This window comes from Scyliorhinus torazame, chromosome 2 (assembly GCF_047496885.1).
Source record: "Scyliorhinus torazame isolate Kashiwa2021f chromosome 2, sScyTor2.1, whole genome shotgun sequence".
Lineage (NCBI taxonomy): Eukaryota > Metazoa > Chordata > Chondrichthyes > Carcharhiniformes > Scyliorhinidae > Scyliorhinus > Scyliorhinus torazame.
In genome coordinates this window covers 253374484-253505437 of record NC_092708.1, presented here as the reverse complement: position 1 = coordinate 253505437, position 130954 = coordinate 253374484, and the positions used below count along the sequence as shown (strand labels likewise).

Genomic DNA, 130954 nt, shown 5'->3' with positions numbered 1-130954 from the left:
AGGCGCAGACCACCACGCAGGTTGCACTCGACAAAATGGGAAAGAGATTGGAGTCCCAGGCGAACATGAAAAGGAATTGGAGAAAGCCTCACTGGACCAGAGCGACTGAATCATCGCCCTGGAGGCTGAAATAAAGAGGTTGGTGACGACTGAGGGGAACCTGAGGGGGAAGGTGGAGGACCAGGAAAACCTGAGGCACTAGAATATTAGGATAGTAGGCTTGCCGGGTTGAATCGAGGGCTTGAACACAACCGACTACATGGCCCAGATTCTGGGGAACTTAGTGGGGAGAGACAGCTTCCCCAACCCACCGGAGATCGACTGGGCTCACAGGTCACTCCGGCAAAAACCCAAGGCAGGGGAGCACCGAGAGCGATCATTGCCAAGTTGCACAGATACCGGGACCAGGAAGGATCCTTCCCTGGGATAGGCAGCTGGGTGGGACACAAGATCAGAGCCTATCAAGACATTGGGGCATCGCTTCTCGGCCTTTTGGCTAAGATCAAGTGTCTGTAGATTGAGCCTTTGGTTCAGATCTGGTATGTCTCTCTTGTGGGGACCATAAATTCGATTCAATTTGAATTAGTTTTTTGGAGCAGGCGAGGAGCTGGATTAGGGGTTCGCCCCTGACCCACACTCTGAGCCCTGGCTTGGTAACTCAGAAAAGGAAAAATTAAATTTAAAAAAAAGACATTGGGGCAAACCTGGCAAAGCGCTGGACAGAAATTAACAGGGCGAAGTTGGCCCTGTACAAGAACAATATCATATTCGGGATGCTGTACCCAGCCAGTCTCGGGTTAACGTACCAAAACAGGGAACATTTTTTTACTGCCCCTGCAGATGCAGACGAGTTTGTCCAAAATAACGGACTGGACAAGCAACAAGGGAGGCAGCGATGAGGCAGACGCAGAGGAGGCAGATTAAAACCAACGGACAATTTTGCACGGCACTGTACCGCCTCGTTATGAACAGAGGAACCAGTTTGCAGAAAGGAGGGGAGCGAGTGCAGCAGAGCCCAGGAGAGGGTGAGCAGGAGACAGAGGGGAACCCAACATAGCGGGAGTAGGACAGGGTCAGAGCTACCCATGGAGTGTGAAAGCTGACATAGTCTTCCTCCAAGAGACGCACCTGAGGGAGAAGGACTGATGGGTGGGACAGACGTATCATTCATGTTACGGGACGAGAGATAGGGGGGTAGCTATACTGCTCAACAAGAGGACGACATTTAACACGTCAAAAACGGTTACGGACCCAGGGGTACATCATGGTCAGCGGTGTCCTAGATGGGGTACTGGTAATCCTGGTGAATGTCTACGCACCCAACTGGGACAACACGGAATTTGTAAAGAAGACCATGGCGGAAATCCCAAGCATAGATAAGCACTGACTAATCATGGGGGGAGTGGATTTTAACCGTGAACAGGACCCACTGTCTAGAGAACTAGGGACATTTATAGAGCAGGTGGGGGATGTGGACCCATGGAGGTACATGCACCCAGGTGAGAAGGAATTCTCATTTATTTTGCAAGTACACAAGGTCTATACCCATACTGACTTCTTTGTTGTGGGGAAATCGGTGCTTCCAGGGATAGTAAGAGCGAAATACTCCACAATCGTGATCACCGACCATGCTCCACAGTACATGGATGTGAGGTTGGAGACGGGCCCTACTGGCTGACAAGATCTTCTGCCAGAAATCATCACAGGCCATAGGCGAGTACATTACTAACAACCGAACAGGGAGGTCTTACCCTCCACGTTCTGGGAGGCGCTGAAGACTGTGATCAGAGGAGAAATTATCACCCAAAGGCTTGGAGAGACAGGGGAGAGAGGACAGCTAGGCAACAACTGATCAACTCCATTCTAGAGGTCGAAGAAGATACTCCGAGGTCCCGACAGTGGAACTTCTGACGGAGAGGAAAAAGCTACAAATGGACTTTAATCTGGTATCCGCCAGGAAGGCAGTGCACCAACTCCGCCAGACACGGCGAATCTTGTATGAACACAGAGAGACTAGCCACCTGCTGGCTCACCAGCTGAGAAAGCAGGCAGCCACGAGGAAGATAGCACAGGTGAAGGACAGCAGAGGCAGACTGGTAGCCCAACCAAAAAAGGTCAAGGAAGCATTCGAGGCCTTCTACCAGGGACTGTACACCTCCGAGACCCCCGACGGGAACTCGGGGATGAAACCATTCCTTGATGGACTGGACATTCCAGTCATTGGGGATGATACGAGGAGGGGGCTGGGAGTACCACTAGAACTGGGAGAGATCATGGTGAGTATTAGCTCCATGCCGGCAGGAAAGATGCCGGGAACCGATGGGTTCCTGGTGGACTTCTACAAAACATTTATGACAGCACTGGCCCCGCACCTGCATGAGATGATCGCAGACTCACTTGCGAGGGGCACCCTGGCTTCAATGCTAACACAGGCCACTATATCACATTGATCCATTTTGGTAGGAATAACAGCAAAAGGGATTATTATTTAAATGATAAAATATTAAAACATGCTGCTGTGCAGAGGGACCTGGGTGTCCTAGTGCATGAGTCACAAAAAGTTGGTTTTCAGGTGCAACAGGTGATTAAGAAGGTGAATGGAGTTTTGGCTTTCATTGCTAGAGGGATGGAGTTTAAGATGAGGGAGGTTATGCTGCAATTGTATAAGGTGTTAGTGAGGCCACACCTGGAGTATTGTGTTCAGTTTTGGTCTCCCTACCTGAGAAAGGGCGTATTGGCACTGGAGGGTGTGCAGAGGAGATTCACTAGGTTAATCCCAGAGTTGAGGGGGTTGGATTACGAGGAGAGGTTGAGTAGACTGGGACTGTACTCATTGGAATTTAGAAGGATGCGGGGGGGGATCTTATAGAAACATATAAAATTATGAAGGAAATAAATAGTGTCCCTACTGATTTCATCTGTGGGAAGTGCACCCATCTCCAGCTCCTCAGAAACCGTGTTAGGGAACTGGAGCTGGAGCTGGATGAACTTCGGATCATTCGGGAGGCAGAGGTGGTCAAAGATCGAAGCTTCAGGGATGTAGTTACTCCGAAGAATAAAGATAGATGGGTGACGGTGAGAGGGGCTGGGAGGAAGCAGTCAGTACAGGGATCCCCTGTGGTCGTTCCCCTTAGTAACAAGTATACCGCTTTGGATACTGGGGGAGGGGGGATGGGGGAGGACTTACCAGGGGTAAGCCATGGGATACAGGTCTCTGGCACAGAGTCTGTCCCTGTTGCTCAGAAGGGAAGGGAGGAGAGGAGTAGAGCATTAGTCATTGGAGACTCCATAGTTAGGGGGATAGATAGGAGATTCTGTGGGAACGAGAGAGACTCGCGGTTGGTGTGTTGCCTCCCAGGTGCCAGGGTGCGTGATGTCTCGGATCGTGTTTTCGGGATCCTTAAGGGGCTAAGGGGGAGGGGGAGCAGCCCCAAGTCGTGGTCCACATAGGTACCAACGACATAGGTAGGAAAAGGGATAGGGACGTAAGGCAGGAATTCAGGGAGCTAGGGTGGAATCTAGATCTAGGACAAACAGAGTTATTATCTCTGGGTTGTTACCCGTGCCACATGATAGCGAGACGAGGAATAGGGGGAGAGAGGAGTTGAACAAGTGGCTACAGGGATTGTGCAGGAGGGAGGGTTTCAGATACCTGGATAATTGGGGCTCATTCTGGGATAGTTTGGACCTCTACAAACGGGATGGTCTACACCTGGACCAGAGGGGTACCAATATCCTGGGGGGGAAATTTGCTAATGCTCTTCAGGAGGGTTTAAACTAGTTCAGCAGGGGCTTGGGAACCTGAATTGTAGCTCCAGTATACAGGAGGTTGAGAGTAGTGAGGTCATGAGTAAGGTTTCAATGTTGCAGGAGTGTATCGGCAGGCGGGAAGGTGGTTTAAAGTGTGTCTTCTTCAATGCCAGGAGCATCCGGAATAAGGTGGGTGAACTTGCGGCATGGGTTGGTACCTGGGACTTCGATGTTGTGGCCATTTCGGAGACATGGATAGAGCAGGGACAGGAATGGTTGTTGCAGGTGCCGGGGTTTAGATATTTCAGTAAGCGCAGGGAAGGTGGTAAAAGAGGGGGAGGGGTGGCATTGTTAGTCAAGGACAGTATTACGGTGGCAGAAAGGATGTTTGATGAGGACTCATCTACTGAGGTAGTGTGGGCTTAGGTTAGAAACAGGGAAGGAGAGGTCACCCTGTTAGGGGTTTTCTAAAGGCCTCCGAAAAGTTCCAGAGATGTAGAGGAAAGGATTGCAAAGATGATTCTGGATAGGAGCGAAAGCAACAGGGCAGTTGTTATGGGGGACTTTAACTTTCCAAATATTGACTGGAAACGCTATAGTTCGAGTACTTTAGATGGGTCTGTTTTTGTCCAATGTGTGCAAGAGGGTTTCCTGACACAGTATGTAGATAGGCCAACGAGAGGCGAGGCCATATTGGATTTGGTACTGGGTAATGAACAGGACAGGTGTTAGATTTGGAGGTAGGTGAGCACTTTGCTGATAGTGACCACAATTCCATTACGTTTACTTTAGTGATGGAAAGGGATAGGTATATACCACAGGGCAAGAGTTATATCTGGGGAAAGGCAATTATGATGCGATGAGGCAAGATTTAGGATGCATTGGATGGAGAGGAAAACTGCAGGGGATGGGCACAATGGAAATGTGGAGCTTGTTCAAGGAACAGCTACTGCGTGTCCTTGATAAGTATGTACCTGTCAGGCAGGGAGGAAGTGGTCGAGCAAGGGAACCGTGGTTTACTAAAGCAGTCAAAACACTTGTCAAGAGGAAGAAGGAGGCTTAGGTAAAGATGAGACATGAAGGTTCAGTTAGGGCGCTCGAGAGTTACAAGTTAGCTAGGAAGGACCTAAAGAGAGAGCTAAGAAGAGCCAGGAGGGGACATGAGAAGTCTTTGGCAGGTAGGATCAAGGATAACCCGAAAGCTTTCTACAGATATGTCAGGAATAAACGAACGACTAGGGTAAGAGTAGGGCCAGTCAAGGACAGTAGTGGGAGGTTGTGCTTGGAGTCCGAGGAGATAGGAGAGGTGCTAAATGAATATTTTTCGTCAGTATTCACACAGGAAAAAGACAATGTTGTTGAGGAGAATACTGAGATTCAGGCTACTAGACCAGAAGGGCTTGAGGCTCATAAGGAGGAGGTGTTAGCAATTCTGGTAAGTGGTGAAAATAGATAAGTCCCCTGGGCCGGATGGGATTTATCCTAGGATTCTCTGGGAAGCTAGGGAGGAGATTGCTGAGCCTTTGGCTTTGATCTTTAAGTCATCTTTGTCTACAGGAATAGTGCCAGAAGACTGGATGATAGCAAATGTTGTCCCCTTGTTCAAGAAGGGGAGTAGAGACAACCCCGGTAACTATAGACCAGTGAGCCTTTCTTCTGTTGTGGGCAAAATCTTGGAAATGTTTATAAGAGATAGGATGTAGAATCATCTGGAAAGGAATAATTTGATTAGAGATAGTCAACACGGTTTTGTGAAGGGTAGGTCGTGCCTCACAAACCTTATTGAGTTCTTTGAGAAGGTGACCAAACAGGTGGATGAGGGTAAAGCAGTTGATGTGGTGTATATGGATTTCAGTAAAGCGTTTGATAAGGTTCCCCACGGTAGGCTACTGCAGAAAATACAGAGGCATGGGATTCAGGGTGATTTAGTAGTTTGGATCAGAAATTGGCTAGCTGGAAGAAGACAAAGGGTGGTGGTTGATGGGAAATGTTCAGACTGGAGTCCAGTTACTAGTGGTGTACCACAAGGATCTGTTTTGGGGCTACTGCTGTTTGTCATTTTTATAAATGACCTGGAGGAGGGCGTAGAAGGATGGGTGAGTAAATTTGCAGATGACACTAAAGTCGGTGGAGTTGTGGACAGTGCGGACGGATGTTACAAGGTACAGAGGGACATAGATAAGCTGCAGTGCTGGGCTGAGAGGTGGCAAATGGAGTTTAATGCAGAAAAGTGTGAAGTGATTCATTTTGGAAAGAATAACAGGAATACAGAGTACTGGGCTAATGGTAAGATTCTTGGCAGTGTGGATGAGCAGAGAGATCTCGGCGTCCATGTACATAGATCCCTGAAAGTTGCCACCCAGGTTGAGAGGGCTGTTAAGAAGGCGTACGGTGTGTTAGCTTTTATTGGTAGAGGGATTGAGTTTCGGAGCCATGAGGTCATGTTTTAGCTGGACAAAACTCTGGTGCGGCCGCATTTGGAGTATTGCGTGCAATTCTGGTCGCCGCATTATAGGAAGGATGTGGAAGCATTGGAACGGGTGCAGAGGAGATTAACCAGGATGTTGCCTGGTATGGAGGAAAGATCTTATGAGGAAAGGCTGAGGGAGTTGAGGCTGTTTTCGTTAGAGAGAAGAAGGTTAAGAGGTGACTTAATTGAGGCATGCAAGATGATCAGAGGATTGGATAGGGTGGACAGTGAGGGCCTTCTTCCTCGGATGGTGATGTCTAGCACGAGGGGACATAGCTTTAAATTGAGGGGAGATAGATATAAGACAGATGTCAGAGGTAGGTTCTTTACTCAGAGAGTAGTAAGGGTGTGGAATGCCCTGCCTGCAACAGTAGTGGACTCGCCAACACTAAGGGCATTCAAATGGTCATTAGATAAACATATGGACGATAAGGGAATAGTGTAGATGGGCTTTAGAGCGGTTTCACAGGTCGGCGCAACATCGAGGGCCGAAGGGCCTGTACTGTGCTGTAATGTTCTATGTTCTATGATAGATGTGGGCAGCTTGTTTCCACTGGCGGGTGAAAGCAGAACAAGGGGGCATAGCCTGAAAATAAGGGGAAGTATGTTTAGGATTGAGTTTAGGAGGAACTTCTTCACCAAAGGGTTGTGAATCTATGGAACTCCTTGCCCAGTGAAGCAGTTGAGGCTCCTTCATTAAATATTTTCAAGATAAAGATGGATAGTTTTTTGAAGAATAAAGGGATTAAGGGTTATGGTGTTCGGGCGGGAACGTGGAGCTGAGTCCACAAAAGATCAGCCATGACCTCATTGAATGGCGAAGCAGGCTCGAAGGTCCAGATGGCCTACACCTGCTCCTAATTCTTATGTTCTTATCACTGTTAGCTAAGAAAGAGAAATACCCAACCAAATGTGAATCCTACAGACCCATTTCGCTGCTCAAATGAATGTGAAAATACTTGCAAAAATCCTGGAGAACTATGTACCAAAGGTGGTCGCAGAGGACCAGACGGGCTTTGTTTGGGGTCGACAGCTAACTGCGAACATCAGGCGACTGCTGAACGTGATCATGACCCCATCTGGGGAGAGAAAACTGGAGGTGATCGTCTTCCTGGACACAGAAAAGGCCTTCGACAAAGTCGAGTGTAATTACCTCATAGAGGTACTGGAGCGGTTTGGGCTAGGGACAGGGTTCACCTCATGGGTGAAACTCTTGTATAACGCTCCGAAGGCGAGCGTACGGACCAACACCACCAGCTCTGAATACTTCCAGCTGGACAGAGGCACGAGGCAGGAATGTCTGCTGTCCTCACTCCTATTCGCCCTGACAATCGAGCCACTGGCAATCGCCCTCAGAGCAATGAAAAACTGGAAGGGAATCCAAAGAGGAGGCAGAGAGCACAGAGTCTCACTCTATGCAGATGACCTGCTCCTCTACATCTCGGACCCGCAAAGCAGCATGGGAGGGCTCCTGAGAGAGTTTGGAGCCTTCTTGGGCTACAAGCTCAACCTGAGCAAGAGTGAAGCCTTCCCTGTAAACCCAAAAGGGAGAGGCGAGACTACCATTCAAGCAAGCCCAATGGAAATTCCGCGAACTAGGGATCCAGATTGCACACGACTGGACATGGATCCTCAAGTGGAATCTGACCAGTCTGGTGGAGGAAGTTTAGAAGGACCTCCTGAGATGGTACACACTCCTGCTCTCCATAGTGGGGAGGGTGCAGACGATCAGGATGATTGTGCTGCCCAGGTTCGTCTTCCTGTTCAGATCCATACCGATCTACATCCCCAACGCCTTCTTTAACTCGGTCAACATGGTAGCACAGTGGTTAGCACTGTTGTTTCACAGCGTCAGCGTCCCAGGTTCGATCCCCAGCTTGGGTAACTGTCTGTGCGGAGTCTGCACGTTCTCCCCATGTCTGCGTGGGTTTCCTCCGGATGCTCCGGTTTCCTCCCACAAGTCCCGAAAGATGCGCAGGTTAGGTGGATTGGACATTCTGAATTCTCCCTCTGTGTACCCAAACAGGCGCCGGAATGTGGCGACCAGGGGCTTTTCACAGTAGCTTCATTGCAGTGTTAATGTAAGCCTACTTGTGACAACAAAGATTATTTTTTTAAAATGATGCCGTTTGTGTGTATCTGTGTGGTGCGGGCGGGGGGGGGGGGGGGGGGGGGGGGGCGGCCGGCGTGGAGGAGGAGGATCCAAGGATCCCCCAAAAAGATTCTAGAAAGGAAAAGGAAGCATGGGGGGGGGGCTGGCCCTCCCAAACCTGCTGTACTACCACTGGGCGGCCACAACAGAAAGAGTGAGGGGATGGGTGAAAGAACCGTAAACGGGATGGGTGCGGATGGAGGAGAGCTTCTGCACAGGAATGACACTCTGAGCCCTCGCCATACCGGCAGTCCCATACCCGCCAGCCAAGCACTCAACAAGCCCAGTGGTGGTAGCCACACTCCGATCCTGGAACCAAATGAGGCAGCACTTCGGACGAACAAAAATGTCATTGGATAGTCAGAGGCTTTTTCCCAGGGTAGGGGTCAATTACTAGGGGGCACAGGTTTAAGGTGCAAGGGGCAAGGTTTAGAGGAGATGTACGAGGCAAGTTTTTTACACAGAGGGTAGTCGTTGCCGGAGGAGGTGGTGGAAGCAGGGACGATAGTGACATTTAAGGGGCATCTTGACAAATACATGAATAGGATGGGAATGGAGGGATACGGGCCCAGGAAGATTGTAGTTTAGACGGGCAGCATGGTCGGCACGGGCTTGGAGGGCTGAAGGGCCTGTTCCTGTGCTGTACTTTTCTTTGTTCTTTGTTCTTTGTCCATTATGGCCCCCATCTGCGGCAACCACAGTTTTGCACCAGCCGTGCTCGACACCACCTTTAAGAGGTGGAGACAGGAGGGGGGGGGGGGGGGGGGGGGGGTGCTGACAGTTAGGGACTTGTATACGGAGGATAGACTAGCGATGTTACATAGAACATAGAACATTGAAGTGCAGTACAGGCCCTTCGGCCCTCGATGTTGCGACGACCTGTGAAACCACTGAAAACCTTTTATACTTTTGATAATTACTTATTTACAAAGTGCAGTTAAAAGTTAATATAGCAAAACATGACTTCCGGTTGCGGCTATGCGGAGCTAAGCCGCACGATTTGATGCTCCCGTTACTACGGACTTTCGGGCTCATTGGAGGAGCCCCAATGGAATTTTTTATGGACCGGACCAGAAGTGCAACGGCCAAAAAAGCGGCATTGGAGCAGCGGGAGAAGCGAGGGAAAAAAAATCAAAATGGCGGCGGGCGGAGACAAAGCGGAATGCGGGCCGGAGCTGCAGGAATTCATCAAGCGCTGCTTCGAGGAGCTGCGCAAGGAGATGCTGGCGCCTATGCTGGCGGCAATTGAAGGACTAGGGATAACCCAGAAGGCCCACGAGGTGAAGATCCAGGAGGTCCAGAAAAGAGTGAGTGAGAATGAGGACGAGCTCTTGGGCCTGGCGGTGAGAGTGGAGCGGCACGAGGCACTACACAAGAGGTAGGCGGGAAGACTCGAAGACCTGGAGAACAGGTCGAGGAGAAAGAATCTGCGGGTCCTGGGTCTCCCAGAAGGAGTGGAGGGGGCCGATGCCGCAGCATACGCGGGCACGATGATCGGGGCAATGATGGGCGCGGAGGCCCCTTCGAGGTCGCTGGAGCTGGACGGGGCATACCGGGTGCTGGCGAGGAAGCCCAAGGCAACTGAGCCGCCAAGGGCGATGGTGGTGAGATTTCACCGGTTTACGGACAGAGAGAGGGTCTTGAAATGGGCCAAGAAGGAGCGGAGCAGCAAGTGGGACAATGCAGAGATCCGAATATACCCGGACTGGAGCACGGAGGTTGCTAAGCGGAGAGCGGGTTTCAACCGGGCCAAAGCGGCGTTGTACCGGAAAGAAGTGAAATTTGGAATGCTGCAGCCAGCGCGACTGTGGGTCACATACAAGGACCAACACTACTACTTCGAAACGCCTGAAGAGGCGTGGACCTTCATACAAACCGAAAAGTTGGACTCTAACTGAGGGTTTGTGAGGGTGGGGGGGGGATGTTTGAGGTTTGATGTGTGATGGTTGTTGTATATAGGGGGTCAATCACGCGCAGGAAATGTTATATGGGCTGGGGGAGAGAGACTAGGCCGCGACAGGAGCTGCGCCAGAGGGGGCGGAGCATGCTTTGGAAACCGCGGTTTTTTTTCCCGCGCGCGGGATGAATGGCGGGAAGGGGAACGAAGGAACGTATATTGATTGGGAGACTCCCACACGGGGGGGTCAAAGGGGCGGCGGGGGAAGCCGGGGTCAGCAGGTGTCAGCTGACTTACGGGAGTGATATGGGGGAGCAAAAAGCTAGACAGGGGTCTAGCGGGGGGAGGGGACGGGGGGGACGGGGGAAGGGGGGGAGGGGGGAAGTGGGGGGAAAAAGGGTTGCTGCTGCACTGGCCGAAAGGGAATGGGACACAGAAGAGGTGGTCGGGACGGAGGTCCCCCCTCTGGGGGACTGGAGGGTGAGGGAGGCGTGGACACGGGACTGGCCCAGAAAAGGAGATGGCTAGAGGGGCTGAGAGCCCATCCAATCCAGCTGATAACGTGGAACGTGAGGGGCCTGAATGGGCCGGTGAAGAGGGCTCGAGTGTTCGCGCACCTGAAGGGACTGAACGCAGACGTGGCTATGCTCCAAGAGACACACCTGAAGGTGGCGGAGCAGGTCAGGTTAAGAAGGGGATGGGTAGGACAGGTATTGAAATGAAATGAAAATGAAAATCGCTTATTGTCACAAGCCCCTAGTCGCCACATTCCGGCGCCTGTTCGGGGAGGCTGTTACGGGAATCGAACCGTGCTGCTGGCCTGCCTTGGTCTGCTTTCAAAGCCAGCGATTTAGCCCTGTGCTAAACTCGGGACTGGACACGAAGAATAGAGGGGTGGCAATTTTGGTGGGAAAGCATGTGTCATTTGAGGCCAAGACTATCGTAGTGGATAATGGAGGGAGATATGTGATGGTGAGCGGTAGGTTGCAAGGGACGTGGGTGGTGTTGGTAAATGTATACGCCCCAAACTGGGATGATGCTGGATTCATGAAGCGCATGTTGGGGCGCATTCCAGACCTGGAGGTAGGAGGCCTGATAATGGGAGGGGACTTCAATACAGTGCTGGACCCAGCACTGGACTGCTCCAGATCAAGGACGGGAAAGAGGCCGGCGGCGGCCAAGGTGCTTAGGGGGTTTATGGATCAGATGGGGGGAGTGGACCCATGGCGGTTTGCAAGACCGCAGGCCAGGGAATTTTCTTTCTTCTCCCACGTGCACAAAGCCTACTCCCGGATAGATTTCTTTGTTCTACGCAGGGCGCTCATCCCGAGGGTGGAGGGGACGGAGTATTCGGCCATAGCTGTTTCGGACCACGCCCCGCACTGGGTGGAAATGGGGCTGGGAGAGGAGAGGGACCAACGCCCGCTGTGGCGGCTGGATGTGGGTCTGCTGGCAAATGAGGTGGTGTGTGGGAAGGTGAGGGGGTGTATCGAAAGGTACTTGGAGGCCAACGACAACGGGGAGGTGCGAGTGGGGGTGGTATGGGAGGCGTTGAAGGCGGTGATCAGGGGAGAGCTAATCTCCATCAGGGCTCATAGGGAGAAGACAGAGGGCATGGAAAGGGAGAGGTTAGTGGGGGAGATTTTGAGAGTGGACAGGAGATACGCAGAGGCCCCGGAGGAAAGATTACTTGGGGAAAGACGACGGCTCCAGACGGACTTTGACCTGTTGACCATGGGGAAGGCGGAGGCACAGTGGAGGAAGGCGCAGGGGGCGACCTAAGAGTACGGGGAAAAGGCTAGTCGGATGCTGGCACACCAGCTCCGTAAGAGGACGGCAGCGAGGGAAATAGGGGGCATCAAAGATGGAAGGGGAGCCACGGTTCGGAGTGTAACGAAAATAAACAAGGTATTCAAGGCCTTCTATGAAGAGCTGTACAGATCCCAGCCCCCAGGGGGGGAAGAGGGGATGAGACAATTCCTAGACCAACTGAGGTTCCCGAGGGTGGAGGAGCAAGAGGTGGCTGGTTTGGGGGCACCAATTGGGTTTGAGGAGCTGAGCAAGGGTTTGGGGAGTATGCAGGCGGGGAAGGCCCCGGGGCCGGACGGGTTCCCGGTGGAGTTCTACAGAAAGTACGTAGACCTGTTGGCCCCGCTACTAGTGAGGACCTTTAACGAGGCAAGAGAGGAGGGGACCCTGCCCCCGACAATGTCGGAAGCGACAATTTCCTTGATTCTAAAGCGGGACAAGGACCCACTGCAATGTGGATCATACAGGCCGATTTCGCTCCTCAATGTGGACGCTAAGTTATTGGCAAAAGTGCTGGCCACGAGGATTGAGGACTGTGTCCCGGGGGTGATCCATGAGGACCAGACGGGATTCGTAAAGGGCAGGCAATTAAACACTAATGTGCGGCGGCTCTTAAACGTGATAATGGTGCCATCGGAGGAGGGAGAGGCGGAGATAGTGGCAGCTATGTTCACGGAAAAGGCCTTTGACCGAGTAGAGTGGGAGTACTTCTGGGAGGTGCTGCGTAGATTTGGGTTCGGGGGAGGGTTTATCAGCTGGGTTCAGCTCCTTTACAGAGCCCCCGTGGCGAGTGTAGTGACGAACCGGCGGAGGTCGAAGTACTTTCGGCTGTACCGAGGAACGAGGCAGGGGCGCCCCCTGTTGTTTGCATTGGCGATCGAACCCTTGGCCATGTCACTGAGGGAGTCTAATAAATGGAGGGGGGTGGTCCGAGGGGGAGAAGAGCATCGGGTGTCGCTATACGCGGATGACCTGTTGCTGTACATGGCGGACCCAATGGAGGGGATGGTGGAGGTCATGCAGACTCTAAGGGAGTTTGGGGAGTTTTCGGGCTATAAGCTTAATGTAGGGAAGAATGAGCTCTTTGTATTACAGGCAGGGGACCAAGAAAGAGGGATAGGGGACCTACCGCTGAGGAGGGCGGCGGGGAGTTTTCGGTATCTGGGGATCCAGATAGCCAGGAGTTGGGGGGCCCTACATAAACTGAATCTGACAAAGTTGGTGGACCAAATGGAGGAGGACTTCAAAAGATGGGACATGTTACCGCTCTCGCTGGCGGGTAGAGTGCAGTCGGTCAAAATAGTGGTCCTTCCGAGGTTTCTGTTTGTGTTTCAGTGCCTTCCCATCGTGATCACCAAAGGCTTTTTTAAGAGAGTAGGTAGGAGCATTATGGGGTTTGTGTGGGCGAATAAGACCCCGAGAGTAAGGAGAGGGTTCCTGGATCGCAGAAGGGACCGAGGAGGGTTGGCGCTGCCAAACTTAGGGAGCTACTACTGGGCAGCAAATGTGGCGATGATCCGTAAGTGGGTGATGGAGGGAGAGGGGGCGGCATGGAAGAGGATGGAGATGGTGTCCTGTAAAGGAACGTGCTTGGGGGCGTTGGTGACGACACCGCTGCCGCTCTCGCCGACAAGGTACACCACGAGCCCGGTGGTGGCGGCAACGTTAAGGATCTGGGGCCAGTGGAGACGGCACAGGGGTGCAGTGGGAGCCTCGGTGTGGTCCCCGATCAGGGGTAACCACCGGTTTGTCCCGGGGAAGATGGACGGGGGGTTCCAGGGCTGGCATCGGGCGGGGATTAGAAGAATGGGGGACCTGTTCATTGACGGGACATTTGCGAGCCTAGGGGCACTGGAGGAGAAGTTTGAGTTACCCCCAGGAAATGCTTTTAGATATATGCAGGTGAGGGCTTTTGTGAGGCGACAGGTCAGAGAATTGCCGTTGCTCCCGGCACAACAAATTCAAGACAGGGTGATCTCGGGTGTATGGGTCGGGGAGGGCAAGGTGTCGGCAATACACCAGGAGATGAAAGAAGAGGAGGAAGCGCGAGTAGAAGAGTTGAAAGGTAAATGGGAGGAGCTGGGGGAGGAGATCGAGGAAGGTCTGTGGGCTGATGCCCTGGGTAGGGTTAATTCCTCCTCCTCGTGTGCCAGGCTCAGCCTGATACAATTTAAGGTGGTTCACAGAGCGCACTTGACGGGGGCGAGGTTGAGTAGGTTCTTTGGGGTAGAGGACAGATGTGGAAGGTGCTCAGGGAGGCCGGCGAACCATGTCCATATGTTTTGGTCATGCCCAGCACTGGAGGGGTTCTGGAGAGGAGTGGCGGGAGCAATATCTCAAGTGGTGAAAGTCCGGGTCAAGCCAAGCTGGGGGCTAGCAATATTTGGAGTAGTGGACGAACCGGGAGTGCAGGAGGCGAAAGAGGCCGGCATTCTGGCCTTTGCGTCCCTAGTAGCCCGGCGAAGGATCTTGCTAATGTGGAAGGAGGTGAAGCCCCCCAGCGTGGAGGCCTGGCTAAACGACATGGCAGGGTTCATAAAGCTGGAGAGGATTAAGTTTGCCTTGAGAGGGTCTGCGCAGGGGTTCTACAGGCGGTGGCAACCGTTCCTAGACTATTTCGCGGAGCGTTAGAGGAAGGTCGGTCAGCAGTAGCAGCAACCCTGGGGGGGGGGGGATATCTTGGGAAGGGGAGGGAATGGGGGATTGCTTGGGGGGATGGATGAGCAGGAGATAACATGAAGGGTGGTGGAAACTGGCACGTGCGGGAGAGAGCCAGTGTATAAAGCTATGTAAATATACCATTTTGCCATGTATATATCGTGTTATCGCGATTTCGTGTTATTTTGTTACGGGGGGGGGGGCTATTGTTTGTAAGGGGAAAAAATTGTGTTGTTAAAAAACTTTAGTAAATATATATTTTTTTAAAATATAGCAAAACATCCCACAGTACCAGAACATTATCAATAAAAACATGTTTTGCTTTTTTACACCGAGCTGCAGAAAGATAATCCGAAATGCTGACCATAAGCTTGATCGCAGGTAGGTTTTTAGGAGCATTTAAAAGAGGAGAGAGAAGAAAGGAAATGCAGAGCTTTGGGCTAAGACAATGGAATGCACAGCCACCAATGGTAGTGTGATTTTTAAAAATTGAAGATATGTGAAGACCAGAGTTGCAGGAGTATATAGACCGTGGCAGATTGTTGGGCTGGAGGAGGTCATGTAGATGGCAAAGGGTGATTTGAAAATAAGGGTAAGGTTTTAAAATCAAGGTGTTGTCATATAAGGAACTGGTGAAGATGAGAGCAAGTAAATTTGGAATGAGTTCAGATATGCTAGCAGAAGTTTTGATTCGGAAAAATTTAGGTTGGAAGCTGAGGACCCCGGGGGACAATGGAATGGTCAAGCTTACAGACCTTTATATAAAATTCCTTCCTGTTATTTACACAGCCATTTCTGTACGTCCTCAGCTCCACAACCCTCCCAAGATTCCTCTGCTGCTTAAAGTAACTGCCAGAAAAACTACAACTACCCACTGGAATGAACTGCGACATCTACAGGTAAAGAACGTCCTCCGCAAGGAGACAACAACATACCCACGGACACCGAGACACACAATGCGAGAGGAACTACTGGACGTGGGTAACCTAGGAGGGGGGAACTGTGGGGACCGGTATGGACAACTATTAGAAAGGACACGCTCCCCACTGGACGAATCACGTGAAAACTGGGAGGAAGATCTAGGGATGAAATAGGGTGGGGTCTCTGGAGCGAAGCACTAACACAGGGCCAACTGCACCTCCACTCGCGCAAGGCTAAGCCCCATGCAGCTGAAAGTGGTGCACAGAGTGCAACTAGAACCCGAATGAGCAGGTTCTTTCCGGAGGTAGAGGACAAATGTGAATGGTGCCAGGGAGGCCCGGCCAACCACATCCACATGTTCTGGGCCTGTCCCAGACTTGTCGGGTTCTGGACAGCCTTCTTTGAAGCAATGTCCAAGGTTGTGGGGGTGAGGGTGTGGGTGAAGTCAAGCCGAAAAGTGGCAGTCTTCGGTCTATCAGAGCAGCCAGAACTTCATTTGGGGAAGAGGGCTGATGCCCTTGCCTTTGCCTCACAAATCGCCCCCCAAAGAATGGCCATCCATGGCTGGCGATCAGCAGCTCTCAAAGCTGCAGACTGGCTGGCAGACCTGTCAGAATTTCTCCACCTGGAGAAAATCAAATTCACCATCTGTGGTCGTCACCACTGTTTGTATAATACGTGTATTAGAGGTAATACGGTAAGGCTCCTGTACTACAGGTACGGGGGTAGATCCCTGCCTGCTGGTTCCGCCCAGTAGGCGGAGTGTAAATGTGTGTGCTCACCGAGCTGCTGCCGTTTCGGTAGCAGCTGCAGGAGGCAACACCTCTCTGCTTAATAAACCTCGATTACTCTCTACTCTCGTCTTGTCGTAATTGATAGTGCATCAATTTATTAAGCAGAGATATTACAGTGATGGAACTACGCATCAAGCCAGATCGCCTACAGCTGCACCCGCAAGCAGACAATGCCACGTCGGCCTTCGACCATTGGCTAGCTTGCTTTGAAGCCGACATCGGATCAGCGACAGAACAACCCTCAGAAGCACCGAAACTCCAGATCCTGTACTCACGGGTGAGCTCCGATATTTTTCCCCTTATCCGGGATGCGCCCAACTACACTGAGGCCATGGCGCTTCTGAAAGGGAACTACATCCGGCCGATCAACAAACTATGCCAGGTACCTCCTGTCCATGCGGCAATAACTCCGCGGTGAGTAATTGGACAATTTTGGGCGTGCCCTGCACATCCTGGCGAGGAACTGCGATTGCCAGGCAGTTTCGGCCATTGAACAGACTGAACTTTTAATCAGGGACGCTTTCGTTACGGGCATTGGGTCTGCGTACATCCGCCAGCGCCTCTTAGAAGGGGGTACGCTCGACCTCGCGGCGACCAAGCAACTCGCGACCTCACTAACGGTCGCCTCCCGTAATGTACAAGCGTACGCCCCCGACCGCATGGCGCCCCCCTCCTGGACATCGTGGACCCCACCAGCGAACACCCCATTGTGGGCCCCACCAGCGGCCGCCCCCAGCCAACCCCAAGCCTGCGCCGCGCGGCAGCCAGCCAACCCGGGGGGCCCAAGTTCTATTTATGCGGGCAGACAAAGCACCCCCGGCAGCGCTGCTCGGCGCGGAATGTAATCTGCAAGAAATGCGGGAAGAAGGGACGTTTTGCTGTGATGTGCCAGGCCCGGTCAATCGCCAATGTATCCAGGACCATTGTTCCTGCACCCCCCACGTGAGACCCGTGGGCGCTGCCATTTCCGTCCCCGCAGCCCACGTGCGGCCCGTGGGCGCCGCCATCCTCTCCCCATCATACCTCGTGCGGCCTGTGGGCGCCGCCATCTTTAACGCCGTCCGCCATGTGCATCCCGTGGGCGCCGCCATCTTCGGCCCCAATTTCGACGGCGCCTCAGGACCCCTGCTCGTCGGGCACCTCATCTGGCTGCTCATCGCCCGCCACAGCCGCCGACCAGCCCGGGGCCCACCAACACCAGCCGCAGCTCGCCTCCATCACGCTCGATCAGTCCCGGCTGCGCAACCGCGACGACGACGGTGAAAGTCGATGGCCACAAGACACCTTGCCTTCTTGACTCCGGGAGAACGGAGAATTTCATCCACCACACTACAGTAAGGCGCTGCTCCCTCACGGTACACCCCGTTACCCAGAGAATCTCTCTGGCCTCCGGATCCCATTCCGTGGAAATCCGGGGGTACTGCATCGCCACCCTCACCGTCCAGGGCATAGAGTTCAGCAACTTCCGGCTCTACGTCCTCCCCCACCTCTGCGCTGCCCTGTTACTCGGCCTGGACTTCCAGTGCAACCTCCAAAGTCTAACTCTAAAATTTGGCATACCCCTACCACCCCTCACCATATGCGGCCTCACGACCCTTAAGGTCGACCCACCTTCCCTGTTTGCAAACCTCATCCCGGATTGCAAGCCCGTCGCCACCAGGAGCAGACGGTACAGTGCCCAGAACAGGACCTTCATCAGGTCAGAGGTCCAGCGGCTACTGCGGGAAGGCATCATTGAGGCCAGCAACAGCCCCTGGAGAGCCCAAGTGGTAGTTGTAAAGACTGGGGAGAAACACAGGATGGTTGTTGACTAGTCAGACCATCAACCGGTACACGCAGCTCGACGTGTACCCCCTCCCATGCATATTTGATATGGTCAATCAGATTGCACAGTACTGGGTCTTCTCGACAGTGGACCTGAAAGCTGCCTACCACCAGCTCCCCATCCGCAAGGCGGACCGCCAATACACTGCGTTCGAAGCAGACGGCCGCCTTTACCACTTCCTTGGGGTTCCTTTCGGCCTCACTAATGGGGTCTCAGTCTTCCAACGGTAGATGGACCGAATGGTTGACTGGTACGTACTGCAGGCCACCTTCCCGTATCTAGATAACGTCACCATCTGCGGCTACGACTAGCAGGACCACAACGCTAACCTTTTCAAATTTCTCCCCACCGCCAAATTCCTGAACCTCACGTATAACAAGGAGAAGTGCGTATTCAGCACCAACCGCTTAGCCATCCTTGGCTATGTTGTGCAAAATGAAGTCCTATGGCCTGACCCAGACCGCATGCGTCCCCTCATGGAACTCCCTCTCCCCCACTGCCCCAAGGCCCTTAAATGATGCCTGGGGTTCTTCTCCTATTATGCCCATTGGGTCCCTAATTATGTGGACAAGGCTCGCCCACTCATCCACTCCACAGTTTTTCCCCCTGATGGCTGAGGCCCGCCAGGCCTTCAACCATATCAAGGCGGACATCGCCAAGGCTGCGATGCACGCAGCCGACGAGACCCTTCCCTTTCAGGTCAAGAGCGACGCATCAGACGTCGCTCTGGCTGCTACCTTCAACCAGGCAGGCAGACCCGTGGCATTCTTTTCCCGCACCCTCCATGCCTCCAAAATTCGGCACTCCTCTGTCGAAAAGGAGGCCCAAGCTATCGTAGAAGCTGTGCGGCATTGGAGGCATTACCTGGCCGGCAGGAGATTCACTCTCCTCACTGACCAACGGTCGGTTGCCTTCATGTTCAATAATACACAGCGGGGCAAGATCAAAAATGATAAAATCTTGAGGTGGAGGATCGAGCTCTCCACCTACAATTACAAAATTTTGTATCGCCCCGGTAAGCTCAACGAACCCCCCGATGCCCTATCCCGAGGTACATTTGCCAGCGCACAAGTGGACCGAATCCGGGCCCTACACGATGGTCTGTCACCCAGGGGTCACCCAGTTCTTTCACTTCATAAAGGCCCGCAACCTACCCTCCTCCATTGCGGAAGTCAGGGCGGTCACCAAAGACTGCCAGGTCTGCGCGGAGTGCAAACCTCACTTCTACCAGCCAGACTGAGCACACCTGGTGAAGGCCTCCCGTCCCTTTAAACGCCTCAGCATGGACTTCAAAGGGCCCTTCCCCTCCTCCGACCGAAACATGTACTTCCTGAACGTGGTCAATGAATACTCCAGATTCCCATTCGCCATCCCATGCCCTGATATGACATGATATGATTAGGGCAGCACGGTAGCATAGCGGTTAGCGCAATTGCTTCACAGCTCCAGGGTCCCAGGTTCGATTCCCGGCTGGGTCACTGTCTGTGCGGAGTCTGCACGTTCTCCCCGTGTGTGCGTGGGTTTCCTCCGGGTGCTCCGGTTTCCTCCCACAGTCCAAAGATGTGCAGGTTAGGTGGATTGGCCATGCTAAATTGCCCTTAGTGTCCGAAATTGCCCTTAGCGTTGGTTGAGTGGGGTTACTGGGTTATGGGGATAGGGTGGTGTGGGATTGGGTAGGGTGCTCTTTCCAAGAGCCGGTGCAGACTCGATGGGCCGAATGGCCTCCTTCTGCACTGTAAATTCTATGAAAAAAATTCTATGACATCTGCCACAGTCATCAAAGCCCTCAATAGCATCTTCACCCTGTTCGGTTTCCCCGCTTACGTCCACAGCGACCGGGGATCCTCTTTTATGAGTGACGAGCTGTGTCAGTTCCTGCTCAGCAAGGGCATTGCCTCGAGCAGGACGACCAGCTACAACCCCTGGGGAAAGGGGCAGAGGGAGAGGGAGTCCTGCTGGCGCTACGGTCTAAAAATCTCTCGGTTTCCCGCTGGCAGGAGGTCCTCCCCAATGCGCTCCACTCCATCCGATCGCTACTTTGCACTGCAACTAATGAAACCCCCCATGAACATCTCCTTGCCTTCCCTAGGAAGTCCACCTCCAGGGTTTTGTTCCCAACGTGGCTGGCAGTTCCAGGAACCGTCCTCCTCCACAAGCACGTGTGGCTCCACAAGGCAGACCCGTTGGTCAAAAGGGTACAGCTGCTGTATGCGAACCCGCAGTACGCCTACGTGGCGTACCCGACGGCCGCCAGGACACAGTCTCCCTCAGGGACCTGGCACCAGCTGGTTCCCCACCACTCCTCCGATTGCCCCGGCGCCACCCATCCTCCCCCCAGCGCATCTCACTACAGCCCCCGTCCCAGGACGATCCGTCCTCCCATTGGTTCCACCCGGGGATGAAGATGAGGACTACACGCTCCCGGAGTCACAGGCGACCAAGCCGGCGCCTGCATCACCACAGGGACTGCGCCGCTCACAGCGGAGGATCAAGGCACCCGACCGGCTAAATTTGTAAACTTCCACCAAACTGTACTTTAAAAATTATCACATACCTGTAAATATTTTTTCCACCACCCCCACTGGCCTTTTTTTTAAACAGGAGGTGAATGTGGTAGTCACCACTGTTTGTATAATATGTGCATTAGAGGTAATACGGTAAGGCTCCTGTACTACAGGTACGAGGGTAGATCCCTGCCTGCTGGCTCCGCCCAGTAGGTGGAGTATAAATGTGTGTGCTCACCGAGCTGCTGCCATTTCGGTAGCAGCTGCAGGAGGCAACACATCTCTGCTTAATAAAGCCTCGATTACTCTCTACTCTCGTCTCGTCGTAATTGAAAATGCATCACCATCCAAGGGTCAGAGGAGAGCTTCCACATAACCTGGAAGCCATTCACCAACTTGTTCCAAGGTCTGTCTGAAGCCAACAGCCAATAGAGCGAGGGGAGGGGGATCCACACAGGAGCCAACTAGATGCCAAGGAACAGGAAGAGGGAGGAAAGAAGATGGAGAGGAGGACAGGGAGAGAGGGGGGGGAAACAGCAGGAATAGACAACAGGGGTCCAAGAGCAAGGCCACAAAGACAGGGCCCTCTGGCAGGGACGAAGGGCCACAGGACAAAATGTGGGCCGGCCAAGGCTGAACCGCCCTGTACGGGGAGGGGAGGGGCACCAACCTAACCCCCCAGGTGGAAAAGCCATACCAACCGGGCAGGCACAAGCAAGAAAAAAAAAATAGAACAAGACCTCAAAGGAACTCCCAAGAGCGAGGAGAGGGGACAGCCAGCGGGGCCAAGGGGGGGAAGGGGAAGAGGGGGGGGGAGGGGAAGAGGGGGGGGGGGAGGGAAGGGGAAGAGGGGGGGGGAGGGAAGGGGAAGAGGGGGGGGAGGGAAGGGGAAGAGGTGGGGGGAGGGAAGGGGAAGAGGTGGGGGGAGGGAAGGGGAAGAGGTGGGGGGAGGGAAGGGGAAGAGGGGGGGGGAGGGAAGGGGAAGAGGGGGGGGAGGGAAGGGGAAGAGGGGGGGGAGGGAAGGGGAAGAGGGGGGGGAGGGAAGGGGAAGAGGGGGGGAGGGAAGGGGAAGAGGGGGGGAAGGGGAAGAGGGGGGGGGGAAGGGGAAGAGAGGGGGGAAGGGGAAGAGAGGGGGGGAAGGGGAAGAGAGGGGGGGAAGGGGAAGAGAGGGGGGGGAAGAGAAGGGGGAAGGGGAAGAGAGGGGGGAAGGGGAAGAGAGGGGGGAAGGGGAAGAGAGGGGGGGAAGGGGAAGAGGGGGGGGAAGAGGAGGGGGGAAGGGGAAGAGGAGGGGGGAAGTGGAAGAGGAGGGGGGAAGGGGAAGAGGAGGGGGGAAGGGGAAGAGGAGGGGGAAGGGGAAGAGGAGGGGGGAAGGGGAAGAGGAGGGGGGGAAGGGGAAGAGGGGGGGAAGGGGAAGAGGGGGGGAAGGGGAAGAGGGGGGGGGAAAGGGGAAGAGGGGGGAAGGGGAAGAGGGGGGAAGGGGAAGAGGGGGGGAAGGGGAAGAGTGGGGGAAAGGGGAAGAGGGGGGGAAGGGGAAGAGGGGGGAGAAAGGGGAGGGGGGAGAAAGGGGAGGGGGGAGAAAGGGGAGGGGGGAGAAAGGGGAGGGGGGAGAAAGGGGAGGGGGGAGAAAGGGGAAGAGGGGGGAAGGGGAAGAGAGGGGGGGAAGGGGAAGAGGGGGGAAAGGGGAAGGGGGGAAGAGGGGGGAAGGGGAAGAGGGGGGAAGAGGGGGGGAGGGGAAGAGGGGGGGGAGGGGAAGAGGGGGGGGAGGGGAAGAGGGGGGGGGAGGGGAAGAGGGGGGGGGAGGGGAAGAGGGGGGGGGAGGGGAAGAGGGGGGGGAGGGGAAGAGGGGGGGGAAGGGGGGGGGGAAGGGGGGGGGGGAAGGGGGGGGGGAAGGGGGGGGGAAGGGGGGGGGGAAGGGGGGGGGAAGGGGGGGAGGGGAAGAGGGGGGAAGGGGAAGAGGGGGGGGAAGGGGAAGAGGGGGGGGGAAGGGGAAGAGGGGGGGGGAAGGGGAAGAGGGGGGGGAAGGGGAAGAGGGGGGGGGAAGAGGGGGGGGAAGGGGAAGAGGGGGGGGGAAGGGGAAGAGGGGGGGAAGGGGAAGAGGGGGGGGGAAGGGGAAGAGGGGGGGAAGGGGAAGAGGGGGGGAAGGGGAAGAGGGGGGGAAGGGGAAGAGGGGGGGGAGGGGAAGAGGGGGGAGGGGAAGAGGGGGGAGGGGAAGAGGGGGGGAAGGGAAGAGGGAGGGGAAAAGAACTATACAAATATAAACACAGGACAATCACCTTTTGCAAACTATGCATCCCAATAAAAATATTTTTAAATTACAAAAAGTGGGGGTGGGGGGTTACTTCCAATGTTGAGCTTTTGTAAATTGTATCTGGTCCACATAGATTGGTTTATTTTGAATAGTATAAAATGAAAAACTTTAATAAAAGCACTTAAGAAAAAAACGAATGCTCCTTCTATGGCCATAAACGTCTGGAATTGGACTCATACTCAGTGCTTCTGCTCTGGAGGTAGGGGGCACTACCACTGCACCACCAGACCTCTCCTCCACTTGATGTCAAATGGTCAGCACAACCTGGCTGGAGAATGGGTGTCACTGGACTCAGTCTATGCCTCTGGCACTCAAAATTGATGTTTGTCTTACTGATACAGCAGATATATCTCTTGTGGGATGGGAATTAGAATGCTTTCTGGTTAAATCTGGAGTCAGGCAGGGATTTCCACTCTCCCCATCTTGTTCATCCGCTGCATCAAATCTTGCCAAGTCGATCTGAAGGATGTAGGCCTTGGATGGGTGACAATCCTAGGCCGTGGAGATGCTCACGTCAAAGGTTCCCTGTATATACGGACAACAGTAACAGCTTCTGCTCAAATATCAGTGTGCTGACTGGTGAGCGTCTGAACCATTTCGAACTGGCCTCAAGAGGCAAAGTAAAGCATGGCAAGAGGGAGACCATGTTGTTTGGGTGCTGGGCTGACTGATTCTTGATCCCATCCAACGTCAGGTCGGACTACCTGAAGGTGCGAGGGCATATGGTTCAGAGGGGCCAGGGCATGTGCCCAAAACTGGAAGGATCGAGTAGCCATGGCTAACAAAAACTGGGCATGTGCAAGTGACTCTCCCTCTCCATCGCAGCTAAGAACCTGGTCACGAGTTGCAGGCTGTTCTCAATGTTGCGATGTACGGCACAAGTCTCGCGCATATCTCACTGCTGTGCCACGGCAATCACTGGAACTATCTCCTGTTCGCTCTGGTATGACAAAAGAGAGAAGTTAAATAGAGGATTTGCACATGTGCAGCACTGGGAGGACTGGTGTGACCTCGGGAGGACCAATGGAGCTGAGAGAGAACCATCCTTCACACAGCGATGTGTCTTTGTTCAGCAGCAGCAGAGGAGCTTCAGAGCGGTAATGGAGAGAGATAAATATAATATAAAGATACATATATACCATACAGATAGAGAGATTGTGAGCGATAGGATGATAAATTGAAACGCAGAGAGATATAGGGGGAGAGAGAGAGAGATGGAGGGGGGAGAGAGAGAGAGAGAGATGGAGGGGGGGAGAGAGAGATGGAGGGGGGAGAGAGAGATGGAGGGGGGGAGAGAGAGATGGAGGGGGGAGAGAGAGATGGAGGGGGGAGAGAGAGATGGAGGGGGGAGAGAGAGATGGAGGGGGGAGAGAGAGATGGAGGGGGGAGAGAGAGATGGAGGGGGGAGAGAGAGAGAGATGGAGGGGGAGAGAGAGAGAGAGATGGAGGGGGAGAGAGAGAGAGAGATGGAGGGGGAGAGAGAGAGAGAGATGGAGGGGGAGAGAGAGAGAGAGATGGAGGGGGAGAGAGAGAGAGATGGAGGGGGAGAGAGAGAGAGAGATGGAGGGGGGAGAGAGAGATGGAGGGGGAGAGAGAGAGAGAGATGGAGGGGGAGAGAGAGAGAGAGATGGAGGGGGAGAGAGAGAGAGAGATGGAGGGGGAGAGAGAGAGAGAGATGGAGGGGGGAGAGAGAGATGGAGGGGGAGAGAGAGAGAGAGATGGAGGGGGAGAGAGAGAGAGAGATGGAGGGGGAGAGAGAGAGAGAGATGGAGGGGGAGAGAGAGAGAGATGGAGTGGGAGAGAGAGCGAGAGATGGGAGAGAGAGAGAGAGATGGGGGGAGAGAGAGATGGGGGGAGAGAGAGAGAGAGATGGGGGGGGGAGAGAGAGAGAGAGATGGGGGGGGAGAGAGAGAGAGATGGGGGGGAGAGAGAGAGAGATGGGGGGGGAGAGAGAGAGAGATGGGGGGAGAGAGAGAGAGAGAGAGATGGGGGGAGAGAGAGAGAGAGATGGGAGAGAGAGAGAGAGATGGGGGGAGAGAGAGAGAGAGATGGGGGGAGAGAGAGAGAGATGGGGGGAGAGAGAGAGAGATGGGGGAGAGAGAGAGATGGGGGGAGAGAGAGAGAGATGGGGGGAGAGAGAGAGAGATGGGGGGAGAGAGAGAGAGATGGGGGGAGAGAGAGAGAGATGGGGGAAGAGAGAGAGAGAGATGGGGGAAGAGAGAGAGAGAGATGGGGGAAGAGAGAGAGAAGATGGGGGGGGAGAGAGAGAAGATGGGGGGGGGAGAGAGAGAAGATGGGGGGGGGAGAGAGAGAAGATGGGGGGGGAGAGAGAGAAGATGGGGGGGAGAGAGAGAAGATGGGGGGGGAGAGGGAGAAGATGGGGGGGGAGAGGGAGAAGATGGGGGGGGAGAGGGAGAAGATGGGGGGGGGAGAGGAGAGAGAGATGGGAGAGGAGAGAGAGAGAGATGGGGGGAGAGAGAGAGAGATGGGGGGGGGGAGAGAGAGAAGATGGGGGGGGAGAGGAGAGAGAAGATGGAGGGGGAGAGGAGAGAGAAGATGGGGGGGAGAGGAGAGAGAGAGATGGGGGGGAGAGAGAGAAGATGGGGGGGGGGGGAGAGAGAGATGGGGGGGGGGAGAGAGAGAAGATGGGGGGGGGAGAGGAGAGAGAGATGGGAGAGGGGAGAGAGAGAGAGATGGGGGGAGAGAGAGCGAGATTGGGGGGGGAGAGAGAGAAGATGGGGGGGTGAGGAGAGAGAGATGGGGGGGGGAGGAGAGAGAGATGGGGGGGGAGAGAGAGCGAGGCGGGGAGGGGGAGAGAGCGAGGCGGGGAGGGGGAGAGCGCGAGGCGGGGAGGGGGAGAGAGCGAGGCGGGGAAAGAGTGAGGGCGGGAGAGACCGGGGGGGGGGGGGGGAGAGCGAGGCGGGGAGAGGGGGAGAGCGCGAGGGGGGGAGAGCACGAGGCGGGGAGTGGGGAGTGGGGGGGGGGGAGAGAGCGCGTGAGGGGGAGGGGGGGGGAGGGGGGGAAGAGAGCGAGGTGGGGAGGGTGGGGGGGGGGGAGCGGGAGGAGGGGGAGGGGGGGAAGAGAGCGAGGTGGGGGGGGAGAGAGGGCGAGGGGGAGAGAGCAAGGCGGGGAGGGGAGGAGAGGGGGAGGGTGGGGGGGGAGAGGAGAGAGGGAGGGGGGGAAGAGCGTGAGGTGGGGAGAGGGGCAGAGCGTGAGGCGGGGAGGGGGGAAGAGTGCAAGGCGGGGAGGGGGGAGAGCGAGGGGGGGAAAGAGTGAGGGCGGGAGAGACCGAGGGGGGGGAGAGCGAGGCGGGGAGGGGGGGGGAGAGCGGGAGGGGGGGGGAGAGAGCGGGAGGGGGGGGGGGGGAGAGCGGGAGGGGGGGGGGAGAGCGGGAGGGGGGGGGGGGAGAGCGGGAGGGGGGGGGGGGAGAGCGGGAAGGGGGGGGAGAGCGGGAGGGAGGGGGGGAGAGCGGGAGGGGGGGGGGGAGAGCGGGAGGGGGGGGGGAGAGCGGGAGGGGGGGGGAGAGCGGGAGGGGGGGGGGGAGAGCGGGAGGGGGGGGGGAGAGCGGGAGGGGGGGGGGAGAGCGGGAGGGGGAGGGGAGAGAGCGGGAGGGGGGGGGGAGAGAGCGGGAGGGGGGGGGGGAGAGCGGGAGGGGGGGGGGGGAGAGCGGGAGGGGGGGGGAGAGCGGGGGGGGGGGGAGAGCGGGAGGGGGGGGGGAGAGCGGGAGGGGGGGGGGGAGAGCGGGGGGGGGGGGAGAGCGGGAGGGGGGGGGGGAGAGCGGGGGGGGGGGAGAGCGGGGGGGGGGGGGAGAGCGGGAGGGGGGGGGGGAGAGCGGGAGGGGGGGGAGAGAGCGGGAGGGGGGGGAGAGAGCGGGAGGCGGGGAGTGGGGAGAGAGAGCGAGGCGGGGAGTGGGGAGAGAGAGCGAGGCGGGGAGTGGGGAGAGAGAGCGAGGCGGGGAGTGGGGAGAGAGAGCGAGGCGGGGAGTGGGGAGAGAGAGCGAGGCGGGGAGTGGGGAGAGAGAGCGAGGCGGGGAGTGGGGAGAGAGAGCGAGGCGGGGAGTGGGGAGAGAGAGCGAGGCGGGGAGTGGGGAGAGAGAGCGAGGCGGGGAGTGGGGAGAGAGAGCGAGGCGGGGAGTGGGGAGAGAGAGCGAGGCGGGGAGTGGGGAGAGAGAGCGAGGCGGGGAGTGGGGAGAGAGAGCGAGGCGGGGAGTGGGGAGAGAGAGCGAGGCGGGGAGTGGGGAGAGAGAGCGAGGCGGGGAGTGGGGAGAGAGAGCGAGGCGGGGAGTGGGGAGAGAGAGCGAGGCGGGGAGTGGGGAGAGAGAGCGAGGCGGGGAGTGGGGAGAGAGAGCGAGGCGGGGAGTGGGGAGAGAGAGCGAGGCGGGGAGTGGGGAGAGAGAGCGAGGCGGGGAGTGGGGAGAGAGAGCGAGGCGGGGAGTGGGGAGAGAGAGCGAGGCGGGGAGTGGGGAGAGAGAGCGAGGCGGGGAGTGGGGAGAGAGAGCGAGGCGGGGAGTGGGGAGAGAGAGCGAGGCGGGGAGTGGGGAGAGAGAGCGAGGCGGGGAGTGGGGAGAGAGAGCGAGGCGGGGAGTGGGGAGAGCGAGCGAGGCGGGGAGAGCGAGCGAGGCGGGGAGTGGGGAGAGCGAGGCGGGGAGTGGAGCGAGGCGGGGAGGGAGGGCGAGAGCGAGGGGGGGGCGAGAGAGCCAGGCGGGGAGGGGGGGAGAGGACCAGGCGGGGAGGGGGGCAGAGGGAGGGGGAGAGAGAGTGAGGCGGGGGGGGGGGGAAGAGAGCGAAGCGGGGGGGGGGGGAAGAGAGCGAGGCGGTGAGGGGAGGTGAGAGCGGGGCGGGGATGGGGGGAGAGAGGGCGAGGGGGGGGGAGAGAGCGAGGCGGTGAGGGGGGGAGAGAGCGAGGCGGTGAGGAGAGGTGAGAGTGGGGCGGGGATGGGGGGAGAGAGGGAGGCGGGGGGGGGGGCGAGAGCGAGGGGGGGGGAGAGAGCGAGGCGGGGGGGAAGAGAGCGAGGCGGTGAGGGGGGGAGAGAGCGAGGCGGTGAGGGGAGGAGAGAGCGGGGCGGGGATGGGGGGAGAGAGGGAGGCGGGGGGGGGAGAGAGCGAGGGGGGGGGAGAGAGCGAGGGGGGGGGAGAGAGCGAGGGGGGGGGAGAGAGCGAGGGGGGGGGAGAGAGCGAGGGGGGGGGAGAGAGCGAGGGGGGGGGGAGAGAGCGGCGGGGGGGAGAGAGCGAGGCGGGGGGGAGAGAGCGAGGCGGGGGGGAGAGAGCGAGGCGGGGGGGAGAGAGCGAGGCGGGGGGGAGGGCGAGGCCGAGGGGGGGGGGGAGAGAGAGCGAGGCGGGGGGGAGGGCGAGGCGGGGGGGGGGGAGGAGGGCGAGGCGGGGGGGGGGGGGGAGAGCGAAGCGGGGGGGGCAGAGCGAGGCGGGGAGGTGGTGGAGAGAGCGAGAGGGGAGGGGAGAGCGAGGGGGGCAAAGAGCGAGGGGAGAGAGGGGATGAGAGTGAGGTGCGGAGGCGGGGAGAGCGCGAGGGGGGGGAGAGCGCGAGGGGGGGAGAGCGCGAGGGGGGGAGAGCGCGAGGGGGGAGAGCGCGAGGGGGGGAGAGCGCGAGGGGGGGAGAGCGCGAGGGGGGGGGGAGAGAGCGAGCGGGGGAGTTAGCGAGGCGGGGAGAGAGAGCGAGGTGGGGAGGGGGGAGAGAGAGCAAGGTGGAGAGGGCGGGGAGGGGGGTGAGAGCGAGGCGGGGAGGGGGAGAGAGGGGCGAGGGGGGGAGAGGGGCAGAGGGGGCGAGAGCGAAGCGGGGAGGTGGGGCGAGAGCGAGGGGGGGAGGGAGAGAGCGAGGCCAGGAGGTGGGGCGAGAGCGAGGGGGGGGAGAGCGAGGGGGGGAGAGGGGCAGAGGGGGCGAGAGCGAGGGGGGGAGGGAGACAGCGAGGCCGGGAGGTGGGGCGAGAGCAAGGGGGGGAGAGCGAGGGGGGGGAGAGCGAGGGGGGGAGAGGGGCAGAGGGGGCGAGAGCGAGGGGGGGAGGGAGACAGCGAGGCCGGGAGGTGGGGCGAGAGCAAGGGGGGGAGAGCGAGGGGGGGAGAGAGCGGGAGGGGGAGAGAGCGAGGTGGGGAGGAGGAGGTGGGGAGGAGGAGGTGGGGAGGAGGAGGGGGGGGGGGAGAGCGAGGTGGGGAGGAGGGGGGGGGAGAGCGAGGTGGGGAGGAGGGGGGGGGAGAGCGATGCGGGGAGGGGGGGGGAGTGAGCGAGGCGGGGAGGGGGGGGAGTGAGCGAGGCGGGGAGGGGGGGGAAGAGAGGGAGGCGGGGAGGGGGGGAAGAGAGGGAGGCGGGGAGGGGGGGAGAGAGCGAGGCGGGGAGGAGGGGAGAGAGCGAGGCGGGGAGGAGGGGAGAGAGCGAGGCGGGGAGGAGGGGAGAGAGCGAGGCGGGGAGGAGGGGAGAGAGCGAGGCGGGGAGGAGGGGAGAGAGCGAGGCGGCGAGGAGGGGAGAGAGCGAGGCGGCGAGGGGGGGAGAGAGCGAGGCGGGGAGGGGGGGGGAGAGAGCGAGGCGGGGAGGGGGGGAGAGAGCGGGGCGGGGAGGGGGGGGAGAGAGCCGGGCGGGGAGTGGGGAGAGAGCGAGGCGGGGAGTGGAGCGAGGCGGGGAGGGAGGGCGAGAGCAAGGGGGGGAGAGAGCGAGGCGGGGAGGGAGGGCGAGAGCAAGGGGGGTGAGAGAGCCAGGCGGGGAGGGGGGGTGAGAGCCAGGCGGGGAGGGGGGGTGAGAGCCAGGCGGGGAGGGGGGGAGGGAACCAGGCGGGGAGGGGGGAAGAGGGAGGGGGGGAGAGAGTGAGGCCGGGAGGGGGGGAGAGAGCGAGGCGGGGAGGGGGGGAGAGAGCGAGGCGGGGAGGGGGGGAGAGAGCGAGGCGGGGAGGGGGGGAGAGAGCGAGGCGGGGAGGGGGGAGGGAGAGAGCGAGGCGGGGAGGGGAGGGGAGGGGAGGGGAGTGCGAGGCGGGGATGGGGGGAGAGAGCGAGGCGGGGGGGGGGGGGGGAGAGCGAGGTGGGGGGGGGAGAGCGAGGCGGGGGGGCAGAGCGAAGGGGGGAGAGAGCGAGGCAGGGAGAAGGGGGTAGAGAGCGAGGCGGGGAGGAGGGGGTAGAGAGCGAGGCGGCGAGGGGGGGGAGAGAGCGAGGCGGGGGGAGAGAGCGAGGCGGGGAGGGGAGGAGAGAGCGAGGCGGGGAGGGGGGTAAGAGAGCGAGAAGGGGAGGGGGTGAGAGAGAGCGAGGCGGGGAGGGGGTGAGAGAGAGCGAGGCGGGGAGGGGGTGAGAGAGAGCGAGGCGGGGACGGGGTGAGAGAGAGCGAGGCGGGGACGGGGGCGAGAGGGCGGGGACGGGGGCGAGAGAGCGAGGCGGGGAGGGGGGGGAGAGAGCGAGGCGGAGAGGGGGGAGAGAGCGAGGGGGGGGGAAGAGAGCGAGGCGGGGAGGGGGGGAGAGAGCGAGACTTGGAGGGGGTGGCGAGAGCGAGGCGGGGAGGTTGGGTGAGAGCGAGGCGGGGAGGTGGGGCGAGAGCGAGGTGGGGAGGGGGAGAGAGGGAGATAGAGAGGCGGACAGAGGGAGAGAGAGGTAGGTAGAGTGGCGGGGAGGGAGAGACTGGGTGAGGTGGAGGGAGACACGGGGAGGGGAGGGAGACACGGGGGGTGGGTGGGGGGGGGGGGGGGTGGGTGGGGGGAGAGCGAGGCGGGGAAAGAGAGGTGGGGAGTGGGATAGAGAGGCGGGTAGCGAGAGAGGGACGGGGAGGGGAGAAAGAGACGGGGGAGGGAGAGAGAGACGGGGGATGGGGGGAGAGAGGGGGATGGGGGGAGAGAGGGGGAGGGGGGAGAGAGGGGGAGGGGGGAGAGAGGGGGAGGTTGAGAGAGACGAGGGGGGAGAGAAAGAGACGGGGAGGGGGAAAGAGAGAGACGAGGGGAGCGGGAGAGAGTCGGGGAAGGGAGAGAGAGACGGAGGAGGGGATATCCGATATGAGGCGGGATAGGGAAAGGGGGTGTCAAGGGGGGAGGCGGATATGAGGGGGAAGGGAAGTTGGATATGAGGAGGGTGGGGGAAGGGGAGATGAGGGGGGGAAGGGGAGTCGAGGGGGAGAGGGGAAGGGGAGTCGAGGGGGAGGGGGAAGGGGAGACGAGGGTGGTGAGAGGGGAAGGGGAGACGAGGGGGAAGGGGAGACGAGGGGGGTGAGAGGAAGGGGAGACTGAGGGGGAGGGGGGAATGGGGAGACGAGGGGGAAGACGGGAAGGGGAGACTGAGGGGGAGAGGGGAAGGGGAGACGAGGGGGAAGAGGGGAAGGGGAGACTGAGGGGGAGATGGGAAGGGGAGACGAGGGGGAATAGGGGAAGGGGAGACGAGGGGGGAGAGAGGAAGGGGAGACTGAGGGGAAGGGGAGACAAGGGGGGAGAGGGGAAGGGGATACGAGGCGGGCGAGAGGAAGGGGAGACAGAGGGGGAGAGGGGAAGTGGAGGGGAAGGGGGGACGAGGGGGGAGAGGGGAAACTTGCTTCAAGTACTGTTCACCCAAAACCCCTTTGCTCGTGGATTTCACTGGTTTCTGGTCTGGCAATGCCTCAATTAACACACTCATTGTTGTGCTTAAATCCCTCCATTGCCTTGCCCTCACTGAGTTAACTTCTCCAGTTCTCCAACTCTGCGTAATATCTGTACATCTGTAAATCTCTTGCCCCACTGTCGGCCATACCTTCAACCATCTCATCTTTAAGCTCTGAAATTCCCTCTCTAAACCTCCCTCTGCCCATTGAGATACGCCATAAACATTCCTTCTTTTGAAAAGCTTTTGGTCTCTCGTAAGTTCTTTATAATGAAGGATTGGCACCAAATTGTGTCCGATGAAGCACCTTGGGACCTTAAATGTTGTCTGTCTGTCAGTGTGTGTCTGTCTGTCTCTGTCTCTCTCTCCCCCACCCGCCCCCAGCACACAGATGCCTGTGTATTTTTTAACTTTTCTGTTTATATTTCATATTTCCAGCAACGGCAGTATTTTTTATGTTATACGGCAGTATAACATAAAAGCATGTTATGTCTCAAAAGACTTAACTAAAATTCTTATTTTTTGCAGGTTGATAATCGTGTTATTAGAAGACCCCATTAGGCGACTTGGTTTGAAATGCCTGGAGCTCCAACTTTGCTTCTTGTTGTCCTTCCTTCCTGACGAGTAATGTGTGGACCAAATCAGGACATCAGCAAAACTGATAGACCATGTCCCGGCCACAGGCCCTAGCAGTGACAGCAGCCACATTGCTGGGCACGGCTGTGGGCTGCCTGTACTTGTGGAAGGCCTTTAAAAGACCCAAATGGAAGAAGCCTCTTGCCAGACAGAATGGAGAGACTGTGCAACGAGGAGAGAGCACCACACCTAGTGACAAAGAGCAGTCTGGTCAACCGGACAGCGCAGCTGATTTTGTCAATCCCAGTCCACTGGTGGGGAAGCTGCTGCAGGCCGATACCTTCATTGTGGAGTCAGAGGCTGAGTGGGAACGAGCCTGGCCACTGCTGAAGGCAGAATTGGAACATTACCCACTCATAGGAATTGACTGTGAGTGGGTGAGTGTCGCTTGTAACCTCAGTCAATTTCTTATGCTCTGTGGGGGACGGAAAACAAATTAGTTGCAATTGTTACCAGTGCGGAAGGTGGCAGAATTGAGGAATTATATACCCAGCTCCCTCATACTGTCACTCAGTAACCCCTCCCCCAGCATCCTGTGTTGCTGATTGTATCTCTATTGATGTTAATCCCGCTCCCTCACACTGTCCCTCAGTAACCCCTGTCCAGCACCCTGTATACACAATCTCTACTGATGTTAAAGCAGTTTCTAACTTGGAGGTTAGAGTGCTGCCCACTAATAAGCTGAATAGCTGTTTATGGTGAGTTCCCCTGAATGCCTCCAAAGATATTGTGTAAATCCACTAGAAATGCACAGCAAAGCAGGCAAATTTAAACTGTTTGAGAAAAGGGAACTTTCTAACTTTCATGGAATATCCATGTAACTGTTGGAATGATCAAAAATATTTGTTTTGATTCCGTCCTCGTAATCTGTTGCCTGGGCACTGATTCCATCCCTCTTCATGGCCAGTATCTGAGGCTGAGCTATTTGTAACTTTGGCATCCTATTTGAACCTTAGTTGACCATTTATAAAAAATATTCATATCGTACAGCACAAAACAGACCATTTGGTCTATGCTGGCATGCTTCACACTAGCTTCCCCCCCATTTTACTTCATTTAACCTCTATTCCTTTTTTCTACTATGTGTTAACATAGGTTCCCATCAAGGCATCTATGCTATTTGCTGCAACTATGTCACGTGCCAAATCCCCTGCTTTCTCCACAGTTTTCCATGTTGCGATTTCCCAATCTTGGAAGGCCCCAGGATGAAGTGAAATTGTCTCTTGCCAACAAGGAAATGCTCAACTGCGTCAACCCAATCTATGGCCTTTCATCTGCCAGCCTCCAACAACCAAAGCATCCTTGAGCTGGCATTTATTAAATGCTAAATGTTGTAGGGTGGATAATCAGGGCAGTATCTCAGGCACTGCCTCCAGGACCAGGGCACTGCACTGACATTCACTATGATTTGAGTGCGCAGCTAGAAAATATTTTTTAAAAGTTGTGCTCATCCCTTATTTTCAGAAACCCGCACCCACTCCTTTGCAACCTGTAGGCTCCAATATTCCGATGCTGCCTTGGTCATCCTCTCACATATCACCCTCCCTTCAGTTGATTCAAAGCACTGCTTCCCATAGCCTAGCTTATATGAAGTCTGGTTCACTCATTGACCCTGTGCTCACTGACCTACATTAGATCCCGGTCTACCACCGCCTTGATTTAAAAGACAATTCTTATACTGTTGTTTAAATCCATTCATGGCCCCACCCATCCCTATCTCTGTCATCTCCTGTTCAGCAGCTCTCTGCAATCTCTGTGCTCTCCCAACTCTGGCCTCTTGCACATCATTGATTTTTTGTGCTCCACTATTGGTAGAGTCTGCCTCATCCTTGAGCGGTGGAATTCTCTCCCTGAACCTATTCGCCTTTCTCTGTTTCCCTGATTAGATGAGTACCTTGAACAGAAACAAAGTGCAGGGATATGGGGAAAAGGCAGGGGAATGGCACTAAATTACATTGCTCGTTTGGAGAGCTGGTGCTGACACGATGGGCCAAATGGCCTCGTGCGCCGTAACAATCCTGTGTTCAGTGCACCCCTTAAAACCTACCTGAGTGATAAGGCTTTTATCTTGTGACTTAGTTTCAAATGTTGTTTGAGAAAGTGCCATTTCGCCATTGAAGGCAATACAAGTTATTGTGATGAACGTTAAGGTATCTCATACTCCAGAAAGAGTTGATGAGCTGGCTGTCTTTAGCTGATTAGTTTTTTGAAACTGTATTTTCTTCCTTGGAAGTTTGAAACTTTCAGCTTAACCCTGGCAGCAATTACATTTTCTTCTTCTTCCTGTCTTGAAATTATTTTCCAGATTTCTATAACGGGAAAGCCAAACCCCGTGTCTCTCCTTCAGCTTGCCTCTTACAGTGGCCTATGCCTTCTCGTCCGCATGGCACAGTTGACCAAGGATGGTCGGTTGTTGCCGAAGACTTTACTCGACCTGCTGGGGAATGGTAGTGTCCTGAAAGTTGGTGTTGATGCCTTTGAAGATGGCAGCAAGTTGTTCCGAAATTACTGCATTACAGTCAGGGGCTGCTTGGATGTGAGATACTTGGTCATGCGCCAGAGGTTTGTATTGGTTTGAACTATGAGAAAGATGCCAAAGACTAGGCTTATATTCGGTTGTGTGTGTAAGATTAAGGGATGCTGTAATTAAGGTGTTGATGGGGTTTTTGGTGTTAGGCTTGCCTGGTCAGATCTCAACAATGGCTAAGAAACTGAACCAGACGCATAACGTTTTACATTTTAAGACTGTGCAGAAAAGATAGATTTGTTCCACGAGTGGTAATATAAGAAATTGGGTGTTATTTTATAAACAACACTTTATTATAAAGAGAATAATATTTAAACTTACAAATTTCCATGAAATCTATGAAATTTCACAGTTCAAACATTAACAGATTATGTATAGTTTCTTAACTTTAAGACACAAGGTCCCATTAAACAACACTTGGGCATTAAAATACAGCTCTTGTTCCACTTACACATTCAGTGAAGGCAGTACTTTCACTTAGGAAGCAATCTTTCTTCTGTTCGGACATCTATTTCAGAATTTTTTTTCAAAGCTTTCTTTGTGGCTGTTTCCATGACCTGTTCCATGGCTGCTTACATCTTTAAGCAAGCAGGCTTCATGACCTGACTGGCTGCTCTCCACTTCCTTCTGCTTCCAGGTTTTCTGGCCTGTCTCCTTGGCTGTCCATCTGCTTCTGTCTTTGTTTGCAAAATAATTTCTTTCCCTCGCTCTAAGCTCCGCCCAGCCCTTCAAACAAAGCTTCTCCCCAGAGGTAGTCAAACTTGAATCTCTTCTCGTTATTTGGCTGATAGTCCAGAGCTAGGCCATTGGTATGCAACTACCTTCCATTGATGGGCCTTTAAGTCATCAGACTCTGTTAATGGAATAATTCTGGTCATGCAGGAATGTCCCAAAAGACAGTGGGTCTGTGGTGAATCACATAATGCATTCCCTAATGAGTTTATGTCTGAATGGGAGCATGTGACTCAGCCAAGTATGGGCATGTCCTTTTGAGTTTGGGTTAACAGCATTTTCCTTCAATCTGTTTAAACCTTTAAATTGTCCGCTTCATTTTTGGACCCCATTTCTGAACCCACGTTTCTAATATCTCCCTACCATGATAATGGAGACAAATTATTTCTTTGGTGGGAGAGTCCAGAGCAAGGGGGTCAGGAAATACCTTTTCACACAAAAATGATAGAAAGCTGGAACTGTCCCCAAAAAGGCTTTTGACGCTGGGGGTTAGTTGAAATTTTAAAGCTGAAATTGATAGATTTTTGTAGATAAGGAACCAAGACAGCAAGATGGAGTTGAGATATAGATCAACCATTGCCTCAAAGAACAATACAGCACAGGAACAGGCCCTTTGGCCCTCCAAGCCTGTACCGGTAATGATACCAACCGTTGCCAAAATCCTAAAGAATAAAGAACAAAACAGCACAGGACAGACTCGAGACACTGAATATTTTCCAATTGTTTTCTGTAGAATTGTAGGCTTTTTACTACCTCTTTCTGAGGTTATTTACGTTCCAACTTTTAGAATCATTGGTTTTATTTAGATTAAAAAACAAGTTTTGCAGAGGACATACTTGCAATCTTAGTCAGTAATGCAATGCTAAAATAAATGGGAGGTTAACTCTCCGTTGATGTGCTGCTGTTTGGTGTCTGTTCCTGGTACGTCCCTTCCTTTCACTTGAAACTTATTTTTAAAATCTGTTTCACTGCTGGCAAAATTCTCTGTAGGTAATTTTCCCTTCTAGCGAGTGCAAAAGCAGCTTGCTAATTGCTGACAAATGTTACTATACTTGCACATGGTGATTGACTTTCATAAAATCAATAGAAATAGTAGCGTGAGTAGGCTATTTGGCCCCTTGAACGTGTTCTGCCATTCAGTAAGATAGCTGGGAGGGCTGGCTGGTGGAAAAGGGTTGGAAGGTTCTGTGGGCAAGGAGGGGGTTGGGAGTTCCAGTGGGCAGGCGGTCCGGCGGACAGGAGGGGGCTGTGGAGGCCCGGCAGGTAGGAGGAGGGTCGGGAGGTCCAGCGGGAAGAAGGGGGATGTGAGGTCTGGCAGGAGGGGGCTCAGGAGGTCCAGTGGGTGGGAGGGGGTCGAGAGATCCAGCAGGTAGGAGGGGGCTCAGGAGGTCCAATAGGTGGGAGGGGGTCGAGAGATCCGACTGGTCGGAGGAGGCGTGGGTGGGTGGGGGCACACGAGATCCGGCAGGTGGGAGGAGGGTCGGGAGGTCCAGTGAGTGAAGAGCTGGGATAGTAGTGATGAGCAAAGCAGCAGGATGTGTTTTAAGAATATACTGAGCATGTATTAAAATGCACTTTAAATAGCGAATATCTTTATGAGGGTGATATTCCTCTCAGTAGTTCGAGTTTTTGCTCCAGTTTTGTGGGAAACTTTGTGAGCCTCACCCATGTGTTTCTTGCTCCGTGCTCCAAGTGGTGGCAAATTCCATAGTCTAACCATTCTCTGAGTAAAGAGTTTTTTTTCCTGAATTGCTCATCAGTGACTGTTTATATTTTTGGTCTCTAGTTTTGGTCTCCCCCACAAGGGGAAACTTCTGCTCTACGTCCTAACCTATTGAGCCTTTCATAATTTTAAAAACCTCTATTGGGCCACTCCATAGCCCAGTGTTTTTCAAACTTTTTTCCCGGGGATCCATTTTTACCAACCTCCCAACCGTCGGGACCCATGCCGGCTTGCCGACACGCCCCATGTCGGCTGACCGGCGCGACTCATGCCGGCTGACTGTCGCGACCCACCATTTTTGCTTACCTTTAATGCAACATGTAAGCCTGCTTGGTCCTCACGATCTCACTTGTTTTGTCATTCAATGTTACATTTCTGTATGGATTGTTCATCAGAGGTCCTGGAGCTCACACCAGCACTTTGCTTTGTCCAATTGTGGACTCTCCTGAACAGCTGACAGCACCACTGCTTTGGATTCTCCTGAGCTCCTCTCTCCAGCAGGTTTAGTTGTGAGATCCTAGCCCGTTTGTGTCTCCGGCCCTCTCTTCGTTATTGCAAAACGATCCAGTCCTGTTGCTTGTTTGCTGCTGACAAAATGGAGGAATCGCAATCACGCCCAGAGCACGTGACACAGTGTTCAGGGCGTGAGACCTGTTCCCTGCCGTCGCTTCAGGCAGGAAGACTGCATTGAATTAAAAAAAAATCTTCTCCTGGGTCAGCGCACTGATGAGCAGGCACGCATGCGCAGTGCGCCCGCATTGTGAAAGCCAGTCGCAGCTGGCATTTTTAAAAGTCGGCTGCTGCGGCCGTTGCGCATTCATTCCTGCGATTGGGAACGCCACGATGGACCCCGACTTTGAAAATGTCTCTTTTGAAATTATCTTTGTCTCCCTGGGCAAGTCATGTTCAATGTTTAGAGAATGAGTCATCAGCCTAATTTTCATCCTCCCTGTGTCCTTGTCAGTGGTCCATTTGACACTTATCCCTCTCATTTGTGCGTTGATTTGCCCTTCCTGCCCCAACGTTACCCTTGGTGCAATTGCTCAGCAGATGGCAAATTTCAGACTGGTCGTGGCATTGGGTTTGTTTTGGTCACGACGACTATTGGAGTTCAAGTGCTTGATACAACTTCACACTGCATGCTTTATTGAAGTCCAACAAATCAAAATAATTGTGTGAAATATTTATGGTCAGCACCTACAGGTTATTATGCTCCTTGGACAGTGGACTGAATTATTTAACGTGGGATTTATTGTGAACATAAATTCGTAATATTAATGCAACAGCAACATACCCTTTGCCAATGGGAAATCTCCAGTCAGGTTTTTATTGTTGAGATAAAATCTAAATTACGCAATGAATAGGGAATCATTTGATTCATATATTATTGTAAGATATACAGAAAGGTTGTTTTACAGCTAGATTGTGACTTGTAGGTCTTCACTGAACGTCTAACCCAATAGTTAATTACTTCCGTTGGCAATCACTACTTCAGCTATGGCTTTTTCATCTTGAGTCAGAAGGTCATGAGTCGAACCCAGCACCTGGAGGACATAATCCAGGCTGATGGTTGAGTGCAGTCCTGAGGGAGAGTCTTTAGGATGGGATGCAATGCTGTGGTGCTGGCTGACCCCTCAGGGTGGGTGTAAAAGGTCCCATGGCACTAATTTGAACAATAGGAGAGTTAGCTCCAGTGTACTCACCCCAACATTTATCCCTCAACCAACGTCATTATTAACATTTAAAATCAAAGAACCGTACTGCAGATGCTGGAAATCTGAAATAAAAACAGAAAATGCTGGAAAAACTCCAGTGGTCTGGCAGCATCTGTGGGTAGAGAAACAGAGTTAATGTTTCGGGTGAGGCTGCCAGACTTGTTGAGATTTTCCAGCATTTTCTGTTTGATTTCATTATCATCACATTGTGTTCAGTGTTGTTTGTCGGTCTTGCTGTGTGCAAATTGACTGTGTGCAAGAGTGACTGCACCTCAAAAACACTTATTTGACTGCAAATGGCTTTGGGATGTCTGATGATCATGGGAGGTGCAATATGATTGCAAATCTATCCTTTGTGTCAACAATCCAATCAATATCTTCCTTGGAGGAGACTTTCAAGAATGTTAAACATGGTGTAAACAGATCAAGGTCTTTATCAGTTATTCTTCAAACGGTGGACTGCTGATTTCATATGTACCATTTGTGGGTAGCCTGATCATAGCTTCCTTCGACACTGTAGGAATTCTATTTGGTCAGTCTGCATTGACCTCTCCTCGCGTCACTCCATCGTCCACTACACCCTCTCCCCGTAACCTAACCTGCACATCCTGGACACTTAAGGGGAAATTTTAGCTTGACCAATCCACCTAAACAGCACATTTTTGGACTGTGGGAGGAAACCGGAGCACACACAGAAAACTCACGCAGACATGGGGAGAACTTACAAACTCCACACGGTCACCCAAGGCTGGAATTGAACCTGGGTCCCTAGCACTGTGTGGCAGAAGCGCTAACCACTGTGCCACCCACTAAGCTGTCAAGTGAAAAAATACTACATGACTAATATTGTTGTTGTTTCGGGCAGCAAGGTGGTGCAGTGGTTAGCACTGCTGCCTCACGGCGCCGAGGTCCCAGGTTCGATCCCGGCTCTGGGTCGCTGTCCGTGTGGAGTTTGCACATTCTCCCCGTGTTTGCGTGGGTCTCGCCCCCACAACCCAAAGATGTGCAGGATATGTGGATTGACCACGCTAAATTGCCCCTTAATTGGAAAAATGAATTAGGTACTCTAAATCTATTAAAAAAAATATTGTTATTTGATTTGTTCTGGGATGTGGATGTCACAGGGAATGGTGTCATTATTGCCACAACTAGTTGCCCTGAGTACATTGAGATTCAGCCATGTTGTATGGGACTGTTGGCAGATTTAGGCCAGATCATGTAAGGACAAGGGCTGGTTCCTTTCCTGAAGGACATTAATGAGCCAGTTGGATCTTTAATGACAAGTTGATAGCTTTCATGATGATTTTGGTCAGTTTGTTGCTAGCCCCAACTTTCTCTCAGCCTACTTTTCTGATTTTGCCTCTGAAAACAGCCTTGGGATGTTTTTCTACATTAAAAGCAAACTATATGTGCAAGTGTTTGTCCATCAATTGGTGACTTATTGAATTCTTCAATCATACAATTTGCCACGGTGGAATTTGAATAATTGACATTTGGGCTGCGACTTCAGCTAAACTTGGCCTGTGGAGTAAACATCTGTTTAACATCACCAATTTGTTTTTATAAAGTGTCTGCTCCCAAAGTAGTCAAAGGTGCATTATCAGACTGAATTTGACACTGAGCCACACAAGGAGATGTTAGTACAGGTGAGCAAATGCTTAGTCAAAGAGGTTAACTATTAAGGGGCACCACATTGTCCCAGTTTACCAAAACCACCAGCATCCCCTCCAGCTTCCCACTGACCATCACGAACCTGCCCCCAACCCCCCTTCTGCAAATCTGCCATTGTTCCCCACCTCAAACGCCATCCGCTTATTTACCAGCACTATCCCCGTTCTCTTCCCCCCCCCCCCCCCCCCCCAATATCATCATGTCCAGTCCCGACAGAAATACCTGCCCCACCCATCTTTTCCTCAGCCTTGTCTGATCCCCTATCTTTAAATGCATCTCTTGTTAAAAAAAAAAAGCCACATCCGCCTGCAGACTCCTCAGGTGCTCGAACACACGTGACCGTTTGACTGACCATTCAGTCCCCTCACGCTCCATGTGACCAACCTGGGGCCCCCTCCCCTGCTGATTAACCATATCCCTTTTTGGGCCAGCCCCCGTCCCGTGTCACATGTGCCTCAGGCCCCCATCGGATGTCCACTCTCATCACTCCCTTTCTGCTGCGCCACAACAACCACACCCTTGTCAGCAGTCCCCCCTCCCGCAAGCAAAACAACAACCCCCATCCCCCTCCCCAGCACCAACCACATGACCACCCCCCACTTCACTCCCGTTAACTAGCCCACCCAGCTAATTTGGAGGCAGTTTCGTCTGCACTTCGGGTTGGGGCAGGGTCAAGGGAAATGCCGGTTCACGGGGATCAATAGATTTGAGCCAGGGAAGTGGGATGGAAATTTTTGGAGATGGGAGGAGAAAGGAATTAGGGCACTAAAAGATTGATTTTTGGGAGTCGATTTGCAGGATTGAAGGACCTGGGAGCGAAGTATGGGCTGGAGCAGGGGGAAATATTTAGATACATGCAGGTTTGTGACTTTGACAAGAAAGAGATACAGACCTTCCTGGTAGAGTCGGGCTCCACATTGCTGGAGGAGGTGCTGACGACAGGGGAACTGGAGATGGGGGTAGTATCAACGGTCTACGGGGCTGTTTTGGACGAGGAGAAGGCACTGCTGGAAGAGATCAAGGCAAAGTGGGAGGAAGAGTTGGGAGAGGGTATGGAGGAGGGGTTCTGGTGTGAGGTGTTCCGGAGAGTGAACGCCTCCACCTCGTGCATGAGGTTGGGGCTGATACAGCTGAGGGTGGTATATAAAGCACACCACACAAGGGCAAGGATGAGCCGGCTCTTTGAGTTGGTAGAAGATGTGTGTGTTGGGTGGTGTTGCAAACCATGTTCATATGTTTTGGTCCTGTCCAAAGCTGGAGGATTACAGGAAGGAAGTTTTTAGGGTAATCTCTAAAGTGGTGCACGTGAAACTGGACCCGGGCCCTCGGGAGGCCATATTTGGCGTGTCAGACCAGCTGGGTTTGGAAATGGGTGCGGAGGCGGATGTTGTAGCCTTCGGCTCTGTGGGTGATTTCTGATTCTTTTTTGTTATTAGTTTATGTTAATATGCGGGCTGCTGTTTGGGGGTTTGTTGTTGATATGGGGATTGACATTGCATTCGTTACTGATTATTGTTTATTGTTGGTGGGTGTAAATTTGGGAGAAAATGTGAAAAAGGAGGAGAATAAAAATATTTAAAAAAAACAAACTAGCCCACCCATCTAGCCTGGCATTCCCCGCCCAAGATTTTGAAGCCTGCTACCCCCTACTGATCCCCCCCCCCCCCCACCCCCCCCCCCCCCCCCCGCTCGCATTATCCCACAAAACCAAGAAACAGAAAAGATGCACTTACTCTCGACACTCCCCAAGCATCCCGCCACCAAGCCCAACAAACATCTCCAGATCTTCCACCTTCAGCCGCTTTTGGGTCTCCCGCATCACCCCCACCTCGGTCAACAATGAGGCGAGCTGCGCCTCGTGCTCCCCCACCGTCTCCTCCACTTTCTGAATCACCTGGCTCTGGGACTCCAGCCTCTGCTCCGCACAGTCAATACCCACTTTAAACGGCTCTACCACCTTGGCCAGGTCCTCATGGGCTTCCCTCCTCTGCTGGCTGAACTACTCATTTAAAAAGTCCACAAGTTGCTCCGTTGACCACTGGGCGAGCGGGCAGGACAGGCCCTTTACCCTCCTCCATCTTGACCTGTGGCGCATCACAAAGATTCTCCTGCTTTACCAGCTCTCTTCTTCTTGACTCACTTCTGGTCTGTGAATCCATCCACCAGCCACACCAGTGGAGTCTCACTTTCTCCTATCACTCCTACACCTTTTTTCATCCAAACTTCTACCCTACGAATGGTGAAAAGGTCCAAAAATCCGCTTTGAGCTGGAGCTGCCAAATGTGAGACCACTCACTCCATGGCTGCCACCGGATGTCCATCTAGTATTTTCTGTGTCTGTTTGTGTTTTAAACACCTTTTGTAAACCATCCAGAGTTATGTCTTCAACACCCAGGAAACTATCAGCCATCAGAAAGCACTATTTTACAAGTCACTCCCTATTACACTGTCAGAGTATCAACATCCGGCAAAAGAGCCCCCAATTCTGTTCGGATCCCAGATGAGAACCCAACCATTTGCAGCTTATCACCCCGAGGAAAGGTGACTGCAGCACTGGAATGATAACACTGACCAACAGATATCTTTTATGTTAAAACAAAGTTTAATTTAAACACAGAATTAACCAGATCAACAACAAAGAAATATTTTACAGATAACAGTTCTTCACACAAAGAAGGAACTCTGACTTACTTCATAAATCCCCATTTCATAAATCCCCAGGGGCTGGTTTAGCACAGTGGGCTAAACAGCTGGCTTGTAATGCAGAACAAGGCCAGCAGCGCGGGTTCAATTCCCGGACCGGCCTCCCCGAACAGGCGCTGGAATGTGGCGACTAGGGGCTTTTCACAGTAACTTCATTGAAGCCTAATTGTGACAGTAAGTGATTATTATTATTAAATCTGCCACTAAATATTCCAATTAAGCAAATCGACCTAGTTCAAATACCACTTACAAATAAAGTAATCAGGTTTTACTTGCTTTTCTCTGTGCTGAGACCTTGGAGACAACCTTTCGGTAGCAAAACTGAAAGACACACCTTGTCAGACTAAAATCCTATAGCAAACTGCAATTACAGACTGACTTGACTTCTCTTAATTACATCATTTGTACTGTCGAAATCTCGACTCTGAGTAACATGAGCAGGACTATCAGATTATTAGTTTATTTTTTTACTTGTGCACCAGATGAGTGTGCAGCAACTCTGCAAATCACCAGTAATTACAACATATTTATACACTTGGGTAAACAAGTTCCATAGATTCCCGTGTAATGGTTCCTCTTTAATATGATTTTGCAGAGTTCGCTATGTGTTTCACTTTCCCTCTTAATATCGTTATTCTCATCTGATTAGCTTATTGTCTGATTTTGGTTATCACGTCTCCATTGTGGTTAAACCTGAAGCTAAGAATACAGATGGCCTCAGTTGCTGCAGGATTATTTTTGCAGTGTGTGGTTTCAACTACCGATGGTTTGTGAAGTAAGCTTTAACCCTAAGTTAACCAGATATAATGTCCCAGCAAACTCTGCAATCTATAGTTGTTCTTTTCTATATTTCCACAGTATCTAAAGCATAGGTTAACTACATCCCAGGCACCTCCAACCCAAAACAATATTCCATTTGCCAGATATCTGTAAACATGCAAATGCTTCTCAAATCTATCAGCAGACCCCCCCCCCCTCCCCCCTTACAAAATCAAGGATTATCTCACTTTTATGACACCTTAATCACAGCTTTGGCAGACAAACAGAAGGCAGCCATTAATTTCTCCAGTTCCCTCTAGACCGGTAAGTTTATAAAAAAAAAAAAAAAGTATAATTGTTATTAAACGAGGAAAGTATTTCCCTCGGTTTACTTCCCTTTTCATAGAAGACAAAACAGAAGTTACAACAGCTGCATATTTAGAACACAATCATTTTTTTTCCTGTCATATACATAATTATAACTCATTTTTGGAAAAAGAAATCTGTAAATTTTGCAAGTACAGGTTGTCTTTTTGGGTTTCAAAATTATTTGAATAAAAGCTACTGGGCAGAAATTGCTAGGAACTTAAGAACCATTCCTGAGTACAGTGAACTGAATGATACTGATACACCTGGGACATGTGGTACATGTTACATACTCGGGCGGCACAATCTAAATGCATCTCTCAGAGTTGAGCTCTGGACAGAAAGATTACGTTGTGACCCAGGATGTTGGAAGAAGCTGAAGATTTCAAGTGGACGAATGAATGAAGACATTAAAAGATGCCAAAGACAACTCAATAGATAAATTTAATCGAAGTACTTCTCTTTAAATTTTGCGCACTTGTGAGCAAGACCATTCTTAGCGACTGAAGAGTGAAAAATGGTAGAAAAATATTCAAGTAGGTTTTTCACAGTAACTTCATTTGAAGCCTTGTGACAATAAGCGATTTTCATTTCAAGTAAATGTTGTTTGCTTTGTTGCATAATCATTAGGCGGTTATAGTTTTGCTGTAAAATAGCAATTATGTCACAGCTTGACACCCTGAAAATACCTATTGCAGAGCCACCTAAAATAAGTCAAGAGGCCCTGCAGATATTTGCAAAGAGCTTTCAATTAAATAATGTGCTCCTATGTGTGGGATTTATAAATGACATTGGAGTGAATAGGGTTTGCTTTGTTGAAATCCAATATAATGAGAGTGAATTAGGTCAAGTTTAGAGTCCATTGGAATTTAACTCCCTATGAGCGAAAGGGGAAAGTGTTCCTGATGGAGTCCTGATGGGATGGCTGATATCTGAACTATTACAGTTTCAATATAATTGACATGGTATGATGTATCGGAATTTTGAACAGTGGGGTTAGAATTATTTAACTTTCCTTTCTCTAGATTCCATTTCAAGTGTTTGAATGTGTTGTTTCTTTAGATTTCACCTCTGCATTTCTTACTGTACTTTATTAAAGGATACGTGTTGCTGTGCTATAATCTTCTGTGGAGAGTTTTCTTGCCATTGTTTGGTGTATGTTACATTTAAGCATTTTTTATGGCTTCTTGCATTTAGCCCTGGTTACCTTTTTGTTTTTATAGCAGGAAGTGTAATTTTACCTGCGCCCTCAGCCTGAAGTCCTTGGCTCAAGACATCTTGCATTTTACCCTCGACAAGTCCCTCCACCTGCGATGTAGCAATTGGGAGGCAGAAGAACTCACAAATGAGCAGGTACTCTTGTTAAGAGAGTGTCCATCAATTTATTTTGAATATTGTAAGCATATTATTCCGTATTTTCTTTTGAGAGATGAAGTCACTTCCTTCACATTCCATTTCCTTTGTGTTTTTGGAATGGGACTCAGTAGTGATTCCCAATCACTTCCATCTCCATAAAACATCACCTGTCATTGCCCCTGCATTAGCTCATTTATTGCTTATAACCACATCCATGCTTTTGCCATCTCCAGACTTGACTATTCAAATGCCCTCCTGACTGGCCACCTTTCTTCCTCTATAATTTTAAGCTCAACAATAAATCTGCCTGTATCCTAATTCATACTTGTCCATGCGGCAGCCTTGTCCTCACTGATCTACATTTATTCTCCTTCCAGCAATGGCTTGTGTTACAACCCCTTCAAAGCCTTGTCCCTCACTATCTCCGTAATCTCCTCCCAGCGTTACAAACCTTAGAGAATTCTGCCTTTCTCCAACTCTGGCCTCCCTCACGTCCCCAATTTCCCCTTTGCGCGCGTCCCCAACCTCCCGACTTTGACAACTGTGTTCTCAGCTGCCCAAGTCCTAAACTCTGGAATTGCCTTCCTAAACCTCTTTACCTCTCAACCCCTTTTTCTTCACCTGAGAGACTCCTTAAAGCTCTTCTTATCACATGTTCTAATGTTTCATCCAGCTGCCAAACATTTCATCTAAAATGCTAAAGGCACTATAAAAATATAAGTAGCTACTTTGTTCAGGGTCAGTATTAGTATTGGTTTAGCACACTGGGCTAAATCGCTGGCTTTGAAAGCAGACTAAGGCAGGCCAGCAGCACGGTTCAATTCCCGGACCAGCCTCCCCGAACAGGCGCCGGAATGTGGCGACGATGGGCTTTTCACAATTCCCGTACCAGCCTCCCCGAACAGGCGCCGGAATGTGGCGACTATGGGCTTTTCACAGTAACTTCATTTGAAGTCTACTTGTGACAATAAGCGATTTTCATTTCATTTTCATTCACATGAAACTTAAATAAAAAACGCAAGAATACGCAAAATCGCTTAAAACTTTGTGAATTGAGGAGCTTTAAACAGCGGCAAACATGGTGGGACAGATAGGAAGAGGTACAAATAGGTATCAGGGGAAAAAAAACCCTTGCAAGGGATATCAATATCAACACAAAACACAATTATAATTATATTAGGAAATAAAGTGTAGAGTCGAGAAAAAAGTTGAGTAATATGGGCCCCTTAAAAACTGAAATTGTGGACTTCCGGTTGCGGCTATGCGGAGCTAAGCCGCACGATTCGGCAGCTCCCGCTACCACGGACTTTCGGGCTCGTTAGAGGAGCCCCAACGGAACTTTTCTTTGATGCAACCCGTGGGGAAGGGAAGAGAGAGGTCCCCCTCCAACTTCTATGAAACGGACCAGAAGTGTAACGGCCAAAGGAGCGGCACTGGAGCAACGGGAGAAGCGAGGGAAAGAAAACAAAATGGCGGCGGCCAGGGACAAAGGGGAGCTGCAGGAGTTCATCAAGCGCTGCTTCGAGGAGCAGCGCGAGGAGATGTTGGCACCTATGCTTTCGGCAATTGAAGGACTCGGGATCACCCAGAAGGCCCACGAAGTTAAAATCCAGGAGGTACAGAAAAGAGTCAGTCAAAATGAGGACGAGCTCGTGGGCCTGGCGGTGAGAGTGGAGCAGAACGAGGCGCTACACAAGAGGTGGGCGGGAAGACTCGAAGACCTGGAGAACAGGTCGAGGAGAAAGAATCTGCGAATCCTGGGTCTCCCTGAGGGAATGGAGGGGGCCGATGCCGGGGCATACGTGAGCACGATGCTCTCGGCAATGTATGCATGAAGGCCCCTTCGAGGCCGCTGGAGTTGGACGGGGCACATCGGGTGCTGGCGAAGAAGCCCCAGGCAAATGAGCCCACCAAGGGCGATGGTGGTGAGGTTCCACCGGTTCTCGGACAGAGAGTGGGTCCTGAGATGGGCCAAGAAGGAGCGGAGCAGTAAGTGGGCCAATGCAGAGATCCGAATATACCCGGACTAGAGCACGGAGGTTGCAAAGCGGAGAGCGGGTTTCAACCGGGCCAAAGCGGCGTTGTACCGGAAAGAAGTGAAATTCGGAATGCTGCAGCCAGCGCGACTGTGGGTCACATACAAGGGCCAACACTATTACTTCGAAACGCCTGAAGAGGCGTGGACCTTTGTACAAGCCGAAAAGTTGGACTCTAACTGAGGGTGGGGGGGATGTTTGAGGTTTGATATGTGATGGTTGTTGTAGATAGGGGGTCACTCACGCGCAGGAAATGTTACATGGGCTGGGGGAGAGAGACAAGGCCGCGACAGGAGCTGTGCCAGAGGGGGCTTTGGAATGCGCGGGGGTTTTTTCTGTGCGCGGGAAGAAAGGCGGGAAGGGGAACAAAGGAATGCATATTGATTGGGAGAGTCCCACACAGGGAGGGAGGTCAATGGGACGGCGGGGGAAGCCGGGGTCAGCAGGCGTCAACTGACTTACGGGAGTGACATGGGGGGAGCAAAAAAGCTAGACATGGGTCTAGCGGGGGGAGGGGGAGTTGGGAGAGGGTTGCTGCTGCACTGGCCGAAAGGGAATGGGACACCGAAGAGGTGGTCGGGACGGGGGTCCCCCGTCTGGGGGACTGGAGGGTGAGGGAGGCGTGGACACGGGACTGGCCCAGAAAAGGAGATGGCGAGTCGGCGGGGCGTGGGGGGGGTGAGAGCCCCTCCAATCCGGCTGATAACGTGGAATGTGAGGGGCCTGATTGTGCCGGTGAAGAGGGCTCGAGTGTTCGTGCACTTAAAGGGACTGAAGGTGGACGTGGACATGGGGGGGGGGGGGGGAGCAAAAAAGCTGGACATGGGTCTAGGGAGGGGGGGGGGGGGCGGGGGGGGGGGGGGGGCTGGTGAGAGCACCTCCAATCCGGCTGGTAACGTGGAATGTGAGGGGCCTGAATGGGCTGCTGAAGAGGGCTTGGGTGTTCGTGCACTTAAAGGGACTGAAGGCGGACGTGGCCATGCTCCAAGAGATACACCTGAAGGTGGCGGACCAGATCAGGTTAAGAAAGGGATGGGTAGGACAGGTATTCCACTCGGGACTGGACGCGAAGAATAGAGGGGTGGCAATATTGGTGGGAAAGCGGGTGTCATTTGAGGCCAAGACTATTGTAGCGGACAATGGAGGGCGATATGTAATGGTGAGCGGTAGGCTGCAAGGGACGTGGGTGGTGTTGGTAAACGTATACGCCCCGAACTGGGATGATGCAGGATTCATGAAGCGCATGTTGGGGAGCATTCCGGACCAGGAGATAGGAGGCCTGATAATGGGAGGGGACTTCAATACAGTGTTGGATCCAGCACTGGACCGCTCCAAATCAAGGACTGGAAAGAGGCCTGCGGCGGCCAAGGTACTTAGGGGGTTTATGGATCAGATGGGGGGAGTGGACCCATGGCGGTTTGCAAGGCCGCAGGCCAGGGAATTTTCTTTCTTCTCCCATATACACAAAGCCTACTCCCGGATAGATTTCTTTGTTTTGGGTAGGGCGCTCATCCCGAGGGTGGAGGGGACGGAGTATTCGGCCGTAGCCGTTTCGGACCATGCCCCGCACTGGGTGGAACTGGAGCTGGGAGAGCAGAGGGACCAACGCCCGTTGTGGCGGCTGGATGTGGGACTGCTGGCGGACGAGGTGGTGTGTGGGAAGGTGAGGGGGTGTATCGAAAGGTACTTGGAGGCCAACGACAACGGGGAGGTGCGGGTGGAGGTGGTATGGGAGGCGTTGAAGGCGGTGATCAGGGGAGAGCTAATCTCTATTAGGGCTCATAGGGAGAAGACAGAGGGTATGGAAAGGGAGAGGTTAGTGGGGGAGATTTTGAGAGTGGACAGGAGATACTCAGAGGTCCCGGAGGAAAGATTACTTGGGGAAAGACGACGGCTCCAGACGGAGTTTGACCTGTTGACCACAGGGAAGGCGGAGGCACAGTGGAGGAAAGCGCAGGGGGCGACCTGCGAGTATGGGGAAAAGGCCAGTTGGATGCTGGCACACCAGCTCCATAAGAGGATGGCAGCGAGGGAAATAGGGGGAGTCAAAGATGGAAGGGGAGCCACGGTTCGGAGTTCGACGAAAATAAACGAGGTATTTAAGGCCTTTTATGAAGAGCTGTACAGATCCCAGCCCCCAGCGGGGGAAGAGGGGATGAGACGATTCCTAGATCAACTGAGATTCCCGAGGGTGGAGGAGCAAGAAGTGGCTGGTTTGGGGGCACCAATTGGGTTGGAGGAGCTGAGCAAGGGTTTGGGGAGCATGCAGGTGGGGAAGGCCCCGGGACCGGACGGATTCCCGGTGGAGTTCTACAGGAAGTACGTAGACCTGTTGGCCCCGCTACTGGTCAGGACCTTTAATGAGGCAAGAGAGGAGGGGACCCTGCCCCCGACAATGTCGGAAGCGACCATTTCCTTGATCTTAAAGCGGGACAAGGACCCACTGCAATGTGGATCGTACAGGCCGATCTCGCTCCTCAATGTGGATGCAAAGTTGCTGGCAAAAGTGCTGGCCACGAGGATCAAGGACTGTGTCCCGGGGGTAATCCACGAGGACCAGACGGGATTTGTAAAGGGCAGGCAACTAATCACTAATGTGCGGCGGCTCTTAAACGTGATAATGATGCCATCGGAGGGGGGAGAGGCGGAGATAGTGGCAGCTATGGACGCGGAGAAGGCCTTTGACCGAGTTGAGTGGGAGTACCTCTGGGAAGTGCTGCGTAGGTTTGGGTTCGGGGGAGGGTTTATCAGTTGGGTTAAGCTCCTTTACAGAGTCCCGATGGCGAGTGTAGTGACGAACCGGCGGAGGTCGGATTACTTTCAACTGTACCGAGGGACGAGGCAGGGGTGCCCCCTGTCCCCCCTGTTGTTCGCATTGGCGATCGAACCATTGGCCATGTCATTGAGGGAGCCTAATAAATGGAGGGGGGTGGTCCGAGGGGGAGAAGAGCATCGAGTGTCGCTATATGCGGATGACCTGTTGCTGTATGTGGCGGATCCAATGGAGGGGATGGTGGAGGTCATGCAGACTCTGAGGGAGTTTGGGGAGTTTTCGGGCTATAAGCTCAATGTAGGGAAGAGTGAGCTCTTTGTATTGCAGGCAGGGGACCAAGATAAGGGATAGGGGACCTACTGCGGAGGGGAGCTTTCGGTATCTGGGGATCCAGATAGCCAGGAGTTGGGGGACCCTACACAAACTGAATCTGACTAGGTTGGTGGAGCAAATGGAGGAGGATTTCAAAAGATGGGACATGGTACCGCTCTCGCTGGCGGGTAGAGTGCAGTCAGTCAAAATGGTGGTCCTTCCGAGGTTTCTGTTTGTGTTTCAGTGCATTCCCATCGTGATCACTAAGGCCTTTTTTAAGAGAGTAGGCAGGGGTATTATGGGGTTTATGTGGGCGAATAAGACCCCGAGAGTAAGGAGAGGGTTCCTGGAACGCAGTAGGGACCGAGGAGGGTTGGCGCTGCCAAACCTGGGGAACTACTACTGGGCAGCAAATGTGGCGATGATCCGTAAGTGGGTTATGGAGGAAGAGTGGGCGGCATGGAAGAGGATGGAGATGGCGTCCTGTAAAGGAACGAGCCTGGGGGCGTTGGTGACGGCACCGTTGCTGCTCTCGCCGACAAAGTATACCACGAGCCCGGTGGTGGCGGCAACGCTAAGGATCTGGGGCCAGTGGAGACGGCACCGGGGTGCAATGGGAGCAGCGGTGTGGTCCCCGATCAGGGGTAACCACCAGTTTGTCCCGGGGAAGATGGACGGGGGGTTCCAGAGCTGGCATCGGGCGGGGATTGGAAGAATGGGGGACCTGTTCATCGGGACGTTTGCGAGCCTAGGGGCACTGGAGGAGAAGTTCGAGTTACCTCCGGGTAATGCCTTTAGATATATGCAGGTGCGGGCTTTTGTGAGGTGACAGGTGAGGGAATTCCCATTGCTCCCGGCACAAGAAGTTCAAGATAGGGTGATCTCGGGTGTATGGGTCGGGGAGGGCAAGGTGTCGGAAATACACCAGGAGTTGAAAGAAGAGGGGGAAGCGCTGGCAGAAGAGTTGAAGGGTAAATGGGAGGAGGAGCTGGGGGAGGAGATCGAGGAAGGTCTGTGGGCTGATGCCCTAGGTAGGGTTAATTCCTCCTCCTCGTGTGCCAGGCTCAGCCTGATACAATTTAAGGTGGTCCACAGAGCGCACTTGACGGGGGCGAGGTTGAGTAGGTTCTTTGGGGTAGAGGACAGATGTGGAAGGTGCTCAGGGAGCCCGGCGAACTATGTCCATATGTTTTGGTCATGCCCGGCATTGGAGGGGTTCTGGAGAGGAGTGGCAGGAGCAATATCTCAGGTGGTGAAAGTCCGGGTCAAGCCAAGCTGGGGACTAGCAATATTTGGAGTCGTGGACGAACCGGGAGTGCAGGAGGCAAAAGAGGCTGGCATTCTGGCCTTTGCGTCCCTAGTAGCCCGGCGAAGGATCTTGCTAATGTGGAAGGAGGCGAAGCCCCCCAGCCTGGAGGCCTGGATAAATGATATGGCTGGGTTCATAAAGTTGGAGAGGATTAAGTTCGCCTTGAGAGGGTCTGCGCAGGGGTTATACAGGCGGTGGCAACCGTTCCTAGACTATCTTGCGGAGCGTTAGAGGAAGGTCGATCAGCAGCATTGTGTTAAAAAACTTTAATAAATATATATTTTTTATAAAAACTGAAATTGTAATATAAGTGAAAATAAGGAAATGGCAAACTTGTTAAATAATTACTTTGAGTCAGCATTTATAGTGGAAGAGATCAGCATGATCCCAAGGAAGCTGATATTGAATCAGGCATGCAGCCTCATGAAGATGAACATAAGCAAATTAACTGTTTCTTGGCCTCCTTGTCTCAAGTGACAATGGGTGCACAACAATGGGTCACTGATTGGTTTAGCAGCGTCTGGCTCTCTTCCCGGTGTCTTGTCAACTGCTACGTGTCTTCTCTTCATATTGCTTGGTGTGGTGGTACACTCCACTTGTCAGGCAATGATCCTAAGCTCCAAGCACCCGTTGAAGTTGGTAGACTGTGATGGGACAGCACGTTACTAACTGCGGGCTGCCTGGTTTGTGGCAAGCGGTAGCTGTCCGATGGGATGCAGTGATTTATCCCACCGTCAAAGGCAGTCCATAGCCTGTAACTGTGGCCTACCATGTTGTTTTGGTCGCTGTGAGGTGACTATGGAGTGACCTCCCTATGGCATGTGCCTGAATGGATTATATGGGGGTTTTGGGCTGCCCAAGCATCAGAGCCCCCTCTCGGCCTAGCATCCCAGCTTCACCCTTGTACCAGCTCATCGGCTGCTGAAACCCCCATTTATGTCTTTGGTAACTTTGGACTTGAATATTCCAACGCAATGATGGCTGGTATCCTGCATTCTACCCTCCATAAATTTGAGGTCATCTAAAACTGTGCCACTTGTGTCTTAGTTTGCACCAATTGTATCACCCTTGTACCCACCGACTTGTATTGGCTCCTGATCAAGCAACATATTGATTTTAAAATTCTCATCCTGGTTTTCAAAAATCCGCCATGACCTTGCCCCTCTGTAACTCTGTCCCACAAACCTACCTGGCTACCAGCGCTCATTCATTCCCACCTCTGGTTTATCCCCCATTTTAACCGTTCCACCATGCCTTTGGCTGCCTAGGTACTAAGCTCTGGAATTTACTCCCTACATCGCTTTCCTCCTTTGAGAGACACACCTTAAAACATTGTTGCTCATATTTTCTTTTGTAATGCTCCTGTGAAGTACCATGGATTGTTTAATTACATTATATACATGATATGAATATAAGAAGTTGTTGCAGGCAAAACTGTGACAAATGGATTTCAGTATTGGCCTTCCATTTTGGACCGAAGAAAGATAGACCAGAGTATTTTCTAAGTAATGACAAATGAGAAGCAGTAGAGGTTCAATTATATAGATCACTAAAATATTGCGGACATGTCTGCAAAATAATTAAAAAAGCTAATGAAATGCTGATCTTTATATCTAGAGTATTCGACTGCAAGGAGTTCGAAGTCGTGCTACGTATCCCTGGCCAGCTAACCCTGGAGCACTGTGAATGTTTGGAAGTGCAGCTTAGATTTACTAAAACAATACCAGGACTTCGAGGGTTAAATTATGAGGAGAGATTACACAAATTTGGCTCCTGTTCCTTGGAATGCGGAAGATTAAGGGTGAACTTGATTGTAGTTACCAGGGTATTACAGAGAATTGATTGGGTGGTTAACTATTTCCACTAGTTGGTAAATGTAGGGCAAATGAACATTACTGAGTGAAGTTAGGAAACACTTTTGTGCACAAAGGATGGTAGAAGTTTGGAACTTCTACAAATGACAGTTGAAACTGGATCCATTTTTAATTCCAAATCTTTCTGTTAGCTGAATACCTGTGAGGTTAAAATGAGGTCACAGATCAGACATAATCTGATTTGATTGTGCCCAGGAAATATATTCATATCTGTTTGTATGTTTTTGCAGGTTGTAGATAATGTTTTGAGTCAGTGTCTTGCTTCTACATTCTGCATTGTGCTGACAGGTAACGTATGCTGCACAAGATGCCCAGGTGTCTGTGGCTCTGTTCTTTCACCTGCTGGGATTCAGTTCTGCACCACTTGAAGATAGCACCTCAACTGAATGTGAGCCCAGCTGGAGGCAGATGCTGGCACTGTGCCAGGGCCTGGTGGATATCCCATTTAAGGGCAAAGTGGGCTGGAGCAGAGGGGAAGATGGAATGGGAGAGGTGAATTCTCAGCAGAGAAGACGAAACAAGAAGCTTGGGGCCAACCAGTCAGAGCTGAACATGCAAGACCCGAGAAAAACCCAGCACAAACCACTGGGGGTGGGATATTCTGCCAGGTAAAAGGGGGGCGGCTTGTAGGCTAATTTCCTTGTACTCTGAACCTTTTACTCCATTTTGTACTTGGGACTGTACAGTACTGTGTATCCTGTGAAATTCAATACATGCTCAGACCATAGAATATTAATATAATGGCAAAATTATCAACTCAAAGCCGAGGTTCTTGGTGGAGGCCAAGGCCTTCAAGTACAAATTTAGCAAGCATTAAAAAACACAAAAGGCAGCTTAATTATTGTAAAATATGTATTTTGTTTCATTTAAACCTTTAAATCAGAAAATTTAGTTGTGGGGCGGTGGTGGAAGTGGCCGGTGAAAAAGAAATTTGTAGGAATCCAGTAATCAGCCTCCACACTCATTATATTGGCAAACATGTAAATCTACAAAGAATTCATAAGGGGGAGAATTTGACATGCAAAGTGTTACAACCCCAGGAAATGAAGTTGTGCACAAAGGAGCTGAGTGCAAGCGTAGCATTTTCAATAACTGGAAGATAGTTAAACAAAGACGCATGCTGCGGAAGCTTTTCATCTTGCACTCATCAGAACTATTTTTTAAAATACCAAATGTAAAGGAAACAACAATTTATACTGCATGAGAAGAGTGTGCTGTTTGGTTGGTAAGTGGACTCTGTCCTGAGTGTGTTTAGAATTACACCAACAACCAATTTAAGATCATCAGTTGGGTTCGGGCTCACCAATGCCTGTTGGAAGCTACATATATTAATACACAGGGCCCTGCCCGTTGCAGATAAAAAGAAGTTGTACAGGCAGGGTCTTGTGTACTAATATATGTAGCTTTTTTTCAACTAAACAAAATAGATGACATCCATTCTCTGGTTCATTCCCCAGGGCAAAGTCTTTACCAATCAGAGTCAACCTAATCAGTTTGAATTTAAGTAAAGTTTGGTAGTTAACTGTCAGTCAGCGTTAACTGGTGCATTCTCCATTGCATTGCCTCTACCATTCAGAGTCCATTTCCAACAGATCAGCACTTTGGATTGTCATCCCATTACCTTTGGTATTCCTGAGTATTGTTCTGTTGAGTACTAAATGAAAACCTTCCACAACATGTCCCTTTTCTTCAATACTGAAGTTCTGTACTACCAAGCAACAACTTAAAGGTAGCTTGACTACCTGTGTAGGGCGGAAGCTCAAAGTAAACTAGTCACAACAGCAGTGAACTGCACTAAAAACCAGCCAAAACAAGTGTTTTGCCACTGGCACACGTCACTGAAATTAAACAGAGCAGGTTAACCTTTGAGTACCAAATGTCTTTTAAATCTTGCACGTTAGTTAATTGCTAAAATTGAGTTTCCGTCCTTTGGGTTTTTTCATTGGCCTCTATCCATAGAATCCCTACAGTACAGAAGGAGGCCATTCAGCCCATCAAGTCTGCGCCGATCCTCCGAAAGAGCAATCTACTTTGGGCCCATTCCCCCGTCTTAACCCCCCAACCCCGTGCATTGATCATGATCAATCCACCTAACCTGTGCATCTTTGGACTGTGGGTGGAAACCTGAGCACCCGGAAGTAACCCACGCAGACACTGGGAGACCGTGCAAAGTCCACACAGACGGGCACCCAAGGCTGGAGTCGAAGCCGGGTCCTTGGCGCTGTTAGAATGTAAACCTCTGTTGGCATATGGAGCTATTTCATTGAATTAATATGTCCTGTGCAGGATAGAAGTGAGATCTGATTATTTCTTCAGTGGATTGATTGCAGTTTATTTTACTGTTTGCAGGAAATCACCACTCTATGACAACTGTTTTCTCCATGCCCCAGATGGACAACCTCTGTGCACCTGCGACAGGAAGAAGGCTCAATGGTACATAGACAAGGGCATTGGGGGTAGGTTTGTCTGCACTATCTGAGGAATACAAACTTCCCTTACTGTCACTACCCAGAGTAATGAACCACCGAGGGAAAATCAAAATGATAGTGGGGCCCAGTAAGAAATGACTTGGTGATCAATTGCTGCACGGGACATTCTGAATTGTTCTAAGACTGATGGACAGAATCATGATTGTTCCTCATTCTGATTTATTAAAAAAAAAAAAAAAAAATCATTTTTCACTGTAAGACCTATCTCTTGTTTCAATTAATTTAATGATAGGGCCCTGTTTTAACTGATCCCCTCCCCAAAGCCGCCCCGGCCTATCAATCCTTTCCTAACATATATATAAATATATATATATATATATATATAGCGCCTCTTTAACCCTGATACGCTCTGCAGTGCCGATAGTATCCCCTGTGCCCCCTCCAGTGCATACTAATCCTCTATGCCGACTTCAATGCCTCTATAACGTCTGTCCAGGCTTGCCCAATCTTTCCATGTGACTTGGGGGTGCACGCATTCATTTTTTTCACAAATTTTGGAAAGATTAAATGCGACACAACATCAAACAGAAAATACCAAAACAATGAATTGATCATTTATTGGGCGGATATGTCACTCCCAGTCTCTGGGTGCCCACTGTGAGGGTGTGTGAGAATCATGGAGTGCCCAGACTCACTCAGTTACTCGTCTGCGCACTCCACTCTCAGTCACACCGCCCCCTCCCCTCCCGCGCCGCCCCCTCCCTCCCGCGCCGCCCCCTCCCTCCCGCGCCGCCCCCTCCCTCCCGCGCCGCCCGCTCCCTCCCGCGCCGCCCGCTCCCTCCCGCGCCGCCCGCTCCCTCCCGCGCCGCCCGCTCCCTCCCGCGCCGCCCGCTCCCTCCCGCGCCGCCCGCTCCCTCCCGCGCCGCCCCCTCCCTCCCGCGCCGCCCCCTCCCTCCCGCGCCGCCCCCTCCCTCCCGCGCCGCCCCCTCCCTCCCGCGCCGCCCCCTCCCTCCCGCGCCGCCCCCCTCCCTCCCGCGCCGCCCCCCCCCTCCCGCGCCGCCCCCCCCCCTTCCCGCGCCGCCCCCCCCCCTCCCGCGCCGCCCGCTCCCTCCCGCGCCGCCCGCTCCCTCCCGCGCCGCCCGCTCCCTCCCGCGCCGCCCGCTCCCTCCCGCGCCGCCCGCTCCCTCCCCGCGCCGCCCCCTCCCTCCCGCGCCGCCCCCTCCCTCCCGCGCCGCCCCCTCCCTCCCGCGCCGCCCCCTCCCTCCCGCGCCGCCCCCTCCCTCCCGCGCCGCCCCCCTCCCTCCCGCGCCGCCCCCTCCCTCCCGCGCCGCCCCCTCCCTCCCGCGCCGCCCCCTCCCTCCCGCGCCGCCCCCTCCCTCCCGCGCCGCCCCCTCCCTCCCGCGCCGCCCCCTCCCTCCCGCGCCGCCCCCTCCCTCCCGCGCCGCCCCCTCCCTCCCGCGCCGCCCCCTCCCTCCCGCGCCGCCCCCTCCCTCCCCGCGCCGCCCCCTCCCTCCCCGCGCCGCCCCCTCCCTCCCCGCGCCGCCCCCTCCCTCCCCGCGCCGCCCCCTCCCTCCCCCGCGCCGCCCCCTCCCGTTTGCACCCCCGCCCCCTCCCGTTTGCACCCCCGCCCCCTCCCGTTTGCACCCCCGCCCCCTCCCGTTTGCACCCCCGCCCCCTCCCGTTTGCACCCCCGCCCCCTCCCGTTTGCACCCCCGCCCCCTCCCGTTTGCACCCCCGCCCCCTCCCGTTTGCACCCCCGCCCCCCTCCCGTTTGCACCCCCGCCCCCTCCCGTTTGCACCCCCGCCCCCTCCCGTTTGCACCCCCGCCCCCTCCCGTTTGCACCCCCGCCCCCTCCCGTTTGCACCCCCGCCCCCTCCCGTTTGCACCCCCACCCCCTCCCGTTTGCACCCCCCACCCCCTCCCGTTTGCACCCCCACCCCCTCCCGTTTGCACCCCCACCCCCTCCCGTTTGCACCCCCACCCCCTCCCGTTTGCACCCCCACCCCCTCCCGTTTGCACCCCCACCCCCTCCCGTTTGCACCCCCACCCCCTCCCGTTTGCACCCCCACCCCCTCCCGTTTGCACCCCCACCACCCCCTCCCTCTTGCGCCCCCCTCCCCCCCCCCCCTCCCCCCCCCCCCTCCCCCCCCCCCCCCCCTCACTCACACCACCCCTTTCCTTCACGGGCGCCGTCCCTGCCTTCTCACCTCGCCACTGTGTCCTGCCCTGGGCCTTGCCTTAACCTGGACCTCGCCCCAAAAGCCTGCCCATTGCCATTCCAGGATCTCCTCTTTGGAACTTACCAGGAAAATGTACTTTGCCACTGCTTGCTCAAACTTAGAGCTCAAAGTAATAAGTGAACTCCCTAATCTTCCCACCAAGCTGTACTATCTCACATTTATCTATGTTGAACTGCTTATGGCAATTTTTCACCCACTCTGCAAGTTTATTAATGTCCTGTATTGTATTCTTCTCATTTTTGTCTACCTTCTCCCTTCCCCTGTATCCTACTCTTGGACCCAGTAACAGTATTACTTTTAAAAAAAAAATTTTAAGATGTTGATTTGTACTTGCTCTTAAAAGAATCCAATTGGATACTTCTCAGAGTTAAGCACACTGCACAGCTGCAGAAAGGCAGTTTGAGGAGTATCACCCTATTGAGGTAGTATGTGTTGAAGTCAGAAATAGTAAAGGAGCAGTCACCTTGTTAGGAGTTTTCTATAGGCCCCCCAATAGTAGCAGAGATGTGGAGGAACAGATTGGGAAACAGATTTTGGAAAGGTGCAGAAGTCACAGGGTAGTAGTCATGGGCGACTTTAACTTCCCAAATATTGAGTGGAAACTCTTTAGATCAAATAGTTTGGATGGGGTGGTGTTTGTGCAGTGTGTCCAGGAAGCTTTTCTAACACAGTATGTAGATTGTCCGACCAGAGGAGGGGCAATATTGGATTTAGTACTTGGTAATGAACCAGGGCAAGTGATAGATTTGTTAGTGGGGGAGCATTTTGGAGATAGTGACCACAATTCTGTGACTTTCATGTTAGTAATGGAGAGGGATAGGTACGTGCAACAGGGCAAGGTTTACAATTGGGGGAAGGGTAAATACGATGTTGTCAGACAAGAATTGAAGTGCATAAGTTGGGAACATAGGCTGTCAGGGAAGGACACAAGTGAAATGTGGAACTTGTTCAAGGAACAGGTACTACGTGTCCTTGATATGTATGTCCCTGTCAGGCAGGGAAGAGATGGTCGAGTGAGGGAACCATGGTTGACAAGAGAGGTTGAATGTCTTGTTAAGAGGAAAAAGGAGACTTATGTAAGGCTGAGGAAACAAGGTTCAGACAGGGCATTGGAGGGATACAAGATAGCCAGGAGGGAACTGAAGAAAGGGATTAGGAGAGCTAAGAGAGGGCATGAACAATCTTTGGCGGGTAGGATCAAGGAAAACCCCAAGGCCTTTCACACATATGTGAGAAATATGAGAATGACTAGAGCGAGGGTAGGTCCGATCAAGGATAGTAGCGGGAGATTGTGTATTGAGTCTGAAGAGATAGGAGAGGCCTTGAACGAGTACTTTTCTTCTGTATTTACAAATGAGGGGCGATATTGTTGGAGAGGACAGTGTGCAACAGACTGGTAAGCTCGAGGAAATACTTGTTAGGAAGGAAGATGTGTTGGGCATTTTGAAAAACTTGAGGATAGACAAGTCCCCCGGGCCTGACGGGATATATCCAAGGATTCTATGGGAAGCAAGAGATGAAATTGCAGAGCCGTTGGCAATGATCTTTTCGTCCTCACTGTCAACAGGGGTGGTACCAGGGGATTGGAGAGTGGCGATTGTCGTGCCCCTGTTCAAAAAAGGGACTAGGGATAACCTTGGGAATTACAGGCCAGTTAGTCTTACTTCGGTGGTAGGCAAAGTAATGGAAAGGGTACTGAAGGATAGGATTTCTGAACATCTGGAAAGACACTGCTTGATTAGGGATAGTCAGCACGGATTTGTGAGGGGTAGGTCTTGCCTTACAAATCTTATTGAATTCTTTGAGGAGGTGAGCAAGCATGTGGATGAAGGTAAAGCAGTGGATGTAGTGTACATGGATTTTAGTAAGGCATTTGATAAGGTTCCCCATGGTAGGCTCCTGCAGAAAGTAAGGAGGCATGGGATAGTGGGAAATTTGGCCAGTTGGATAACGAACTGGCTAACCGATAGAAGTCAGAGAGTGGTGGTGGATGGCAAATATTCAGCCTGGATCCCAGTTACCAGTGGCGTACCGCAGGGATCAGTTCTGGGTCCTCTGCTGTTTGTGATTTTCATTAATTACTTGGATGAGGGAGTTGAAGGGTGGGTCAGTAAATTTGCAGACGATACGAAGATTGGTGGAGTTGTGGATAGTAAGGAGGGCTGTTGTCGGCTGCAAAGAGACATAGATAGGATGCAGAGCTGGGCTGAGAAGTGGCAGATGGAGTTTAACCCTGAAAAGTGTGAGGTTGTCCATTTTGGAAGGACAAATATGAATGCGGAATACAGGGTTAACAGTAGAGTTCTTGGCAATGTGGAGGAGCAGAGAGATCTTGGGGTCTATGTTCATACATCTTTGAAAGTTGCCACTCAAGTGGATAGAGCTGTGAAGAAGGCCTATGGTGTGCTCGCGTTCATTAACAGAGGGATTGAATTTAAGAGCCGTGAGGTGATGATGCAGCTGTACAAAACTTTGGTATGGCCACATTTGGAGTACTGTGTACAGTTCTGGTCACCTCATTTTAGGAAGGATGTGGAAGCTTTGGAAAAGGTGCAAAGAAGATTTACCAGGATGTTACCTGGAATGGAGAGTAGGTCTTACGAGGAAAGGTTGAGGGTGCTAGGTCTTTTCTCATTAGAACGGAGAAGGATGAGGGGCGACTTGATAGAGGTTTATAAGATGATCAGGGGGAATAGATAGAGCAGACAGTCAGAGACTTTTTCCCCGGGTGGAACAAACCATTGCAAGGGGACATAAATTTAAGGTGAAAGGTGGAAGATATAGGAGGGATATCAGAGGTAGGTTCTTTACCCAGAGAATAGTGGGGGCATGGAATGCACTGCCTGTGGAAGTAGTTGAGTCGGAAACATTAGGGACCTTCAAGCAGCTATTGGATAGGTACATGGATTACGGTAAAATGATATAGTGTAGATTTATTTGTTCTTAAGGGCAGCACAGTAGCATTGGGATAGCACAATTGCTTCACAGCTCCAGGGTCCCAGGTTTGATTCCGGCTTGGGTCACTGTGCGGAGTCTGCACGTCAAAGAACAAAGAACAAAGAAATGTACAGCACAGGAACAGGCCCTTCGGCCCTCCAAACCCGTGCCGACCATACTGCCCGACTAAACTACAATCTTCTACACTTCCTGGGTCTACGTCCTCCCAGTGTCTGCGTGGGTTTCCACCGGGTGCTCCGGTTTCCTCCCACAGTCCAAAGATGTGCAGGGTAGGTGGATTGGCCATGATAAATTGCCCTTAGTGTCCAAAATTGCCCTTGGTGTTGGGTGGAGGTGTTGAGTTTGGGTGGGGTGCTCTTTCCAAGAGCCGGTGCAGACTCAGGGGGCCAAATGGCCTCCTTCTGCACTGTAAATTCAATGATAATCTATGATTAATCTAGGACAAAGGTTCGGCACAACATCGTGGGCCGAAGGGCCTGTTCTGTGCTGTATTTTCTATGTTCTATGTTATAATTCTAGTAATGGCTGAGAAAGTTACTTGATTTGTTTTTGTTCCTCAAAAATGAAGTCTTGAATTTGAACAGGCGTCTGTTCTTCATTCAGAGCTCATCAGCGAGGCCCCATTTGTTGTGAAGCTGACGTTTGAACCGTCAGGAAGGCCCGAGTCTCAGGAAGACTATTACCTGACAACCAAGGAGAACCTGTGTGTTGTGTGTGGCAAGAGAGAGTCTTACATCAGGTGAGCGGATGAGTGAAGGATTTAAATCTTGCAATGAAATGTGAGATGTTTGTAAGAGGATGAGTGGAGAATTCAACAATTACTGCCTTTTACTTCCCCTGTAAGGCTAACAAGAGTGCATTACCATACTTGTTACTTAGTGAAAAACATAATGGAATATTTTGCCTGGTCTGATCTGACTACTTAACATTTGGTCTGAGCTGGGCGACACATTTCCCTCAACTTTTCGCAGCTTCAGCATTTCCATATCAGCCTCCAACTAATTTGAAGCATCCGAATATTCCAACAGTGCATTGAAATGCTGAACAATAACCTACATTTGCACAGCTCCTTTAACGTTGTGAAGTGTGAAAGTAAGGTACTTTCCAGGAGCATTATCAAACAAAATTTAACAGTGCGCCCTGAGGAGAAATATTAGGGCACTTTACCAAAAGCTTGGTCAAAGAGGTAGTGAGCTTCTTGAAGGAGGAGAGGGCGAGAGGGGTGGGGAGAATTCCAGTGCTTTAGTGCCCAGGCAGCTGAAGACACAGCTGTCAATGGTGGACCCAGCTCGGCTTATAGATATGCTTGGTTCTTTCAGGCCTTTGAGCTACTCTTGTAGCCACTGTAACCAAAGACTTAGTCAAAGAGTTAGGTTTTTAAGGAGTGCCTTAAAGTATGAGGGGGAGGGAGAGACACGGGGAGGTTTAAGAAGAGAACTCCATGGTTTACAGTCTAGACAACTGATGCCTGGCCACGCTGGCGGGAAGGTGTGCAAGAGATCAACGTTTTATTAGAATAGAGATCTTCGAGGGTTGTGGAGCTGAAGGAGATGAGAAGAAGCGAGACATTTGAAAAGACATGATTTTTTTAAATTGCCAGATCTGATGCCGATGCAAATCAGTGAGCACAGAAGTGACGAGTACACAAATTATATAAAGTTAATCCCAGTCTGTATCGATTGGAGAATTAGTCAATCCACCCCCATTCTGGCCCAGATTTGTAATGTCACTTTTTGTGACCCATATAATATGTTTTCACCGTATTTTAGATCAAGTAGTTGCGATGATTTATGTTTCTTCAGGAAGAACATTGTTCCCCATGAATACCGAAGACACTTCCCGATCCAAATGAAAGACCACAGTTCTCACGACGTTCTACTCCTGTGCACTGCCTGCCATGCCACCTCGAATTATTATGACAATGTTCTAAAGCAGCAGCTAGCTGGGGAGTTCAGTGCACCAATTGGTTGTGAGGAAAGTGTTCGTCTGCTGGAGGACCCGGTTCGTAGGCAGGTGCGTTCTGGAGCACGGGCCTTGTTGCATGCCGAAAGCCTTCCCGAGGCTCGGCAGAAAGAACTGCAGGGCACCCTGAAAGCTTTCTACGGTGTGGAGACATTGACTACAGAGATCCTGGAAGAAGGAGCATCGCTGGAAACCCGGTGAGAAAATATACAGTTGTGACAAACCACTTATATTTACAAATTTCATAGAATCCCTCCGGAACGCTGTTTACATTGGAGAAAAAAACCTTCAATTTATGTAAGAAAAAGCTTCCCATTTTCAGAGATTTTCATGATCTCCTGGTGTTCCAATGCACTTCAGAACCAATGAAGTATGTTCGACGTTGGTCACTGTTGCAATTCAGGGATATTTGACAACCAATTTGCACACACCGAGACACACCCTTAAACTGCAACGTAATAATCAGCAGGTTTTAGTTGTGTTGGATGAGGGATAAATATTGACTGGGACACTGGGTGAACACCCCTGTTCTTCTTCCAGGAGTGCCCTTAGAATCTTTTATTTCCACCTCAGAGGACAGATGAAGCCCTGTTTCTGACGTATCATCTGAAAAATGGCCATCTTCCAATAGTGCAGCATTCAGACCGTCATCACTAGATTGTTCGCCTAGATCATGTGTTCAGATTGTTCAGTGGGACATAAATCCATGACCTTTGACTCCAAGATGAAGTCCGCCACTGAGCCAAACTGACACGCAGGAAAAAATGTGCAGACAGATTCTGACAATCGCACAGTGTGACGGTCGTTGGCCTGTTTTTACAATCAGAGGTCAATTCGGTTTATTACCAAGCCTGTTAACCTTGATAATGCACTGCTGGCGCCTTAAGAAGTTTGGCCTCCCTCCTTGCTGCAGTCCCACCAATGGCCACTAAAGCGCACTTGGCACTGCCGGGGCTGCCGGCCAATCCGGAGGGTGAAACTACCATCCCAGTTGGGGGGCAGAAGTCCCACTTGGCCCTGTGAAGCCCGACCACAGCATATTAAGGCTGCGGGATGGGCCAGTATGGAATTAGTTAGCTCCACACTGATTTGATTTGATTTATTATTGTCACATGTATTAGTATACAGTGAAAAGTATTGTTTCTTGCATGCTGTACAAACAATGCATACCGTACATAGGGAAGGAAGGAGAGACTGCAGAATATAATGTTATAGTAAGATGTAGAGAAAAGATCAACACTGACTTTGCTTCTGGGGGAGATGTGGGGGGTGGGGATGCCATCCAACCACTCCCCCACCCTTTTTCCCCCCATTTTATCCAGCCCAGTGATTTGCCTGTGCGGCATAAACTTAATATGCTTTGAGATGACTTCTGACCTTCGAGTTGAGAAGGTCAAGGGGAGTTATAATAGATGTTTTGTTTTCATTTGTCCTTGGGATGTTGGCATCGCTGGCAAGACCAGCATTTATCGTCCATCCCTAATTGCCCGAGAGTCAGAATGTTGTGTGATCAAAATTGAGTGATATTGAAAAAAGTAAATAAGAAACCATTTCAGTTGGAAGAAGGGTCAGTCACCAGATTTAAGATAATTGGGAAAAAAAGGTAAGGGGAAGATGGGGATAACATTGAACGAGCTGTTGTTATCTGAAATTCACTGCTTGAAAGGGTGGTGGGACCAGATGCGGTAATATCATTCAAAAGTGAACTGGATGTACACTTACAAAATGTCAGGATATGGAAAACGATCAGGTGGAGTGAGGCTGATTAACAAACTCAGAGCAGCAATGATGGGTCAAGGGTCAAATGGCTGCTGCCTGGGCTTCTGTGTAAGGAGACTGATTTCAATAGATGGTGAACTGCGTGTATAGCAGCCAAGATAAAGAATTGCTGCCCAGTTCTGGTGGCCAAAGGGCTTGTTGGTTGACCACTTAAGTAATTGGTGTGGGAAATCGAATGATGCTTGTCGGGTGTGTCAGGGCTGTTCTGAGGTTTGAGACTCATGCACATTGTTGAATGCAGAGGAAGCTTTGCTTCAATGCTGTCACCAGTGATATCACTATTCCTTAAAGTCATAATTAAAATTACACAGAATATGCGGAGGAACATGGGAGCAGGAAAAGGCCATTCAGTCTTTCGAGCCTGCTCCATCATTCGTTAAGATCATGGCTGATCTGACTGTGGTCCCCACTCCAGTTCACTGTGTGCCCTCCATAATCCTTGCCTCCTTTATGCTTCAAAAATCTAACTCAGCCTTGAATAAATTCAATGGCCGAGCTCCAAGGCTTTCTCAAGAAGAGAATTCCACAGACCAACGACCCTTCGGCAGAAAATGTTTCTCCATATCTCTGTCCGAAACGGGAGACCTTATTTTTAAACTGTGTTCCCTAGTTCTAGTCTCTCCCACAAGAGGAAACATCCTCCAGGTATCCACCCTATTAAATCTCCTCAGGATTTTATATGTTTCAATAAGATTACCTCTCATTCTTTCAAACCCCAGTGGGTATCGGTCTAACCTGTTCAACTGTTGTTCATTAGACAATCCCTTCATGCCAGGAATGATCCCATTGAACCTTCTCTAACTTCTTCCAAAGCAATTATATCTTTTTTTAATTAAGGAGACCAAAAGGGCACATCTTTCTCCAGATGTGTTCTCACCAAGGCTCTCTACAGCAGCAGTAAAACTTCCCTACTTTCATATTCCATTCCTCTTGCAATAAATTCCAGCATTCCTAATCGCTACAATGCAGAAGGAGGCCATTCGGCCCACTGAGTCTGCCTGACCCTCCAAAAGAGCACCCTACCTCGGCCCGCTCCCCCGCCCTGTCTCCTGTAACCCCACCTTACTTGCACACCTTTGGATACTTGGCATGGCCAATCCACCTAAGCTGCACATCTTTGGACTGTGGGAGGAAACCGAAGCACCCGGAGGAAACCCATGCAAACATAAGGAGAATGTGCATACTCCACAGACAGTCGGTCAAGGCTGGAATTGAACTGGGGTCCCTGGTGCTGTGAGGCAGCAGTTATGAGTCTGAACTTTCGCAGTGTGGTAGGCAGAGTCAGATTGCCGCTCCACTCCTAGTTACTTACCTGGAAATCCAGCTGCCTTTTCTCGCCTGACCTTCTGACTCAGGCCAGGTGAGAACTGTGTAGGGCAGCGCAGTCCTGAGGCCTTCGAGTCCTGGAGAGTCAGAGGTAAGGAAGGCAGGAGCTAATGTAAAGCAGGTAAGTTTAAAAGTCCAGCCATTTTCACAAGTCATGGAGAAAGTAGATTTGTGAGGCAAATAGTTAGCGTTTGTGTGTGTGTGTGTGAGAGAGAGAGTCGGTGTCACATGGTATGGGGAGGGGATTGGGTGGTCATGGGAGGGTAGAGATTGATCAGAGAGATTGGCCTGGTGATTGGAGGGGTCAGGTGGGAGGGGGGTTGGGGGTGTTCAGTGGGGAGGTGGGGGCCTGATTATTGAGGGAGCTTGGTTGGCCAGTGGGGGGTTTGGGGATCGGGTTTTGTGATAGTGAAGGTGGTCAGTTGATCAGTTTTGGCACGGGGGGTGGGGTTCAGTAGTTACCCACGAATTAGAATGGTTTTAATTCTTCTAACTTTTCCTGGGTAACTGTTCTGGTAAGACGGTCAGAACCCTCCGAAGTCTCCAATTTAAATTGTCCTTTCAGATGGTTGCAATTGCAGGGCAGTCCTTGCTTGTGGACCAACGGGGGTTGGGGTGGGGGTGGTCTCCAGCGCATCTTCGGAGCAATTTCCAGTTAAAATGCTGGGAAGCTTCAAAGTTACGGGCCAATGTGATTCGTGTGCCAAGGCACCTAGCTCCCACTGTACCACTGAATTCTGCAATCTGTCTCCATTTAAATGGTATACTACCTTTCTTTATTCTTCGTGCCCAAAGTGAACAAGTTCGCGTTTACCCACGTTATACTACATCTGCCAAATTTTTGCCCACTCACTTAACTTGTCTATACCCCTTTGTAGACACTCTGCCTCCTCTTGACAACTTATTTTCCTACTTGGTGTCACATCACAGAAACAAGTCATTTGGCAAACTAGTGTTTATTTTCCATCATCAACATATTAGCATAACCATGTATTTTGTTCTACTTCATATACCTCCCTAGCTTCTACATTCTAATATGAATTATGGTCTATAATGGGGTTTGATATATGGACAGAACGACAATGCATATCTTGTTCAGCCTGCTTCCCTTTCTCTCCGTCAGGATATTCAACGAGAACTATATCCCTCATGGCCTGAAGGTGGCGCAGTCCTGTGCTCTTGGTGGGCTCCCAGCCCTAATGTATTTGGAAAAACGCTGGCGACAGCACTTCTTGGACTACATGCGACCCCGGCACCTTCCATCCCTGTGGTCTGTGGATCACAATCACAGTAAGCTCATCCGCAAATATGGGGAGGACTTGAAGATTGAATTGACGTGAAATAAGAAGACACTCCGTTCTCCGTTTTTGTTTTGCAACTGTCCCTTGAGACTGAACAATGATCGTTGATGTATGAGAACACGTGCATCAATCTGCTCGTAAAGTACTGAGAAGGACTGCAAGCTCTTTTTATTAAATTTATGAAGGTGGGGAGTGATGCTGAAAAATGAACAGAACAATAACACACTAAGGCTGACTTTTGACCTGTTATCAGAGAACAGATTCAGTAATAGATTTGAGAGACCTGCCTTGCAAATGTAACCAGCATCATACAATATCAACCAACGTACATTTTTAAATTAGGATTTTACAAAAAAAAACACCTCCATTTTCATTTTTAAATAAAAAGAAAATCTTTGTACCACATGCATAGGGAGTCTTCTGCATGGAAGACGCATCAATTTATAATGGATAGCCTGCACTGAGTGGAGCTTCTACCATGACCAGATCACCTGGGAGGTTGCAGCTGGGGTTTAATATTGGGTAATTAGACTTTGTAATAGTTGCTGGCCCAAAACCCGCCCAAACAGTCAAGGCCATTTTAACTTTTACACAGTGCCTCAGTCAAAGCCAATTCCCAACAGTTCCCTTGGAAAACTTTTTCCAAGTATCTCGTACTCATCAGCGGTAAGGCACTTTCACCGTAAAATATCTGTCAGTGTGGTGTCAGAAAGTGAAGAATTCCTGTGTAATGATGTCACTTCCAGTTTGCATAGTTCTGCGGGCCCTGCCACAGAAAGAGGCTTCCTCATCAACACTTTGCAGCTGTCCACTCCTTGTCATCATGTCTCAGATTAACACTAACTAGGTTTGATGCGTGTACTTTTCTGCTTCTCCGCCTTTGTAACTCTCTACGATCTGAAAGACATCATGCTTGAGCTCTCAATAAACACGTGGTTTACAATTACTAAATAATAGTTTCACGCCTGGATGTTTATTTCAACCTCCCAGGGCCATGAGCAGATGATCTCGAGCCACTAACTCTCAGTCCTTTTGTTTCTGTTGCTTCTGCTTTCTTTGAAACAACTTGGCATCCAGCATAGTGAAACATCCCAAGGAATTACCCAGTAGAATCTGATGCTGAGTCACTTTGCGATATTAGGACAGGTGACCAATAACTTAGTCAAAACGATAAATTGTAAAGAGGTCTTATGGAGGTGGGAGGGAGGGAAATCCAGCACTCTGATTAGGAGACTGAAGGCAAGACCACACGTGGTGGAGCAAAGAAAGTTGGAGATGTGCCTGGGGCCAGAGTTGTTCACAGATCACAGGAGCTGCTGGGCTGCAGGATGTGAAAGAGATGGCCAGATTTTTTTTTAATCCTTCCAATTATACAGTTGCTAAGTGATAGGTAGAAGGATTAAAGGGGTGACGAAGAAACATTTTTTCACGCAGAAAGACCAGGAGCTCTGAGTGTAGGTTAGCAGTGCCAGGGGGCAGCACGCAGATACAGCACCTGGTCTTTATGGGAAGGACTTCAGAGCAAAGAAAACACCTCTATGAAAAGCACCGGGTAACCCTGTTCCACAGGCTCAGCATCAGGCTGGGAACCAATGGGTCCTGGGATCCAGCAGATCTCCGACTGCTGTCTCGCCTGGGGGGTTCCTGCCTCCACCTGATGTACATCATCAGCAGTGTGGTGCTCACCAGATTGTGCCCCAGAAGCCTGTCCACTAACATTTCCCACTGAGTTGTGTGTATCTGCGCTGGTGGAGGGTGGGGATGACAGCAGTGCCGCGACGATAATGGTTGCATCCTTGGAGCTCTCCTCTGAGGTGGTCTCCTGGGAGGCTGGAGAGGGTGCTGCCTGGGATGGGCTGGCGCCGTTGGCTGAAGGACCTGCTGGAGAATGGACATATGGTCAGTAGGAGGGATGGGTCAGTTAGTCAGCCAGTAAGGCAATCACTACTCACGTTTGACAGGCCCTCCGTGTGGAGCCCAGTGGTTCCTCACCTCTGCCAGTGTGACCGTTCTGTCCTCAGCCACAACGGTCACCTCCAGGGCATGGTCTGGGCTCTCTTGTGATTATGGGAGAGCTTTTCCTGGGTAGACACAGAGGGCATCATTATCCACACACGTGTGGAGGAAGGGTTAGCGGGCGGTTGAAGGGGATGGACGAAGGGTTGGGGGGTTGGAGGAGGGGGGGGTGTAATTGATGTCTTCTCTTGGTGTAGGTCATTGACCTTCCTGTATTTGAGGTCAGCCCTCCTAGTCATACCCTTATCTCACTGCCGCCGCCACCTCATCCTAGGTGGCATGGTTGCCCTGTGGCTAAGCCTCGGGGGAACAGGACATCCCTCCTGCGTCTAGCGGCCTCCCCAGATCAACGTCCCCGAATCTTGGTCTCCTGGGCACCATTGTTGCGAGCTGGCTGCGATTGGCTGTGTAAGTGCAGCTTCAGTGCTGCTAGACCTTGTTAGTGGGGGGCTGGCGAGCACGGTCCCAGCGAATCAGCTGGCGAGTCTCATCTATGGCGAGAAGCCCATGAGGCCTTGTTAAGTGGACTAATTAACATTGAATAGCTTTGCTGGCCGAGCGCTGGGAAGCTAGTGGCAATTCCCGCTCGCTACAACACTTCAAAAATTTTCCGGAGAATCGTGCCCAGACTCTCCCAGGTACCCCCACCATACTCTTGTAATGAAACCCTAATACTTACCCAGTTGGAGACAGCAGCTCTTGATTACCAATTTACAGCATATACTCTGTTGCAGCACAATTCCAATATTAACAATAATCCTGACTGTTGATTTTTACCCAGACTGTTTGCAGAATAGAGGATATACCAAGCCTTTACCACCTCCAGATCTATTGTACAAGCCTCTCTTCTACCCCATACCAAAAATGAAATTTCTTGGTAGTATGACTATTGAAGTATGCTGATGTGTCTAATTTAGTTGGTTTGGTCTTCCCAAATGGAGCAATCTCCTTGAGCAGATCACTGGAAATCACCTTTGCAGCGTAACAAATCCTTACAGTCTGTCTACCGGTGAATAACTCTGTATTAGAGCTGCTCTTTGTGTTTAGCTGGCACTGGATCATCCTGTAGTTTTCTGAAAACTATTTTATGTTTTACTATGGGACTTTAATCATCACCTCGAAGGTAAAGCCATAACCTTGCTAACGTCGATCATTTCAAGATAATCATTCATACGATGGGCACTTTAAAAAATATATTTTATTAGGTTTTTACAGTTTTGTTTACAAATAACAGGAAACATTTTTGATGCAAAACAGGTAATGGTTTGAATAAATCCTGTTATATATCATTATGGTTCACAGTGTTATATTTTCCATGGCTGCCATTGTTAAGCAGGGTTAATAATCTTTATTGTCACAAGTAGGCTTACATTAACACTGCAATGAAGTTACTGTGAAAATCCCCTCGTCGCCACACTTCGGCGCTTGTTCGGGTACACTGAGGGAGAATTCAGAATGTTCAATTCACCTAACAGCAAGTCTGTCGGGACTTGTGGGAGGAAACTGGAGCATCCAGAGGAAACCCACGCAGACACAGGGAGAACGTGCAGATTCTGCACAAACAGTGACCCAAGCTGGGAATCGAACCTGGGATCCTGGCACTGTGAAGCATCAGTGCTAACCACTGTGCTACCGTGCCGCTGGGTTACTGTCCTATCACCAAGTCGAATGCCTTACCATCCAGGTTAAAACCACACAAGAAACCAAAAGGTCAAGCCACCACCTCAACCTGCTCCAAGCCTCGGACCAGTGATAACATTCTTGCCGCTATCTCATAATTCCTCATTTCTGGTCCTATGCCAGAGATTTGGACACGGAATCTAGAAAAACACTTCGGTGCAGTACCGAGGAATGAACATTAAACTGGGGCCTTTAGGCCTTTGCTGTGAAAGTAAGATATTATTTTGAAGAAAAACATGATGGTTTTGCCAATGCCCCTGGCGAATTCCTCCACCAGCAGCACTAAAGGGCTAATCATTTATCACATTTTTCTTTGTAGATGGTTGCTGTGCACAAATTGGCTGCTTCATTTCCCACATTACAACTGTGATTCCATTTCAAAATATCTAAAAACAATGAGCAGAAGTAGACCATTTGACCCCTCAAACCTGCTCCGTTATTTAATGAGATCATGGCTGAACTGATAGTAATCTCAAATCTGCATGCTGCCCACTCTCGATAACCTGTTACCACCCCGCCCCCCTTGCTTACCAAGAATCTATACACCTTTGCCTTAAAAATATACACAGACTTTGCTTCCACCACCTTTTCAGAAAGAGTTCCAAAGACTCTCAACTCTGAGAGAAAACATTTTGCCTCATCTCCATTTTAAATTGGCGACCCCTTATTTTTAAACAGTGATCCCTAGTTCTAGATTCTCCCTCAAGCGGAAACATTCTCTCCACATCCCTGCTCCCAAGATCCCTCAGGATCTTACATGTTCCAATCAAGTTGCTGCTTACTCTTCTAAACTGCAGTGGATACAAACCTAACCTCACCAACTTTTCCTCATGAGACAACCTTCCAGTCAATGTATTAGTCTGGTAAACCTCTGAACTGCTTCCAATGCATTGACATCTTTAAGTAAGGTGACCAATATGTTCACAGTACTGCAGATGTGGTCTCATCATGCCCTGTACAACTGAAGCATAACCTCTTTACTTTTGTATTCAGTTCCCCTTGCAATAAATGATAACATTCTATGAATTTTCCTAATTACTTGCTATACCTGCTTACTAGCCTTTTGATATTCATGCACTTGGGCACCCAGATCTCTCTACACCTCAGAGCTCTGCAATCTCTCACCATTTAGCTAATGTTTTTTTATTTTTTATTCCAAATTGGACAATTTCACATTTTCCCACATTGTACTCCATTTGCCAGATTTTTGCCCACTCACTTAACCTATCTATATCTTTTTGTAGTCTCCTTATACCCTCTTCCTACCAACCTCTGTGTCATCAGCAAATTTAGCAACCATCTCTTCAATCCCTTCATCCAGGTCATTTATATAAATTGTAAACAGTTAAGGCCCCAACAATGATCCCTGTGGCACACCACTCTTTACATCTTGCCAACCTCTGCTTCTTATTAACCAGCCAACCTTTAATCCATGCCAATATGTTAGTTACCCCCTTTAACATGAGCCTTTATTCCTCCTAACCTTTGATGTGGCACTTTATCAATGCCTTCTGGAAATCTTAAGTACAGTGCATCCTTTCAACACTGCACAGTTTACTTCCTCAAAGAACATCAATAAGGTGGTTAAACACGATTTCCCTTTCACAAAACCATGTTGACTCTGCCTGATTACCTTGAGCTTATCAAAGTGCCCTGCCGTAACCTCTTTAATAATAGCTTCTAACATTTTCTCTATGACAGATGTTAGTCTGTAGTTTCCCGCTTTCAGTCTCCCTCCTTTTTGAACAATGGAGTTACATTTACTATCTTACAATCTAATGGGCCCTTCCCTAATCTCGGGAATTTTGGAAAATTAAAACCAATGCATCAACCAACACACTAGACACTAGGATGAAGTCCATCAGGACCTGGGCTCATGTAAGCCCATAGCTCCAACACTTTACTCCTGTCTTTGTAATACTTATTTCTTCCTATGTGTACTCTCACTTAATCTGTTATTTCTCAAATGCTACATGCATTCAGATTCTGAGCTTTTATTTTTATCTTTAAAAATTTTTTATAACCAAGGTGGGCCTGCTAACCAGCTCGGCTCAGCACTTGCCTGCTCTTGTGGCCACCTTGGATATGCTTCCGTGTTCGGCAATACTGACTCTATCACGCCTGCGCCTCCAAAGACCAAACTTTGGGTGTAAACGGGGCTCATTAAACCAAGCCAGGTTCCCGACTCGAGCTACCCACCTCAGTCGCGGAAATCAAGCCCCAAGGGTCAGGTTGGTCAGTCGCAGCATTTTCATCAGGTTAGTGTTTAGGTTCTATTACAACACTTGAGCCTCTAACCTCCTCTGACACTTCAGCGCAGTACTGAGTGAGTGCAGCAAGGTTGGCAGTGCAGTGTTTCACATCAGTTGTTAAATGAGACCCCTTCCCCTGCATCGGTGGATGTCAAACATCCCATGGACATCTCAAAGAAGTACAGGGGAATTTTCCATGTGTCCTGGCCAAGGTTTACCTTCGACAACACTATCACGGCACGATGGCACAATGGTTGGCACTGCTGCCTCACAATACCAAGAACCGAGGTTCGATTCTGACCTCAAGTGACTGAGTAGAATTTACACATTCCTCCCACGGTCCAAAGATGTGCAAGTTTGGCGGATTGGCCATGATGAAATTGCCACTTAAAGTGTCTAAAAGTTAGGTGGGGATAGGGTGGGGGAGTGGACCTAAGTGGGGTGCTCTTTTGGAGGGTCGGTGGAGACTCAAGGGGCCAAATGGCCTCCTTATGCACTGTAGGGAGCCTGGCAAAGCAGAAAACAGTTATTCAATGATTGCTGCTGCGAGATCTTGCTGTGCACAAACTGACAAAACATATAACATACAGTGCAGAAGGAAGCCATCCGGCCCATCGCGTCTGCACCAACCCACTTAAACCCTCACTTCAACCCTATCCTCTTAACCCAATAATCCCTCCTAACCTTTTTGGACACTAAGGGCAATTTTATCATGGACAATCCACCTAACCCGCACGTCTTTGGACTATGGGAGGAAACCGGAGCACCCGGAGGAAACCCACGCAGACACGGGGAGAACATGCAGACTATGCACAGACAGTGACCCAGCAGGGAATCAAACCTGGGACCTTGGAGCTGTGAAGGCATAGCGCTAACCACTATGCTACCGTGCTGCCCAAAAATTAAATAAAACTGTCTACACTTTAGAAAATAATTTATCAGCAGGAGGATTGCTTAGGATGTAAAAGATGCCTCCTAAATGCACATTTGTCCCTCATTCTTTCTAATCTTACGTATTTATCTTCTCGAGGGCAGTGAGGAAATTGGAATGAATACTGGCCATAGCAACAACACCCACCCTGTATAGACTGAAATAAAACACACAGGCATGTCTAAAGGTAATCTTCAATCAACAGCTGAATAGCAATATTTCTGTCCAATGGTTCAATTCTAACATTATCAGCACTTTGACTGGGTAACGTTGCTGAATCTTACCCACCATGGTGATAACTATTGATCTTTTTGCAAGAAAAACACTCTTCGTACAAGGGTTTGCTTATCACTGTAAGCAGTTCCTGTTCCAACTTTAATCTGCCTGTCCTGTCAACGACCCTGCTGTGGGCAATTACCAATTCCTCGTTAGCTGTCAGGTTTGCATTTTCAAGGAGGAAATACAGTTGTCTTTAGAGCCGAGAATGTAATGTGCTTTGGTAATGATAATCTTTATTGGTGTCACAAGTAGGCTTACATTAACACTACAATGAAGTTACTGGGAAAATCCCCTGGTCAACACACTACGGCGCCTGTTCGGGTACACTGAGGGAGAATTCAGAATGTCCAATTCACCGAACAACACGTCTTTGGGAGGAAACCGGAGCACCGAGAGGAAACCCATGCAGACACAGGGAGAATGTGCAGACTTCGCACAGACAGTGACTCAAGCTGAGATGCTGAGCTATAATTAAATTGTTGAAGAGTAGGCATAACAGGGATGAAAGAATTCAGTTCTTCCCGTCATCTGTGTTTGTTTTAGATCCAGCATCTGCAGTATTTCTGCTTATTTTTGAGGGAATTCAATGATCTCCAACCCGAAACCTAAGCACCCATTATGGTTCAATCTCTGTACCGGTTGAGGTTATTCATGAAGGCCCTGTCTTCTGAACCTTGCCCCTTGCCTGAGGTGTGGTGATCCTCAGGTGAACACTACCAGTCTGCTCTCCCCCTCAAAGGGGAAGGCAGCCTAGGGTCATCTGGGACGACAACGACTTTACTTGTCTTTTATATCAGTGGTGGATAAGCTGCAGTCCAGAGGCCCATCAGGATTCTGAGTGCAGTGCATGTGGTGATACACCACTGTACTTCCCTAGCATTGTACATAGTTATATAATAGTTGTGTGTAACGTGGCCCTGTAATCCTGTGTATGGTACTGTAGCTCTGTAGAGGTTCGGTCACCTGTATGTAACCTGACCTGGCCACGGAGAGCTCCGCCTTAGCCACTCCCCCGGGAGTTAAGTACAAGACCCAACTTCTGAGACCGGACCCATTTTGTCTGGGGTCGTCTGTGTCGGGTAAGCTTCCTATGTAGTGTATTAAAGCCTTAGTTAAAGTCTCACATGTCTTTGTGGTTCTTGACGCTTAGTGCATCAGTGCATGAAACATTTTGTTGACCGTTGCCCATATGCAGTGTCACCACATTCCACTGGTTTCTGTCAGCATAGTTTTTTTCCCGACCGGTATGACTGAAGTGATACGCACGTGAAGTGGCAAGGGCTGATTGCACACATTCATTGTGAGAGCCAGGCGCTCGCTCCCTCTGCTTTCATTCAAAGCATAAATGTTTATTTTATGATTACCAATTGAGATTGATGACAGCTCTATAAATGTATCAATGATTAAGCATTTTCTATAACCCATTATGAAATATTCGACGTGCGTTAAATGTATTCAATCTTATTCATGGGATGATGTTTAGTGAATAAGCCCAATTTCAATCTTGAGGCCCACTCAGATGAAGGAGGGCCATTCGTACTGCCCACTCACTGACGTAGGTTGTCCATCACTGGTTTATATCCTTCCCCCTGCTCTCCACAAGCGCATTGTTGTCATTTCAGTTCATATGATGAGCGCCCCTTTTATATCTTTTTCTTGTTCCTTCACGAGGGTCGGGGCTTTTACTGCCAGCTGAGAGAACAGATGGGACCTTGGCTTCACCTCTCACCTGAAAGCCAGCATCTATATGAACATACGAATTAAGAGCAAGTGTAGGTCACTCGGCCCCTCGAACCTGCTCTGTCATTCAATAGGATTACGGCTGCTCTGATTGTAACCTCAACCCCACATTCCTGCCTACTCCCGATAACCTTTTACCCCCTTGTTGATCAACAATCTATCTGGCTCCGCCTTTAAAATATGCAAAGATTTTACAACCACTGCCTTTCGAAGAAGAGAGTTCCAGAGACTCGGGACCCGCGGAGAAAAAATATTTCTCCTCAACTCTGTTCTGAATGAGCAACATCTTAGTTTTAAACAGTAACCCTTAGTTCTAGATTCTCAGACAAGAGGAAACATCCTCTCCACGTCCACCCTGTCAACACCCCTCAGGATCTTAACAGTATTGATCAAGTCGCCTTTTAGGAAGATTTTACTCCCTGCGTTTGGCTAGGTTCTTGTCTACTGGTGTATCTCCTGTTCCACTGCCTTGTTCAATTGCATTAGACAGTTGCAGATTTTTCTGGATCCATTTGGTTTTGGAACTGGTACCATATCAGAACACCCCCTGGCTGGGTTTGATAACTGGTGAAATAACCCCTGGTTGAAGCATCACCTCTATCTCACTTCATATCCCTTTTAGAAGTGGTTGTGGGATCTTGCTGGATATAAACAGGCTAATGGGTTTTGCATCAAAGCTAAATAATGCAGATGCTGCAAATCTGAAATAAAAACAGAAAATGCTGGATAAACTCAGCAGGTCTGGCAATGTCTGTGGAGAAAGAAACAGAGTTAACGTTTCGAGTCCGTTGACCCGGATTTTGCATCTGCCCTTAATGTGATGTGGTACACATTTTTCAGTTTTCTCAAGCCTCTGAAGAGTTTTGGAAGTTCTCTTCTAAATTCATTACCTTGTTCTTGGTTGTTGAGTTCACCTACTTCAAGGATTAGGTTCAGATTTATAGAGGCTTCCCTACTTAACCAGAAGCATTCCTAGTTCTAAATGACATATATTGCCTCAGAGATTTTTCAAAGTTTGTACTTCAATATTGCATCAAGCTGACCTTTGACTTCAACTTAATTCCTCCTGGACCTTGATGTTTGATTGGTGAAGGTTGCAGAGTAACATTTTGCAGCCACTTAACTCCACTAGACAGAACAGATTCCAGCTCTTGTATCTCTTTGTATGATGATCATTGAATACAATATTCGCTCTCCAGTATAGGCTTTTGTTCTCTTTGATTTCACTGAGAAAAGTGATGTCCTGGCTGCTTAGTTCCTGTGCTTCTTGTATAGAGCTTCTTTTAAAAGATTTTTCTTTTTGCTTTGCACCCAGACTTTTTTGAATAACATATTGGGCGTGATTCTCTGGTTCCCCAGCCGCGTATTTCTTGTCAGCACGCCATTCGCTGGCGGTGGGATTCTGTCTTCCCGCCGCTTGTCAATGGGATTTCCCATTGAAGCCATCCCACGCTGCCAGGAAACCCGCGGGCAGGGGGGTGCGCTGCCAGTGGGAACATAGAATCATAACAGCCGGAGAATTCCTTCCACTCTTTTAATACTGACTGACGGATCAATGACATTCAGGCAAACCATTCTTCACAGTGTGGGCCTTCGTTCTGCCCCAGTGGGGACATTGTAAAATGATGTTTGGTGCTCTTTGAGCCCATTTCCCTGGTTGCTGCCGCGATCTACTTTCAGTTTCACGCCCAATAAACTGAACGGCTTCAAAAGGCTTTTCCCATGGGATTTCTCGCTCACCCCTTGCAAACACTGCCTATCGTGTTGTGCTGCTTTGCTCAATGTCAAATATTCAGCACAGTAGCACAGTGGTTAGGTCTGTTGCTTCACAGCTCCAGGGCCCCAGGTTCGATACCCGGCTTGGGTCACTGTCAGTGCGGAGTCTGCACGTTCTCCCTGTGTCTGCGTGGGTTTCCTCCTGGTGCTCCGGTTTCCTCCCACAAGTCCCGAAAGACATGCTGTTAGGTGAATTGGACATTCTGAATTCTCCCTCTGTGTACCCGAACAGGCACCGGAGTGTGGAGTCGAGGGGATTTTCACAGTAACTTCATTGCAGTGTTAATGGAAGCCAACTTTGACACTAATAAAGATTATTATTATTCTTCAGGTTGCAGAAAGTCTGACAGGGTTTCTTCCAAAACACCAACAACTATTCTGTTCATCTTTTAACTCACAATTGCCAGACAAGCGATAGAGGTCATGTATAAATGAATCAATCCGTTCACCTGGTCTATGATTTTGATGGTTGAATTTCGGCTGCTGTATGATGAGGTTTCGACAAATACTAAGACCGCTGCAGGCCGTCACCGAGCGCATGCAGGGCCACGGACCCGGCAATTCTTCAGCCGTTTATTTTGTAAAGGCCGTGTGTTTTACGTGAAGCGGCTGCTAGCCCCTCACTGGTTGGAGGGTCGGTGCTGGGACCTCGCCAGTTTTTTCATCGTAGACCTTCCTCCGGACATAGCCTCAAAATCGCAGAATCCAGCCCACGGTGTTGAACTCGCAACAACTTGCATTTGTACAGCACCTTTAATACCCCACAGCATTTCACAGGATCGTTATCAAATAGAATTGTGCACTGAACCACAGAAGGACATTTTTTGGTGTACCTTCTGAGGAGCATTTCTAAGGCTGCTGTCTATTGGATACAATGTAATGTATATACACATGTATTCCTCAGGCAGAAGACAGGAGCAATCCCAGAGACCAGACATGTTAGTTAGCCTCCAAGATGTCCTTGTAGATAGTTTCACCTCTTCAAATAAAATAACCAACCTAATTGAGTTACCAATCCACTTTATATAAATGGGGAAACAGTGGTGTAGTGGTATTGTCACTGGTCTAGTGTCACTAATCCAGAGACCCAGGATAATTGTCTGGGGATACGGGTTCAAATCCAATCATGGCAGTTGGTGAAATTTGAATTCAATAAAAATCTGGAATTAAAGTCCAATGATGACCATGAAACCGTTGTCCATTGACATAAAAACCCATCTGGTTCACTAATGTCCTTTAGGGAAGGAAATCTACTGTCCTTACCTGGTCTGGCCTACATGTGACTCCATGTGACACAGCAAGTTGACTTTTTTTTGGTAAAATATTTTATTGAAGTATTTTTAATATATACATAACTAAGAAGTACAAAAGCCGACTGTGGCAACAGGAAACAAACTTCTCCCTCCCTACACCCCCCCCCCCCCACCAAACACCCCCACTCACGCCCCTGCCACCCCACGCCTGCCCCATATTCCAATTATATATCCACCACCCAGACAAAAAATAAAACAACCCCCCCCCACCAACTGATGACTCATTACTCCTTGAAGATGTCGATGAGCAGCTTCCACCTCAAGGTGACCCCTCTTTTCTAAATGCAGGAATTCTGTCAAATCGCTCACCCATACCCCTGCCTTCGACAGCTCCGAGTCTCGCCAACACAACAATCCATCTCCGAACTATCAGGGAAGCAAAGGCTAACATGTTGTCCTCTCTCCCCACCTGCACTCCCGGATCCTCCAACACTCCAAATTTCGCCACCTCCGGACCTGGGGCTACCTCTATACCCAAAGGTTTTACATTACGTCCGAAAACCCCTTCCAAAACCCCTCAAACTCAGACACACCCAAAACATATGCACATGATTTGCTGGCCTCGCCATACACCACCTGCACCTATCCTCCATCCCTGGAAAGAACCGACTCATCCTGGACACTGACATGTGGGCCCTTTGCACCACCTTAAATTGGATGAGGCGTAGTCTTGTACACGACGAGGAAGCATTCACCCTCCGCAGAGTTTCAATCCATATTCCAGCCCTGAATTCCCCACCTAACTCCTCCTCCCACCTATGCCTAACTTCCTCCATGGAAGCACTCTTCCTCTTTATTTCATTAACACTACACCCTGTATGCTTCATCCGATGCCAGTGCTTATGTAGTTACATTGTATATGTTGTGTTGCCCTATTATGTATTTTCTTTTATTCCCTTTTCTTCCCATGTACTTAATGATCTGTTGAGCTGCTCGCAGAAAAATACTTTTCACTGTACCTCGGTACACGTGACAATAAACAAATCCAATCCAATCCAATCCAATCTTCAACAGCTCCCCAATTTTATCCGCAACCTTGCTTTCCCCAAATCTTATCCTCTGACAGAAGCTTATCCTGCAGCACCAAGGGTGGCAGCGTCAGAAACAACGGCACCTCCTTTCTCATGAAGTTCCTAACCTGCAGATATCTGAACCCATTCCCCTTCGGCAACTGATATGTCCCCTCCAACTCCTCCAGGCCTGCAAACGTCCCTCCAACAAACAAATCCCTAAAATATTCTATCCCACCTGCCGCCACCCCCGGAACCTCGCATCCAACCCTGCCGGAGCAAACTTATGATTATCGCAAATTGGCGCCCACAGAGCCATGCCTTCCAATCCAAAATGCTGCCGACACTGGTTCCAAATCAGTGCTGATACCACCACCGGGCTCGAGGAGTACCTGCCCGGCGAGAACGGAGGCGCGCCAACAACAGTGCCCTCAAGCTGGTCCACTTACACGAGGCTGCCACCATCTACCCCCAAACCGGCCGCTCGTCCACCGCCCATTTGCAAACCATTGCAATAGTAGCTGAATGTGGTTGACCTCATTCATAAAGTGCCCTCTGCAATGGTCTAGCAAGCCACTCAGTCCAAGGGCAATTAGGGATGGGCAATAAATGCTGGCCCAGCTGGCGACACTCACATCACCTGAACAAATAAAAAATAATTAGTGTGTTTGTGCATCAAGAAAATACAACAGAAAATGTTCGGATAAATAGCCTGTAGCTTGAACAGGTAGAGATTTTAAGGCCGGTCTTAAAGGAGAAGAGATGATGGAAAGGTTTACTGAGGGAAGTCTGGGGGACTCGAGTTTAAATTCCACCAGAGAACATTGGGAAAATGAATTCAAAAAATCTTGTAATTTTGTGGGCTGGTATTAGAGAACATAGGAACAAAATAAGGCCATTCTGCCCTTTGAGACTGTTCTGTCATTAAATTTGGTTGTATGTAAATAAAGAAGGATCTTGGAAAAAATTGGATAAAGTCAGAAAAGCGATGTGGGAGTGGCAATGCACGATTAACCCAAGGCCTTTCATTGCTTTGCAGATAATGTTGTGCTTCCTGCTAATGTAAAGGACAGTGGTATGCAGCATTCAATGTGCTGTTGAGTGGTTGCATACCTCAGCAGGTGGCCTAACTTCGTGCAAGGTTAGCACCACTTAAAAGTTAACTCGCACGACTTGAAAACAGCCTGCATCTCGTAAAGGGAAGGTTCAGCCTGGTCGGAGCAGGGGCTGGAGGAGAATCCAGACAGGAAGTAGAACGGAAATGGTGCGTAGACAGCAGGCATGCTTCAAGGTTCTCTGCTGTGGCACTGGTGGCCATAGTGCAGGAGGTGGATAGGAGGGTCGAGGTCTTCTACCCATCGAGGGTGCAGAATTCTTTGGAGTGTGCACTATTCTCAAACAGGCACCCAGAACTGGAGACTGCTGGGAGTGATGCTATCTTGAAGAAGTGCAGTTCAGCCCAAGTCACCAAAGGGCAAACAACTGCGCAGAAAGGATGGAAGAGAGAAATGCAGTTCTGAGAGGAAATTCAATCATTGGGGCCATTTTTATAGCCATCATCATGGGTCCCACGTGGTGTGATGCCAATCTGGTGCCATGGTGAAGGACATCATGGAGTGGGAATATTCTGCCTGGGAAGTATGTAAGTTAGAAGTTGTGATACTCATTGGTACCAACAACATAGAGGGGGCAGGTACCGAGGTCCTGCAGTGAAGTTAAAATGTACGGCCTTGAAGGTAATAATGTCTGGATTACTCCCAGTGCCACACGCTAGCCAGAGTGGAAACAGGAAGATAGGGAGGATCAATGTGTGGCTTGAGGTCTGGTGGAGGATGGAGGCTTTCAGATTTCTGGGGCACTGGGACCTGTTCTGGGGCAAGAGGCACCTTTTTGAACAGTTCAGTTAGTACCTCGATAAGACAGGGACCAATATTCTCAGGGTAAGCTTCACCAGTGTGGTTGGGGAGATTTCAAACTAAATTGGCAGCGGGGTGAGCACCAGCATTTAGTTAAAAAAACATTTTTTTTAAAATTTAGAATGCCCAATTCATTTTTTTTCCCCAATTAAGGGGCAATTTAGCGTGGCCAATCCACCTAGCCTGCACATCTTTGGGTTGTGGGGGCGGAACCCACGCAAACACAGGGAGAATGTGCAAACTCCACACGGACAGTGACCCAGATCCGGGATCGAACCTGGGACCTCAGCACCGTGAGGCAACAGGGTTAACCCACTGCGCCACCGTGCTGCCACTTGCACCAGCATTTATAAGTAAAAAGAGGAATAAAGTGCAGCGGGAGTGTTGGGCAGTACTGGAGAAGGGATTAATTCCCTCTGAGATAGAAGTGGACTGAGATGGACTACAGGAAATGCCGAGGCAGGATCACAACGGATGTAAGTAAACGACAAGAATGGTGAATAAGGCTGGAGAGATACAAGAACAAATAGCCATGTAGGAATATGAGAAGGAAAAAGGGAGGTGGGGTGGCAGCACTGATTAGGGAAGACATTGCAGTATTGGAAAGAGTGGATGCCCTTGAAGGGACAAGGGCAGATCCATTTAGTTAGAGTTCAGAAGCAAAAAGGGGATGATCACACGACTGAGGTATTCTATAGGCCTCCAAATAATGAGAGCGAGATGGATCCCTAGTGCCCTCTGCAGGGAAATGACAGAGATGTGCTTGAACTATAGAGTAGTGATATTGGGCGACTTTAATTACCCAAATATTGATTGCAATAATGTTTGAGTAAGGGGAAGAGGGATTTCTGAAATGTGTTCAGAGAACTTCCTTGATCTGTATGTTCTTGACCCAACTAGAAAGGAGACATTGCTGGACCTGATGCTGGGAAATGATGTGGGCCAAGTAGACCGAGGGGAGCACTTGCGTAAGAGTGATCTTCATATCATAAAATGTTATTAATGGAGAAAATCAGGGAATGATATAAACAGAATATCTAGGTTGAATGAGTGCTAATTTCAAAGCAACCAACTCAGGTATTGTAAATTATTGAGAAACATGTTTGGTTTTTGGACAGACCCTCAGATTTTAGTACGGTCAGGTGTAGGACCAGTAACATTGGGCTTTATTCTCCGCACCCTGACGCCGAAATCGCGGCTGGCATCGGGGTGGAGAATCCAGTTTGACGCCGGAATCGAGTTCCCGACGGCGTGGAACTAACCTGCTGTTGCCAGTCAGGATGCTCGCGTGGCAGCTGCGGACTCAGTCATGATCTCATTGAATGGTGCAGCAGGCTCGAGGGGCCATTTGGCCTACTCCTGCTCCTAGCTCTTATGTTCTTATGCTCTCTGATTAAAATTGACTGACCCTTGAACTGATTTGGGTGACCTATCAAAACACTCCAAGAGGGTCCCATCCTTGTTACTAGGCAGGATCAAATGTACCAAGTATGGGAACATCACGAGGTGTTAGTTTACGAAGAATACAGGAACAAAAATACTGAATTCAGGACAAGTAGCTGAGGGGCAGGATCTACATTCACTGCCAGACCAGAGAGGAAGGTAATGTGTTAGGCAGGTTGGTTCGATGTGGACTGCACTCGATGCAGGGAAGTGAGAAACAGACGTCTAACACAGGAGAAGATCCAACACTGTTTTATTCAACTAGATGAACTGCTGTACATATTCAGCTGTGGGTCGACACTATACTGATCTGACTAGTGACCTTGTAGTAGTCTGACCAGACTTACAAGCTACCGCATGGTGTTTGCACTGTGCTAGCTCGTGGACTCTGACTGTCTCAGTAGCTGGGTCCCGAGAGAGCGCGGGAATCCTAGTGCCCTCTGGCTTTATAGTGGTAGTGTCCTGTCTGGTGATTGGCTGTGCTGTGCTGTATGCTTATTGGTCACCCTATGTGTCAATCACTGCCTGTCTGCATCTCATTATTTACAGATATTATGACATTTCCCCCCTTTTGTTTTTGAGTTAAATAAATACTGAGGTGTGTATACATATATATATATATATATGTATATATATATATGCCTGACTATATACAAACGGTGATTGAACAAACGTATGTACATGGGAAGGTGTCGATAGTGCAGATACATGGCAAACTAAGCAATATTTAGAGTTAAGTCGATGGATTCAGTCACAAAAATTTACAAAAGTTAAGTCTACAGATTCAGTCTTTGTGGCGGGTGTCGAATTCTTGTTGATCGCCGCAGAGGTGGATCAGGAGCCGCCTGCACGTGGAGAGGTGGGATTGCTGCCATTGCAGTGGTCGCGTGGGCCGGCAGGATCGCTGGCAGATTGGTGGTACGTCCGGAGGAAGCATGATAGCCGGCGAAGCACTGCGGTCAGGTGGTGGGCGTGGAACTCTTCTCAATGCCCGTCTGTTGCGCCGTAGCAGGGAGCCATCAGCCATGCGAACAATGAAAGACCTCGGGGCAACTTGTTTGACAACAACAGCTGTGGCTGACCAACCGCCCTCAGGCAACTGGACGTGAACATGATCGGCTGGAGCCAGCTCAGGTAAATCCGTGGCATGAGCATCATATGTGGCCTTCTGTTGGGCCCGGGGCTGCTGCACGTTTTGTAGTGCCTTGAGGTGGTCAAGGTGTGGAACATGGATGGTTGGAACTGTGGTCCTCAGAGTGCGATTCATGAGTATCTGGGCTGGAGACAACCCAGTGGACAGTGGGGTTGCCCTGTATGCCAGCATCGCCAGGTTGAAGTCGGAGCCTGAGTCTGCAGCTTTGCACAGCAACCGCTTGACAATATGGACCCCTTTCTCGGCCTTCCCGTTTGATTGCGGGTAGTGGGGACTGGAGGTAACGTGACGGAAGTTGTAGGACTGTGCAAAATCAGACCATTCCTGGCTGTAAAAGCATGGACCGTTGTCGCTCATTACTGTGAGCAGGATCCTGTGCCTGGCGAACGTTTCTTTGCAGGCTTATATGACCGCCTTCAACATGAGGTCGGACAGTTTCACCACTTCTGGGTAACTGGAGAAGTAGTCGACCAGAAGTACGTAGTCACGCCCCTTGGCGTGAAAAAGGTCTACACCGACTTTGGACCACGGAGCGGTCACGGTGTTGCAGTGTTTCCTTGGGTTGAGCTGGTTGAAACCTCTGACAGGTAGGGCAGTTGAGGACCGTGTTGGCAATATCCTGGTTAATGCCTGACCAGGAAACCGCCTCCCGAGCTCTGCATCGGCATTTCTCGACTCCAAGGTGACCCTCATGGAGTTGACCCAGCACCATAGCCTGCATGCTTTGAGGAATAACGATCCTGTCGAGTTTCAGAAGGATTCCCTCCACAACCGTCAGCTCGTCTTTAACATTAAAGAATTGGGGGCATTGTCCCTTCTGCCAGCCATGGGTAAGGTGCTGCATCACACGCTGCAGTAAAGGATCCTTGGCCGTTTCCTCACGAATTTGAACCACCTGTTCGTCAGAGGCTGGGAGGTTGGTGGCACACAATTGCACTTGCGCTTCTATGTGGCAGATGAAGTCACCTTGTTCACACGGTGTGGTGATGGACCGGGATAGGGCATCTGCAATGATCAGCTCTTTACCTGGCGTGTAGACAAGTTCGAAGTCATAGCAGCGGAAGAAGAATAATTCGCTGTAACCGAGGTGTCATGTCATTTAAATCCTTTTGGGTTATGTGGACTAGAGGCCTGTGGTCCGTTTCCACCGTGAATTTCGGAAGGCCGTAAACGTAGTCATGAAACTTGACTATTCCTGTCAGGAGACCCAGACACTCCTTCTCAATCTGAGCGTACCGTTGCTCAGTGGGTGTCATGGCCCTGGAGGCATATGCCACTGGAGCCCAGGACGAGGAGTCATCTCGCTGGAGGAGCACCGGCCCAATGCCGTCCTGGCTTGCATCAGTTGATATCTTGGTTTCCTTGGTTGGGTCAAAGAACGCTAGAACTGGGGCTGTGGTGAGCTTTGCATTCAGCTCACGCCATTCCGCTTCATGTGTGGGCAGTCACTGGAATTCCGTTGACTTCTTGACGAGATGGCGGAGGGCCGTGGTGTGGGATGCCATATTGGGAATGAATTTCCCGAGAAAGTTGACCATCCCGAGGAAGCGGAGGACCGCTTTCTTGTCCTCCGGGGTCTTCATGGCGTTGATCGCCAAGATCTTGTCGGTATCTGGCCGCACACCCTGCCGCGAGATGTGGTCGCCTAGAAACTTTATATCAGATTGACCAAATGAGCACTTGGCCCTGTTGAGCTGGAGACCATGTTCATGAATTCGCTGGAAGACCTGCTTGAGGCGAGCGATGTGTTCCTGGGGCATTGTGGACCAGATGATCACGTCGTCCATGTATACTCGCACCCCCTCGATGCCCTCCATCATCTGATGAAACACTTCGGAGGCAGATATGATACCAAAAGGCATGCGGTTGTAACAGTAGTGCCCGGACGGGGTGTTGAACGTGCACAGCTTGCGACTGGACGCATCCAGCTGTATTTGCCAAAAACCCCGGGAAACGTCCAGCTTAGTGAAGAATTTGGCATGAGCCATCTCACTGGTTAACTCTTCACGCTTCGGGATCGGGTAGTGCTCCCGCATGATGTTGCGGTTTAGATCCTTGGGATCAATGCAAATGCGGAGCTCCCCTGATGGCTTCTTTACGCTGCCCATGGAGCTGACCCAGTCTGTTGGCTCCGTGACCTTCGAGATGATGCCCTGGTCTTGGAGGTCCTGTAATTGCTTCTTCAGACGATCCTTGAGGGGTGCCGGCACCCGGCGAGGTGCATGGGGTGACGTTCGGCTTGAGCAGGATTTTATATCAGTTTGGGAGCGTGCCCATTCCATCGAATACACTGTGGTACTGCGTGATAATGTCGTCTATGTCGGCTTGCAAATTTCCATCGGGCGAGGCCGTCACAGGTGACGATGACATGGTGTGGACTCGCTGAACCAGGTTCAGGAGCTTGCAGGCGCGAGTACCGAGCAGGGACGCCCTGTCAGGCCTGACGATTTCAAATCGTAACGTTGCCTTGATCGCCTTGTTGGATACCCCTAGTTGACACGAGCCACTGGCAGCTATGGCATTGCCATTGTAGTCATGGAGCTGGCAGGCCGGTGGAAGAATGCTTGGTCGGGCCCGGATGGTGTCGAGGTCGGATTTTGAGATGAGGTTCGCAGACGCGCCGGTGTCCAGTTTAAATTGGATGCGACCTTGTTAACTGTGAGGACAGCACACCACCCGTCGTCGGGATTCACACTGAGGATCAAGAGGCGTTGCACAGGTGTGGTGGAGGCCAGCTCATGTGTGGTTATGATGCCCACCCGATATGGAGACTTGAGGCAGTCAGCATCAGGGTCCGTTGGGCTGTCGGGATTGGAATCTGGCATGCCTTGTTGTATTGAGCGGACACTTCTGCGCTGCAGCTGGGATCGCTGGCTGCTGAGCGGTGAAGCGGATCTGCAGAGGGCTGCGTAGTGGTCAAGCTTGCCACACTGGAGTCATCGGCGTCCTCTTGCCAGCCAGACATTGCCGCTTTAAGTAGGCGGAGCCACAATTCGGACACGTCATGACTCTGACTTCAGCGCGATCCGTGCGCCATCGCGCATGCGCAGTGCGGTCGGTCGACGTACGCACCTGCGCAGTCGGGTTTTCGGTCTCGTCGTCCACTCGGTCATGGCGCGCATGCACAGGGATCCGAGAAAAGCGCGCGAAACGGCCACTCTCCTCGATGCTCAGGCCCTGCATCTGGGCGATGGACTGCACCCTTTCTGCTTCGTGGGAGGCCAGCTTTGCTGTTACTGCCACCCTGATGTGGGAGTAACGATTCTTGGCATGCTCATGGACAACGCACATCTCGATAGCGACAGAGAGGGTCAACTGTTTGATTTTAAGGAGTTGCTGCCGCAGGGAGTTGGAGTGGACTCCGAAAACGATCTGATCCCGGATCATGGAATCATCCGTCGAGTCATAGTTACATGACTGTGCTAGGATGCGGAGATGGGTCAAGAAGGACTGAAAAGGTTCATCCTTATCCTGAAACCTCTGCTGGAAGATGTACCGTTCAAAGCGCTCATTCTCCTCAGTGTTGCAGTGTCGAACTTCAGCAGGACTGTTTTGAATTTCGTTTTGTCTTCGCTGTCGGGTGAACGTAAGCGAATTGTAGATAAGGTTGGCATGGTCCCCCGCAGTGGAGAGAAATAGCGCGATCTTCCTGGCATCCGATGCTGCCTCGAGGTCGGAGGCCTCGATGTACAAGAGGAACTTTTGCTTGAAGATTTTCCAGTTGGTGCCGAGGTTGCCGGAGATGCGGAGTTGCGGAGGAGGCTGGATGTTTTCCATTTCGCTGGATGGCTGCTTGCTGGTTGATGCTGATTCACTCGAGGTAGATCTGTCAAGATCACTATCACTCTGGTACATGATGTGTTAGGCAGGTTGGTTCGATGTGGACTGCACTCGATACAGGGAAGTTAGAAACAGACATCTAACACAGGAGAAGATCCAGCACTGTTTTATTCAACTAGATGAACTGCTGTACATATTCAGCTGTGGGTCGACATTATACTGATCTGACTAGTGACCTTGTAGTAGCCTGACCAGACCTACCGCATGGTGTTTGTGCTTGCTAGGTCGTGGACTCTGATTGTTCCCCGAGAGAGCGGGAAACCTAGTGCCCTCTGGCTTTATAGTGGTAGTGTCCTGTCTGGTGATTGGCTGTGCTGTGTTGTATGCTTATTGGTCGTCCTATGTGTCAATCACTGCCTGCATCTCATTATATACATGCGTGGATATTATGACAGAAGGGTTGCACAGCTACTGGTTTCTCAAAATGTTAGATTGCAAATGATGTCTGGGGCAAGGTGATTGGATGAGGCTCTTTAGAATCCGTAAAATCCCTACAGGTGTGGAAGGAGGCCATTCGGTCCACTGAGTCTGCACTAACCCACTAAAAGATTACTCTACCCAGGTCCGCTCCCCCGCCCACTCCACCCTATCCCTGTAACCAAACCTGCCAGGGGCCAATTTAGCGTGGCCAATCCACCTAACCTTCAGTGCTTTGGACTGTGGGAGGAAACCGGAGCCCCCGGAGGAAACCCACGCTGATACGGTGAGAACGTGCAAACTCCACACATTCAGTCACCCAAGGGTGGAATCGAACCCGGGTCCCTGGTGTTGTGAGGCAGCAGTGCTATCCACTGTGCCACCATGCCTCCCCAATGGGGCAGCGTACAGGAAAAAGTTGATGGAAATGCCTAATGAAATGTTTGGTGCATTGTAAGGCCTGCCAGAAAGCCTGTTTGCAAGGTGGAGCCTGGCACTAATTTGGCAGAGATCTTGGAGCCCACCCCTTCCCGCATGGCCACCTCCATTTTCACACTGCCAGATGGAACCATGATGGAGCATGTGATGGCTGTGTCTCAGTTTCCATTACAACACAAGCATAAACCACCAGCATTTGAATGCTGCAGTGGAGGCTCAGACTATGCTCAGCTGGCTTCCATTTCAAAAAATATTTTACAGGATGTTGTTGTCGCTGGCTAGGTTAGTGTTTATTGCCCACTCCTATTTGCCATCGAGAATGTGGTAGTGAGCTGCCTTCTTGAACCAATGCAGTCCATGTGGTGTAGGTATACCCTGTTAGGGAGAAAGTGCCAGGCTTTTGACCCACATACTGTGAAGGAACGGCAATATATTTCCAAGTCGGGGTGGTGAGTGACTTGGAGGGGAACCTCCAGGTGGTGGGGTTCCCAGGTATCTGCTGTCCTTGTCCTTCTAGATGGTAGAGGTCACGGGTTTGCAAGGTGGATGTTCAAAGGAGCCTTGGTGAGTTGCTACAGTGCATCTTGTAGATGGTACACACGGCTGCTACTGTGCATCAGTGGTGGAGGGAAGGAATGTTGAAGGTGGTGAATAATAATCATCTTTATTGTCACAAGTAGGCTTACATTAACACTGCAATGAAGTTACTGTGAAAATGCCCTAGTCGCCACATTCCGGTACCTGTTCGGGTACACAGAGGGAGAATTCAGAATGTCCAAATTACCTAAGGGGTGCCATTTAAGCGGGCTTATTTGTCCTGGATGGTGTTGAGCTTCTTGCCTGTTGACGGAGCTGCACTCATCCAAGCAAATGGAGTATTCCATCGCACTCCTGACTTACATTTTGTAAATGGTGGACAGGCTTTGGGGAGTCAGGAGGTGAGTTACTCTGCACAGAATTCCCAGCTGCTGCCTGTTCTTGTAGTGACAGTGTTAACATGGCTCGTCCATTTCTGGCCATTGGTAATCCTCCCAGGATATTGATCAATGTTGATGGATGCTCAGATTGCTGCCACCATTTCTGTGGAAACCAGTCTTCAAAGCGGCATGCAAAGCATTAGAGCAGTCCAGCAAGCTGTTCACCAACAGGGCTGCATGATAGCACACGTGGCTAGCGCTGTGGCTTCACAGCGCCAAGGTCCCAGGTTCGATTCCCCGCTGGGTCACTGTCTGTGCGGAATCTGCCCGTTCTCCCTGTGTGTGCGTGGGTTTCCTCCGGGTGCTCCGGTTTCCTCCCACAGTCCAAAGATGTGCAGGTTAGGTGGATTGGCCAGGATAAATTGCCCTTAGTGTCTAAAAAGGTTAGGAGGGGTTATTGGGTTATGGGGAAAGGGTGGAAGTGAGGGCTTAAGTGGGTCGGTGCAGACTTGATGGGCCGAATGGCCTCCTTCTGCACTTATGTTCTATGTATCTATGTATGTAACAGGGTATGAGGATTGGCACGGCAGCGTGTTGGGGAATGAGAGTGGAACACAAACACGCTGCCCTGTCTCAAGAAGACAGCTTTCATCCTCCCACTACTGCCAGTGCCCTTGCTGTTGCCTGTTAGGCAGCCAAGCCTATGCCGAGGTGGTGCTGTCCAACCTAAGCTACTTGAGCTGTCCCTCAAGGCTGCTCCGTCGGTTTAGCTCAGTGGGCTAGACAGCTGGTTTGTATTGCAGCAGCGCGGGTTCAATTCCCGTACCTGAACAGGCGCCGGAATGCGGCAACTTGGAGCTTTTCACAGTAACTTCATACTTGTGACAATAAAAGATTATTATTATAATACAAGTCAGCAGCTTTCCACCAGCCACTGGGATTGCACTGTGTAGGAGCACGAATACAGACATAGGCAACACAGGATAGGCTCTAAGGGGATGCACAAAGCTGATAGGTTGAGTATGGTCTGGAATGGTGGATATTGGATGGTTTGGAATAGTCGCTTTGTGGTGGCTTTTATTTCAACATTGTAGCCAAGAGGATGGTGAGTAATGGAAGGAAAGTGTAAGTAGCACGGAGACCAGCTCAACAGAGTGAAGCTTCGACAGAGCGCTGAACTCGGGAATTTGTAAGGAGGTGATTGGCTGGTGAGTGTTCCTTTTATTTCTCTGAACTATAACAGAGTTTAAATTAGAACCAGAGATATACAAGTACTGTATTAGCTAAACTAATTGATATAACGAAAAACACTCATTGAGTGATATTTCTAAACTTGACACCCTAATCAGTAAAACAGAATATAATAAGGATGGCAAGGCAGATGTTTTGCAACTGTAGCATGTGGGAGCTGCCGGACACCAGTGTGATCCACAGCAACCACATCTATGATAAGCATCTGCAGCTCAGGTAACTTCAGCTCAGTGTCGGTGAGCTGGAGTCCGAGCTTCCGACATTCCAATGCAACAGGAGAGGAAGGATAAAGTTACCGTGAGCAGTCATTCACCTTAGACTAGTTACTTCAGATTTGGTCTGTGGTCAGGGACAGGAGTGTGTGAATTCGGGGGATCCAGAAGATAGCACTGGAGGAGCCTCTGGCCTTGCACTTTGTCTCACAGTTTTGAGGCTCTTGCAGCCTGTGTGGATGGGAGCAGGGATGATGTGCAACCTGACCACAGCACTGTGGTACAGTCATCCAGACAGGTCGGGAAGGGAAAAGAAGTATAATAGTAGTAGGAAATGATACAGTTAGGGAGGATAGATCCTGTTCTCTGCAGCAGCAGCAATGGAAGCACATTAGTACAGTACTGAGCTTGTCTTTATTCCTTGGTGACATTGAACTCATCTCTTAAGGAAAAGGCATGCTACTCAACTATCATCCAACTGTCTGACCCGTGGTCCAGTCTTTCATCTGGACAGGATGGAGTCATAAGGTGTAACGGGAGAGAATATGGAGTGGCACCTCTGCAAGCCTTGTTTTCTTATCAAACTTTTTTCTACCAGTATTCTTTGTCAACTTATTTTTGCCGCGACTACTTTTGCAAAGTTCTGTGCTTGTACACTTTTCTGCTCCACTCCACCACTGCAAGGCCAAGGATATAAAAAACATTTTTTTTTGTTTGTGTCTGCGTCTCACGGACAGTGAAACATATCTCAGGGCATGGGACCTGCTTGAGACAGAGCGATGATAAATCAGTAAAGTGACACTGCCAACCGGTTATGCTTCTGCTCTGATGATTTTGATTTTGCTGTTTTATTTTTTTTTGCTGGCTTGCACCGTTCAATCTGTTTTAGTGCCTTGGAATTAATGCATTTTTCTTCATTTGTTTTGATTCCTCCCTGCAATATAATGCTAGCTGGGAACTGACAGGTAATAAGATGCGGCACCAGTCGTCACTAACACCAAGAATACAGAGCTCCAATGACCCTATTATTACTTGCTCATGACCAGTTGCAGTTTCCACAAGTAAAACAAGTTTCCTGTCATTGGGACATGTAATTTAAAGTGATCATCTTGCCTCTCTTTATGGAATGCCTGCGATGGGTCTCTGATTTTCTTTTGTAAGTGGAAAAACATTATCGGTGTGATTGAACAGCAATGTTATGCCTGAAAAACAGCGCGTTGCGGCGCAACGTGACTGATAGAAGCCGGGAGACCCCTTGCGAGACCCAATGTGATCTCACGAAATGTTGGGATGCGTTGCCATTGGGCGGGACAGCTAGTCACACTCTAATATGCAGCTTCCCGAGGCACCTGAGGCATTGGGATCTATCCCCTTCACCTCGGGGACCTCGGGCAAGTGCTGTTCAGTACTGGTCTCCACAACAGGGACTACATGGTATGGCACTTGTGGGGGTCTCTCAGGGGATCGAAGGTGCATGCCCATTGGGCAGGGTGATACCCTGGCACTGCTGGTATCACCTGCACACCCTGGGAGTGCCAGGCTGGCACCCTGGCAGTGCCAATCTAACACTGCCAGGGTGTCCAGGTGGCAATGGCAGGGGCACTGCCAAGCTGGTATTTTTGTGCAATGGCAATCAGGCTGGGGGTGCCTTGCGCCAGTGTTGGGAGGGGGCCTGGGGATCCCTCATAGTGAGTTGCGGCTGGGGGAGGGTTGGGAGTCGCGTCAGGGGCTCTCGTTATACTGAGGCGTTCTGACGAGCAGAGCTCCTCAGTGCAGAAAACGGGGCTATTGGTGGCTCTGAGTGACGTTTGATAGCGTGTTTCTCGGCTCTGTGAGCGCCGGGAAACACGCGGCTAAACGTGCTGACTATGGGACTTTGTTCCCATTTAGTTAAATCATGCCCTATAAATTCACGCTATAACTATGAATCAATTTACGGTGAGGAATTCTCAGAATTCACAGCAGAGTAATATCACGAGTTACGATTTATTTCTTGGGTAGAAAATGAGCTTTTCTGGAACCTCAGAGGCTGCTCTTAAGTATTTTTAAACAGAATCCTTGGATTGTCTTTTTTGTTTTTTCATGGGGCTGGATTTTACAGCCCCTTCCTCCTGTCCCGTCCCCCTACTGGGTGTATTTTACATGAGGGGGCATATACAATATGGGAGGTGCCCAGCCAGATTTGCTCCCACACATCCCTGATAACCTCGCCTGACATATTTACAGAAATAAATAAATAAATAATGATACACATGAGTAAACTTTACCCACACAAGTAAATTCTTTAAAGAGATCTGGCACTTTCTTATCAATCACCTCTTGATCAGGCTGTACAATCTTTTGCATCTCCTTCGCTTCACTTGGGCTTTCCTTTACCACTCTAACAAACCCCACTGTCTTTTCCTGTTTTACCACATCAGCCTTCCCAGTGCTTTTCTTCAACCACCAAAACTGTGACTTTACATGGCCTAGTTTATTACAGTGAAAACATTTGAATCTTTTCATGTCTCTTCCACCCTCCTGGATTTCTTTTTTAGTCTGAGGTACACTCTCCTTATTATCTCCCATCAGATCACCTTTACCTTTGCCACTTGAGTATTTCTCATGTCCCCAGTTTCTATCCCTCACAGGCTGAAACTGATGTCTGAAAGCAAGCTTTGATTTATGAACTAATTCATAATCATCTGCCATTTCTGCTGCTAATCTTGCAGTTTTAACCCTCTGTTCTTCCACATGAGTTCTTACTACATCAGGAATTTAAATTTTAAACTCCTCCAAAAGTAGAATTTCTCTGAGAGCTTCATACATTTGGTCTATTTTCAAAGCCCTTATCCACCTATCAAAATTATTTTGTTTGAGCCTTTCAAACTCCATGTATGTTTGACCAAATTCTTTCCTTAAATTTCTAAACCTTTGCCTATAAGCTTCAGGCACTACTTCATATGCACCTAAGATGGATTTTTTCACCTCCTCATACGTCTCAGATACCTCCTCCGTAGTGATGCAAACACTTCATGAGCCCTATCTACCAGCTTTGTTTGAATCAGTAATACCCACTTGTCCTGTGGCCATTTCAATTGTTTAGCTACCTTGTCAAATTAAACGAAAAAGACTTCTACCTCCTTCTCGTCAAACCTTGGCAATGCTTGGACATATTTAAATAGATCCCCACCACGCCTTCAACTTTGACACTCTTTCTCACTATTCTCATCACTATCATCCAACTGTACATTTCCCTTTATGCCTGCCAATTTTAACTGACTGTCATGTTTCATGGCCATTTTCTGAAGTTCAAACTCTCTCTCTTTATCTTTTTCCCTGACCTGTATCTCCTTTCTCTTTCTTTTTCCTCTCTATCTCTTTCGTATTCAAGCTGCTTTAATTCTTTCTCATGTCCCATTTGTTTAATTTGCAACTGAACTTTTGCCATTTCCAATGAGCCAAACTGTATCTCAGGCAACTTTAAATGCTTAACCACTGCCATAATTACCTCATCTTTTCGCATTTTGTCAGGTAATGTTAACTGCAATGTTTTTGCCAAATCTTACAGTCTGCTTTTAGTCTCTGTCTGTAAGGTACTGCGTGTGACCGTCTCCACCCCCAAAAACTTCTGAGCCTCTGAAAGAGCCATTGTCCACAACACACTCCCTACTTAAACTAAAATACCACACCTGAAAAACAACCACAATATGCTCACCCCTCACTGTCTTTAAGTTCACTAAGCCAATCCAATAGATAGACTTTTATCCCCCTCGAGCCCCCAATTGTTATGGGTTGGGGTTTAGAGAACCCCAAAGTGTATCATGGAGTTCACCTGACCCACAACTTTTAATAGATTGTGGTATGGGGAGCACCTGGCCCACTCTACAAGTGTGGTACTTCAGAAAGGGAAAAGTTCTCTTTTAAAGCAAAACAATGTTTATTCTATGAACTCAAGTTAACCTTTTTAAAACAAACAGTGAACATCTTAGCAACCAGTAAATCAAATACACCCCCTAAAGAATACAACACTAAGTAACCTGTATGCTGTCCTTTTACACCCAAACGACTTAACAAACCTTTAAACAGAAGCACATCAGAGTTTACATTCAATACTGAAAACATTTATAATTCTGAATTCACCAAATGATTAAGAGATAGTCCTTCATGGCAGAGAGCTCAGCAATACAGCTGCTTTGGCTGACTTCAGCTGCAACACACTGCAAAACGAAACCAAAAAGACAGACACACCCAAGCTTTTCTCAAAGTGAAACTAAAAAGCAGAACCAGAGCTCAGCTCCACCCACTCTCTGACATCACTGCAGGAACATGAGCAGCCAAACATTTCTTTTTTTATTTTCTTTTATTTTAAAAATAAATTTAGAGTATCCAATTCTTTTTTTCCAATTAAGGGGCAATTTAACGTGGCCAATTAACCTACCCTACACATCTTTGGGTTGTGGTGGTGAAACCCACGCAAACACGGGGAGAATGTGCAAACTTCACACGGTCAGTGACCCAGAACCGGGATCAAACCTGGGACCTCGGCGCCGTGAGGCAGCAGTGCTAACCACTGCGCCACCGTGCTGCCCTAGCCAAACATTTCTTAAAGCGACATTCTCATGACACCATTGATTTCTCTCTTACTATCTTGATCTGTAAGTCTGGTTGCATTAAGTTACTGGAAGAATGAAGACCACGTGACCTATGTCTGTTTCAAGTATAAGGGCAGCAGTCCTCTTCAGTGTCTGTTTCTGTGAGAAGCTTTACTGAACTGATCTCAAGATGTCTCCCTCTAGAGGCAGCCTCATGGCATAGTCACATGACTACGAAAAGTCACAGGTTTCAATCAGGCTAGTTACTTCAAAACCCAACATTCCCCTTTTTACCTCAAAACAAAAATCTCCCTTTCCCCAGTGAAATGAAGATAAAATTGTGAAGGTAAAATATAAAACGAACCTGTGTGATGGTGAGTTACTCATGTTTACCACTATACTCCCACAGTTCTCATACATTAACACCAGTCAGTCCCTGCACATGCATTGCACACATAGTGCGAGATCTTCCGGCTGTTCACGCCAGCGGGACCATTGGTCCCGGTCCCGCCAATGACCCACCCCTACCACGGGTTTCCCAGTGGCATGGGGTGGATTCAATGGGAAATCCAGTTGACAGTATTGGCCAACGAGGGTCGCCTCCCAATGCCAAGAAACATGCCTTGGGGAGGACAAGGGAATCTCACCCATAGTCTTTGAACTGAGCAGGTCTCTTAATGGAACATGTGTGAGGACATTTGCTGTTTGTTTGGGCAGTAATCCTTGTCCAGAGGGTGTCATTCCTGTGGTTCTTGGTGACTTTCCTTGTTCCGTTGTGGTTGTTGGGAACTCATGGACCCAGGAATTGATGGTAGTTCTTTACTCGGTGCAGCTGGTGAGATGCCTCCCCGCTGACTGTCCGATTGCTGTGAAGGAACAGCTTCACTCATTGTTCAGATATGCCAACAGGTACAACGGTATATTTGGTCATTCATTTCCAATGTGTGTGCTTAAGGTGACAATTACTTTACACATGTGCCAAGCTTCCACGTTAGCTGATTTCTGGTGGGAGGGTTGAGAATGTGTACCCTGACTGGCTCTCCAATGCTCAGCTCTGATAAGGATTTGGCAGTCTTGTCAAACTGAAAGTTGGCATCCTCTTGGTTCACCTTGATCTTTTCACTCACACCTCTTACTATTTCTAGTTTCAGTAGCTTTATTGCCATAGAAAGAATATAGAACGTAGAACATACAGTGCAGAAGGAGGCCATTTGGCCCATCGAGTGTGCCCCAACCCTCTTAAGCCCTCACTTCCACCCTATCCCAATAACCCCACCTAACCTTTTTTGGACACTAAGGGCAATTTAGCATGGCCAATTCACTTAACCTGCACGTCTTTGGACTGTGGGAGGAAACCGGAGCACCCGAAGGAAACCCACGCAGAGACACGGAGAATGTGCAGACTCTACACAGACAGTGACCCATTGGGGAATCGAACCTGGGACCCTGCACTGCGAAGCTACCGTACTAGCCACGTGTGCTACAGTGCTGCCCCAGTAGTTTGCGTGTGGCATAACATCAGTCTCTGGATATGATTACATTCTATGCCTTCAGTCAGTGTGTTTTTCCACTCAAGGATTGCCTTGTACAAATGCCTTAGCTAGATTTGCTTGATTTCTTGATGAGTCTATTGCCGATTTTCACTGCTACCTCAGCCTTTCCATTCAACTGGGGAAAATTTAGAGATGATGAGTAATGCTGAATTTCCCAATCCTTTGTGAATCAGCTGAATTCCTCACTTGTGGGGCGTCATTCTCCGACCCCCCGCCGGGTCGGAGAATGGCCGTTGGCCGCCGTGAATCCCGCCCCCGCTCCCGCCGAAGTCTCCGGTACCGGAGATTGGGCGGGGGCGGGAATCCGGCCGCGCCGGTTGGCGGGACCCCCCGTTCAATTCTCCGGCCCGGATGGGCCGAAGTCCCGCCCAGAAATTGCCTGTCCCGCCGGCGTAAATCAAACCTGGTATTTACCGGCGGGACCAGGCGGCGTGGGCGGGCTCCGGGGTCCTGGGGGGGGGGGGGGGGCGCGGGGCGATCTGACCCCGGGGGGTGCCCCCACGGTGGCCTGGCCCGCGATCGGGGCCCACCGATCCGCGGGCGGGCCTGTGCCGTGGGGGCACTCTTTCCCTTCCGCCTCCGCTACGGCCTCCACCATGGCGGAGGTGGAAGAGACTCTCCCCACTGCGCATGCGCGGGAAACTTTCAGCGGCCGCTGACGCTCCCGCGCATGCGCCGGGAAACTGTCAGCGGCCGCTGACGCTCCCGCGCATGCGCCGCATTTCCGCGCCAGCTGGCGGGGCAACAAACGCCATTTCCGCCAGCTGGCGGGGCGGAAATCCCTCCGGCGTCGGCCCAGCCCCTCAATGTTGGGGCTAGGCCGCCAAAGATGCGGAGCATTCCGCACCTTTGGGCCGGCGCGATGCCCGTCTGATTGGCGCCGTCTTTGGCGCCAGTCGGCAGACATCACGCCGTTGGGGGAGAATTTCGCCCCTGAACTGAGGGCCATTGTCGCTCATCACAATGTCTGGAATGCCACACCAACCAAAGTGAACTTTCAGGCATTCTACTATTTCTTCTGACAATGTTGAAGTCAGCTGGTCTAACTCCCAGTAGACAGAATAATAGTCCATAGTGATTAGATAATCAATTCCAGCCAAAGTGAAAAGATCCCCCCATGGTCTGACTGGGTTGTCATTTGTAATCAATGGCTCGCTAGCTTGTTTATCTTGGTACTTGTTACACACACTACACTGGCCAATGTGGTCTTTAATTTCATTGTTCATATTTAGCTATTGGTGCACATCTCAGAGCAGAGCAGATTCAAATCCATTATAGCTTGTATGGATATGTTTGGGCATCTCTCCTCTCCTCTTCATAGGGATGGATATTCTATTTCCTTTATACAAGATGCCTTCTTGGGCTGTCAGGTCATGTTGGTATGCCCAGTATACTCTTGTGGCCCCAAGTGTGTCCTTGTTGCTTCCAGGCCATCCTTTCAGCACTACATCATGTAGCGCTTGTAAAATTGCATCTTGTTGAATAGTTCACTTGATTTCAGCAAGGAATTTGTCTGTCAGAATTTGCTGGGTTGATGGTTTCCAGACCATGTCGAGCCACTGCTTCACGTTGAACCTGTAAGAATCATAGAATCCCTAGAGTGCAGAAGGAAGCCATTCAGCTCATCGAGTCCGCACCAACCCTCCGAAAGAGGACCCCAACCATGGCGCACTCCCCCGCCCTATCCTCGTACCCCCCCTAACACTAAGGAGCAATTTAGTATGGCAAATCCACCAAAACTGCACATCTCACTGTGCCAGGTAACCGGAGCGACTGGGTGAAAATTCACGCAGACATGTGGAGAAGGTGCAAACTCCACACAGTCACCCAAGGTCGGAGTTTAACTAGGGTCCCTGGTGCTGTGAGGCAGCACTGCCAACCACCGTGCCACCCAAGATGTTGCATTCTGTTGTATTCAGTTGTAGCAACTTCAACTTTCTTCATGAAATGAATGAAATGAAATGAAAATCGCTTATTGTCACAAGGCTTCAAATGAAGTTACTGTGAAAAGCCCCTAGTCGTCACATTCCGGCACCTGTTTGGGGAGGCTGGTACGGGAATTGAACCGTGCTGTTGGCCTGCCTTGGTCTGCTTTAAAAGCCGGCGATTTAGCCCAGTGTGCTAAACCAGCCCCAGTAGAAATTAAATCTCCCCGTCGGGGAATTGAACCCCGGTCTCCCACGTGACAGGCGGGGATACTAACCACTATAATAATGAGGAGCATTGCTCTCGACAGCATGTCTGTAATGTACATCTGTTTTCCTTGCTTGTATATCACGTCTACATGATTTCTTTGTCAGGGAAGTAACATTCTTTGCTGTCGCTTTGGAACAGATAGTAGCCGTTTACAAAAAATGCTTTGAAAGTGTTTGTGGCCAGACTCCACTGTTAATTTAACACTCCCAAGCAGGTACTGAGGAAAATGCTCACAGGCACGAGCAATGGACAGACATTTTTTCTCGATCTGAGTGCAGATTTACTCTATTTGAGTTCATGCCCTGGTTGCAAATTTGACTGGTTGTCCTTGCTGCATCAGAGTTGCTCCCAGCCCCATTTCCCTGATGTCACACTGCAAGGTGCCTTCCTCACTGACATCACAGTACTTCAGCACTGGTGTTGTCATCATTGCTGTTTGGTTTTGGTGAACGCCGTTTCCTGTTCTGTTCCTCAATACCACAGCACATCGTTAGCAGTGAGTGTGTAATGGCTCACACTCTGCTGACAAATGAGGCAAAATCTTTGGCTGGATATTTCACAAATCCAACAAATTGTTGGACTGCTTTCACATCTGTCGGTCGCTGCATCACTGCTACAGTTCTCAACTTGTCAGAATCCAGATAAATACCCTTTTCTGTGGATACACTGCCCATGTACTTGACATCAGGCATCTTTAGTTGCAATTTTTTCCTACAGATTCATCTAGCGAGCTCTTTCCAGCAGTTACACGAGATTCTGATTATGGTCATCTATGGCTTATTCCATTGTGTTTCCACATCCATAGACTAGTGGATCATCCACGATAGTTTCCATTCCAGGGATATCACTGACTACCTCATGTTGTCTGTGTTGATACTCTTCTAGAGCTGGGGAAGTGTCAAATGGTGTTCAGAGCTGTCTGTATTCCCGAATGGTGCCCAGAATGTCGATAGAAAGCTGCTGCATTCATCCAGCTTCACTTGCCCATAACCATCCCTCACATCTAGGGTAGTAAAGATATCTGCATTGGCAAGTTGTGGCAAAATTCCTTCGATGATTGGCATGGGTACTGAGATCTCCAGCGTTTTTGTTAGATCCTTTGGGTGTAAGCATACTCGCAGATTTCCAGGTTGTTTCACTGCTACCATGCTGCTAATCCAGACAGTAGGAGTTGTCACTTTTTTGATTATTCCCCTCTTTTCCAGCACTGCTTTTTTCTTCAGGCTGGACTTGAGGGCAGCTGGAACATTACTCAGCAGACACTGAATAGGTTTTACACCACTCATCTACTTCTAGCCGATATTCTCCTGGTAGACATTCCAATCCTGTAAACACATCTTTATACTCCTCCGGGTTCCACAATATCATCATCTGCGACTGCTCCACTCTTTTGACTTGGACTGTCTCTCTGCATAATGCTTCTCCTGATCTGTTCTGCCATACAGATGCTCCACAATGACTGCATTTAGAAACGTACCTATCGCTTTTGTTAGCATCAGTTTCTCATCTTGAAGTAGACCTGCTCTTACCGTGGGGTCTCTCACTCCTAGGAACAATCTATCTTTAATCAGATCATATTTTAGCTGTCCAAATTCACATGATTCTACTAACTCTGTTACTGCTGTGACATACTGTTCAATGGTCTTATTTTCACTCTGAACTCTAGTGTTGAATACATAACGTTAATTCGCAACATTTACTCGGGAGTCAAAATGTGCACTCAAAGTTATCAAAATCTCTGCCATCTGTTGTCTTTGCTCATCTGCTAGATTTAGGGTGGTCTACACTTTGTGTCAGTCCCTCCCCAACATTATTGGGAGTGTCGCTACTCGTATTAGTTTATGCTTGTTAATTAAGTCTGTTGCAAGCCTGCAGTTTTGCCATTGTAAGTGGAAAAACTACCAGTTTTGCTATGTATCAATTTTCATTTGGACTGGAGTTGTGATTAGAAAATTTACTGCAGCAATTTTTACCCACTCAGTATTTACTTGCAGCCTCTTAATGTGTTTCCCTTGTCCAATTTTCCTCTGCAGCCGGTATTTTCACTTGCAGCCTATGTGTGCTTTTCTTCTGTCTTTCATTCAGCAACCTTATTTTGTTGTTGCAGATTTATACTTTTCTATGTGCCTTTCCGAGCTGTCGCACCTGCCTTTGTCTTTTTTTTTGTTCTTATCAGCATCTTTTATTTTTGTGGATTTGACCCTTTCTGTGTTCCTGGGTTCTCAGTGTCTTCCCTGCTCAGTGTTCAAAAATCTATTTTTATCCATTTCTTTACGTCATGTTTCATGTATAAAGGCAGCAGCCTTTTTCAGTGTCTTTTTCTGTGAGAGGCTTTATTGAACTGTTCTCCAGATGTCTGCCTCCAGAGGCAGCCGCAAAGCACAGTCACATGACTATGGAAAGCCAGAGGTGTCAATCAGACTGTTATATTTCAAAACCAAACTCTATAATAGAAGGGTTATCCAATTGGTCCCCTGCTTCACCTCCGAGCCTCGCAGCTCCCCTTCAGACAAAGCCTATAGAATTTTCCATCTGTCTCCACATTTTGTGTCACAACTCTCACATGCCTCTCAATATTTCACAATCAAGAGAGAGTCAAGTAGCTACTCGACAGCACTGTGTGTTACCACCATCTCTCCCACACATATACAAAGACAAAACAATCCCTTTCTGAAAGCAGCGAACAAAATATCAGTTTAGTTCACATTTTGCCACCTAATTTTGTTCCCGATTTTAATGAGTGGGGCTGGACTCACTGACGATGGGGAGCAATGGAGAACAGCATACCATTGCACTGAGGGAATAAATATACTCCTCGTGAACATTTGAAATTGCAATTTGAGGGCGGCAGGTGGCGCAGTGGTTAGCACAGGGACTGTGGCACTGAGGACCTGGGTTCGAATCCTGGCCCTGGTGTGGTATTATAGATATTACAGTACCTGATAGGCTAAAGCCCCATTGGTGGAAACTGTATGCTTTCTAGAGTGTATAATAGCTCTGCCCTGATAGGCAGGGTATAAGAACCCGTGCCGCCCCAGCAGCCCTCATTCTGTACCTGAGCTGCTGGGGCAAACATCTAGCTTATTAAAGCCTTCAGTTGAACTACAACCTCGCTTTAGTGGTCATTGATCGTGCATCAATTTAATAAGCTAGAATTTTAAGAAGAAAGGATGGAGCTCCGAATCAAGCCGGAGTGTCTGCAACTTAGCCCCCACGCGGCGAACTCAGCGGCGATCTTTAAGCACTGGCTGGCGTGCTTTAAAGGGTATCTCAAGACGGCCGAAAACGCACCCACGGGAGAGCAGAAACTGCACGTCCAGCACTCAAGGGTGAGCCTGGAGATTTACACCCTCATCGAGGAGGTGGAAGACTTCGATGCAGCAATTGAGCTGCTAAAAGGACACTATATTCGCCCGGTAAACCAGGTCTACGCCTGGCACCTGCTTGCAACAAGGCGACGAACCCCTGGGGAATCGCTGGAGGAATTCTACCGCGCACTCCTGGTGCTGGGAAGAAGCTGCGGCTGCCCGCAAGTTTCGGCGAGCGAACACACGGAACTCTTAGTCCGGGATGCTTTTGTGGCAGGTATGCTTTCGTCACAAATCCGCCAGCGCCTGTTAGAGAAGGACACCCTGGGTCTCAGGGAGGCACGGGCCCTTGCAGGCTCCCTGGACGTCGCCTCCAGGAATGCCCGCGCTTACGTTCCTGACCGCGCGGCAGCCCCCTGGGCAGCGTGGGATCCCGCCGCGGCCGACCCCGAGACTTCCCCCGTTCCCCTACAGGCCTGCGCTGCAAGGTGGCCTGGCAACCCCGAGGGGCCCCGCTGCTACTTTTGCGGGCAGGCCAAGCACCCCCGCCACGCTGCCCGGCCTGCGCATCCACCTGCAAGGGATGGGCCAAAAATGGCCATTTTGTGGGGGTATGCCAGGCCCGAGTGGTGGCCGCGGTCTCCAGCAGCGAATGCGGACAGCAAACACAGACTTCACCACAGGCCCCGTGCGGCCAGAGGTCACCGCCACCTCCATATCCCAGGGCCACGTGCAGAGACTGGGTGCCGCCATCTTGTTCCGCGGACACCACGTTGGGGGGATGGACGCCGCCATTTTGTGCACCCCCACCCATGTGTGACCAATGGGAGACACCATCTTGGATGAACCCCCAGATCCCCAGCTCGACCGACCACACACTGCCCAAACAGAACTCTCAACTACTGCGATTGGCCTCGGTGACTCTGGATCAGTCCCGGCCTCGAACACTCTCAACCGCTACGACGACCGTTTTCATCAACGGGCACGAGACGTCCAGCCTAATCGACTCTGGGAGCAGGGAGAGCTTCATACACCCCGACACGGTAAGGCGCTGTTCCCTCCTCATCCACCCTGTTAATCAAAAAATCTCACTGGCCTCCGGTTCCCAATCAGTGGAGATAAAGGGGTTTTGTGTAGCAAACCTCACAGTTCAGGGAAGGGAGTTCAAAAATTTCCGTCTCTACGTCCTTCTCCACCTCTGCGCGGCTACACTCCTGGGTTTAGACTTCCAGTGGAACCATCAAAGTCTGACCTTCCAATTCGGCGGCCCTATATCCGCCTTACTGTCTGCGGCCTCGTGACCCTTAAGGTCGACCCGCCTTCCCTGTTTGTGAACCTCACCCCGGATTGCAAACCCGTCGCCACCAGGAGCAGGCGCTACAGTTCCCAGGACCGGATCTTTAATAGGTCAGAGGTCCAAAGGCTACTGAGGGAAGGGGTCATTGAAGCCAGTAACAGCCCCTGGAGAGCTCAAGTAGTGGTGGTAAAGACCGGGGAGAAGCATTGGATGGTCATCGACTACAGTCAGACCATCAACAGGTTTACGCAGCTGTACGCGTACCCTCTCCCCCGCATATCCAACCTGGTAAACAGGATCGCGCGTTATAAGGTCTTCTCCACGGTGGATCACAAGTCTGCCTACCACCAGCTCCCCATCCGCACTAGTGACCGCAAATACACTGCCTTTGAGGCAGACGGGCGGCTCTATCACTTCTTAAGGGTTCCCTTTGGTGTCACCAACGGGGTCTCGGTCTTCCAGCGTGAGATGGACCGAATGGTTGACCGGTACGGTTTACGGGCAACATTCCCGTATCTCGATAATATCACCATCTGCGGCCATGACCAGCAGGACAACGACACCAACCTCCGAAAATTTCTCCAGACCGCTAAAATCCTTAACCTAACATACAATAGGGATAAATGCATGCTTAGCACCGACCGTCTAGCCATTCTCGGCTACGTAGTGCGAAGTGGAGTCATAGGCCCCGACCCTGAATGCATGCACCCCCTTATGGAGTTCCCCATCCCTCACTGCTCAAAGGTCCTGAAACGCCTGTTAGGGCTTTTTAGCTACTATGCTCAGTGGGTCACCAACTATGCGGACAAGGCCCGTCCCCTGATCCAATCCACAACTTTTCCCCTGTCGATAGGGGCCCGCCAGGCCTTCAGCCGCATCAAAGCAGACATTGCAAAGACCACGATGCACGCCATCGACGAGTCCCTCCCGTTCCAGGTCGAGACGATGCGTCCGACATAGCTCTGGCGGCCACCCTCAACCAAGCGGGCAGACCCGTGGCCTTCTTCTCCCATATCCTCCATGCTTCCGAAATCCGCCACTCCTCAGTCGAAAAGGAGGCCCAGGCCATAGTAGAAGCTGTGCGACATTGGAGGCATTACCTGGCCGGCAGGAGATTCACTCTCCTCACGGACCAACGGTCGGTTGCCTTCATGTTCGATAATGTACAGTGGGGCAAGATAAAAAACGACAAGATCTTGCGATGGAGGATCGAACTCTCCACCTACAACTATGAGATCTTGTATCGTCCCGGGAAGCTAAACGAGCCTCCTGACGCCCTGTCCCGTGGCACATGTGCCACCGCACAAGTGGACCGCCTCCGAGCCCTCCACGAGGACCTCTGCCACCCGGGGGTCACTCACTTTTTCCATTTCGTCTAGACCCGCGCCCAGCCCTACTCCATCGAGGAGGTCAGGGCTGCCACCAGGGACTGCCAAATCTGCGCGGAGTGCAAACCGCATTTCTACCAGCCAGAGAGAGCGCACCTGATAAAGGCTTCCCATCGCTTTGAACGCCTCAGCATGGACTTCAAAGGCCCCCTCCCCTCCACCAACCGCAATACGTACTTCCTGAACGTGATTGACGAGTACTCCCGGTTCCCATTCGCCATCCCCTGACCCGACAAGATACGGTCTCCCGCCGGGACCTGGCGCCCGCCGGAACTGCACGCACATTCCAGCCACCAGTCCCACCCTCCCCTTCACCGCAGCACCTTACAGGAGAATCGGTCCTTCCGCCGCCCCCGTCTAGGCTCCCCCACCCACCGATGCCCCCTGGAGGCGCTCCCTTCCCAGCTCAGTCATTTTCCCCACCAGCGCCATCTAGGGGTGATGAAGCTGCCATGGAGATCGAAGCCACGCTTCCGGAGTCACAGGCGCCCTAGCCTCCACCGGAGTCACCACCGAGGCTCCGACGATCACAGAGGACGACTGATTGCTTCATTTTAACTGTAATCTGTAAATATAAACCATCAAATGTACATAGCTACCAGACTTGTAAATAGTTACTAAACACTGTACGGAGGTATTACGGTACCTCCATAACTAATTATACCATGTTGTTATGTTTTGTAGTTTCTGGCCACCACCCGTGCCGGACTCTTTTTTTAACAGGGGGTGAAAGTGGTATTATAGGTATTATGGTACCTCATAGGCTAAAGCACCTTGGTGGAAACTGTATGCTTTCTATTGGCTGGAGTGTATAATAGCTCTGCCCTGATAGGCAGGGTATAAGAACCCGTGCTGCCCCAGCAGCCCTCATTCTGTACCTGAGCTGCTGGGGGAAACATCTAGTTGGACTACAAACTCGCTTTCGTGGTCATTGATCGTGCATCACCTGGGTCACTGTATGTGTGGAGTTTGCACGTTCTCCCCATGTCTGCGTGGGTTTCACCCCCACAACCAAAAGATGTGCAGGGTAGGTGGATTGGTCACGCTAAATTGCCCCTTAATTGGAAAAAAATTATAATTGGGTACTCTAAATTTAAAAAACAATTGCAATTTGGGTAATTAATAAGGAAACAAGGGACTTCCGGTTGCGGCGATGCGGAGCTAAGCCGCACATTTCAGCAGCTCCCGCTAGAACGGACTTTTGGGCTCTCCGGAGGAGCCCCAACGGAACTTTTTTGATCGAACCCCGTGTGGGAAGGTGAAGTAAGGTCCCCCTTCCATCGTGTATGGCGGGGACTAGAAGTGGAGGGACAAAAAAAGAAGCTTTGGAGCAGCGGCAGAAACGAGGGGGAGAAAACAAGATGGCGGAGGGCGGAGATCGAGCAGCATGGGGGCCGGACCAGCAGGAGTTTCTCAGGCGCTGCGTGGAGCAGCTTAAAAAGGAAGTGCTGGCACCAATGCTGTTGGCGATCGAGGGGCTGAAGGCGATCCAGAAGGCCCAGGCAGTAGAGCTCCGAGAGGTGAAGGAAAAAACTAATGAGAATGAGGACGAGATCTTGGGCCTGGCGGTGAAGATGGAGGCGCACGAGGCGCTGCACAAGCGATGGGCCGAGAGATTCGAAGTCCTGGAGAACAGATCGCGGAAGAAGAACCTCCGGATTCTAGGTCTCCGCGAAGGAGTGGAGGGGGCTGATGCTGGGGCGTATGTGAGCACGATGCTCCATTCGCTGATGGATGGGGAGGCCTCTCCGACCCCCCTGGAGCTAGAAGGGGCTCACCGGGTCCTGGCGAGGAGACCCAGGGCTGGTGAGCCGCCAAGGGCGATAGTGGCAAGGTTCCATCATTTCGCGGACAGAGAGAGTGTCCTGAGATGGGCCAAGAAGGTGCGGAGCAGTAGATGGGAGAATGCGGTGATCCGAGTTTATCAGGACTGGAGTGGGGAGGTGCCAAAAAGGAGAGCTGGCTTCAATCGGGCCAAGGCGGTGCTGCATAAAAAATGGGTGAGATTCGGAATGCTGCAGCCAGCGTGACTGTGGGTCACGTACCAGGACCGACACCACTATTTCGAAACGCCAGAAGAGGCTTGGACCTTTATCCAAACGGAAAGATTGGATTCGAACTGAGGCGCTGTGGTAGTGGGGGAGATGTTGACTGTATACAGGGTTGTAAATATGGGTAGAGAATGTTTCACGGGTGGACGATGGATGGGGATGGGGGAAGTGTTTTTGATGGGGGGACAGTGGGGAATGTGGGCGTCGGTGCTGGAGGGAGGTGAGACTCGGGGATGGGGGAATTAGGATAAGGCCGCAACAGGAGCTGCGCCACAGGGGGCGGGGCTGGCTTGGGAAAGTGCGGGCTTTTTCCCGCGCTAGGGAGGGGGGGAGGGAGGAGCGCAAGGATGAGGAGGATTTCCACACGGGGGGGATCAACGGGTAGGCAGGGGGGGCCGGGGTCAGCAGGAGTCAGCTGACTTATGGAAGTATTATGGGGGGAGCAAAAGACCTAGATTTGGATCTAGCGGGGAGGCGGGGTGGGGAGGGGGGGGAGAGGGGAGGACAATAAGGTTGCTGCTGCAATGGCCGAAGGGGAACTGAAAATGGAAGAGGTGGTCGGGGCGGGGGTTCCCCTTCTGGGGGACTGGAGGGTGCGGGAGACGCGGGCATGGGACTGGCCTAAAGTAGGAGATGGCTAGTTGGCAAGGGGGGGGGGTGTAGCCCCCCAATCCGGCTGATCACGTGGAATGCGAGAGGCCTAAATGGGCCGATTAAGAGGGCCCGAGTGTTCGCGCACTTAAAGGGACTGAAGGCAGATGTGGTCATGCTTCAGGAGACACATCTGAAGGTGGCAGGTCAGGTCAGGTTAAGAAAGGGATGGGTAGGACAGGTGTTCCATTCGGGGCTGGATGCGAAGAATAGAGGGGTGGCAATACTGGTGGGGAAGCGGGTGTCGTTTGAGGCCAAGAACATAGTGGTGGATAACGGAGGCCGGTATGTGATGGTGAGTGGTAGGTTGCAGGGGACGGGGGTAATATTGGTAAATGTATATGCCCCGAACTGGGACGACGCTGGATTCATGAAACGTATGTTGGGGCGCAGCCCGGACTTGGAGGTAGGAAGTTTGATAATGGGGGGGGGACTTCAACACGGTGTTGGACCCAGCGCTGGATCGCTCCAGATCCAGGACCGGAAAGAGGCCAGCTGCGGCCAAGGTGCTCAGGGGGTTTATGGACCACATGGGGGGAGTGGACCTGTGGAGATTTGCTAGGCCTTTGGCCAGGGAATTTTCTTTTTTCTCCCATGTACACAAGGCCTACTCCCGGATAGATTTTTTTGTTCTGGGCAGGGCATTGATCTCGAAAGTGGAAGGAACAGAGTATTCGGCCATAGCCGTCTCGGATCACACCCCGCATTGGGTGGAGCTGGAGCTTGGGGAGGAGAGGGACCAACGCCCGTTGTGGAGGTTGGATGTGGGACTGCTGGCAGACGAGGAAGTGGGTGCGGGGGTGCATCGAAAGGTATCTGGAGGCCAACGAAAACGGGGAGGTGCAGGTGGGAGTGGTATGGGAGGCGCTGAAGGCGGTGGTCAGGGGAGAGTTAATCTCCATCAGGGCTCATAGGGAGAAGAGAGAGGGTAGGGAAAGGGAGAGGTTAGAGGAGGAGATTTTAAGAGTGGACAGGAGATATGCAGAGGCCCCTGATGAGGGACTACTCAGGGAGAGGCGAACTCCAGACGGAGTTCGACCTGTTGATCACAGGGAAGGCAGAGGCACAGTGGAGAAAAGCACAGGGGACGATGTATGAATATGGGGAGAAGGCGAGCCGGATGCTGGCATATCAGCTCCGTAAGAGGATGGCAGAGAGGGAAATAGGTGGAGTCAAGGATGGAAGGGGAACTACGGTGCGGAGTGCGGTGAAATTGAATGAGGCATTCAAGGCCTTCTACGAGGAGCTGTATAGGTCCCAGCCCCCAGGGGGAATAGAGGGGATGCGACGATTCTTGGACCAACTGAGGTTCCCGAGGGTGAAGGAGCAGGAGGTGGCTGGTTTGGGGGCGCCAATTGGGGTAGAGGAGCTGGTTACAGGACTGGGGAGCATGCAGGCAGGGAACAGACCGGATGGGTTCCCGGTGGAGTTCTAGACAAAGTATGTAGACCTGTTAGCCCCGTTGCTGGTAAGGACTTTCAATGAGGCAAGGGAAGGGGGGACCCTGCCCCCGACAATGTTGGAGGCGACGATCTCTTTGATCCTGAAGCGGGATAAGGACCCGCTGCAATGTGGGTCGTATAGGCCGATCTCGCTCCTCAACGTAGATGCTAAGTTGCTGGCAAAAGTGTTAGCTACGAGGATTGAGGACTGTGTCCCGGGGGTGATTCACGAGGACCAGACGGGGTTTGTAAAGGGCAGGCAGCTAAATACTAATGCGCGGAGGCTGCTGAATGTGATTATGATGCCATCGGTGGAGGGAGAGGTGGAGATAGTGGCAGCTATGGACACGGAGAAGGCATTTGACCGAGTAGAGTGGGAGTATCTCTGGGAAGTGTTGAAGAGGTTTGGATTCGGGGGAGGGTTTATTAGTTGGGTTAAGCTCCTGTATAAAGCCCCGATGGCGAGTGTGGTCACGAACCGGCGAAGGTCGGAGTATTTCCGACTGTACCGAGGGACGAGGCAGGGGTACCCCCTGTCCCCCCTGCTGTTTGCATTTGCAATTGAACCTTTGGCCATGGCGTTTAGGGAGTCGGGGAAATGGAGGGGGGTGGTCCAAGGGGGAGAGGAGCATCGAGTATCGCTGTACGAAGATGACCTGTTGCTGTATGTGGCGGATCCAGTGGAGGGGATGGTTGAGGTCATGCAGACTCTAAGGGAGTTTGGAGACTTCTCGGGCTATAAGCTCAATGTGGGAAAGAGCGAGCTCTTTGTGGTGCATCCGGGGGATCAGGGAAGAGGGATAGACGACCTACCGCTGAGGAGGGCGGAAAGGAGCTTTCGATACTTGGGGATCCAGGTGGCTAGGAGCTGGTGGGCCCTGCACAAACTTAATTTGACGCGGCTGGTGGAACAGATGGAGGAGGACTTTAAAAGGTGGGACATGTTGCCACTCTCGCTAGCGGGTAGGGTACAGTCGATTAAAATGGTGGTCCTCCCGAGTTTTTTTTTTGTATTTCAATGCCTCCCAATTATGATTACCAAGCAGGAGCTTTATGGGATTTGTGTGGGCGAGTAAGACCCCGAGGGTAAAGAGGGGGTTCCTGGAGCGTAGCAGAGATAGAGGAGGGCTGGCGTTGCCGAATCTGGGTGGCTACTACTGGGCAGCCAATGTGGCGATGATCCGTAAGTGGGTGATGGAGGGAGAGGGGGCGGCATGGAAGAGATTGGAGATGGCGTCCTGCAAAGGAACGAGCCTGGGGGCACTGGTGACGGCACCGCTGCCGCTCTCGCCGACAAGGTACACCACGAGTCCGGTGGTGGCGGCAACGCTAAAGATCTGGGGCCAGTGGAGACGGCACAGGGGTGCAATGGGAGCCTCGGTGTTGTCCCCGATCAGGGGTAACCATCGGTTTGTCCCAGGAAGGATGGACGGGGGGTTTCAGAGCTGGCATCGGGCAGGGATTAGAAGAATGGGGGACCTGTTCATCGATGGGACGTTTGCGAGCTTAGGGGCGCTGGAGGAGAAATTTGGACTTCCACCGGGAAATGCCTTCAGGTATATGCAAGTGAGGGCGTTTGTGAGGCGGCAGGTGAGGGAATTCCCGCTGCTCCCAGCACAGGGGATTCAAGACAGGGTGATTTTGGGCGTATGGTCGGAGAGGGCAAGGTGCCGGCGATATACCAGGAGATGAAAGAAGAGGGGGAGGCTCTGGTAGAGGAGCTGAAGGGTAAATGGTAAGAGGAGCTAGGAGAGGAGATTGAGGAGGGTCTATGGGCTGATGCCCTAAGTAGGGTTAATTCCTCTTCCTCGTGTGCCAGGTTTAGCCTGATACAATTTAAGGTTGTTCACAGAGCGCATATGACGGGGGCGAGGTTGAGTAGATTCTTTGGGGTGGAGCATAGTTGTGGGAGGTGCTCAGGAAGCCCGGCGAACCATGTCCATATGTTTTGGTCATGCCCGGCACTGGATGGGTTCTGGAGGGGAGTTGCGAGAACAGTATCTAAGGTGGTGAAAGTCCGGGTCAAGCCAAGCTGGGGACTAGCAATATTTGGAGTAGTGGACGAGCCGGGAGTGCAGGAGGCGAAAGAGGCCGGCATTCTGGCCTTTGCGTCCCTGGTAGCCCGGCGAAGGATCTTGTTAGTGTGGAAAGATGCGAAGCCCCCCAGCGTGGAAGCCTGGATAAATGATATGGCAGGGTTTCTCAAGTTGGAAAGGATAAAGTTTGCCTTGAGAGGGTCTGCGCAGGGGTTCTCCAGGCGGTGGCAACCTTTCCTAGACCATCTCGCGGAGCGTTAGATGGAGTTCGGTCGACAGCAGCAGCAACCGGGGGGGGGGGGGGGGGGGAAGCGGGGGGGGCGGGGAGGTGAAGGGGGGATATCTCTTTCTGGGGGGGGTGGGGCGGGGGGGGAGAGGGAGGGATAGGGAAGGGGGGTTCTTCGGGGGGGGGGCATCTGAGCAAGAAAATTCATAAACGATCCGGAAAACTGATGCGTACGGGAGGAATCCAATGTACAAAGTTCTGTATCATATTGATTTGCCATGTTTATTTCTTGCTATGCGAGTTTTTTCTTCTTTTTTGTTACGGGGGGGGGGGGGGTTGGGGGGGGGGGGGTTTGTTTATATGGTTGAAAATTCTGTTAAAAATTCTTAATAAACATATTTTCAAAAAAAATAAGGAAACAAGGAACAAGAAAAGTCAACTTCATCCATCAAGCCTGTTTTTTCCCACATTACAGGTGCAATGATTCCATCATGAAAGGAACAGACAGCATTTACGTTACAAAAAAAGCATTATATAGATTTTTATACACCCTTGGGTCCCAAAGCACTTGAAACTTTGGGGATGCAGCCACAGCTGTAATGTAGCAAACCGAGCTACCATTTTGTGCACAAGAAAAAACAATTTGTTAATAACCAGGTAGCCTTTTTTTTCAGTGGAGTTGAAGGATAAATACTGGCCTGGGCAATGAAGTACATGCCCCCGTTCTTTCTCAAAAGAGTGTGTGGGATCTTTTGCACCCACTTGAGTGGGCAGAGAGGATCTTAGCTTAATGCCTCTTCTGAATGATGGCATCTCCGAAAACGAAGCACTCAGTCAGCGATGCAATGAAGTGTCAGCCTAGGTTTTGTGCACAAATCTCTGGCTTGAATACACAGCCTTCTAACTCAGAGATGAGATACAAAGTTTTATTATTCTTAGCCGCTGTGTTTCCTACATCAAAACAGTGATTACATTTCAGAAGTGTTTACTTGTCTGTAAAGAACTTTGGAACATCCTGAGGATATTAAGTAGTTTCTGATTTTTTTAATGGTAAGACCTGTGGAAAAGGCTTGTTTGGGATAAAATTGCCATGGATTGACAGTGAAGTTTGTGAAGCATATTAAGCAAATTAGATATCATGTATTTAGATACTCTTTTGCCTCCTTCTTCAGCCCCGGTATAAGATCAGATGGCTTTGTGTATCTTGGCAGAATGAGAGGATTAATTTTGTGAGCCTGTCAGTTTTGGAAGGATTATGAAAAATATTTATGAAAATGATGACTCATTTTAAGCAGTAACTGGGAACATTGGCTCCTGGCACTGTGTTAATTATTCCCCACTTATAAATCATATATGTTCCAAATGAATGAGTGTCATTTATTTAAAGAAGCTCTTGTCAAAGCTTGCTGAGGGGAAGGGCCATTGTGTCAGCTTCATCATATAGTCAATACGATTGACGCAATGAAGTGTCTCAATGCACCTTTCAGCTGGAGCATCACATACTCGCAGGGGCAAACTTTGCCAAACTTCTTCATGAAGAAGGCAGAACATATATTGAACACAGAACAGAGAACTGTACTGCACAGTACAGGCCCTTCGGCCCACGATGTTGTGCCGAACTAGTCTGAAACTAAGATCAAATCAACCAACTCCCAATCATTCTAGTGCACTCCATGTGCCTATCCAATAACCGCTTGAAAGTTCCTAAAGTGTCCGACTCCACTACCATAGCTGGGAGTGCGTTCCAAGTCCCAACCACTCTCTGAGTAAAGAACCTACCTCTGACATCCCTCCTATACCTTCCACCATGAACCTTATAGTTATGCCCCCTTGTAACAGCTACATCCACCCGAGGAAAAAGTCGCTGAACTTCCACTCTATCTATCCCTCTCTTCACCTCAATTAAGTCACCTCTCATCCTCCTTCGCTCCAATGAGAAAAGCCCTAGCTCCCTCAACCTTTCCTCATAAGACCTACCCTCCAATCCAGGCAGCATCCTGGTAAATCTCCTTTGCATCCCTTCCAATGCTTCCACATCCTTCCTATAATGAGGTGACCAGAACTGCACGCAATACTCCAAATGTGGTCTAACCAAGGTCTTGTACAGTTGCAGCATAACCTCACGGCTCTTAAACTCAATCCCCCTGTTAATAAATGCTAACACACTATAGGCTTTCTTCACGGCTCTATCCACTTGGGTGGCAACTTTCAGAGATCTATGGACATGAATTCCGAGATCTCTCTGCTCCTCCACATTCTTCAGAACCCTGCCGTTAACCCTGTAATCCGCATTCAAATTTGTCCGACCAAAATGAATCACCTCACACTTATCAGGGTTAAACTCCATCTGCCACCTTTCAGCCCCGTTCTGCATCCTATCAATATCTCTTTGCAGCCTACAAAACCCCTCCACATTATCCACTACTCCAACAATCTTGGTGTCATCAGCAAATTTACTAACCCAACATTCAACTCCATCATCCAAGTCATTGAAAAAAATCACAAATAGCAGGGGACCCAGCACTGATCCCTGTGGTACACTGCTGGTGACTGGGCTCCAGGATGAAAATTTACCATCTACCACCACCCTCTGTCTTCTATGTGAGAGCCAGTTACTGATCCAATCGGCCAAATTTCCCTCTATGCCATCCCTCCTTACTTTCTGCATGAGCCGACCATGAGGCACCTTATCAAATGCCTTACTGAAATCCATGTATACGACAGCAACTGCTCTACCTTCATCTATGTACTTAGTTACCTCCTCAAAGAATACAATCAAACTTGTGAGGCAAGATTTACCCCTCACAAATCCGTGCTGACTATCCAGGATTAAGCTGTATCTTTCCAAATGATCATAAATCCTATCCCTCAGGACCCTTTCCAATAATTTACCTATGACCGAAGTGAGACTAACCAGCCTATAATTCCCAGGGATATACCTATTCCCTTTCTTGAACAAGGGGACACTATTCGCCTCTCTCCAGTCATCTGGCACTATTCCTGTAGACAGTGAGTACATGAAGATCAAAGCCAAAGGCTCGGCAATCTCATCCCTCGCCTCCCAAAGAATCCTAGGATATATCCCATCAGGCCCAGGGGACTGATCTATCCTCAGGCTTCTCAAAATTTCTAACACATCTTCCTTTGGAATATCTACCTCCTCCAGCCTACCAGCCTGTATCGCACTATCCTCCTCAACAACATGGCCCCTCTCCTTTGTGAACACTGAAGAAAAGTATTCATTTAGGGCCTCTCCTATATCTTCAGACTCCATGCCCACATTCCCACTACTGTCCTTGACCGGCCCTAACTTCACCTTGGTCATTCTTTTATTCCTCACAAAAGTGTAAAAAGCCTTGGGGTTTTCCTTGATCCTACCCGCTAAGGACTTCTCATGCCCCCCCTAGCTCTTCTAAGCCCTTTCTTGAACTCCTTCCTAGCTATCTTGTATCTCTCAAGTGCCCTAACTGAACCTTGTTTTCTCATCCTTACATAAGCCCCCTTCTTCCTCTTGACAAGACATTCAACCTCTTTTGTAAACCATGGTTCCCTCACTCGACCATTTCCTCCCTGCCTGACAGGGACATACATATCAAGGACACGCAATATTTGCTCCTTGAACAAGCTCCACATCTCAATTGTGCCTATCCCTGACAGTTCCTGTTTCCATCTTATGTTCCCCAATTCTTGCCTAATCGCATCGTAATTACCCTTCCCCCAGTTATAAACCTTGCCCTGCCGTACGTTCCTATCCTTCTCCATTGCTATAGTGAAAGTCACTGAATTGTGGTCACTATCTCCAAAGTGCTCTCCCACAACCAAATCTAACACTTGGCCCGGTTCATTACCCAGTACCAAACCCAATGTGGCCCCGCCTCTTGTCGGTCTTACACATATTGTGTGAGGAAACCCTCCTGCACACACTGGATAAAAACAGCCCCATCCAAATTATTCGAATTATAGTGGTTCCAATCAATATTTGGAAAGTTAAAGTCACCCATGACAACTACCCTGTGACTACCGCACCTATCTAAAATCTGCATTGCTATCTTTTCCTCCACATCTCTGTTACTGTTTGGGGGCATATAGAAAACTCCTAACAAAGTGACCGCTCCTTTCCTATTTCTAACTCCGGCCCACACTACCTCAGTAGACAGATTCTCCTCAAACTGCCTTTCTGCAGCCATTACACTATCCTTGATTAACAATGCTACTCCTCCACCTCCTTTACCACCTTCCCTAATCTTACTGAAATATCTAAACCCCGGAACCTCCAACAACCATTCCTGCCCCGCTCTATCCACGTCTCCGTAATGGCCACAACATCGTAGTCCCAGGTACCAATCCATGCTTCAAGCTCACCAACCTTATTCCTGATGCTCCTCACATTACAGTAGACACACTTCAAACCACCTTCATGCCTGCAGGCCACTCTTGTGACCTTGGTACCTTCCTCAGTACTGCACTACCCTCAACTTCCTGAACTCCAGCAAAGCTATCTCCTGGACTACAAATCAGTTTCCCATCCCCCTGCCAAAATAGTTTAAACCCCCCCGAAGAGCTGTAGCAAATTTCCCTCCCAGGATATCGGTGCCCCTCTGGTTCAGGTGTAACCCGTCCTGTTTGTACAGGTCCCACCTTCCTCAGAATGTGCTCCAATTATCCAAGTAACTGAAATCCTCCCTCCTACACCATCCCTGGAGCCACGTGTTTAACTGCACTCTCTCCCTGTTCCTCACCTCACTAGCACGTGGCACTGACAGCAAACCAGAGATGACAACATGGTCTGTCCTTGCTCTCAGCTTCCACCCTAGCTCCCTGAATTCCTGTTTTACATCCCCGTCCCTTTTCCTACCTATGTCGTTGGTACCGATGTGTACCACGACTTTTGGCTGCTCCCCCTCCCCCTTAAGGATCCTGAAAACACGATCAGAGACGTCATGGACCTGGGCACCCGGGAGGCAACACACCAACCGTAAGCCTTTCTCGTTGCCACAGAACCACCTAGCTGTACCTCTAACTATGGGTCTCCAGCAACTAATGCTCTCCTGCTCTCCCCCCTTCCCTTCTGAGCCACAGGGACAGACTCAGTGCCAGAGACCTGGTCACCGTGGCTTACCTCTGGTACGTGTCCCCCCCCCCCCACCCCCACCCAACAGTATCCAAAACGGTATACCTGTTATTGAGGGGAACAACCTCAGGGGATCCCTGCACTGACTGCTTCTTCCTCCTCCTTTTCAATGTCACCCAGCTACCTTCATTCTTAGGAGTAACTGCATCCCTGTAGCTTCTATCGATAACCGACTCTGCCTCCCGAATGATCCTCAGTTCATCCAGCTCCAGCTCCAGTTCCCTAACACGGTCTTTGAGGAGCTGGAGATGGGTGCACTTCCTGCAGGTGAACTCAGCAGGGCCAGAAGGATAGGTTGATGGGAAGGATTGGAGTTAGAGTGACTCATCAAATCTGGGATCTAGGCCCGCATCCAGCTAGCCTGACAGGATGAAAGCGGATGTCTGTTTCATTTCAGAATTTTGTATGGAATGTGTTCGGACTGTCTCATCCCAGTTGCTAGTTGGCATGGATCTATAAACAGAAAGCTACCCTAATGTTTGCACTCATTGGTTAGCCATTGTCAATCCCATTCAGGTGGAGGTCCTGTGGCACAGTGGGTAGCGTCCCTGCCTCTGAGTCAGAAGCTCTGGGTTTGACTCCCACTTCAGGACTTGATGGCCAAGAAAGGTGCGTTCATAATATGGTCAAACAAGTTGAGCCTGTCAACCTGCAAAATCCTTCCAACATGCCAATGACTGGGAGTAAGAGCAGCAGGCACTCCTGGTCAGCCATGCTTGATGTGGAGAGGTGGCCCTCAAGCTATAAACACCTGGCACCAGACTAGCGACCTATTCCAGAAATTACTTGCTATGGAAGCAGGCGAAAGTCTGCCTTAGTGCACCATGAGGTGTGGGACGAGAATTGAAATTTGAATTCCGATCAGAGGAGTCACTGTGATATCAAGATTGGGACAAGGAAGACATCTCATTCATGTCAATTTCTGGCCTTCTTAAGGCTTCTCATGTGAGCATTATCCTGCAACTTACTGGAGCACTTGATATTGACAAAGTGTGCCCAAAGAACTTGATACATGCAAATATGCATGTGTGCCAGTTGTGGCTCAGTGGATAGCATTCTTGCCTCGGAGTTAGAAGATCATTGAGTCATGTTCCGCTGCAAACATCTAAGCACAAAATCAAGGTTGCCAGTCCAGTGGGGTGTTGAGGGAGAGCTGCACCTTCAGATGAGATGTTAAATTAAGGCCCTGTCTGCCCCCTCCCTTAGCTGGATAAGGTCCCATGGCTGGCAGCTCGAGAGGCTGGAACTTTCTGCCCAATCAGGAGTGGAAGTCCCACTTAATTGACCCTTGCTAAGCCCACTTGCAGTGGGTTGGCTCCATGCCGACTTTATTTCCAGGGTGGTGAGCGATCCGATTTCCCCGCCACCTCCTCCATATTATTCAGCTTATTATCTGGTTATTATCACATCGGGATCCTGCTTTGCACACATTGGCGACGGTGTTTCCTACTTTGCAGCTGCGACTATGCTTCAAAAGCGCTTCCTTGCTGTATATTGCTTTGGGAAGTCCTGAGATCATGAAAGATGATTTAGAAATACAAAACTTTCTATTTACATTATTGGGCCTTGATGTGGTATTGTCTCTGTCACTACAAAACCGCCATGTCGACATATGGATAGTGTTACGATTCCAGTTGATGTTATAGCTGGACGGGAAGATCCCAGAATGGAACCCTGTTACAAAAGATCGTGGGTGGGATTTTCCATCTGGCGGATGCCAGAATCAGGAAATGTGATTGGGCGGAATATCGGTTTTGGCGCCAAAATCATGGCGGGCGCCAGTTTCACGCCAAATCGCAATTCTCCGGTGCCTTGACAGCGGCGTTGATACGTTCCATAATGCACATACAGTAAATGCTGTTGGCGTATTAGTAGCGGGCCTGATCCGGTATTCTCTGGAGCCTCCGCAATGCTCCGCCTCTACTGGGGTGAATTCGCGATGGTGAGGTTCACTTGCGCTTTTATAAATCGTGAAACAGGCGCCGTGGCTGTTGAGGGAGACGAGTGGGAACGCAAAGTCTCCAACATCACCATAGTTTGCTGACGGTATTGCTGCTAGCTGAGGGAGTAGCAGAGGGTAGTCAGGAGGTGGGCTGTGGGGTCAGGGCGGAAGGGCATGGAACACCATTGCCGCGGCCTGCAAGGCAGCCATGCAGTTGCGCACACAGCTGACTTCCCACTGTGCACTTAGGGCCACAGGTCGCATGGATCCCCCTCTCAGGGCAAAACCCCTAGGTGCCCTCTGCGCTAGATGACCCATCGACGGGAGAGGCATGGTCCAGGGCAACCAATGCCATCTTGTTGACTAGGATGAGTGTATGTGGGAAGTGAGGTGTGTATATGCAGCTGCAGCTTGTAAGCCTCCCAAGTGTCAGTCACGGACCCGGCGAATTCCGTTCCATTTCTCATTGGAATCGATTGTGTTCCATGTGGAGCCAGCCCCTCCATGGTGGCCGAATCGGTCCAGCTGCGGCGCCAATTTTGCTGTTGTGGAAGTCTGCGAATCCTGCCCCGACGTCAAAACGTAGTCTCAGGTACAAAGAATCCAGCCGCATAACTTTTACTTTTTTTGCATAAACCATTGAAGAACTGAATCACAGGACTGCTAATTAGGTTTACCAACTGCAAAAAAAATTAATTAAACATGAGAAGTTAGATTATTATACTGTACTCATTTATTCCCCTTTATGTTAACAAATACACACAGATTTTAAGTTTAATATGGATTACAAAGTCGATTTCAGCGGGAGCGGTGGGCAAGTGATTTCTGGGAGGTAAGTGTATCCTTTAAAAACTCTTACCTTCACAGGAACAGGCCAGTCGATTTCAGCGGGAGCGGTGGGCAAGTGATTTCTGGGAGGTAAGTGTATCCTTTAAAAACTCTTACCTTCACAGGAACAGGCCAGTCGATTTCAGCGGGAGCGGTGGGCAAGTGATTTCTGGGAGGGAAGTGTATCCTTTTAAAAAAAACACTTCTTTTCTGTTTTATTTTTTTGACCCGCGGACTTCTGGGAAGACTCCCCCCCCCCCAACCAATAAATTCTGGTGGAGAGGAAACCCGAGACACTACACGTGTAGTGTCTCCCACCCGCCCTCCTCCTCTAACCTAATAATAAGACCCATTGGTGTAAGGTAAGTGCCATATTATATTATTATTATATTATATTATTAGCATTGTGCAGGTCAAGGTTCGGAGGTGGAGGAGCAGTCTCTGTCAGGGAGAGAACCTGAGAACATCTAAGACACTCAGAAGGTAAGAAGGTAAGTAAGTGATTTTTACTCATTTTTACTTTTATTCCTTTTTCAAATTGTGTGTGTCGGGGGAAACTGAAGTGACATCACAGGAAAGCTGTGACCTGAGTGGCTGGTTGGGAATCTACACTTAATTAAAAAAATTAAGCATTGGTAACTAATTAAACATAATTACTTAATTATAATTTAGAGGGGTATCTAAGCCAGAGATCAGAGAGTACTATATTTAGCTTTTGCATTTCTATTAGAAATCTAGTGCTAGGAAACAGATAGTTAGCAGTAACTTTGAAATTAAAAAAAATATATATATTAAAAAAATTTAAAAAAAAATGTTTTTTAAATTAATTGATGCAATGTCAGTTAGAGGGGTGCAGTGCTCTGACTGTGAGATGTGGCAGGTCCGGGAGGCTTCCAGCGTCCCGGATGGCTTCATCTGCAGAAAGTGCACCCAACTGGAGCTCCTCACAGACCGCATGGTTCGGTTGGAGCAGCAATTGGATGCACTTAGGAGCATGCAGGTGGCGGAAAGCGTCATAGATCGCAGTTATGTAAATGTGGTCACACCCAAGGTGCAGGCAGAGAAATGGGTGACCACCAGAAAGGGCAGGCAGTCAATGCAGGAATCCCCTGTGGTTGTCCCCCTCTCGAACAGATATACCCCTTTGGATACTGTCAGGGGGGATAGCCTATCAGGGGAAAACAGCAGCAGCCAGAGCAGTGGCACCACGGTTGGCTCTGATGTTCAGAAGGGAGGGTCAAAGCGCAGAAGAGCAATAGTAATAGGGGACTCTATAGTCAGGGGCACAGATAGGCGCTTCTGTGGACGTGAAAGAGACTCCAGGATGGTATGTTGCCTCCCTGGTGCCAGGGTCCAGGATGTCTCCAAACGGGTAGAGGGCATCCTGAAGGGGGAGGGCAAACAGGCAGAGGTCGTTGTACATATTGGTACTAACGACATAGGCAGGAAGGGGCATGAGGTCCTGCAGCAGGAGTTCAGGGAGCTAGGCAGAAAGTTAAAAGACAGGACCTCTAGGGTTGTAATCTCAGGATTACTCCCTGTGCCACGTGCCAGTGAGGCTAGAAATAGGAAGATAGAGCAGCTAAACACGTGGCTAAACAGCTGGTGTAGGAGGGAGGGTTTCCGTTATCTGGACCACTGGGAGCTCTTCCGGGGCAGGTGTGACCTATATAAGAAGGACGGGATGCATCTAAACCGGAGAGGCATAAATATCCTGGCCGCGAGGTTTGCTAGTGTCACACAGGAGGGTTTAAGCTAGTATGGCAGGGGTGTGGGCACGGGAGCAATAGGTCAGAAGGTGAGAGCATTGAGGGGGAACTAGGGAATAGGACCAGTGTGGCTCTGAGGCAGAGCAGACAGGGAGAAGTTGCTGAACACAGCGGGTCTGGTGGCCTGAAGTGCATATGTTTTAATGCAAGAAGTATTACGGGTAAGGCAGATGAACTTAGAGCTTGGATTAGTACTTGGAACTATGATGTTGTTGCCATTACAGAGGCCTAGTTGAGGGAAGGGCAGGATTGGCAGCTAAATGTTCAGGATTTAGATGTTTCAGGCGGGATAGAGAGGGATGTAAAAGGGGAGGCGGAGTTGCGCTACTGGTTCGGGAGACTATCACAGCTGTACTGCGGGAGGACACCTCAGAGGGCAGTGAGGCTATATGGGTAGAGATCAGGCATAAGAAGGGTGCAGTCACAATGTTGGGGGTTTACTACAGGCCTCCCAACAGCCAGCGGGAGATAGAGGAGCAGATAGGTAGACAGATTTTGGAAAAGAGTAAAAACAACAGGGTTGTGGTGATGGGAGACTTCAACCTCCCCAATATTGACTGGGACTCACTTAGTGCCAGGGGCTTAGACGGGGCGGAGTTTGTAAGGAGCATCCAGGAGGGCTTCTTAAAACAATATGTAGACAGTCCAACTAGGGAAGGGGCGGTACTGGACCTGGTATTGGAGAATGAGCCCGGCCAGGTGGTAGATGTTTCAGTAGGGGAGCATTTCGGTAACAGTGACCACAATTCAGTAAGTTTTAAAGTACTGGTGGACAAGGATAAGAGTGGTCCTAGGATGAATGTGCTAAATTGGGGGAAGGCTAATTATAACAATATTAGGCGGGAACTGAAGAACATAGATTGGGGGCGGATGTTTGAAGGCAAATCAACATTTGACATGTGGGAGGCTTTCAAGTGTCAGTTGAAAGGAACTCAGGACCGGCATGTTCCTGTGAGGAAGAAGGATAAATACGGCAATTTTCGGGAACCTTGGATAACGAGAGATATTGTAGGCCTCGTCAAAAAGAAAAAGGAGGCATTTGTCAGGGCTAAAAGGCTGGGAACAGACGAAGCCTGCGTGGAATATAAGGAAAGCAGGAAGGAACTTAAGCAAGGAGTCAGGAGGGCTAGAAGGGGTCACGAAAAGTCATTGGCAAATAGGGTTAAGGAAAATCCCAAGGCTTTTTACACGTACATAAAAAGCAAGAGGGTAGCCAGGGAAAGGGTTGGCCCACCGAAGGATAGGCAAGGGAATCTATGTGTGGAGCCAGAGGAAATGGGCGAGGTACTAAATGAATACTTTGCATCAGTATTCACCAAAGAGAAGAAATTGGTAGATGTTGAGTCTGGAGAAGGGTGTGTAGATAGCCTGGGTCACATTGACATCCAAAAAGACGAGGTGTTGGGTGTCTTAAAAAATATTAAGGTAGATAAGTCCCCAGGGCCTGATGGGATCTACCCCAGAATACTGAAGGAGGCTGGAGAGGAAATTGCTGAGGCCTTGACAGAAATCTTTGGATCCTCACTGTCTTCAGGGGATGTCCCGGAGGACTGGAGAATAGCCAATGTTGTTCCTCTGTTTAAGAAGGGTAGCAAGGATAATCCAGGGGACTACAGGCCGGTGAGCCTTACTTCAGTGGTAGGGAAATTACTGGAGAGAATTCTTCAAGACAGGATCTACTCCCATTTGGAAGCAAATGGACGTATTAGTGAGAGGCAGCATGGTTTTGTGAAGGGGAGGTCATGTCTCACTAACTTGATAGAGTTTTTCGAGGAGGCCACTAAGATGATTGATGCAGGTAGGGCAGTGGATGTTGTCTATATGGACTTCAGTAAGGCCTTTGACAAGGTCCCTCATGGTAGACTAGTACAAAAGGTGAAGTCACACGGGATCAGGGGTGAGCTGGCAAGGTGGATACAGAACTGGCTAGGTCATAGAAGGCAGAGAGTAGCAATGGAAGGATGCTTTTCTAATTGGAGGGCTGTGACCAGTGGTGTTCCACAGGGATCAGTGCTGGGACCTTTGCTCTTTGTAGTATATATAAATGATTTGGAGGAAAATGTAACTGGTCTGATTAGTAAGTTTGCAGACGACACAAAGGTTGGTGGAATTGCGGATAGCGATGAGGACTGTCAGAGGATACAGCAGGACTTAGATTGTTTGGAGACTTGGGCGGAGAGATGGCAGATGGAGTTTAATCCGGACAAATGTGAGGTAATGCATTTTGGAAGGTCTAATGCAGGTAGGGAATATACAGTGATTGGTAGAACCCTCAAGAGTATTGAAAGTCAAAGAGGTCTAGGAGTACAGGTCCACAGGTCATTGAAAGGGGCAACACAGGTGGAGAAGGTAGTCAAGAAGGCATACGGCATGCTTGCCTTCATTGGCAGGGGCATTGAGTATAAGAATTGGCAAGTCATGTTGCAGCTGTATAGAACCTTAGTTAGGCCACACTTGGAGGATAGTGTTCAATTCTGGTCGCCACACTACCAGAAGGATGTGGAGGCTTTAGAGAGGGTGCAGAAGAGATTTACCAGAATGTTGCCTGGTATGGAGGGCAGTCGCTATGAGGAGCGGTTGAATAAACTCGGTTTGTTCTCACTGGAACGAAGGAGGTTGAGGGGAGACCTGATAGAGGTCTACAAAATTATGAGGGGCATAGACAGAGTGGATAGTCAGAGGCTTTTCCCCAGGGTAGAGGGGTCAATTACTAGGGGGCATAGGTTTAAGGTGAGAGGGGCAAGGTTTAGAGTAGATGTACGAGGCAAGTTTTTTACGCAGAGGGTAGTGGGTGCCTGGAACTCGCTACCGGAGGAGGTGGTGGAAGCAGGGATGATCGTGACATTTAAGGGGCATCTTGACAAATACATGAATAGGATGGGAATAGAGGGATACGGACCCAGGAAGTGTAGAAGATTGTAGTTTAGTCGGGCAGCATGGTCGGCACGGGCTTGGAGGGCCGAAGGGCCTGTTCCTGTGCTGTACATTTCTTTGTTCTTTGTTTGTACATCTTAAACTACAATGGTCACCTTTTAAGCACACAGATTGGCTGTGTTTGTGGTCTTCTTCTCGGAATGCCCCCGGATGATTGCCACATGTATGTTTTGAAACTCCATTCCCAACAGCATGCTTTAAATTCTTCTCTCATAATAATGCATTGCTCTAGCAATTTGCATTCCAAAATCCAGACCCGGTTTTCCAAATGCCACTTTTAAGCAGAGATTGTACTCCACTTTTAACAGTGAAACAAGTCCATAACTTTTAACTCCCCCTTTAGGATTTATTTGCCTTGACTGTTGTACAAACCGTTCACAATTGCTTTAACGCTCGATTCCCAGACTCCAATTAAACTGGCAGCAAATGTTGGAGTCTGCTGCCCCACATTAAATCTGGTTACTGCAATTGCCTCCTTAGCTCAGAACCCTGTGTTTACCTTTCCTTCAATTTTCTGCACAATATCTTGGCCTCTGTTCTCTTAACTCCAGTCATCCTAAACGTTCCTTTTGTCCTAATTCCCTGCTTATCTGGATTGTATCTTGTGCCTTAGGAAGCATGCATCTTTGCAGCTCCCATGATGGGCAGCACGGTAGCATAGTGGTTAGCACAGTTGCTTCACAGTTCCAGGGTCCCAGGTTCGATTCCCGGCTTGGGTCACTGTCTGTGCGGAGTCTGCACGTTCTGCCTGTGTCTGCGTGGGTTTCCTCCGGGTGCTCCGGTTTCCTTCCACAGTCCAAAGATGTGCAGGTTAGGTGGATTGGCCTTGCTAAATTGCCCTCAGTGTCCAAAAAGGTTGGGTGGGGTTATGCGGAAAGGGTGGATGTGTGGGCTTGGGTAGGTTGCCCTTTCCAAAGGCCAGTGCAGACTCGATGGGCCGAATGGCCTCCTTCTGCACTGTAAATTCTATGATTCTATGTCCTGTCCAGCTTGTCCTGGTAGAGTTGGGAGCCAATTGCCAGCAAATTCAGCTAAAACTTAAATTAAAAAATGTATTATCCTGACAAGGGCCTCCAGTTGCTAGGTAATCCCTGCTAATTCTATTTATTCTTCATGCTGTAACCCTCTATAAGTGCAATAGCACCACAGTTAGAACTTAACCAACCCCCACGCTAACAAACTCCTTTGTCCAGCATGAATCTAACTATAGGTATCACCCTTTCAGGTACAGAAAAATTAAATTAAACACACTTAAAACTCTACATTATTTCTAGAGTCTACCAATACAACTATAAATCCCTTAAAACTACCTTTGTTTTCCGAAGAACAGGAACGTCTTGAAAGATTTAACTAATTAGAAAAAAGAGAATAATTTGTTATTCCTAAACCTTTTTTAAATAAATATTTTATTAAAGTTTTCATTTTTACACTGTACAAGAGATGAATGAAACGGTAATTATTTACAATTTTCACATTGTTTCTTTTCAGCACCCCCTCTCCACGCCCCCCCCCCCCTTGTCCCCGTGTCTGTCTCTCCCTGGGTTCCCTCCTGGTGTTCCCTTGAGTCGCTTCCCCCCCGTGGCCATGCCCCCTCATTCCTATCTCCTCTCTGTGGCCCTGGTGGTTCCCATGCGTCCCCCCCTCCCCGCCCCCTCCCCCGTTCTATCCATTGCTGGCTTCAAACAAGTCTTGGAGCAAGCTGATGAATGCCACCATGCTTTGTGGAAGTCCTTGTCTGACCCTCGGATGGTATATTTGATCATCTCCAGATGGAGAAATTCCTGTAGGTCTGTCAGCCAGTCTGCAGCTGTGGGTGGCGCTGCTGATCACCAGCCGAGCAGGATCCTCTGGTGGGTGATTAGGGAAGCAAATGCAAGGGTGTCGGCCCTCTTCCCCATATGTAGTTCTGGCTGGTCCAATACCTGGAAGATTGTCACTCTCGGGCACAGCTCCACCCTCATTCCCCAACCTTGGACATTGCCTCGAAGAAGGCTGTCCAAAACCAGACAAGTTTGGGACATGCCCAGAACATGTGGGGTGGTTGACCGGGCCTCCTGACACCGTTCACCTTTGCCCTCCACCTTCCAGAAGAACCTGCTCATTTGGGTTCTGGTTAGGTGCGCTCTGCGCACCACTTTCAGCTGCATGAGTCTTAGCCTTGGACAGGAGGGGGTGGAGTTGGGCCTGCTCAATGCTTCGCTCCAGAGTCCCCAACCCACTTTCGTCCCTAATCCTTCCCCCCATTTCTCCCTTGTTCCATCAAGTGAGGAGAGTGTCCTTTCTAAAAGTTGTCAGTATATGTCCCCACAGTTCCTTTTTTCCAGACTGTCCGCGTCCAGTAACTCCTCCAACATTATGTCTCTTGGGGGTCTAGGGTACCTCATCGTCTCCTTGTGGAGAAAGTTTTTGATTTGTCGATGTTGGAGTTCCTGTCCATTCGGTAGTTCCGGTCTCTCCGTCAGTTCCTCAACAGTTGCAAGTCTGTCCCCCGTGTAAAAGTCCTTAATCACTAGTGTCCCCGCGTCCCGTCTCCACCTTTTAAAGGTGGCGTCCAGCATGGATTGTGGGAACCTGTGGTTGCCGCAGATGGGGGCCATGGGACACCTTGGTTAAACTGAAGTGTTGTCTCATCTGGTTCCGAGTTCTTAGTGTTGCTACTTTATTCCTAAACCTGAAGTGCTTAAGGCAGCTGAAACACTGAAAGGAGCTTTAATATATGCACAGCTATTGACTCATGCACAGCCATGCTCTGGTTTCCACCCACAATCCAAAGATGTGCAGGTTAGATGAGTTGGCCTTGTTAAATTACCCCTTAGTGAGTGACAGCACGTGGCACAATGGTTAGCACTGCTGCCTACGGCACTGAGGACCGGGTTTCGAATCCCGGCTCTGGGTCACTGTCCGTGTGGAGTTTGCACATTCTCCCCATGTCTGCGAGGGTTTCACCGCCACAACCCAAAAATGTGCAGGTTAGATGGATTGGCCACGCTAAATTGCCCCTTAATTGGAAAAAAATAATTGGGTACTCTAAATTTAAAAAAAAATAAATTACCCCTTAGTGTCCAAAAGGTTAGGTTGGGTTACAAGGATACGGTGGGGCCATGGACCTAGGTACGATGCTCTATCAGAGGGTCTGTGCAGACTTGATGGGCCGAATGGCCTCCTTCTGCACTGTAGTGATTCTATAACAGTCAGACCAATCTCTCCAGTGTCCCATGACGTAGATCACCAACAGAGGGTGCTGTAATGCTGCTCATTGCATTCCTCCAGGCTAACCCAGTCGTAATCCTGACTTCCAGAAAAGTCTGGAATAATAAGTTACTGCATATGCTTGAATCTGAAAGAAGAATGTTCGACCGGGGCAGGCCAGCAACAGCGAGGCGCAAGGCGCCAAATTCAAGCCATCATGAGGTGAGGTCAGCCACCGAGCAGGTATGGCAAGCAGGTTTGCAACATGACCCATGGCAGCAGGGTAAAGGTGCATGGGGAGTGAGGAGACAGCGAGTGAGGCAGGAGGCTGACTTAAAGACCCTTGGCAAGCAAACAATAATCAAATTAAACAGTCACCTCCGGTGACGACCCTGAGTGAGTGATTGCACGCAAGATGGCTCCCTTGAAAACTGCGAAAACAACCTTTCAACCCCAACAAATAGGCCCCAAAATTACTCCCCCCCCCCCCCCCCCCCCCAACCTAACCCCCACAGACCATGTCGAAGAGGAACTCGAAAAGAAGAAAATGGGAATGATGCAGCCGCCCACCAGGAAGGCCAACAAGGACGAGGGAAAGAAACCTCGACCTCGGAGCTGGCAGCCACACGAGGTGGCACGGAAACCAGAAGGGCCGACCCCACGGAGTTCTCAGCGCAGACCCAGGCGCTGATGGGCAAGTTCATGGGCTTCACAGTGAAGCAGGAAAGAGACCTCCTGGCAGTCGTCGAGACAGCCGTGGGGGGGGGGGGGGGGGGGGGGGGGGGGGGGGGACTTTAACTGTGTACAAGACCCGTTAGACAGATCCAACCCCAGGACAGGTAACATGTCAGGCATGGCACACAAACTGAGCACCTTCATGGAGCATCGGGGGGGGGCCTCAGGTTGTCATAATATACACCAGTATATTATGGTGCAGACACACACACACACACTGATGGACATGCAGTGGGACCAATCAGCATACACAACACCGCAGCCAATCACCAGTGAGAGCACACGCACTATAAAGACAGGGGACAGGAGAGTTCCCGCTCATTCTGGTAGCAGCCTACTCGGAGCACAGAGCTCACAGCCTGCAACACAGACATTCACCATGTGCTGAGTGCATCACCTGGTTAGGACTAGGCAAGGGTCAATAGTTAAAGCTGGTATTGCATTTACACACAGTTCAAGTATGTTAATATAGTTAACCTTATAATAAAATAGAGTTGCACCACTTCCAGTGTTGGTGACCTGTGTTGGGTGATCCAGAACACCCAACACATCATGGTACCAGGATTGGTTGCATACTAGCACTTCTGAGACCCACCTGCAACTAATCAGCATTCCGGCATCCTGAAGTATGGAGAACATCAACCCGTCGCCGCCGCTCCGCACCGCCGGCACCTCAGCGTACAGTGACAACCAGCAACGATACCCAGGCAAGATGTTCAAGATCCGGGTTCCGCAGCAGCTCCAGTGCCACGGCGATCTCCGCGAAAACTGACGGTCATTCCGGCAAAAGTTTGAAATCTTCCTGCTGGCAGCCGAACTAGAAGACCTGACCGATCCTGAAAAGACAGAGCTTCTCCTCACCATCGCCGGTGCCAGAGCAGAAGAAATCTTTTAAAAATTCAAGTTCTCCAAGGGGCAAAACAGGAGCGACTTCCAGGCAGTCCTGGACAAATTCGCCAAATACTGTGAGGAAAACACACTCCAACCAGCAAGGA

General features: G+C 50.6%; 1 protein-coding gene and 1 non-coding gene across 4 annotated transcripts; both read left to right on the top strand.

Moving 5' to 3' along the window:
- The first annotated feature begins 476 nt into the window (after positions 1-476).
- Positions 477-670, top strand: LOC140408105 (U2 spliceosomal RNA). Its single transcript, XR_011940029.1, has one exon. It is a non-coding gene; the product is annotated as a U2 spliceosomal RNA (small nuclear RNA).
- A 23398-nt stretch (positions 671-24068) lies between these two features.
- On the top strand, positions 24069-69079 carry exd2 (exonuclease 3'-5' domain containing 2). Of its 3 annotated transcripts, none has more exons than XM_072486152.1 (9): positions 24069-24185; positions 32166-32650; positions 34579-34835; positions 45696-45822; positions 54418-54737; positions 56479-56585; positions 62361-62496; positions 63560-63916; positions 67948-69079. In XM_072486152.1, exons 2-9 carry the CDS (start codon positions 32306-32308, stop codon positions 68162-68164), a joined length of 1866 nt encoding a protein of 621 aa, XP_072342253.1. In that variant the 5' UTR covers positions 24069-24185; positions 32166-32305; the 3' UTR covers positions 68165-69079. The 3 variants fall into 3 exon arrangements, with proteins under 3 accessions (XP_072342253.1, XP_072342252.1, XP_072342254.1); XM_072486151.1 differs by having other exon boundaries at positions 45693-45822; XM_072486153.1 differs by lacking the exons at positions 24069-24185; positions 32166-32650 and adding an exon at positions 32674-32971 and having other exon boundaries at positions 45693-45822.
- Positions 69080-130954: the final 61875 nt, after the last annotated feature.

Coding starts and splice junctions, on each gene's coding strand:
- exd2 (XM_072486151.1), top strand. CDS start 32,306: ATGTCCCGGCCACAGGCCCTAGCAGTGACAGCAGCCACATTGCTGGGC. Junction 32,651..34,578: donor TAGGAATTGACTGTGAGTGG/GTGAGTGTCGCT, acceptor ATTATTTTCCAG/ATTTCTATAACGGGAAAGCC. Junction 54,738..56,478: donor GGGGTGGGATATTCTGCCAG/GTAAAAGGGGGG, acceptor TACTGTTTGCAG/GAAATCACCACTCTATGACA.